Source organism: Cupressus sempervirens, chromosome 11, assembly GCF_028749045.1.
Source record: "Cupressus sempervirens isolate cs-2001-9-10 chromosome 11, ASM2874904v1, whole genome shotgun sequence".
Classification (NCBI taxonomy): Eukaryota; Viridiplantae; Streptophyta; class Pinopsida; order Cupressales; family Cupressaceae; genus Cupressus; species Cupressus sempervirens.
In genome coordinates this window covers 818,617,838-818,762,016 of record NC_143128.1, presented here as the reverse complement: position 1 = coordinate 818,762,016, position 144,179 = coordinate 818,617,838, and the positions used below count along the sequence as shown (strand labels likewise).

Below are 144,179 nucleotides of genomic sequence, written 5' to 3'. Positions count from 1 at the left end.
TCATTGCAATTAACAAGGTTAATGAATCTATTTAGAATATCTAGAATAATAAACTTAACACATGGAATGCAATGAAAACAAGATCAACATGAAACTACAATTAATCATATCTATGAATAGTAGGACTCTAAATAACATTTATTGAACATCTACTACTTGATAAAATTTATTTACATAAACAATCTAATTGAAAGACATTTTCTTTGTGTTACCTTATGATTCAATTGAGCATGATTCCAACAATGCATATTTATTACATGAGTATCAAAACAATGGGCTATCACTGATGGAAACACAATAAAATAGCAAAATGAACACATAGGAAAAGTAAAATATTATTATCAATGAAAAAAATGTGATATGGGCTTACAATAGTATGATTCTAGACAAAGAAATCCTCCACACAGTACCTTCTCTCTAACTCCACTAAGAACTGCCTTTACAATGCTAGAAATGTTCTTAAATAGACCTCAATTTATTTAGGGTTAGGAATAAATTCTAGAATATGCTATTTGGAATCCATCACCAAAACAGAAGGTTCCAAAAGTCAAGTTAGAAGTCGGTGTAAAATTAGAAGAATCCAGAAACGATAGTCCAACTTTCGGGAGGCATATCTTTTGAACCAGGACTCCAATTGATGAACCATTTACATTTTTGGAAAGCTCTCAAAGTTCTCTACAGCCCTATGAAATATCTTTTTTTTTTCCCCATTTTTCAGCCCCATATGAGGCCGTTTAGTGCCCCATATCTGACTTTGAAGCGCTCTTAGGAGGTCTCCAGGAAACTTAAAACTGCAATAACTTTCTAATCGTAAAGTGTTTTGACTTGATTCTTTTTTTGAAGTGCTTTAGATTACAATTATAATCATCTCTCCAAATTACACCCTCTAACTCATCATAATTTTGACTCTATTACAAAATAACCCATTTTCTACATTTACACATATCCCAAGGTTCTTAAAAACTCTAACCCAAAAAACTAATAGAGGAACTGTGAGAGTTGGAACCTTTATTTGACCCAAATGGGTATCCAAAAATTAAAAAACACATTAAACAGAAACTATCTCTAAGCATATTTTTGGGTGATATAGGATTGCCCTTACACCACTAGATGCTCTTGGATCAATCACTTGAGATGAATCTATTTCACATTCCACCTATGATGATTATGATGCATCAATCCTTCCATTTTATTACATCTAATGCATGAAATTGAACCTTAAAACACATATATTAATGATGGTATTCAAATTTCTTCATTCACTTCATGGATACATCCTTCAAAACCATGCACATTAAATGAAGATCTCTCTTTTACAATTCAATACACAATGACAAACAAAAGGGTTCCACTCTTACAATGTAACATGGAGAAGGATTTAGTCCCTTCAAAAATACATTACAAATTTACACATCCCTTTCTCTTTACTATGCAATCATTCATTGAAACAACATGACTAAGATGGAGGAAGATTCTCAAATACATGTAAAATGCACATTGACTAGTTTTCTCTTTCAAGCAACCTCTACAAGATGATCTTCTTTCAAGAAACCTCTACAATATTATCATTCCAAGAATTATTTCTATTGCTCCTTTGAACACCAAATTTGAAAATACATCCCAAAAAAATAACAAGAACCATGGGTAATCTCCACTAAAGCATATGCCTCCAAAGAGACCAACCCCGAGCTTGGGGAACAAGGCTCAAATAGGGTTTCATTCCAACCTCACAATGCATATACATCACATTACAACACTTGAAAATTTTCATCCCAAGGATACTTCACAATAATTCACCAATGAAACCATGAACATAGGGTGAATGTGTGCTTTTCAAATGGAGACTTTCCATATCAAACAATATTTGCAACTAACAAATTTCATGTCTTCTTAGGGCTTTCACAAATCCAAAAATTATATGCCCTTTCGAGGATTTCACAATCATCCTCCAAACACACTACCATCAGCTATATCTTCCTTGGATCCCATACTCCATAAACTTCCTTTTCTACACCATACTTCCCTTATCACTCCTAGTAAGATATGAATTGATTATGGCATATAATGGATCTCATACTCCAAGGTTCTAAAATAGATTTTCAAGCCCAACTAACCCCTTCACCCTGGACTTATCTTCCCTTCCCAAAGTATGAGTGAAGTCATCACACCCATAAACAACATACATAACAAAAACAAGAAACAAGAGAAGATCAAATGCATCAACAAATTTCATCTCAACACAACACAATATCACAATCTTCTCACAACATGAATCACCATTCAAAAAAATTTTACATGAATGCTACATTACAATAAAATACCATGAAATCTACTTACAATATGAATCTCATTTTAGAAATGTTTTAGAACAACTGAGAGTGGGGGGGGGGGGGGGGGGGGGTGGGGGTGGGGGGTGTGAATTAATTATTCAAGGTCCAAATGTCGTATTCAAATTTTTCACTAAGTATAGTGAACCCATTCAACCATTCATTCATCCATGCTTTAACTTATCTATTCAGCAAGTTACTATAAATCAACATGCAAGCATAACACATAAAAAATTAGCACATGACACAGTGATTTACATGGAAACCCAATTTGGGAAAAACCACCAGTAACATGATACTTAATTCTCACCCTTCTAAAGTGATGCCTTGTGAAAGGCCTACCCTATTAAAGGCTTACAACACACTATTAAATGTGACCTTATTAAAGGATTTATCCACCCTGTTAGAAGTGGGCATAGTTAGAGGACTTTAGAACATTCACTTGGAATGTCACCCTGTTAAAGGATTTACAAATGGCTATTAGGCCAACCTAAGTCCATAGGATTTTCATATCTAATACAATTTCTAGAAAGTATTAGGAAATCTTGACCTAACTACAACATACAACTTATCTTGCAGATCTCATATCACTTCTCAACTCATACCATTGCCTGGCCTTTAATCTCTACAATTCTGACAGCTTGCCCTCTTTTCAAGGTTTGTCTCCTTAAGTCTCCATACTCAATATACTAGTGCAATCATATCTTCATGACCACTCGTAGAAGCAGAATCTCTGTGCTCTTCCTTCTCCAAAATGTCTCCTCTTTGACACCCTTTCAATCACTTTGCAGACTTGGCTCTTCAATAGCAACAGTATCAGTAGCTCTTTGCTTCTTGGTTTATAACTCCTTAAATAGAAGTTTTGGAGTACCTTTTCCCACTCAATTCTTCCATTCTTTTAATTTCCAATATGAATGGATTATGTAGTATTCATTGCATCTAACCCATATTTTGTTTCCTCGAGAAACTTCTTGAATAATTCTTTTAGAATTCACCCAAAAATGGTTTACATAGGATTCTGTGCCAACAACTCATCATCCTTATCTTCCAACTCATTCACAAAACTTAATGTAATCACTATGTCAGCTTAGATTTGGTGAATCTTCATCGCTTGAAATAATGCACCAACTCGACACTATTGAAATAATGGTGCTTGACACATATTGTGTTACTTGGCACCCTCTGCATTTTTCTTGATGCTCGACACTTGAAGATCACTCAGCACCAACTAAGAATTTTCTAATGCTCAGCACCTGATCTTCACTCAGCACATACTAAATTTTTTTTGATGCTTGGCTCCTACTGAGAATTTTCTCAGCTTCAACTAACTTGCTTGGCATCCACTAATGATCTTAGTTTAAGCTTTTCAAACAACCTTGTTACAACTTCTTCCATCAATGCTTCTAAGTGTGACCAACCTCTATAACTTTGATTATGTCATCAATACATCATTTAACCAATGTCTTAACTAATCCTTGCACTTCATTACAACATCATAACTCAACCTTTCTCTTAGGTGCTCTTGTTACATCTTGTTGATCAAATCCTCTTCATCAATCAACTAAGTGATAGTACTTGGATCTTATAAGAAAATGTCATTCCTACAAGTAGCAAGTTTGACATCAAATGAGAAAACAATGATTGAAAATATTATTTTCCTTCTTTTAACAATCTCCCTCTTTGATCTTCAACAATGAGCTTTTCAATCAAATTTTCAACATCTCACACTCCTTCATGCTCATGATTGAAACACCATTATGAAAGTTTGAAGAAGAATACTACATGGGCAAGAAGAAACCAACCTTCAATCCTTTTGCAAAATGGTAATGAATGGTTGTAGAAGAGGTCCCTCCCAACTTCCAAACCCTCAAAGTCTCTAAAGTTAGAGAGTGGGTAGACATTCTACTAGTTTTTTCAAGTCCACTAAAAAGACTCTCCCACTATCTTTTGGCAAAAACATCAAGCCACTATCTCTTACACCCTTGTCCCTACCAAAATTGCTACTTTTACTAAGTAGAAAAAGTGGGGGTAAATTCATGGGACAACTCAAATTCGAATTGGTTTGAAAGTGACTTGTTTGGAGGGTTTCCAAGGTCATCTAGGCCTACTACAAGTTAAATTTAGACCCCCAACCCATAGTACTATCATGAGAGCACTTATTTTCACCAAAATAACCCCTAGGACAACTACTTTATCTTTAAAAGTTAATAGGAGTTTGAATTTGAATTTCCCTTTAGGGAGACTTCTCTTAACACTCTACCATAAGGGGTTAACTTGGATGTTGCATTGGGTTAGGTTTAGGTTAGGTGACTTTTGCCCAAAACCCTAAATGACAAGTCATCAACACATAAAAATAAGACATTACATTTATAGTGACATGTCTCTAATTATATATGAATTAAATTATTCAACACCCATACAATTCATGTTTATGAAACAAAACATATTACAATGAGGTTTGAATCTTTTCCACTAATTCAACCTTGGCCATGTCATGTTCACATGGGCTTGAGCCTTGGTTCCCCATTAAACCCCATGGTTAAAATCCAACACACTAAACTCAAGCATCAGTAGTCCAAGAAAATCATATAAGAAATATATAAATAAGTGCAATAAATCACTTTCACATTCAACATTAGGCTTGCATATTTCATCATTTCCAATTAACTTTCCCTTTTCTAATAATTTTTGTATAAGACATTCAAGACATTAAAATATTAGTCCCTACATATCAACATTGATTCTTACGTAACATGATCATATTAACATTCTAAATAACCTCATAATCTATTTTTTGTCATAGTGATGAAATATTGAATACATGACTATTAAGTTCCCAGTGATGTGAGTTGGGTCTATTTGCATATCTCAATCTATCCTTTAACATTAATTTCCACTTGAACATTACAATTTGGCATTTCAAGTATTTCAACAATTCAGTTTCTATTAAAGCAAATGAAATAGTTTAGAACATGAAATGAAATTATTAAATATATCAATTAGTTCCAAATGTGCAAACATAAGTGCAGATAATCAAAATGTGGATATTAAAATGACATAACCCTATAGTCTCAAAAGCATATCAAAATATAGAATTAGAAGTATCATAATGCAAATATGTTATCTACGCTGTGGCAGATTGGAGGAGGCCTCACACATAGTTATGCTAGCCATTTTTGCATACAGTGTCCAAACCCAAATATTATTGGATTTTTTAGGGTTTTGTACCAAAAGACCAAATGGGTTTTAATTTTTAGTTTTTTCAATTTTGGGGGTTTTCACCTCATTTTGTGTGTCGCCCTATTTTCTTAGGTTTTCATAGGATGATGTTGGTCATGGACCTAGGTCATCCATTTGGATGTCAATCAGACTATTATTGTACTTTTATGTTGCATTGGGATGCATGTCACATATTTCCTCTCGAGTTTGTTTTTGGTTGAGTGTATTTTTGTGTTGTGTTCACATCTAGTCCTTGTGTTATGATATTTGTGATGGCGATGCACCACACATGAGTATGTGTGCATACATTTGTCAAGTGACTTGTGAATCCTAATCTTTCATGTTATTTCCAAAAGTTATGACCATTGGGGTTGGTTTGCAAATTTGCATGCCTATGGACACTCATAGTTGAATGAGCATGGGTGGGGTAGGGTAGCATATGGAGGGGGCTTCTATCTTGCAACCTGGCAACCATGGCACCATAGGTTGGTAGAGTGAGCTTTAATTAAGTGAAAACTAAATAAAATATTGGGTGGTAATAAAATTTAAGATAATGAAAAGGTATAGGATGTGTTCCTTCCTTTGGAAAGTCCAAGCTGCCAATACTAGCTTGGGCTTGTTAATGCCAAGTGACTCTCCATGATGTTAGCCCCTACTTAGTATCCCATTGAGGGTCTAACCAAGACCTATAGTTTATGCATTTTCTATGTTCTTAGTTTCAGTCATCATATTGTATGGCATGAGTGTTGGCCATGGACATTTTTCTTTATGTGTGTTTGTGGTTGGATCATTATCTCCATCAACACGACGAGAGTGGTCCTACGAGTGCCACATGGTTGGGAGGCATGCTATCTATACCACTACTAGGGACCAATATATAGATATGGTCTACTATCCCAGTGTGACCATTGCTAGATGTTTTTTACTTGGTACTTCGGGTTCCAGAGTATGTTATCTTGTGATTTATGCTTTCATTGGAATTCTTGTATATCATGTTTAGATGATGCTAGGATTGACACATTTTCTTATATGATGTTTAGCATGTGTTAGATGATGAGTTTGATTTGCAGGATTATCTTATGCTTTACTTATAGCATGTTAAATTTATTTATTCTTATGTTGTAGCATATTTTAGTAGTGACATCCTCATAAGATAGCACTGATGATCTGGTCGATAATTTGGGATGTTATGTGTGGGGGATGGTTGGGACCCACAATGGTCTTATAACATTATTATGGTTGGGAGGAACCATGTACTTAGTCTGGTTGTTTTGTTCATTGTGATGTTACTTCAGTTTATTGCGATGTTACTTTAGTACATTGAGATATTTCCTTATGTACTTTCCTATCATTGCTTGAGTAGATGGTTAGATGTAGTTTCCATCTTTCAGTATTGTGTTTGAGTGTTTACTCATTGAATTGTGGATTCGGTACTCCCAGGTGTGGAGGTTCTAAACTCTTTTTTACTCTTTAGTTTGTCCTTGGAGCATTTTATGCATTTCTTGGGTGACCATGCGATACTGGAAAGTATCACACCTCTTAGGAGGAAATTTTGTGTGATACTAGAAAGTATCATATTGCCTTTGAAGAAGTGGCATACGATACTTGTAAAGTATCACATACACTCTGGAGAAGTGTCGCCCAAACACTGAAAGTATTGTACCCTTTCTTGAGAAAGGTCGTATGATACTGGAAAGTATTACACAATGTTGATTTAAAGTATCACCTAGTTTTTTCAAAAACCTGTCTAGGTGGACAGTAGGCACTTTCTGGTTTGACCCTAACTTTTTGGGAAGTGTTTTGGCTACCCTCTTAGGTTTTCTTCAATCCCTTGGTATTGCATTTTTATTTCAAAATTTTTTGATTCAAAATTGGTTGGGTGTCTTCTATGGTCAATCATGTTGGCCAGTAGTAGCATTTGGAGATTCGTTGGTGTCAGGATATTTGATTAGTCTTCCGTTGTGATCTTTGTGATCCTCGTATGTTGGAGGTTGTGTGCATCCATACTTGTCTAAAAAAAATTATCTTAGATTATATTTACCCTTGTTTCAAGGATCTCTAGGTGGGGCATTACAATCCTACTCTTTCTCACTCTTCTAAAGTGATGCCCTATGAAAGGCCAACCCTATTAAAGGTTCCAATACACAGTATTAAATGTGACTTGTTTAAAGGATTTCAATCACATTTTCAGGAGTTAGCCTTGCTAGAGGACTTTAGATCATTCACTTGGAATGTCACCAAAGTAAAGGATTTATAAATGACTGTTAGGTCAACCTTAATCCAAAGGATTTAACCTAAACTAGTACAATGATTAGAAAGTAATATTAAGGCTTGATCTGATAATAAATTACAACTCACTTGTAGATTACAAATCTTTGTTCTAATCCTCCATTCTGCTTTGCTTTCACACACTTCATCTCTAATAGCTTGTTCACCCTTTAATCATTCATACTATTAAGCATTCTTGCTTTTCTTGCCAATAGCAGTCTCTTTTATTCAGTCTTATAATGAAGTAATACCTTAGACCTCTTGTCTAACTTAGGTTATAAAACATTGACTAACCTTGCTTCTGACTAGCCATCTCCATAAATAGAAAATTTAGATCTTTTTTGTTCATCCTCTATCATCCATTTTAGGATTAGGTAGGATTCAATGAATCTACCCATCTTTTTGTTTTAATCCCTTCTAGAAAATTCTTCTTCAATCCTCTTTGAATTCACGTCAAAATGGTTTACCATGAATTTTGTACCACCAACTCATCATAGTTATCTTCCACATGCTTCACAAAATTCAAGAAAGCAAAATAATCAACTTAGATTCATCAAATATACGATTTAACAAGAATACTGGTACTCAACATCAATATATTGTTACTCAGCTTCCATACTATTCTTCCACTCATCTTCAACTAGATCACTTGGCAAACACTTAAAGTTTACTGGTGCTCAGCATCAAATAAACTTTACTCGGTTTACATTGTATTCTAGGACCAGAAAATGGGTTAATATCTAACATACTATAAGTAATCACAAAACTCAATAAACATACATTAATACCCTCTAGTCTACCATGAAAGCCAACTAAAACAAAGAAAGCAACATAAAATAAAAACTTCCTCTTTTAGTTGTAGCTCCCATGTCCTTCTTTCTTCTCCATATGATGTAGCTCCAATTGCCTATAATACACTCAATTGAAAAGAAAAAGCCTGTGATATGATAATGTTATGAGAATACTAGAAGAGTGATTTGAGAGCTAAATAATTCTAAAAGATTAAAGGCCTTAAGGATATTTAAGACTTAGGAATGGAAAAGGGAGCAAGGTGGCTCATTTTATAGCCAACATGCAAGAGGAGAGCATTGAACTTGTCACCTTGAATGTGCAACTTGGAAAGAGATTCCTTTTGGAGATCTATGACACATATGACACAAGATGCCAAATGTAAGATCCTATGATGCATGGAAGTCAACTTGGCTAGAAATGGATGGGAATCTATGACGTACATATGACAACCCAATGCCACTTGTAGTCAAGAATCTATGACAATGGAAGCTTATTATAACCACATGTAAGAAATCAAATATATTCATGATGTATTTAGCCAAGTGTAAATGGAGAATCTATAATGTTTCATACCCATGTGTCACGATGATGTCAAGATAATGTCATTATTATTTGGAATATTTGAATTAAAAATCCATTATTCCACACAAATGAAAATTAGTAAGTTGGAAATTGGAGGTGGAAAATAGAACTTAGGAAATTGAGGATTTTCATGGCATGCGAAGACAAATCAATTAATTAATAAATATCAATTAATTGAGAATTTTAATTAGGAAGAATGATTAGTAATGTGAGATGAAGAATGATTGGAATGACATAGGATTAAATTATGGGTTATTTAATCCTATAGAGAAAATTAGTAGATGATTGGCCAATTTGATTAGATAAGTGTAGGATGAAATGTGATGATTATGTAGATCAACTAGGACAACAGTGGATAGTTCAAAGCCATGATCAAATTTATTGATCAATTAAAATTGATAACATGTAACATTTAGCTAACATTATAAATGTTATAGGATCAAGATTAATTGATAGTGTTGATCATAATAACATCGATGGACATTGTTAATGTTATTAAATTGATTTGATAATGCCATGATCTAACACTGAAGGACTTGAAAATGTCAAAGATTGGATGATAAGAATGACATTTGACCTAGCACTAAGAGCCTCAACTATACTAAGGTTGGATTGATAGGTTTGATAGATTTTGATAGATTTCCAAGGCACTAAGAGACACAAAAATGCCTAGTGTTGGATAGATGATGATAGATTTGGGATGTTTGGCACATTTTGGGTTGATTAGGACTGATTTGGGGTGATTCTAGGTAGATTTGGGGTGATTTTGGGTTGATTTGATATGATTTTGATGATGTTGAAATGGTTTTGGGTTGAGCGGATGAGATTCCAAAATGATCTAAAAATGATGCGAAAGGTGATACGAATGATGAAGGACATCATCAAAACCTATTTGAGTGATAATCAAGTTTGGCCAAAAGATCAAAATTAGTGAAATGAGAAAATGGGACGAGTTAGTATGAAATTTGATGAAACCATAGACACAAACCATTTTTGAGCATCTACATGTATCACTCGACATACACTAGACTTTGGCTTTTCTCGGCTCAATTGATTTTCTACTCAACTTGTACTAACTTTTCTCAGCATCTACTATCCACTTGGTCAAGCTTGGTAGACTCAATTCTTCTTACTTGTTCTTCTAGAATTTGTCATTATATCCAACCTTTGAAACCTTAAGTAGATAATCAATGCACTATATCATCACTATCTTAACTGATCTTTGTACTCCTTTTTCATACCATAAATCAACCTTTTCTCTATGTTCTTTTGTTATCTCATTTGATCAAATCCTCTTCATCAATCAAAAAAATGATAGTACTAAAATCAACTAAGAAGTTGTCTTACCAGCAAGTAGGCAGTTTGACATTAGTGACAAAACAATGATTAAAACACATTCTCATGCTTGTATTAATTTGTTTTCAACAATCTTCCTCTTTGACATTGATGGAAAAATATTACCAACAATGATACCAAAAAGAAAATAATTTCTTGTATTGAAATCTCCCCCTCTATTAGTAGCTTTCATCTAACAACCATATGTAGATTAGATACAATAGAATGTTATAAGGAAGAAACTTTACTTTATATCATTTATTCAAAAGCCAAGTAGATACAATCATACAGTCAAGAAATGAAGATAATACATTAACACAAAGACAAGAAGGTATTTCATAGTATATTAATGGAAGAAGGAGATACAACATAGGAATATATTGACTTAGAGGCAAAAGGAAATTATAGTAGCAAAGCATAAACATACAATACTATAGAATCAGAGAAAAGATTGACCCTAAGAAGGGTTACAAAATCTTCTTTTATAGTGCAAGCATAACTCAGATAGCTTCTACCCTAAGGTGAAAATCAACAACAACATTCAAGATTACAAATAATGATCACTACAAATCTGGGAAAGATTTGATCATGATACACATATAAACATAGGAAAAATCACTTCTTCACTAAACAGAACCCTAAGAAGATAGAAATGATGACCACTAACATTATCATTGATTAGATGGATCACCAAGTAGTGATGGAGTGTTCCTTTATATTTATCAGGCATAGGGGATGATGAAGGAGGTTGAAGGAGATCAAAAAGATTAGATCCACCACCAAAGAGTTGCTTCCTTTATTGGTGGCATGCCAAATTAGCCATATCATCTATCAACTAGAGTCAACCCTAAGGCCTTATCACGTGGACCAATCATAATTTATCAATCTACAACCCTACCAACATTCAACCTTATGTTTCATGTTTGGTTGTTTGTGATCATAGCTTCTCCATAGCCTTTCTTCATTAGCACTTATTACTTATAAAATCATGACCAACTATCTATCACTGCTTCATAGCTTATCTTCAACATTTTCCACTAAATGTTGTGACCTAGCAACTACATGATTTTAAATCTTTGCATTGTTATCATGGCTTTCCTTGGCTAGCACTAAATGTCAGTGACCTTGCAAACCATGGGGACCTAACTATCAACATAACATTTGTGTCATCATGACATGATCCTTGACTTAACATGAAATGCTCATGACCATGTGAAAATGGACTTAATCATCATCGCTTGCTCTTCATCCAGGCCTATTGAGACACGTGTTGTGTTTTCATTATCTTGCTATATAAACTAAGTGTACAATTTTCCATAACATCGTAGCAATATGTATTGATTTCTTCAGATCCAATGGTCAAAAATACAATTGGGACACCTCCTGAATAGTTTAGCTTTTTTGGCCAATCAAAAACTATCACATCACCAAAGTCATCCTCATCTCATGTTATCACTACTTCACAACTTTATTCTTTAACCCATCATTGACCCCAGCGACAATGTGCATAAGGTGATTTGCAACTTCACCATCCTGACCATGGTTAACACTAAACTCCCTATGATCTCATGAATTAAGAAGGGTCATGATATCACAACTCAAACCTTGGGTCAAGATCATAACCCTATGATTGAGTGATAAAGAGAGATCACTATGTCACCACTCATAACTGGATGTTAGCTTTTTAAACTGTGAAGCTATGTTGATCGCTGAAAAGACCATGTCACACATTCACACCTCTTTTGAGAGTTAAGCCATAGAATGCAGTGACTAAATGATGAAGGGTAGTCACACAACCACAACTTGAGTCTCAAAAGGGATAAAACATAAAAAACCTAAGACTCAAAATATAAGGCATAAACCAAAGTTTTAAATATATCATTATAACATTTGATCATTTAAATATTTGAATATATGACCATTGGACATGTTTGACAAACAAGCTCAAATTTTAGTGGGAAGGCAAATATGGCTAACAGTGATTTTGTATGACTTCCATATGAGGTAGAAACCTTGCTTGAATTTTCATTCACCTCATTTCTGATATGGTACTCTTCTTGTAAAAGAATTGATTTCTTCCCTTGTAAAAATTTGATCTGTGAATAGTAAACTAAGTTGGAGCTAGGATCCATACTCAGCTTTACTATCCTTTAACTTTTCATCTATTTTATCCATTTTTTTTCTTATGGACTTGTAGTAAGGGGGAATATCATCACACAACTTTGCAGAAAATGTGTTTGCATCTATGTTCAACTATTCTAGCTCAATGACAAGAGTGGAAATTTCAACTTTCTTAATAGAAATCTCACTAGATACATATTTCCATCACTCTATTGTCATATTTTTCCTCTATCATTTTCATCAACTTCTCTTGAATATCCACATATGGATCATTGTCTTTCTTCAAAATTTTGATTAATTGCTCAATAATTGGAACATACTCATCCAAATCATCAAGAATAATTGTATCAAGAAAATAATATTTGATATCATATAGTACTTGACTCTTTTGATTCTCTCTTCTTAGCTTGACTTTCTTTGTATTTCTTTCAAATAATTCACTTAGAATTATCATTTTCTCCTCACTCAAATTTGATTCATCCCAATCATGAATAAAAATGTCTTCATCTAAAGTGATTGATTTACCTCTTATGGCTTGAGGTGAGTGTTTCACCTTCTTCTTCAACTTCTTTCCCTTTCAGTCTGGTGCGTTGGAGTTTACTATAATTATTTGTAAACTTTGTGTTGTAACATCCAAGCTTAGCTTCTATGACTCAAAAGCCATTTTAACTTTCTTTGTTTCATCTCCTATCTTCTTCTCTTCTACTTTTACAATTGTACCTATATGTTGTACAGATTCATCTTCAATATCCTTGACTTCAACTATTTGGAGTTCACTTGCTGAACTCAACTATCTTGTCTCCTTCCCTCAATCTAAGGTCTTGAGGTGATTGGTCTTACACATGTAGTAGATTGATCTGATTGATCATTTTGGCTCTTATATTATTTATTCTCACTAGTAGGAACTTATGTTGAATCACTTGTATTGGTTGGCACACTATTTTTCTTGGTAACACCAACCTATACATTCCATTGGTTATCAACTTGACTTATGTAGCAATAGGAATAGATGAAAGTTCAACCATTTGAGTAGTGTAAATTAATCTTTGGATCATCCTTAATTCACACCAATATAGGGTTAGGGTCCATTAACTTTGCATGGGTTGGCAAATGTATAGACTCAGTATGAACTTGACTTACATTTTATTGTTCTGGATTGGTCACAACTTTCTTAATAGGTCTTGTTTAGGTTCATCATCCATAACTACCATCCTTGACTAATCTCTACTTAGATATATAAAAATTTGAAAGTATCAACATGATTATATTGTCCATCATCAAACTCTTTTGTGTTATCTAGTGCAACATCTTCTTGGTCATCCTTTTCTTCCTCGTCCTTTTGATCATCAACAGACATCAGACCATAAATATTCTTCCACATAATTTTGCTTTCCTCAAGATTTTTAATGCTATTCTTCAATATTAAAAATTCTCTCTTCTTTGGTACAAACCTATTTGTATAATCTCCTCATGCTAAATAAATCTGACTTTTATTCAATTCTGGCATAATTTGTGCCAGTGTTGTTTCTCTTATTTGTCTTTTAGTGGATAGAGAAAATTTCCACCTTCCATCAATCTTATTATACAACTCCTTAGGAATCACCTTGCCTAACTCTACAGGTGTATACTTAAAATTTACCATCATATCTATTAAAAAATCCTCTACTTTAACCTTGTCATCTTTACTCAATGTATCATATTTTGTGTATTGAAAACCTGACAATGCTAAAGTACTCCTAATATTTTCACATACCTCATCAATGGATTATGGCTTCTTGTGTGTAGTCACTATAAATTGACTCAAGTCCTTTGATTCTATCCTTTCATCTTCATCATACTTATCATCTTTTTTCATAATAAGTTTTCTTCTTAGCGTCTTGTCTCTCTTTCTCAACTCAACTTTAATAGTGGTGACCTCTCTCTTTGATGAGATTTTGACTAGTGCAGGCTTAATTATCTTCACAACTCCTTTCCTCTAAGGCTTGACAACTATAGTTGTTTCCCTTGTTCTCTATCTTGCCACCCTTGGTGGTATAGGTGTAGATTTAGTTACCACTTTCTTAAGAATCTTCTTTACACTAGGTTCAACAATGACAATTTACTTAACTTTCTTAGCCAGTGGCTCGGCAGTCATTATCTCCTTTCCTTGTCCTTCTTCACCTTCTTCTTCATCATCATCACTACTAGGTCTATCTTCTCCTTTTCCTTCTATAATCTGCAAGGGCATCTCTTTCTCAGCTCCTTTTCCTAGAACCTTCTCTAAGTTTTCAATCATAGCTTTTCACTTCATCATCTTTGGTACATTGTGTAAACAATAATCTTCACTTTGCTTGTCTCATATCTACCAAATGGACTTTCATTCTTTTCAATCTCTTCTTTCAACAAAGTTGTGATGGTTGTAGTAAATTCATTAATGTTTACCTGATAAGGTAGAGGTCTTGACTATGAAACCCTAGGTAGAACTACTTGTGCATAGATATAATTTGTATCCAAGAAACTTATGTCATCATAGTATTGGTCTAGTAGGGATTATGGTATCCTAGACACATTCTTCATTTTTCCTCTTAAATTTCTCAAAATAACCATCCATAATGGTATCAAAATTATCTCCAACCTAACCTATGAACTCATTGATCTATTGGGTAACATGCCTTGATTATTCCTAGACAACATTTCCAATAGTAGGAAACATATTTTGCATATAAAAGAAAATGAAAACTATCACAAAACCAAACTTACATAGACCATTTTTTTCTTTCCTTATGCTTTTTAGATTCTGGCTAATATGGGTGATTTTGAGCTTGGCTACATCAAATTGTGATTCTTTTTGACAATTTCCCATCCCAAGTCCACTACAACACATGGTACATTGTCAAGTCATCTTGACTGGTAAAATTTATGATCAATGACTCTAATAGTGAATTCAATTTATGCATCTTCAATAGTGGAAATCTTCATTCCTTTGTTGTTTCATTTGGCCAATGTGTTGTCTCTGATAGCTTCTCTTCCTTAGCATCTATTAGTTTTAACACTATCCAAATAGGGTATCCTATAATGTAATGAATGATATGTTTCATGATCTTAACTGATCCATTCTCCAACCATAGCTTCATGTCATAAACATGACTCAAAATGACTTTGATCTATTCAAACTTGAAATTTCTTGGGAAGTTTAGGGCATGTGTCAACCCTTTCTCAGTCACGATCTTGTGTCCTTCCTTTAATTAACCATTCTCACATAACTTATCATATGTGGCTCTTACCTCAAAATATTCTAACTCACCTATCTTTCACATGTAGCATGTAATGTCTTTCCAAGAGATCCAAAAGAAATAACCTAAAGTTTTACTAAGTTTTCCAACATTATTTTTTTTTGAACAATAAGAATAACATACACATCAAACATAAAGTAGTGGAAGCAATAACATACAATCATCTATAAGCATACATAACAAGTTACATTTCTTAAGGATCCCATGACATTGAATCACATTTAAATTTAAGTAATACTAAATCCATCAAATACCACATCCATATGAAAGAATAATTAAAAAGTCTAATGTCCATTTGAATAATATACATTTGTTCTGAATGCCTCTTGGCAAATAAAATTCAGAATGCTCAATCATCCACTGTACATGTCACAGGGTATGAAAGGCTAAAAGAATATACATATGTAGAACTATAAATACACCATCCTCCTTGGATCCATGATACAAGTACAATAAAATAAATGAAACCATCCACCATACATGATATATCCATCCATCATAAAAGATATAAACATCCATCATAAAACATAACCATCTATCATCATGATACATAAATAGAATGAAAGGAAATGCAGACATAGAAGCTCCAGCCATGGTGACTACAAACAGATCCCAATGGTAAGAGTAAAAAGTACTACCACTCGACCGCTTGGAACCTAAATGGCCCACTCTCACTGCACTAAGGAGATAGTCTCAAGTCCCAAATAGGATATCAAACCAAATATCAAAAGTACTCTCTAAGTCTAGGAAATCCTAAAAGTATTCTATCTCAAGGGTTTCAATATAAATCAACATCTATACCCAAAGGAATGCAAGACACATAAGAAACCTACTATGTAAGCAAGCAAGTGTTATTGCATGAATCATACTAGAGTTACCCTGGCAATCTCTCAGGATCCTAGCCCCCTAGTGATCCCTATACGGCCACTAGTATCCTCCCATACTGACAAGGCATACTATGGATGCAAGGTTTCAACCAAGTGTTCTCTCTACTCCCATCCTAGTGTGTACTAGAACTTGAGGCATGGGCGAGAATATACAAAGACTCTTATTAGGTTCATTTGACTCTCATTTAGTATAGTGTTTTCACTTATTAAACAACTTACAATGGGTTACCCTGGCAACCACTTAGGGGCCCTACCCTATTGCAATCCACTTCCTGACATTACATATAGATAACCTACCTAAGCTCATGAAATCACAAATCAAAGAATCATAGCAAAATCACCTTAGCCCTATACAAGTGATTGGAAAGCATCAAAAGATAAATCACAATACCCATTAGTTTTCAACAAGCAATCAGAAAGTATATGTTAGAGTGTGGTGATTAATCAAGAAAGTACTATGCATACTTCATAAATTCATTAGGGTTTGCAACAAAAAAATTTGGGCCCTATTTTATCAAAATTTTGGGCTGACATGTAATTATTTGTTATAATTCTAAAGCGATAAAAAATTACGGATTGTAATCAGGTTATAATCACTAGATCATAATAATATCAGACTTGTTATTTGGTGGACATAGCCCGGGATTGGGTGAAGCATGTTAAATCTTGGTGTCTTGTGTTCTTTTTTGTGTGATCTATTATTTTTTTTTATTGGTTATATTTGTATATAATTTTTATTTATGTCTGTGGTTTAATCCTAACAAGTGGTATTAGAGTGAGGTTGTTCTTTTAGTTATCCTCTATAGGAAAGTCTCATAGTTGAGTGGGAGTCTCATGGTTGAGTGGGTATGATGGTAGATGAGGGTAAGCTGAGGGTTGATAGATTTAACAGGGAAAACTTCTAGTTATGAAAGATACAAATGGAAGACTATCTTTATCATAAGGATTTATCAAAGTTGTTGGAAGGTAAAGCTAAGAATCAGGGATCTATGTCAAATGATGAATGGGATCTTTAAGACAGAAAGGCACTCGAAAGAATTTGGTTATGCCTAGCACCATCAGTGGCATTTAATATTACAAAAGTGAAGATGATAGAAGAATTGATGCAAACCCTAGCGAAACTATATGGAAAGCCCTCCACTTCAAACAAGGTATTTTTCATAGAGTATTTATTTAATATGAAAATGGCAGAAGGTGGATCTATTGCAGATCATTTAAATGAGTTTAATACTATTACTAGTTAGTTATCTTCTGTGGGTATCAATTTTGATGAATAAATTAGGGCTCTCTTGATTTTGTGTTCTTTTCCTTAAAGTTGGAATGGCTTGGTAATGGTTGTGAGTAATTCTATTCCTAGATCTAGTACCCTAAAATGTGAAGATGTGATCGGTGTTGTTTTGAGTGAAGAAACTTGTAGGAAAACCTTAGGTGGATCTACATTAGGAAGTGCTTTGAATGCACAAAGAAGGGGTAGAATGACTAAGAGAGGAAGTAACTCTGGAAACTGTGGGAAATCAAAAGGAAAGTCAAAGGGGAGGAGGCCTCAATCGAGAGGACCGAATGGCTGCTGGTACTATGGGAAACCAAGGCACAAAAAGAAAGATTGTTGGAATCAAAATAAAAATGAAGGAGATAAACCAGATGGAGACAAGGAGGCAAATGTGGTAAGCAAAAAATCTAAAGAGGATGCTTTGCTTCTATCTTTAGAAAGTGTTGATGATTCATGAGTTTTAGATTTTGGTGCTTCATTTCATGTTACACCTCATAGAGGTTATTGCATTGATTATGTCCAAGGGGATTTTGGACTTGTTTATTTGGGGGATAATGAACCCTATTAGATTATTAGAAAGGGAAAAATTAAGATTAAATTATAGAATGGGAATCATTTGCTACTACATGAGGTAAGACATATTCTAAGGCTAAGTAGGAATTTAATTTCAGTAGGAAAACTCAGTGATGAGGGTTGTGTAGTTACTTTTAATGATAAAAATTAGAAGGTTTCAAAAGGTTCCCTTGCACTAGAAAAAGGTGTGAAAGTTGGCACCTTATATCTTTATACAAGTCATATTCTTCCTTCTACTTTAATTGTTTCAGAGGAAAATGAATTTTCAAGAACAATTGTTGCAGTTGAGTAGGGAGAACAAATAGCTGTTGTAAATTCTAATATAGTGTTGTGGCATAACAAAATTGGGCACATGAGTGAGAAAGGTATGAAAGTACTTCATTCAAAAAAAAATTTACCAGGTCTAAAATGTGTTAATATGGATTTCTGTGAAAGTTGTGTGTACGGAAAACAAAAGAGAGTGAGTTTTGTGAAGACTAGGAAGGAAAACAAAAAGGAGAAATTAGAGCTTGTGCATACCAATGTATGGGGACCAACTTAGGTATCTTCCCTTGGTGGCTCTCATTGTTACATTACATTTATTGATGATGCAACTAGAAAAGTATGGGTTTATTTCCTTAGATATAAATCTGATGTATTTCAAACTTTTAAGAAATGAAAATGCTTGGTTGAAAATGGTAAGAAATTAAAATGTCTTAGATCTGACAATGGTGGTGAGTATTGCAGTCATGAATTTGAAGATTATTGCTCCACTAATAGTATTTGTAGACAAAAAAATTTCCAAGGACTCCATAGGACAATAGAGTGGTTGAATGCATGAATAGGACTATAATGGAACATGCAAGTAGCATGAGGTTGCATGCTGGATTGCCCTTACACATGTGGACAAAGGCTATCAATATTGATATATATTTGATTAATAGAGGTCCCTCTACTCCTTTGGGTTGTGGTATTCCAAAGGAAGCATGGACTGGTAAGAAGATGAGTTATTCTTTTCTCAAAATCTTCAATTGTGAAGCATCTGCTCATATAAATTCTGAAAATAGAACCAAGCTAGAAGCTAAGTCAAAGAAATGTATATTTGTTGGATATGGCATTAATGAATTTGGTTATAGGCTTTGGGATTTTGAAAATTAGAAAATTGTAAGAAGCAAGGATGTCATATTCAATGAGAAAGTGTTTTACAAATATCTGTTGCAGCAGCATCAGAAGAAAGAAGATGATTATGTAGTGTTGGATGATACTCCAAAAGCTGATGTTCTAGCCATTCCTCATGATGTGCAAAAATCAAAACAACAGATACCACACAAACCAGTGAATGTTAGATGGTCAACAAGGCAAATTAGACCTCCAAAAATATTCTCTCCCTCTTTGTATTCAATTTTACTTACTGATGCTAGTGAACCTGAATGTTATGATGAAGCTATGTAGGTGGATACTAAGATTTAGTGGGAGTCTACAATGAAAGACGAAATGGACTCTTTGTTGAAGAATAAGACATGAGATTTATGCAAGTTTCTTGCAAGTAAAAGAGCTTTAGAAAATAAGTGGGTTTACAGGTTGAAAGAAGAGGAAGGAGGTAAGAAAAGATTTAAAGCTAGGTTAGTTGTGAAAGGATTTGCATAGAAAAAGGGCATTGATTTTGATGAGATATTTTCTCCTATTGTTAAGATGACTTTTATTTGTACTATTTTAAGTCTTGTGGCTACTGAAGATTTGCATTTAGAGTAGCTTGATGTTAAAATAGCCTTTCTTCATGGTGATTTGGATGAAGAGATATATATGGCTCAGCCATAGGGATATGCGGTCAAAGGTAAGGAGAACTTAGTGTGTAAATTGAAGAAAAGTTTATATGACTTGAAGCAAGCACCTTGGAAATGATATCTAAAGTTTCATAGTTTTATGCATGAACATGGTTATAGTAGGTGTCATTCAGATCATTGTTTTTATTTTAAGAGGTTGGATGATGATAGCTACATTATTTTATGTTTATATGTTGATGATATGCTTGTAGCTAGGTCTAACATGGATCACATTAAGGGGCTGAAATGCCAATTAGAACATGCATTTGCTATGAAGGATTTGGGGCCAACAAAACAAATCCTTGGTATGAAGATTTGTAGAGATAGGAAGAATAGAACATTGACACTATCTCAGGCTGGTTATGTTGAGAAGGTGTTGCAACATTCCTCTATGAAGAATGGTAAATCTATCAACACACCATTACCTGGTCATTTGAAGTTGACTAAGGAGATGTGTCCATAAACACAAGAAGAGGGGGATAAGATGTCCAAGGTACCCTATGCTTCAATTGTAGGAAGCTACTAGACCAAATATTGCACATGTAGTGGGAATCATTAGTAGATTTATGAGTCATCCAAGAATTGAGCATTGGAATGCAGTCAAATGGATTCTTAAATATTTGAGAGGAACATCAAATAAGTGTTTACACTTTAGGGGCTCTACTACTGATTTGCAGGGCTATGTTGACTCATATTTGGCAGGGGATATTGATACTAGGCAGAGTACTATAGGTTATGTCTTTACTGTTGGTGGGGCAGTTGTGAGCTGGATTTCTAGGTTACAAAAGGTTAATGTTTTATCCACTACAGAGGTAGAGTATGTAGCTACTACAGAGGTAGCCAAGGAGATGATACGGCTTTAGTTCTTCTTGGAAGAATTGGGACATCCTTAAAAGGATAATTATTTTTTTATAGATAGTCAAAGTGCCATTCATCTTGTGAAGAATTCAGCTTTACATTCAGAGACAAAACAAATACAATTGGTGTGCCATTTCATTCAATCATTTTTGGAGGATGGACAATTAAAGCTAGAGAAGATACATATCAATGACAGTCCAATAGATATGTTGACAAAGGTAGTAACAAGGGAGAAGTTGAACTCCTCTTCAACTTTGGTTGGTCTTCTAGACTGAACATGAATAAAGGAATAGTAGAGTCTAGGGTGGTTTGATCCAATGGGAGCCTCATGGAGTAGCGGCATAGCCACAAGATCAGTCTTCAAGTGGGAGATTGTTGTTTAGTGTGGAGCTTGATCAATCCCCAAGTGGGAGATTTTTAGATTGTGGTGACTGATAAAGAAAGTACTATACATACTTCATAAATTAATTGGGGTTCAGGCCGACATGTAATTATTAATTATAACCCTAAAGTGGTAAAAATACTTGTATAAAAGAGCTTAGGGTTAGGGATTGTTATATAGTTGTGATGCAAAATTGGTTCTTGCGGCAGTATTGAGCTGTAAGGGATTACGAATTGTAATCAAGTTATAATCATTGGATCATAATAATATCGGACTTGCTATTTGGTGAGCGTAGCCTAGGGATTGGGTAAAGCATGTTAAATCATGGTGTCTTGTGTTCTTTTTTGTGTGATCTATTATTTTCTGTTATTGGTTATATTTGCATATAATTGTTATTTCTGTCCATGGTTTAATCCTAACAGTATCCCAATAATACTAATTGAAGACTTAAAATGGTTAAGTCAAATATATCATAGCACTTATCTTGCTATCCCACAATGACAATGAAAACTAGTAAACAACAAATATAATCACACTCATCATAGAGCATATCAACACATTACCATGGTTTAGTAAATATAATTAAATAGAGTCAGCATGCTTTCACACTCACAAAACTCCCAAGCCTCTAGTAGACGTCCTAGAACTAGTCAACAATCTAGTCAACCCCAAATATAGACATCACACAAAAAACAAGGTGTAAGTTTCATGTTTTGGTTTGTTTTGAAGTCACATTGCTGGGTTAAATGTAAATTTTAGTTTTTATTTTAGTGTATGTTTCAAGTAAAAATAAGATTCTCCATTTACCCTATAGTTTAACCCATTCATTTGTTCGAATACAATATAGAATTACCCTCATTAATATTAAGTCAATTTCCCTAATATACTCTAAGGATAATTTGTGCATTTATTTTAAAATCACTAAAATAATCCTTATTGATTTTCAGTAAAATAATTTGCGATTTTATTAAAGTCGAAATTAAATAAGTCCACAACCTTATCAACTAATTTTTGTTATTAAATAAATAAATTGTATTATATTTTATTATATTATATTATATTATATTATATTATATTATATTATATTATATTATATTATATTATATTATATTATATTAATTAATAATTTATATATATATAATTAATTATTAAAAATTTAAAATAATTAATAAAAATTTATTTAATAAATAATATTTATAATTTATAATAAATAACATATAAACTTTTTTTTAAAAATAAAATTTAATAAAATTTCACCCCTGTGATTTCATGAAGCATATGTTGTTTTTAAACTGCAGTTAAACCCTTTAAAAGGGATGGCTGCCTAATGGCTCCACTGCCATGGCAATGGCCTGTCGTACGGCCATTAATGGCTGTCAATAGTCCATTGTCATGAACAATGTTTGGCGGGTGGGGCTAGGATGTGATGGCTCACTGCTCATGTTTTTAAATTTTTTAAAATTTAAAAAAAAATTAATATAACGTATTTTATTTAAACGTTTCCCTTTTTAAAAAAAGAATTAATTTATTTTATTATAATTTGGTAAATACCAAAATTTAATAAAAACAAATTTATTTAAAACATATTTTTTTTAATCAAAACCTAGAATTAATCTAATGGAGAAATACAACGAACCCACCAATATTTTTTTAAGAAGATTTTCTATTTAAATTCAAACCCTTCCCGGTTTAGTTTCCTTTCTTAAAATCTATTGAAAGAGGGTTGTATAGATCTTTTGATTTTCCTAATAAACAAAAGATTTAATATTCATACTAGGAATGCATATTGCTAAAAAAATTTGTCACAACAATTCTTCAGAAAAACATTCAACAAACATGATGAAGACAGGAAAGAAAGAGCATAATAAGTTTAGCAAATAATCATGAGCAGCTACCTGGACACTGATGTTAACCGCTATGCCAAAGAAGATTGTAGAGAATTTCCTCCTCCCAGAAACCTCTTCTTTTCGAAAATTCCTTCCTCCTCCAAAATTCGTAGCCCCTTGAAAATGAACCCCAAAATTGTGATATGGAGTTCTCTACCTAAAATCGGGGCACGAATTGTGCAATCACCTGAGAGAACTCTCTACTTACTAGACTTCAACTATAAATTAACTTTTCTTATCTTTTCTTTTTCCTTCCCATGCATGTTTATTGAATTATTAAAATTGCCTTATTTAATTTTTTCTTGACTTCTCTTTTAATTAATTTATCAAATTTAATCCCATGCATGCATCATGCAATCATGAAACTTTTAATAAATTCATTTATTTTCCCACTTCTTAAATTATTTTCAAATGTTTAATTGATAAAATATTTATTAACTTCAATAATAATAGTATTTAACATTCATTTAAAAATGAACTCTAAATATATTATTATTAAATTAAATTAATATTATCACATTCTAAAATTAAACTTTTATCTTTAAATTTAATTCTTTTTATTTAATTAATTAAATATTAAAATACCAAAGTATTTTTCATTAAATTAAATCATCAATTTAATCTTTAAATTAGACTTAATTAATAGAAAATTTCACCAAAGACTCCTAAAATAAAATACGAAAACCCATCATAGCAAAACACATACAAAATCAAACTAAAGGGTTCTAATCACAAATCAACATCATTCGATGCATTCAGAGGGTAGTCAACTCAGATACTTGTCCTAATTTTCTAGGACAAATAGCTTAAAGGTTTAGGATTTGGACTTAAGAATTTATCTCCCCTCTCTTACCATTGAGATAATGCAATAGGGTACGCTCATCTTGGCAATTTAGGGAAGTCGATACCTGATACCTGCAACCTGCATAAAATCCACACATGTACAAACACAATATTCTAAGCTAAATAGGAAATGGCAGGAAGTGGTGCATCGTGTAGATCCCGACTAGTAGGTGACTATGACTTCCTTCCTTAACCACATTAGAAATGCCATACATAAAGAAAACATACATGCACACCATACACATCCAGTATGGGGTAAGTATCCATAAGGAAACACATAGAAATCCATCTAATTAATCATCATCAATAATTGAAATCACTAAATAATCATCATGCACACATGAAGTATAGAGTACCAAATAATCTCATCATATAATCAAATGAATGTGAAACAATAATCGATAACCTCAAAACAATATTACTAATAATCAAGCATAAAACTAGCCTAAAAGAGTTTAGCAATGATAAGAGAAATGTAAACTAGGGGCAGGCACTACATCCACCCCCCAAGACTTAGGCTTACTCTTGAAAGCCTATAAAAAAGTAGGGATATAAATCCTATAATCTAGATGCATCCTCCCATGTAGCTAATGAGTCATTAGAAGGGTCCCATTGGACCCTTACCTGCTCTATGGTTTGACCCCTGAGGGTCAACTCCCGCTGCTCCAGAATGAAAACTAGCTCCAAAGCCAGTTGCCTATCCTCTACCTACAATGCATTCCAATCAAGAACATGTAACACATCAGGAATATACTACCTAAGTACTGAAACATAGGAAACATCATGAATGTGAGCTAGGCTGGGCAGTAAAGCAAGATGATAGGTAACTTGACCAATCCTCTCAAGAATCTCGAATGGTCCCACAAAGCGAGGTGCTAGCTTCAAACCCTTTCCATAATGGATTGGACTCTTTTGTGGGTGCACTCTCAAGAAAACCTTCTCTCCCATAGCAAACTACTTATCCATCCTATGAGCATCAGCATTTTTTTTCTGCCTATCCTATGTCGTAGTCAAGTGCTCTCAGATGGGCATTACTTGTTGCTCCATATCTTGAAGCATCTTAGGACCCAAAAAGATGTGATCGTCAAGATTGTCCCAACTCAAAGGTGTACGACAAGGATGACCATACAAGGCCTAAAAAGGTGCCATGCCAATAGAATTGTGATATCTGTTGTTGTAAGCAAACTCCACTAGGTAGAGATAGTCCTCCCAAAGAGTGTACCTATCCATCACATACATCCTCAACATATCTTCTAGAACCTGATTCACTCTCTCTATGCCTTCCCATCTATCTCTAGGTGATATGTTGAATTGTAATTCAGCCACACTCCAAGATCATGCTACAGTGGTGTCCAAAATGCAAAAGTGAATATCAGATCCCTATCTAAAATGATCTTTTAGGGAATGCCATGTAGTCTCATGATGTCACACATGAAGACATTAGTTATAGAGGCTATAGTATAGGAAGACCTTATCAGTGAAAAATGTGCCACCTTATTCAACTGATCAATGATGACCATGATAGCATCATGACGATGAGTAGTCATAGGTAATCCTACTATGAAGTCCATTGAGATTATGTCCCACTTCCATGAAGGAATGAGATTTGGCTATAAAAGCCCTGTCAGATGTTGGTGTTCTACTTTGACTCTCTAACACTCAAGACACCTAGCCACAAAATCAGCAATGTCGTGCTTTATCCCTATCCAATAGAATAGACATTGCAAGTCCACATGCATCTTCTTAACACCTAGATGTGTCATGTAAGGTGCATGATGGGCCTCTGATAGGATCAATGTGCAAAACTCCAGTAATGACACATAGATCCTTCCTGAATGTCTCAAAAGGCCATCTAACTCAAGAACATAGTCTGAAAACTTACCCTCAAATGGTCTCCCTAAATCTATCTCTCTGCACACCTCCTAATACCAAGTATCAGTAGGGAGTGCCTAAAGAATCTAACTCCTCAAATCAACACTAAGAATCATAGATAATCTAACATGTCTCTTGAAACTCAAAGCGTCTACCACCATGTTCTCCTTCCCCTAAATATACCTTACCTCAAAGTCATACTCGCATAGAAACTCCATCCAATGCCTTTGCCTAGCATTCAGATTAGGTTGTGTGAATATTTACTGGAGACTGTGATGATCACTATGAAGTTTGAATCTATGTCCCAAAAAGAAATGTCTCCATCTCACTAAGGCATGAACTACCACTACTAACTCAAGATCATGTGTAGGATAATTTAGCTCATGATCCTTGAGTTTGTGTGATTCATAAACAATCACCCATCCCTCCTGCATCAATATCACTCCAATCCCTTCAAGGGAAGCACCTATACACACCATGAAATCACCTATTGGATCAGGTACTGCTAAGATCAGTGCACTAGTCAAAAACTCTTTGAGCTTCCAAAATGCTTCCTCACATTTCTCTGTCCATAAAAAATTATTTCCTTTCCTCGAAACGGAAGTGATAGGATGTGCTATTCTAGAGAAGTTGTGGATGAATCGATGATAATAACTAGCTAGACCCATGAAATTACAAATTTTTGACATAGTAGTGGGTGTAGGCCAATCTACTATTGCCTGGATCATCATGGGGTCTACAGAGATACCCTCACCTGATATGATGTGCCCTAAGTATTGTATCTCTGATTGAAAGAAATCACACTTTGTTGCATTGGCATAAAGTTGATTATCTCTCAAGCACTGCAACACCAAACACAAATGTTCCTCATGCTCCTTCTAGGACTTAGAATATATCAGTATAACATCAATGAACATGAGTACAAATATGTCAAGATAGGAATGAAGCACTCCATTCATCAAACACATGAAAAATGATGGAGCATTTGTCAACCCAAAAGGTACCACTGTGAACTCGTAGTGCCTATAGTGAGTTCAGAAGGCAGTCTTATGAATGTCAATTTCCTTGATGTGAAGCTAATGGTATCCTAACTTAAAGTTGATCTTGGAGAATATTGTAGCTCCCTTGATCTAATCAAATAAATCATCGATCCTTGGTAGAGGATACCTGTTCTTTATTGTCACCTTGTTCAGTTGTCTATAATCAATACAAAGGTGCAAAGAACCATCATTCTTCTTCACAAAGAGCACTAGAGCTCCTCATGGTGATACACTAGGTCAGATACTACCCTTGGCCAAAAAATCCTCTGGCTATATGTGCAACTCACTCAATTCTTGAGTGGTCATACGATAAGGAGCTCTAGAGATAGGCTCCACTCCTGGAGTGACGTCAATGCTAAAATCAATATCTCTCTTTAGGGGCATGCCTAGAATCTCACTCGAAAAGACATCTGCATACTCTTGTAAAATAGGGTGGTCTGAAGGCTTTCTTCCAAGATCTTCTTCATCTAGCTCACTTACCATAACAATAAATACCTGACATCCCTTATGAAAGCTTCATTTCAATTGCAAAGTAAATATCATCTATAGAGATATAGGTCTCAGTATCCCCACAATCTCCACATCCTTCCCTTGGTCATCCTCACATACAATGGTCTTCTTCCTGCAATCTATACTAGCTCTATGAGAGCCAAGCCAATCCATACCTAAGACCACATCATAGGAGCCAAGAGAAATAACTTGAAGATCAACTAATGTCACAAACCCTCCTATGCCAAGCCTACAATTAAGAACTATAGAATCTATGGAAACCTTAGCGCTTCAGACTAGTTCCACTTGCCAACCGCAATCGCTTCCAGCTTACACTTAGCAACTAGTGATGGTGAAATAAAAGAATTTGTAGTGCTTGAATCAAACAATACAAAGAGAGGTGTACCTCAAATAGCTCCCTTAGTCTCAATCACAATCCCCTAATGGTCTACCTGACGGTGATCTACTACTGCAAATACCCTATGAGCTCTACCTGCATCTTTGACTATGGGCTCAGATGTTGCTAACCTAAGACCTGAATACTGAGGTGCTATTTGTGGATAGTGAGCTGCAATTTGTCCAACCTACCCACAAGTATAGCATCCATTGCCTCTGCCAGATCCTCTCCCTATAGGAGGTGCATTTGACCGTTGGTGGCTATCCTTACTAGCAAAAGACTGGTTGCTCTATGTAGGCTGAGTGTACTAGTTTCACCTATTACACTGTGCATTGTGATTGTTCTTGGAGTTAGAACTACTACCACTACTCCATGCCTGAGGGTATGATCCCTTCTATTGTTGTGACTATTGAGGTTGCTGCTAGTTCTAATTTCCCTTAGGAAAAGGAGGCTTCTTGTTTCCACCTAAGTTGTGGTTGCGATTAGATCTTGATGTTGTAGACACTACCACAAAACCACCACATCTAAGGTTGACACTTTTCTCTACAAGGATGGCTCGATGTACCACATCTTTGAGGGTTTTAGGCTCAAACACCTTAACACCCCCAACTAGATAGTTGTTCAAGCCTTTGATCAAATGACGTGCCAACTATGCTGGTTTATCACTGAATCCTAAAAAAGGCATGAGCTCATAGAACTTGTGCTCATACTCTACAATGGTCATAGTGAACTGTCTTAGGTTATGGAACTCATCTACTCTATGCTACTTTCATTTCTCTGGTAGGAATCACTCACAAAAGTTTTCCAAGAATAACTCCCATGTGACATTTTTCATGTCTATACCCAGTTTCTTTTTCTCGATTGTCCACCAAGTGGCTCCAAAGTTTTCTAGGTTGGTAATAGCAAATGTTTCTTTAGCATTACTGTCAAAGTCCTGCATAGCGAAAACCCTGTCAAGCACAATAAGCCACTACTTGGCTACATATCTTGAACCATGCCCACTAAAGGGCTTAGCCTTGGACCTCATAAGGTCCTTCATCTAAGTAGCTACTATGGATCTATGTCAATCCCTCTGAGGGCTCCTAGACCTAGGTCTATGCTCATGTCCTCCATGTTGTGCTCTATCTTGATCATGAATGGGAGGTAAGCGATCAATGATGGTCTATATCATTTGCCTCAAATCAGCCTCCCTAAAGTTGTCCTGATACTCTCTATGGCTCTCTTCTTGATGCTCACTAGCATACTCTTCCCTATTCTCTTCCAAAATGGGGCCTTCATGGACATCTCTCATGTACACTAATAGCTTTGCCTCATCCATGGCCTCTACCATGACCAAGGCTATGACCTCTAATAGAAGATCTCATCCCAGATACCATCCTAATATAAAATCTAAGATACAAGATACTAAAACAACCATAAAGCATACTACTGTAAGCATATATAAAAGACACATGTTTTGAAGATAAAATAAGTTTCAATTTTTAGTTTGCCTATATTTAGGTTTACATATGATTTCAGTTTTGAAGTCTAAGTGTTCATGTTAAAAAGTATACAACTAAAAGTTTAAGTTCTATTTCAGTTCAACCAGTTCAAGTTTTCAGTTTGATATATATACATATAACAGTTTAAAGTTTTCATTTTTGTTCAACTAGTTAACACTAGTGGCATTCTAATATACCTAGAGCACCCAATGGAGAAACTCCCAATGTAGAAACTCAGGCTCTAATACCAGATGTAACACCCCACCAAGGGATCCAAAAGAAATAACCTAAAATTTTACTAAGTTTGCTAACATTTTTTTTTTGAACAAGAAGAATAACATACACATCAAACATAAAGTAGCGGAAACAATAACATACAATCATCTATAAGCATACATAATAGGTTACATTTCTTAAGGATCCCATGACATTGAATCACATTTAAATTTAAGTAATACTAAATCCATCAAATACCACATCCATATGAAAGAATAATTAAAAAGTCCAATGTCCATTTAAATAATATACATTTTTTTTGAATGCCTCTTGGCAAATGAAATTCAGAATGCTCAATCATCCACTGTACATGTCACAGTGTATGAAAGGCTAAAATAATATACATATGTAGAACTAGAAATACATCATCCTCCTAGGACCCATGATACAAGTACAATAAAATAAATGAAACCATCCACCATACATGATATATCCATCCATCATAAAAGATATAAATATCCATCATAAAACATAACCATCCATCATCATGATACATAGATAGAATGAAAGGAAATGCAAACAAAAAAGCTCCAGCCATGGTGCCTATGGACAGATCCCAATGGTAAGAGTAAAAAGCACTACCACCTGACCAAGTGGAACCTAAATGGTCCACTCCCACTGCACTGAGGAGATAGTCTCAAATCCCAAACAAGATATCAAACCAAATATCAAAAGTACTCTCTAAGTCTAGGAAATCCTAAAAGTATTCAATCTCAAGAGTTCCAATATAAATTGACATCTATACCCAGAGGCACACAAGACATGTAGGAAACCTACTATGTAAGTAGGCAAGTTTCATTACTCAAATCACACTAGAGTTACCCTGGCAGTCTCTCAGGACCCCGACCCCCTAGTGATCCCTATACAGCCACTAGTATCCTCTTATACTGACAAGGCATACTACGGATGCAAGGTTGCAACCAAGTGTTCTCTCTACTCCCATCCTAGTCTATACCAGCACTTGAGGCATGGGTGAGAACATACAAAGACTCTTATTAGGTTCATTTTACTCTCATTTAGTATAGTGTTTTCACTTATTAAACAACTTACAATGGGTTACCCTGGCAGCCATTTAGAGCCCCGACCCCCATTGCAAGCCACTTCCTAACATTACATATAGATAACTTACCCTATGCTCATGAAATCAAAATTCAAAGAATCATAGTAAAATCACCTTAGCCCTATACAAGTGATTGGAAAGCATCAAAAGATAAATCACAATACCCATTAGTTCTCAGCAAGCAACCAAAAAGTATCCCAATAATACTAATCAAAGACTCAAAATGGTTAAGTCAAAGATATCATAGCACTCATCTCACTATCCCACAATGACAATGAAAGCCAGTAAACAACAAAAATAATCACACTCATCATAGATCATATCAACACATTACCATGGTTAAGTAAATCTAATCAAATCGAGTCAACATGCTTTCACACTCACATAACTCCCAAGCCTTTGGTAGATGTCCTAGAACTGGTCAACAATCTAGTCAACCCCAAACCCCAAACATGGACATCACACAGAAAACAAGGTGTAAGTTTAATGTTTTGGTTTGTTTTGAAATCACTTGGTTGGGTTAAATGCAAAGTTTTAGTTTTTATTTCAGTGTATGTTTCAAGTAAAAATAAGATTCTTCGTTTACCCTATAGTTTAACTCATTCATTTATTAAAATATAATATAGAATTATCCTTGTTAATATTAAGTCAATTTCCCTAATATACTCTAAGGATAATTTATGTATTTATTTTAAAATTACTAAAATAATCCTTATTGATTTTTAGTAAAATAATTTGTGATTTTATTAAAGTCAAAATTAAATAAGTCCACAACCTTATCAACTAATTTTCGTTATTAAATAAATAAAGTATATTATATTTTAATTAAATTATATTAAATCAATTAATAATTAATACATATATTTAATTAATTATTAAAAATTTAAAAAAATTAATAAAACTTTATTTAATAAATAATATTTATAATTTATAATAAATAACATATAAACTTTTTTTTTAAAATAAAATTTAATAAAATTCCACTCCAGTGATTTCATGAAGCAGCCGTTGTTTTTAAACAGCCACCGAACCCTTTAAAAGGGACGACTGCCTGCGAGCTTCACTACCATGACAGTGGCTTGTCATTTGCCCATTAATGGCTGTCGGCAATCCACAGTCATGGATAGTGGTTGCCGGGTAGGGGTGGGATGTGATGGCCCACCACCCACATTTTTAAATTAAAAAAAAAATCAATTTTTTTTAATATAATTTATTTTAGTTAAACATTTCCCTTTTTAAAAAATAATTAATTTATTTTATTATAATTTTGTAAATGCCAAAATTTAATAAAACAAATTTATTTAAAACATATTTTTTTAAATCAAAACCCATAATTAATCTAATGGAGAAATACAGTGAACCCACCAATTTTTTTAAAGAAGATTTTCTATTTAAATTCAAATCCTTCCTAGTTTTAATTTCCTTTCTTAAAATTTATTGAAAGAGGGTTGTATAGATCTTTTGATTTTCTCAATAAATAGAAGATATATTATTCATACTAGGAATGCATATTACTGAAAACATTCGTCACAAGAATTCTTCAAAAAAACATTCAACAGACACGATGAAGATAGGAAAGAAAGAACGTAATAAGTTTAGCGAATAATCACGAGCATCTACTTGGACACTAATGTTAATCACTACACCCAAGAAGATTGTAGAGAATTTCCTCCTCCTAGAACCTTCTTTTTTCTGAAAATTCCTTCCTCCAAAATTCACGGTCCCTCGAAAATGAACCCCCAAATTGTGATATGGAGTTCTCTCCCTAAAATCAAGGCATGAATTGTGCGATCACGCGAGATAACTCTCTGCTCACTAGACTTCAACTCTAAATTAACTTTTCTTTATCTTTTCTTTTTCTTTCTCATGCATGTTTATTGAATTATTAAAATTACCTTATTTAATTTTTTCTTGACTTCTCTTTTAATTAATTTATCAAATTTAGTCCCATGCATGCATCGTGCAATCATGAAACTTTTAATAAATTCATTTATTTTTCCACTTCTTAAATTATTTTCAAATGTTTGATTGATAAAATATTTATTAACTTCAATAATAATAATATTTAACATTCATTTAAAAATGAACTCTAAATATATTATTATTAAATTAAATAAATATTATCACATTCTAAAATTAAACTTTTATCTTTAAATTTAATTCTTTTTATTTAATTAATTTCTTAATTAATTAAATATTAAAATATCAAAATAATTTTCATTAAATTAAATCATTAATTTAATTTTGAAGTTAGACTTAATTAATAGAAAATTTCACCAAAGACTCGTAAAATAAAATACAAAAACCCATCATAGAAAAACACATACAAAATCAAATTAAAGGGTTCTAATCAAGAATTAATGTCATTTGATGCATTCAGAGGGTAGTCAACTCATATAATTGTCCATTTTCTAGGACAAATGACTTAAAGGTTTAGGATTTGGACTTAAGAATTTATCTCCCCTCTTTTACCATTGAGATAATGCGATAGGGTACGCTCATCCTGGCAATTCAAGGAAGTCGATACCTGGTACCTACAACCTATATAAAATCCACACATGTACAAACACAATATTCTAAGCTAAACATGCAATGGTAGGAAGTGGTGCATCATGTGAATTCTGACTAGCAGGTGACTACGACTCCCTTTCTTAACCACATTAAAAATGCCATACATAAAGAAAACATACATACACACCATACACATGTAGTATGGGGTAAGTATCCATAAGAAAACACATAGTAATCCATCTAACTAATCGTCATCAATAATAGAAATCACTGAATAATCATCATGCACACATGAAGTATAGAGTACCAAGTAATCTCATCATATAATCAACTGAATGTGAAATAGTAATTGATAACCTCAAAACAATACTACTAATAATCAAGCATAAAACTGGCCTAAAAGAGTTTAGCAATGATAATAGAAATGTAAACTAGGGGCAGGCACTACTAAAATGTCCCTTTACTGATTTTACATGATATTTCAAGCCTCAAATCAGATCTTTAAAATCAAACAACTAATATCCCAAAGATCCACCAAATTTCTCAAGAAACCCCAAATCGGGTATGCCAGAAATTGTGCCAAAAGCTTCACAGCTTCACCTATTATTAATAAATCTGAAAGTGGACATTTTTATAGAAATTTCAGCAGCATAAGAGCCTACAAAATGACATTTCCAGATCCATATAGCCTTTACACAACAGTTCTCAAATGTAGGACAAAAACTATGCTCATCGGGCTCCCGAAATTAACACAAAAATGCCTGGAAACACCACAAAAACACTAATAATCTATCTCAGAAGTTTAATCATGTCCCAATAAATATATTCAGCTCTATTTTAACACCTTAAAGTCTGAAATACAGCAGCAACCCAAACTGATATGAAATACTCAACTGAAAACACCAAACTCATACAAAAAACACACCCGAAAACTCACAAATCTGCACTGTTCAGCACAAAGGCAAACTCTGTATGAGCATGCACATGGAATGGCTTCAAACTCCCATCCTTAGCCTTCTTGGAAACCTGAAAACTCCCATTCTTGGGTCTCCTTCTCCACAGGTTTGGCAGCCTCTGAAGAATAACAAAGAATGAGCAAAAATCAAGTTCTGTAATCAACCCAAAATGCTTCCAAACCCCTTAAAAGATGGCATAACCGTAACTCACGTCCAAGAGAGGTTAATGAAATATATTTTAATAATATTTTTCATTTATTAGTCCAACGGTTTCCAAATATTAACCCCCTTTTTCTGAAACTTCACTTTCTTGGGCCTGCCTGCCTTAGCAAAGATTATTATTTTTTAATTATTTGAAAAGGGGACATGACAAGTCCTCCCCTCCCAAACATTGCTTGTCCTCAAACAATGTCTGAACAATAAACCAATCAATCCACCCGGATCCCAAATGTAGTCATGAACTATACTACTACCAATTAACACAGGCTCCTGCAATATGACCAAGAGGAATCCATAATCAAACTAACAATTATAGCTCAACCAAACTCCAAAATCACCACTACCACAGTCAAAAATCCACGAGACACAAAATCTTAGAACATCAGAACCCAAGTAAAGTGGACAAATCAAACTACCAACACAGTAAATACCATCAACGCATCCCACTGGCCTATACGGAATGTACAATCCAACTCTGCAACAATGGTGAACGCTCTCGAATGAAACTGTACCAAGTATGGAGAATCCACACACTGTACAACTCCTACAGTCAACACAACTTTGCAAATCACTGGCCACTATCTCATAACCATAACTCCCATGCACTTCATGAACAAGTGATACAACCCACTGTGACTGATCACTAGCTAAGTCAGGAGATGTCATAGCCAAAGGAGTAGAATCAATAACAACACCCACTGAAGCATCACTCCCAAACTCCTGCTCTAAGTCACATATTATCAAGCTATCAACTGCAGAACCTATCACCATGTCATGCCCATTACAACTCTCATCTTGAGGCATCAAACTATCCCATAACTGATGATAAGCACTAGGAACCAAAGTACATCTCTGTATCATCATCTCATCAACATGGTCATCAAAGGTAAATTGATGAGCGTACCTCACAGTGTAATGCCGATAGAATTCGCCAATCTCAGTCAGTGGCTCAGACTGTAATCTAGATGAAACTAACTGCAATTGATCATTAACCATGTTGGAACTGACTACTACCTCCGAAGATATCACCAAGGGAGTAGTATTACTAGTAGGAACCATGCCAACTGCCGACTCACCAACATCACACATGATCTTTGATACATCTCTAGTCTTCGTGCCATCAGTACTAGAGGCCACCACCATGTCAGGTGTACAACAATCTGCTACAACACCCAACTCAACTGAACTTGACTCTAGTGGGAATGAACCTAATATGCCAATGTTAGTATCAAGGATGGATGCATCCCCATCTCCATTGTCTCTAACAATCTCGGCCATGGACATCCTCGGATCACCAAACACCACAGCTTGTGACTGTATAGAATTAGGTAAAGACTGTAGTCACTCTAACTCCATGGTCACCTTAGCCAAATGAAACTGTGACTCCTTGAAATCCAACTGTGTACTCTCAAGAATCTCAGAAGTCACCTCAAGCTGCTTAGTAAGCTCACTCACCTCATCTTCCTTGGCCAACAATGCATCATATGTTGTACTGCCCCACTCCATAAGATAATCTCTGTCGGCTACCAACTGCATATAATTTTGTCTCAAAATCCAAATAGCCTCCCATAAAGAGTGGATCTCTGTCAAGGAAAGATAACTGCCTTCCTGCTCATCACTAGTAGGAGAACCCCATCCATAAACTGCTAACAACTGATGAGCAACATCGAAATGTTGGCAAGTGATAGCAATGTCTCAGTCACTAACTCTCAACTGATTAGACACATGATGGCATTGGCTTGACTATCTCCTACAAACCTCCTCTGATGCACTGTCTAAAGGAGTATCCTCAAAGTTACTAGTCTCTAGAGTATTACCATCCATGTCTTGTGAATCAACTCTAAAGCTCATATCAACATACGGAGTATAAAAAACTATAGCACTTCTGTCCAACTCCTCTGTACCCAAAGAAATTAAGTCTTCAAAACTGCCCACTGCATCCTCCTGGATGTCATCAATGCCAATATGATCTTGGGACTCATCTGTACACACTGCCAAATATGAAAGATCATCAACACATTCCAGCAAGTATGGTCGACTGGATATATGAACAAAGCCCAACACCGGTGTATAAAAAATAATACCAACATCGAACAAGCTGCTAGCACAAGAAAAGACAACAGTGTGCAATCTGCTAATCAAATCCATGATAGCACCCGAACAAACATTGCTACCAAAAAGTGTTAAAGATCTCCTGTCGACTGAATCCCAAATGCCAATATAACAATCTTGAGTCCATATCTGTAAACTAGAATCAGCTGGTAACTCAAGAAAAATCCTCACTTGAGTAATATGACCAATACCAACTAACTCCACATACCTATCATGATGAGATAATGAAGTCAAAATACTGTCTTCACTCACCTTCAGCTGGTGGGATAAATCATGTGAAGTACTACCTGCCTCAACCTCATGTGATGAAGCATCTAATTGTGCCTGGTACTCTTTCTCAGCAAAGTCATGAATGCTCAATGTTTGCTCATCTCTACCAGGTATCTCACCATCATGCACAACAACATCCTCATAATCATCATCTAAACCCACTACCTCCTGTGGCAGAGTAGAATCTAAGACCTTTGTCTGGCTATAAGCTAGTTTCTCAAACTCCTCATGCAAGTTCTTGGTAATTGTGTCATCTGCCCTGTGAGAAAATCTGCCAAATAGAAATCTAGTCAACTTATCTACCTTATTTGGGTCAGACAACATGTCATTCATTATACGATGGTGCTCAACCAACTGTTCAGACATGTCATGGCTTATTTTTATAAGTTTATCTCAAATGTCTAAATAACCATCCTTTCTACTATTTTGACTCTGGATATCAATTGTCCAAGATCGTGTCCTCTGAGACTCTGTACTATAGCTGTCCATTCTGGATAAAGTAGAGTGTAACCCCAATAGGATATAACTTCTTCAAACACCAAGAACTAACATGCAAATAATTAGAAGTAGCATGCAACCATAGATTTTGACATGCAACTGATTAGAAGCAACATGCAACCACCAAATTCACCAAGAACTAACATGCAAATGATTAGAAGTAGCATGCAACCATAAATTTTGACATGCATCTTATTAGAAGCAACATGCAATCATAAATTATGACATGCAAGATCTGGGTAGTTGTCAAAACTGACATGCAAGATCTGGGTAGTTGTCAAAACTGTCATGCAAGCTTCTACAACCACCAAATTCACTAAGAACTAACATGAAAATGATTAGAAGTAGCATGCAACCATAAATTTTGACATGCAGCTGATTAGAAGCAACATGCAATCATAAATTATGACATGCAAGATCTAGGTAGTTGTCAAAACTGACATGCAAGATCTGGGTAGTTGTCAAAACTGACAAGCAAACTTCTACAACCACCAAATTCACCAAGAACTAACATGAAAATGATTAGAAGTAGCATGCAACCATAAATTTTGACATGCATCTGATTAGAAGCAACATGCAACCATAAATTATGACATGCAAGATTTGGGTAGTTCTCAAAACTGATATGCAAACTTCTACAAACCCTCAGGTTGGCAAGATCATAGCTCTGATACCACTGAAATGTCCCTTTACTGATTTTACATGATATTTCAAGCCTCAAATCAGATCTTTAAAATCAAACAACTAATATCCCAAAGATCCACCAAATTTCTCAAGAAACCCCAAATCGGGTATGCCAAAAATTGTGCCAAAAGCTTCACAACTTCACCTATTATTAATAAATCTGAAAGTGGAAATTTTTATAGAAATTTCAGCAGAATAACAGCCTACAAAATGAAATTTCTAGATCCGTATAGCCTTTACACAACAGTTCTCAAATGTAGGACAAAAACTATGCTCATCGGGCTCCCGAAATTAACACAAAAATGCCCGGAAACACCACAAAAACACTAATAATCTATCTCAAAAGTTTAATAATGTCCCAATAAATATATTCAACTCTATTTTAACACCTTAAAGTCTAAAATATAGCAGAAACCCAAACTGATATGAAATACTCAACTGAAAACACCAAACTCATACAAAAAACACACCCGAAAACTCACAAATCTGCACTGTTCAGCACAAAGGCAAACTCTGTATGAGCATGCACATGGAATGGCTTCAAACTCCCATCCTTAGCCTTCTTGGAAACCTGAAAAATCCCATTCTTGTGTCTCCCTGGAAACCTGCAAACTCCCGTTCTTGGGTCTCCTTCTCCACAGGTTTGGCAGCCTCTAAAGAATAACAAAGAATGAGCAAAAATCAAGTTCTGTAATCAGCCCAAAATGCTTCCAAACCCCTTAAAAGAGGTCATAACCATAACTCACGTCCAAGAGAGGTTAATGAAACATATTTTAATAATAATTTTCATTTATTAGTCCAACCGTTTCCAAAGATTAACCCCCTTTTTTCGAAACTTCACTTTCTTAGGCCTGTCTGCCTTAGCAAAGATTATTATTTTTTAATTACTTGAAAAGGGGACATGACAAACACATAGCACAATATACCATCATGAATTAGAATCACTCTGGGAGGAATAGATGATAGGGCACCTAAGGAAACACCCTTCATTGCAATTTTGGAATATGCTCAAAATTTTGGTGGGGGACATGCATCATTCTTGACTAATTGTGCATTACTAACCTATAAGTCCATCTTCTTCTTAGTTGTGGATGAAATTGCTTCCATTTCTTTGATCTAAGGTTTGAGAAAACTCCTCTTCATAGCTCAACCTCAACAATCTACTTACAACTTGCTTCAATAGCTGAAGGCATGCATGAAAATCCAAATCACACTTGCTCAAATGCTTAGAAAATTCTTTAGCTCAATTTTCCTTGTGAAAACTCAAATGTAAGGTGCACAAAATTATTCACAAAATTTTCTATATAGTGAGGAAATTCAAATTTATGGCCTCATCAATGCTTTGTACATATAGTGGGTGAGATAAAATGGTCTTAGCTACTTATGTGAACTTAGTTATTACACTTCAACACTCCATTCACTCAGTCAATACCAAATTTTCAACTTGGCACCAAAATACATTAATGTCCGTATGCATCTACTAACATCATGGCTATAAATTATCCAAACAACCTTTAAGAAATAATGTATGATTTAGAAATTTGAATTTCAATTCAATGCATACCTCTTGCTTAGTTTGAGGTGGAGGAATCACCTAATCCATTGGGTTGGGTGATCACAACTTCACCTTTTAAATTGTTGCCTTCTTTTGTCTTATTTTTCTAGGTTTGATTCATTTGGCTACTCACTCCTTTAGTATTGACCTTTTCTTTTCCATTGTTCTCTTCAACACTAGGTGTTGGTGCTTGGTCCATACAGTCTCTACTTAGGTGACCAACCTTTTGACAATTAAAACATACTTGTCCAGAGTTTCTCTAGTTCTCTGGTCTTCCTCTAAGATGCATTCTTTAACAATTTTTTATAATGTGTACATACTTTCCAAAAAATTACATTTGACCCAAGTATTGTAATCCAAATTTATGGTATTGCCTTTCCTAGTTTCTTTGTATTGACCTTTAGGTGTCCAGTTGTTCTTTTTTTAACATAAACAACCTTGTGCCTTATGACCATACTTTTGAGGAGTGTGACAATAACCTTCAAATCTAGATGTATCTTGTGCCTTACTATCCTCTGATCTACATTCATGTTCTTGATGTCCATGCTTATTACAATTGAAATAATTTGTGTTAAATTTGGGTTTAGGGTTTGACTTGTTTTTTTTTCTCCTACAAATTTTTGTTGTATGACCTAGTTCTCCATAGTGATATCAGCTAGGCTTCTTGTTCTTGGCACTCCTTTGTTCTCCATCCTTTGATGATTCTCCTTTCTCAGTTGATAATATGAAATAAGTGTAACCTAGTCTAGTGGTGTCATTAGGTCTCCTTTGTGCTCTTAGTTGTTCATCAAGTTGTCTCATAGCTTCTCCAGACCTATTCATTCTTTCCATGATCTATTTTTTAGCTCCCAATTCAACTTTTAGTTGATTGTTCTCAGATCTCATATTTTTAATCTCTTCCACTTTCTTAGAAATCTCATGATTAACAATTAATAATTAATTGACCATATCAAATTGATTATGAGTAAGCATTTGTACCTTATTGATTCTCTCATCAAGATTTGTAGCCATCTACCTTTTGTCTTCAACATTTTTCTTTTGTTCAGTCACTTCACATAGCCTTACTGATTATATTTCATGTTCTCTTTTCAATTCTCTTACTTCTTCATTCAAAATATTGTTCTTCTCCAATCAATATATTATTGTTGCATCAATTTCTCTATGTTTGCCTTCATCACATAAGTCATCAATGCTTTCTTCCTTGTATTAGGTGCCATTTTGTTGAATTTTCATCTCCTTCTTTCTCTTTAGGGATTTCTTCAATCCCTCCTTTGTAGCCTTGATTTGCTCAAATGCAAACTATAAGTGAATAGTTTTATTCTCAATAGCCTTTCCCAAATTATAGTCTTCCATCTCTAAGATCTTTGACTCTCAAGTGGTTAGATTTCTTCTTAGAGAACTAGGCTTTAATACCAACTATTGTAAATCTAATAGGGAAAGTAAGATGCTAAGAGGATAGGGGTAAATCAAGATCTTCAAAACTTTTAACAACTTCAAACATAAACCATATTTGACATCTTGGCCATAAACCCTTATCTCAACTCAGCCTTATAGAAAATCAAATATTTAATGCAATGCAATATCGGATCTAACATGTAATAAAATGAGTAAAACATATAATCTATAAATCAAAACATAACACAAAGATTTGGTAATGTAGAAATCCTTGAAGGTGAAGGTAAAACTACGGTAGGGATGACACCAAAAAATCTTCACTATTGCAATTATAAAGTATGCCTGTTAGGGCTACAAAGTTTGATCACTTATGATGATCTACCTTATAAGGGGTGTACCATGTTAAGAGCTTACAAGACTTATTCAGTCTACCTTGATTAAATGATATCAACTACATAATTAAGTGAACACTCTATTAAAAGATTTACAAAGGTTTGTTAGGACCACTCCATTAAGAGATTTACCTTGATACACCTATTAAAATGAAACAATACCTTGATGTTTTAGTCTACACTTGAATGTTGATAATAGATCACCTCTTTCCAATCAATGATCATGAAGCAATGTAGATACATATGCTTGTGCCATTCCAAACATTCATACAAAATTGTGTTACTCAACACATATAGTATACTAACGCTCTCAATAGATATAGTATACTAATGCTCAAAGCAAACTAATTCTTCATCCTATCTTTTGGTCTTAACTATGCCTAGTCTTCACTATTTCTCTTGACTTTCACTAAACTATTTGGTCTCTGTAATAATCAGCTTATGTTTCTTCTAAAAAACTCAACAATCATTAGAGTACTCAACAACACTTTGATTATTCAACACTAACTACTGCTTGGAAACAACTTATATATACATCTCCTTTACATAACACTCAATTTCTATAGAATCAAGGTTGTGGGAGATGATAGAGACAAAGACAATGGGAAGTGTTGGCGAAAGCCTTGTGAGTGACTTCTACACAATGAAAATGAACTAGTTTAGGGTAAATTTCCTTAGTAAATGGGTTAACTGTGGGTGGTAACTTGGCATTTTATGAACAATAATGCATGTCATCATGCACAGTAATAGGATCGGTCATGGTTAAGTAGGGTCATGATGGAGTGTAATAACATGGAGTTTTGGTTTCTGCTAGGGATAATGTAATTTAATCATAATGATCCCATCGCCACCCTTTCCATCCAGTAGGCAGGTTCACATTATAAAATAAACTTTGGTACAAAAGTAATTATTAATTAGATAAATAGGTGAGTTTTTTAGCTTAAAAGGTAATAGTAATTTGGGGGTTTTGATGGCAAGTTCTAGGCGAATGCTTTTTTACGTCACTTTTAGACCACCTTGCACTCTACGTATTCTATAGAGAACTTCGTAAATGTTGGATACCTAAAAGGTTAGCTTTAAGCTCTTCACTCACCTATGAAGCTTCACTAAGAAAACCAACAAATTTTGACATACATACTAGGAACTGTAGGTGCATGAAGTTATCCTGGGTGACTACTAGCTTGTTTCCCTATATAATAGTTTAGAGGTTGGTTTCAAAACCATCACAATCTTTGATAATAATTTCCTTTTTAGCCCTTTAAAAAGACTTTTATAAATATTCTTAATAAAAGGACCACATAATTTTGAAACAATATTTCATATCTTTATCTTCTATAAAAAAATCACAATAAAAAGTATTAAACTAAAAATATTAATTTGAAAAAAAAGAAGAAAATATTTTTAGTTTAAATTATTCGATTTTAAAAAATATTAACTAAAAAAACATAATATTCTATGAGAAGTCACAGTCTTCACTAAATGACAACAAGTATAACTTTTCCATTTGGAAGAACCATGGTTTCACATGTAAGATGATGTGAACTAATAATTATCAACTTTTTTTCCCACTTAATATAGACTTCATAAAAAAGAAAAATACAAGACATCAAAAGTCAAAATCTTTCTTGAATGAGATTACCCCACCTAAACAAAAACTTTCTATACAAGCATTTAAAATTACACTCTAAAACCAAACTAATACATTACACTTGAAAGTCAAATATTTTTTTTTGTTATTTGATTGGTTTGAAATTTTCAACAACAATTTTTAATTTATCTACATATCTAAATTATATGCCAGCTTCTTAAAAATCTTGAAAAACAAATACAGAAAATACTATCAATAATCAAAGTCTTCTTTAAATGTCGCCATTGAATGACGATGACTCCATTGGTTTTGGAAGTGTATACACACTAGAATGTATCCAAAAAAGCTTATTTTAATCGTATTTATGGAGGTTGGCAAATCGTCCAATGCACAAAATATTACAGAAAAGTTGAAACACACTAGTTCAATTTGCATGGGAAGTTATAATATTTGTCACTGAAAGGCACTTTTAATTTGTCACAAGTGAATCAATTATGCATAAAATCTTACCGAATATTCATTCCCATTGTTCATATTTTAATAGAGCTTTAATTTGGAATCTTCTAAGAATCACTTCATTTGGCTTTGATGGATTAATGTTGAAGAAACTTGTCAAACGTGTAGAAAGGATGCCATGAGCTTGAATTATTCAAAACAATCAAAGCAATGATTTTGGAAAACATATCAAAGAAAATAATAAACACAGAAAAAACCCCAATAATTTGTCGAAACCTACTAGGTAATTCAAACGTTCCAAAAGAAAACAACAAGAAGTGACAATTTTATTGACATTGTACACTAATAATTTCTTGATTCGAAAACCTTCAATAGGATAAAAGAGTGTGAAACCCTTAAATCATTACAAACCCTTAATCGAAAATCAAATCACATTTCAAAGAATCCCTTTTACATTTCACCTATATAATTCAGAACCATTTGAAACCCCTATTTATACTTTCCCTTTTCCGCTAAAAAATTCCTTCATTGCCATTAAGGGTGGAAGAAAACCCTTTAAAAACTTGACATTTGAACAATGATAAGTAATGATTTTGGTAAACCCTTCGAAGAACATTATAAGCACATAAAAAATATTGAAATATTTGCAAATAACACAATAGAAATCAATGATTAAAAACCCTTCAAGCAATTAGTGAATAAAAACCTTTAAATCATTACAAACCCTTCAACCCATTTTCTCATTTCCCTTATCGTGCAATGAATTTGATTAATATGTCAAAGACTATTATAAACACATACAAAACCCCATCTTTCTCCTGAAACCTACAAGATACTTCAAACATTCACAACAAACACAAGACAAAGCAATGATAATCTCAACATTGTACACTTTTTCTTTACCATTTTCTTAAATTATTACTTTCTTTCACATTACATGCAATCATTTCATAGTGAAACCCCAAAGACATAAAATGGAAACTATAGAATAATCATGGAAACACTAAGTGAATGATAATAAGAGAAAGAGTAAACTTGTAAAAAACCCCATATTGCTCCCAAAACCTGCAAGATACTACAAATATTCACTACAAACACAACAAAAGGCTATGATTTTATTGACATTCTACACTATATCTTTACCATATTCTTAAATAATAACTTTCTCTCATTCACAATGAAACCCCAAAGACGTATACCAATAACTGCAAGATAATCAGGGAAACACAAAGTGAATGATAAATAACAAAAAGATATTGTTACTTTGTAAGTCCTCACCTCAAATGTAGAAGAAAAGCAAGGTTGTATGAAATGGTAGAGATAGAGGCGATAGGAAGTGTTGGCGGGAGCCCTGCGAGTGACTTTTGCACCAGGAAAATGAATTGGTTTAGGATAAATTTGCCTTAGTAAATGGGTTAACCGAGGGTGGTAATGTGACGTTTTGTAAATAGTAATACGTGTCATCGTGCATGGTAATAGGGTCGGTCATGGTTAAGTTAGGGTCATAGTGCAGTGTAATAACATGGGGTTTTGGTTTCCGCTGGGGACAATGTATTTTAATTAGAATGACCCCATCGCCACCCTTTCCATCTAGTGGACAGGTTCACATTATAAAGTGAATGTTAATTGGTACAAAACTAATTATTAATTGAATAAATAGGTGGTTTTTTAGCTTAAAAGATAATGGTAATTGGGGGGTTTTGGTGGCGAGTTTCAGGTGAATGCTTTTTTAGGCCACCTTTACACCACCTTACACTCTACGTATTCTATAGAGAACTCCGTAAATGCGGGACAACTGAAAGGTTAGCTTTAAGCTCTTCACTCACTTACAGAGCTTCACAAAAAAAATTAACAAATTTTAACACATAGATTAGGAATTATAGTGTGTGAAGTTAGCTTGGACAACTACTAACTTGTTTCCCTATATAATAGTTTAAAGGTTGGTTTCAAAACCATCACACACTTTCATAAGACTTTCCTTTTTAATTATTCTTCTCCCTTTAAAAAAGACTTTTATAAATATTCTTAATCAAAAGACCACGTTATTTTAAAATTATAGTTCATAACTTTATCTTCTACTAAAAAATAAAAAAATCACAATAAAAAGTATTGAACTTTAAAAAAAAAATGAAAAAAGAAGAAAATATATTTAATTTAAATTATTCAATTTTGAAAAAATAAATTGAAAAAGCACAATATTCTATGAGAAGTCAGAGTCTTCACTTAGCCCGTTGATTGCGAGAATAGGAATAACTATTATGGAATAAATATTGTGGAATAGAAAATAGGGGTATGTATTCCTATTCTCTATTTGGTTCAGCTAGAGTTTCACAGGGAATTCGCGGACCCAATTTTTTTTTTTTCCTAAAACAAATAAAATTGGAATAGGAATACGTATTCCAATTCCACCTATTTGGGTGGAATTGCAAAACCTCATTTTTAGGCCAAAATTGGAATACATATTCCTATTTTATTTCGTATTCCAATTCCGATTTGGTACATCCAAATGAAGAATTCAAGATTTTATGAATTTACATATGCCTATTCTGCTTGTATTCCCGTTGCTAAACGAGCCCTTATAATGACAACAAATATAACTTTTCCATGAGAAGAACCATGGTTTCACACATAACATGATGTGAACTAAGTCTACATAATATATACTTCATAAAAAGAAAAATATATAAGATATTATCAAAAGTCAAAATCTTTCTTGAATGAGATTGCCCCACCCAAACAAAAGCATTCTGTACAAACATTTAAAATTACACTCTAAAACCAAACTAATATATTACATTTGAAAGTCAAATAATAAAAAAACACATTTAATTCAAAATATTTAAAAAACAAAATTCTATAATCTTAAAAAGTTTTAAGAACAATTTTTAATTATTTATTAATTTAATTTATCTAAATTATATGTGAGCTTCTTAAATATATTGAAGAAAGAAATATAGAAGACACTCATAAATAGGAGATAATTTCTAGAGCAAGTCAAATTGTGATATTGTTATCAGAATTTAATTATCTTCTTTAAAGCAAGTCAAATTGTGATATTGCTATCAGAATTTAATTGTCTACTTTAAAGAAACACGGAAGACACCATCAACAGTCAAAGTCTTCTTTAAATGTCTTTGTTGAATGACGACGACTCCGTTGGTTTGGAAGTGTATACACACCAGAATGTATCCAGCAAAACTTATTTTAATCATGTTTATGGATGCTGGCTTGCCGTCCAACGCACAAAATAAACAGAAAAGCCGAAACACACCAGTTAAATTTACCTGGAAAGTTATAATATTTGACACTGAAAGGCGCTTTCAATTTGTCACAAGTGGATATATTGTGCATAAAATCTTACCGAATAATCCACTCCCGTTCTTCATATTTTTTTGGGGCTTTAATTTGGCATCTTCTGAGAATCACTTCGTCTGGCTTTGATGGATTAATGTTGAAGAAACTTGTCAAACGTGTAGAAAGGATGCCGTGAGCCTAAATTTTTGTGAGATTCAAACCCGCGACGTCAAATAAGGGTTTGTAAAGTTTTTATCGTCATGGCACTTTTACTGCTGGTTTAATGGTCAGAGTGTTTTGTAAGACTTTCTTCGGTCTATGAATGTCTATTTTTCTTTGAATATGAAGATGTCGGCAGTTAGCTTTAAGCAAAATGCGTAACATCTGCTTTCCAAGCTGTGAAGCACTTGCTTTATCGATCCAAATTCGAGCTTATTTTATTGCAAGCTTTCAATTTGATTCTATATGTCACGTTGTATTTTGAGAAGCTCTTTCAATTCAATTTCTGCAGGTTTTGAGGTTATCGATGGAATGTGGAGCATCCATCGTCATTTTCTGATACAGGGGAATGTTAGGATTGATAGATTTTGAAGTTCTAAGTTTATTTTTATTTATTTCCCAAGCGAGACACTCTTTTCGATTTTCCATTACAATTTCAAGTCTGGAAGATATTTCTACGGTTTTAGGTAATCATTTTCTTCTTTTTTCTTAATGCTATATGTCAAAATCTTTGGCTTCTTTGATTAGGAAGCTGGTCTTTAATGCCATTCTGTTGTAGAACATGTTTTCCTCATTGAATTTGTTGGGTTCAAAGCCAATTTTCAAGCCACAGAGCCTTGTTGTAAATGTTTATTGCAAGCGTTTGTAATTGTTCTTGTTAAAACCTCTTAGTGAACAATGAACGTTCATCGAGATACAGTTCCCTTTCAATTCTATATTGGCTCCGCCCATGATTGAGATTCAGCGGAATAGAAGTTTCCGTTCGTTTATATGCTTTCTATTTTCTGTCTTTTAGAATGGTTGCAGAAGAGCTCCTATGAAAGGTGGCGCGTTGAACAGAGGACTTCAAGATGTGGCATTTGCCCAATTGCCAGAGTTACGGAGTTGTTGTCGTATTGATATTCTTTGTCTTGACACCGTGTAATGGCTCAACTGCTGAAAAAAATCGAAGCCTGTTTGGAAATACGAGACCACTTCTCGTAAATGTTGGCGCCCTTTTCGCATTTGATTCTTCAATTGGAAGGGTGGCTAAGGCAGCCATGGAATTGGCAGTGAAGGATGCGAACAACAATCGCAGTCTGCTTAGTGGGACAAAGCTGGAGCTTAGTATGATGGATTCTAGTTGCAGTGCTTTCATAGGCACAGCAGCAGGTTAGTACATTAAATTTTCATGGTTATGCTTTCTAAATTAGCTTTATTGATAGACTATGCTACTTCAAAAAGTTGGAGGTTTTTACAGACTGATTTGATTTAAATGTGTAATATATCTGGTGGTTGCTTGAATGGTTAGCTCTTTTTATTCCGCTATGGACTGATACGGCAACCTACATTTTTATGTTTCTGTTCAAGGTCCGAGATGCATTATTTGTGGAAATAATTGTCTTTACTTTTACATGCAAAATGGACCTTGGTTGCTCAATTAGGGCTCAACTCGCTTTATCAAACTATAACTAACCAAATTTCAGACACGCGGGCAAATAAATTTATCTGAGAGGGGTTCAAGACTGTCACGGACCCAGAAATGAGCACGGTAACGGAATATTGGCGATGCCAGCTCTTTCAGTCAACACATACTTAAAACAGTTGTTTGTGACTGTTCTGTAAACAACTGCTTGAATCTATGATAGTTATTCAATATCAAGCATTTGGCAGAAGACAATCCCAATTGTTGGCTTTCCCTTATCTGATGCAGGAGCATCCGTGCTGATGTGTTAAATGTCCAACGTCATTTGGAATCTGTTGGTGAATGACGTGTTAAGCCATGTTTTTCGTCTGTCAAAGGTCGTGTTAACCAAGTGTGTAGGAGCTGTCCGTGGTAGATGAAGCATTTAATGCAGGATTTTGAAATTTTGAAGTTTCCAGACTTAAGCGCCCAGTTTTGAAATTCAAGTTGGTTTGGGTGCTCAGATTAGTACTCCATTTTTAATAACAAATGGGGATCTTCTAAATTAGTGGCTGGAGGGTTTTTGGAGAGAGGAAGAAGGGAAGGACTCCACATTGCAGAGGAAGTTGAGTACCAGTAGAGCAAGCTAAGGAGCCAAAGAATAGAGAGAGGCTAGTATTAAGGGAAGTACCCTTAAATCCCTTAAAGGATTTATGTAACAAGATTTGAAATTTAATACAATCCGAGATCTGCTTTTGAAGTCTTTTTCGTGTTATCGCTTTGTGCTTGCTAAGTTCTATGCTATTTTGCAACAACAGTTGTTGTGTGTGCAGAGAATTTTCTTCTCTTGTCTTTTTAAGCTAACCTTGCAGGTTAAAGTTTGTGATGGGTATTGGCTGCAATCTCTCTCTGTCTAATAGGACACGGGAGTTGATCTGCGCTTGTGCCAAGTGGTATCAGAGCAGTTGGTTCTGAGTGCATGGGTAGATTGTTAGCAGTGAAGCAACCTATGCCTGGACGTGGGAAAAGAGTAAAGTGGTTGTGTCACAAATAAACCCTAGGAGAATTTGTTGCAGGAGGAGGAGACCTGTAATTGCAGAGGGTAGGCAAGGAGACAAAAGTGGCTGATTGCAACTGTGAGTGTAGAGGATTGTAGCAGTAGAGAGAATGGGTTTTTATGTTAGAAGACCCATGATAATCCCACATTGGGAAAGATATTGGAGCAAGCTGGAGGACAAAAAGTTATGAAAGCAGTTGGAAGAGATCTCAAGAAGAATGGATATCTTGGAAAAGAGTTATTTTTGGCAAGGATGTGATTACAAGAAGTAGACAAAATGAGAAATAAGTCTTTGTGGAAGACTTGAAGAAAAATGAGACTGAAGTGCAGCAAGAAGCACAAGAAGAGGGAATGAAAGTGGAGAAGAAAGTGCATGTAAAGAATGCACTTAGGGAGACATTTTGTTCACTTGAGTTATCTTCTAATGATACACTTGGGAATGAGGATATATGTATGAGCAAAACGTTGGAAAGGGCAGAGAATACAAGAAAAGTGTCTGTAAGAAAAGTTGAAGATGTGAAATAATGGAAGAAAGTTACACTACTCAATGGAAGAAATCAGGTTATGGCCCATGTAAAGTGAAGGTGCCTCAAGATAAAGGGAAGATCCTTGCAGCAAGGAGAGAGGCGTACAAAGAAGAGAAGATGACAGGCCATGAAGTCAAGACTGGTGGGAAATTGGAACAGCGTAATATGGAAGAGGAGATAAAAGTTTCTAGAAGAAAGGCACATGAATTATTTGCTACTAATATGTTTGAAGCTGAGGAGGCAGGTATAAAGAAAGTTGAGAACCAACCTTTGGAAATAAAAAGATAAAGGGGCAGGAGAGTACCCATAGATTAAGAAAGAGATGAGGGAAATATAAGACAATTTGTTTGAGCATGCTCTAAAGATGAATGGAGAACTATTAAAGGCAGGAAGAAAGAAAAAGAATTGGTAAGTCCTAATGTGAGCTGACTGGGGCAACAAATCCATAAGGAGCTAAATGCTTGTTTTGATAGTACTTATGGTCATGCAAGTAAAAATGAGGATGTCAGTATGCAAGTGAAAGTGAGTCAAGATGTGGCTGGAGATAAAGCCGATGTTAGCAAATCAAGATCGAGGATGGTAGAAAGATGTCATGCCAAGATGATAAAGGCCACAAGGGGAGTAGTAAGACATGAGAGAACCATAACAGAAGAAGATGTTGTTAATAAAGGTCATGGTTATAAGAAGATCCTAAATAAAGCCATAAATGCTGATAAGGAAGACTATGCTTGTTACATCCCAATTTTTGGCTCCATTTGAAATGTTCATATATAACCACTGAGGTATCATGTGAAGTCTGTTGATAGGTAAAATTAGTTACGATCATGTGAAATGGTAAGATGGTTAATCGTTATAATCTCATAAGAAGTTGGCATGCTAGTTAACCTTATGATAATATTTTAAAGCTATTTTGGAAAGTTGGTTATTTATCATGAATTCATGGGAATTGAAAAGGCGGTTATCCGTTATGATTGTCTATGATTAATAACTTGTTATGGTAATATGATTTAATTCTGGAGAATTTCCTTGTAGGAAGCACGCCAAAGAGGTGGAAACATTGTTAGGATAGAATTGGGCACAGGGGCACCACCATCATTTTGCAAATAGGTATGAATCTTGAATCACCATAACTAAGGGTAAATGACTAGGCAAGCAAGAGTGTACATTGGGCAATAATATTAGCTACTTGGTCAAACACATATAAAAATATATATCTATCATTATCAAATTTCATGTTCAGAACCATTACCTTTGATGTTTGGTGATGTCGTCTTCATTTTTCTTTTATCATCACCTCTATATATATATAGATATGATGCCACCAGGATATTAAAGTAATATCTATATTTCGTACTTATTAATGTGTGTATGTATACACACACACACACACACACACACACACATGCATACATCAAGAGGATATGATGTGATAATAAACTATATTCTATGAACTACGCATGTATATAGTTACACACATTCTTAATGAGTGCGACTTTAGATACAATAATAGCATGATGGAATCATTTATAAAATTATATGTGTGTGTGTGTGTGTGTGTGTGTGTTTCAATGGAGGTCTTTAATATTCAAATTTATAACTCTCTATGAGAGGCGACATGTACACTTGGCGTCCCTATCTTTTCAAATCGGCGAACTCAAGAGAACTGAGGATCTTGTTTTTAAAACTACCACCTTGGGCTGCGACATTATATTAAAAATTTCTCACATTGCCGAGGACGACATTCAGCTTTTCTTCCCTCTTGGCTTTCTTTACATTAAAAGGTCGCACTCCATTTATCTCACGGTATTCTACATACCCGAATTCTAGCATTTTCCCTACAGTTCAGACAGCTTGAGCCGCTCGGTTAAGACTTCTTGAGTCTCACTGATCAACGACTAGGTTATGTTTACTTTCATTCTTCTTATTCAGAAATTGATGCTAGTAATTATCTTGATAAATGTAAACCTGTCATTGTTCCTTAATCATTTTATGTTTCAATGTTACAAGTATAAGTACTCGGCTCATGTCTGCCAACCTTTCTTGTTCTTTCTTCATGATTAAATGCCAACTATTTAGCTTCAGAAATGAGTTGGAATGCACAAGCGTGACTCTCATAATGAACACTTCTACGTACGTCTGCGAAACATCTTATTTGATGATTTCTGGATCACAAGAACGAGTTAATGCCATAGTTGTTTTATCTCATGTTTTCAGCTGAGAGTTCGCAGTATATTGCTAATGGAGGAATTCCATGCTTAGTAGCATGATTGATCACCAAGGATTCACCCTGGTCGGAAGGACCAATGAAAGAGGGTGAAGAGGTGGAGGAGATCCCTGCAAAAGGAAGAATAGAAATCAGATCCATCAAACATGATAAAATATATAATTAAACTCTAAGAACATCCAAGTAAGCTCATGTTTGTCCAATTCATATACCTTGTTGTCAAGTCGAGTGATGGAATTAAGTACTAGGATGCTTAGTGGTTGGACAAGGTGTTCATTTTGGGTAGGGAGGGTCTTTCTTGAATGAGATTATGTGGGGATATTTTAAGGGTCCGCAGTTGGGAGGTTTAACCCCTGACAATGTTTCCCCTCTCTACAAGATGTCAGGACATGCACCGGACAAAGAGAAGTGATGCATTCAAACATTTGTTGGTAACAGGTATTTTACTTTTATGATGTCTATACAAGTAGAAGATATGATGAATTGATTTCTATTATTGATTAAGTTATTTCCTTAATGAAAGAACTTTTCTCGTCAATGTAATTGGTAACCAATTAGATCGGTTGATCTTCCAATTGAACATGGAATACATCTATATGCAAGAGATAGGTTTATCTGATGGATTGTTATTTCAGTCTTTCATTTATGTGAATAATGAATATGAGCGTATCTTCTAACATTATGCTATTGCCATAGTTAGCAATAGGAAAAAAATGAATGCTACAGTGGTATTTGATGCCCTAAATGATACAGTTGTATTTGACGCCCTAAATGATATAGTGGTATTTGATGCCCTAAATGATATAATGATATTTGATGCCTTAGATGATATAGTGGTATTTGATAGTATTTGTCATTACGATAAAGTGGTATAGCTGTTTGTTCCTTGATAAAGTGGTATAGCTATTTGTTCCTTAAGTGTTATTTATGGACTAACTTGGGTGTTGCAGAAGCATCCCTAGATGGATTTCGGTTTTGAATTTTATAGTATGTAGATTTTAAATTCCTTGTTAAATTCATTGATGGTGTCTTCAATTGTTACTTATGAAATTCCCATTTAACTGATTGTAACCATTAATCTCATTCACATGAACATATCTGTTATAACTATCTTCCTATGAATATGAAGTATTAACTGTATTTCCTTGATATGATATGATGTTAGTTAAGACTAGGGAAAAGTGGTTGTTATAATGCTCCAAAGCCTCTAATAGAGTTTGCAGAAATGCATCATGATAAATGTGAGGTAAGAGGTATCCAATTTGATTTGTATAATGATGATTATGAGGCATTGAATGCAATTAATGAATATGAAAGGAAGATGTTGCTGATTGAAGGAAATAGAAAAGAGAATGATAATAGTGTGTATGAAGATAAGGAGGCAAGCATAGAAAAGGTTGAAACCAAAGGAGGAAAAAATGAATTTGTATTAGATCAACAGGAATCTAATACTAGAGTGGCAGTAGAGAATGAAATTTTTGGTGATATATGTAGACATTTTGAAGCTAAGGAAGAAGAGCACCAAGCGATAGAAGATGGAGGAGCATATAATTCCCCAAGACTTGAAATTTCAGACTTTGGTCACTTTGAAGACTTGATGGAAGATGGTGCTCGAACAGATTTAGAGCCCAAAGATGGTGAGATTTTTATTTATAATTTTGTTCCAAGAGAGCATTATGATAGTGAAGATAGGGGAGAATCAATACTCATAAAGGAGGGAGTTTATAAGGAGGTGTTGTACCATTTAGAAGGGCCTCTTGAAGAAGAGAGCACAAATTTAATGAAGGAAATTGCAGCAGATGAGAAGAATGTTGGGATGGAGTGTCCAACAATGGATAATGGTCCTGCATTTGATGAGGATCCTAATGAAGAGAAGAATTGCTCAAAGAAGAGATTGAAAATATTGAACTCTTGTTTAGTCATAGTGCTACCTTAATGAAAGTAGCAACAAGGTTAAATGAAGAGGATGTTGGGTTTAAATATCACATGAGCTTGCTGATGGAGACTACAAACACTTGGATGAAATAGTGGTGTTGCTCTATTTGAAAGAACATATGGAGATAGAGAGTATTGACTTTGTGAAGGAGGGTTAAGATTCAGCGATAAAAGGTAAAATTGCAGATTTGTGTAAAGGTTTTGGTATTGATGGAAAAGAAGATGAGTGCGTGAAAGATGATGAGGTGGAAATATGGAAGTTTGAGAGTGAAGAGGAAAGGAGAAAGAGGAAAGCAGAACAAGAGAGGGAGAAATGGTACTTGGGATACGAGAGAGCTAGCTGAAATAAGTAGGAAAGTTGTTGAATTAGAAAGAAGAACTGAAGAGCAGCAACCGAGTTGGCATCTAACCCCCAAAGAGGAGGTGGTGCAGCCTATTCATAGGCTAGTCCAAAGAAGAAAGAAGCAAGTACAAACAACACCTGAGGTACATATACCATTTGAATCCATTAAACCAGGTACATTAAAGTTGCATGCTGGTCTGCTTCAGTTTAGAGATGAACAAACTAATTTTCTTATTAATGAGTCAAAGCAAAGATATGCCAATGTTGGATTTCATGATGAGATAGTTGTTGGTAAGGAAGAATGTTATGGGAATGTTGTTGACGAAACAATAGAAGGAGATGAAAATATGAGTGTTCCTAATAAGGATGACATGGAAGGACAAGTTGATTCAGCGATAAAACCATTAGAGAATATTTTGACAATTTTGATGCATATGATGACTCTACTAATGAATATTTTACAATTTTGATGCAGGTTTGCAAGGATTTGGTAAAAGCGAGTATGTGGAAGACACCTATGATTGCAATTGATTGCTTCTAGCATTCCACATTTCTGTGATTTAAAACTTACATAAACTCTCTGCATTTTATCTTCCATTGGTTTAATTCTTTATGATTTCAAGACTTGGTACTTTACTACGAACCATAACAAGGTTTTCCTATGATTAGTCAAGACCGAACATAGCTTGCAATTCTATTGTTATGGAAATAGGAAAGCTTAACTGATTATGAAGGAATAAGTTTAACATTACGGAAAGACTGATCATTCTCATGACCTGAATATAATCTGGAGTTTTCCTGAGCTTTGCTGGGCACTAGATATCGGTCCTTCTTCAATTGAACTCTCAGATTTAATGACAGCTTCGACTTCAAAGAAAATATGGATAGCAGCATGGACAAAATGTCTATACTTAATCTGCAGAGGCTCCGAGTTTGCCAAAAGTTCGATGGTAATGGAAGCCCAAGCTAAGAGTATGGAACTCATATGAGGAAAGAGGAATAGAGTAGGGTTATGGCTGAAGTTATTACTGATTACATCATCTCCCAAACAGGCAATCAGGTTAATTAAAAGATGTCTGACTTCTATACACGGCTTCAGCAAGGACAACAATGTACGGCATACTTGTATCAAGACAAATGCTGCAACGAACTGCAGAGATTTCGAATGGAATATACAAAAATTCAAATGTTAATGCAAAGTATTGTGTTTTGATGGTCGCTAGAAATGAACAAGGAAGTCAATAAAAAGAAGTCAGGTGTATAAAATGTTATATTCCGACTCTCTTACGTCTTCCAAATAAAGGAACGAGCCGTGACTTCTTGGCTCCCATCAGTTAAAAGAAAGATTATAAGCCATTTGAATTCCAAAGTGTTTAATTTGATTAAAACAAAAAGAGGGAAAAAAATAAATAAAAGGTTGGAGGATAAAGTTGGAAAGATCTTGTCAATTCGAATTTCCAATTGTTAAATCGATTTATCATGCCAAGTGTTAATCGGCTAAAAGCAAGGAATAATAAGAATGGAAAGAATAGAGTTGGAAGATTATAATTTGAATATTGCTATAATTTATAATTACATACGTATATGTAAATATATTAATGTGGTGACATCATTTTATTATATTATTATAATATAATGGTGCCATTTCATTTTTATATCTATATGTACGTATATACATATAAATTATAATAATATGTTTAAAGATCATCAAAAATCCTCTTGAGGTACGTTTACATTGTAACTCAATTATTTTATGTTTCTCAAATTATTTATTTAAATAGCTCATGTAGGTCCCACAGCTGTATCTTGTTTCAAGTCGCTAGATCCTCAACCCATTTGCCCAGTGATGGTGATGCTCTTGTGCCTAATTCTTTTTTGACAATGCTTCTGCCCCTTCGACATGTTTCTTGTAAGGAAATTCTCCACAATTAAATCATATTATCATAACAAGTTATAAATAATCATAACGGCTAATTGCCTTTTCAATTCCATGAATTTCGTGATAATTAATCAACTAGCCTATTATCTTCACACAAAATTATAACGACTAACCATCTTATCATTTCACAAAATTATAATCAATTTAACTGTCAACTGACTTCATGTGAACCTCAATGGCTATATTTAAATTAGGTCAAAAATTGGGATGTAACATACCATTCCCCTTGTGTTTCATCGTTCTTGATGAAATTTGAAATTGTAACAAACATTATAAAGGAGTATTTTAAAATTGGAATGTAACGTACCATTCCCCTTTGTGTTTGATCGTCCTCGATGATCACTGAAAATTAGACACAAAGAATATTCCAAATACAAGATGTATATTATAGCATCATGATATCATTTCCTTTCAAAATTGGATCAAAATTTGAATCATACTCAAAATTCAAGGTCCATTTTTACTTCAATGTTTCCGGAAGATACTTGCATGATTTCATAAAATTAAACACTTACTCATTTGAGTTCACTTTACCATACTTGTGGTCATCTCAGCATCAATCGAGTTGATTCTATTTCATATTCCTGTCATACTCATGTAGACATTCACCATATCATTAGTTCGATTCCACATTCATATCTTCATTTAAGAGAATTTTCAGGGTTAAATAATTGAGCGTAAGATAAGTATTCAAAATTGGAATTCTTCAATTAGCAAGTTCTAGATCATAACTTGATCATAATTTAAACCACTTATACATACCATTTGGCATATAGCACTTATTAATGGGTAGATCATCCTTGCAAACCTACAGATCCCCTGAAAAAGGTTAGTGAATCCATGTTTTCCATTTATGTAACCTCGGCCTTCTTGCCCATCTTAATCACAATAACATTTCATTAGAGTAATCATCTCATGATAGAATATACGCCTCATCTCCAAAACAATATACAACAGTTCAATATGTAAAGTCAACATCGCATGTGTATTAGATATGTATATTAGTGTGTCAAAGGGTAAAAATGTGATATACAATGCAAGATCATCATACATCTAATCAAGATCTCATGCATCTGAAACAAATTCTCATGAGTAGCTCATCATTCATCTATAAATATTTGGAAGTTTATTTTTTTCCATTTGTATGACCTAGGCTTTCCTGCCCATCTCGTCATTGTAATGTTTCAATGAAAAACTTAAGTCAAACAAAAGTTTACATTTGTAAACAAGCATTGATAGTTTCAATTATGCAAGTGTGTTTACTCCACATTGGAGCACAAAATGATCTTGTCGTTTAATCAACATAAAAAAGGATCATGGTTCGCGGTTTTGTTTTCCTTCAGTTCAAGTTCAAGAATAGATAACAATTTATTTCTACCATTTCATAAGACAGGAATTTAATTGCATAAAGTAGATGCTGGGAACATTCAACTGAAAAGAATTATTTAGCCATCATCATGGATTTTGGTAACATTTTATCAAGATTATATAAATTGTTTTGGAGTGCGCAAGCTTTGGCCTCGAACCATACTTATCCCCACACATTCTAACATATTAGAATGGCTTCCTTGGGATGTTCTTCAGTCCAGCCACCGAGCTACGGGGTGGTTTGAGTGCCCAATCAGTTATACCTATATAACTGACATCTATGGACATCAAGTGATCATAGAATGACACATATACATATAAATTACCTTGGCCAAGGATTTTCCAATGGGTTCAACAACTCGATCACCGCCACTCTACTTGCCAATCATTTCATCTTCTTAATTTTGTTTTATCTTTATAATTTTGCAGTTTAAACATTTATCCATTTTATATCATCTCAGCCTTTCCTGACTATTCTAAATGATTTCTCATTGTGATTTTTTTCTAGTTTTGATTGTAATATCTAGTTATGCAAAATAAATCTATTTCAACATTACATTTTCAGTTTCTCAAAAATAGTGCATTGGGCCCAAGGTTTCAGTGTTGAACCCAACACTCTGATACCATATGTAACTTCTTGATTTTCCATGTCTTAATTAACAACTAACATACTTGAGAAATACAATTATTACTTCATTTCATAGGAAGACAGTTATATCAGTCATTTTCATGTGAAACGGGATTGACGGTTAAAAACAGTTAAAGAAAATTTCTGAACTAAGAACTTAAATCACCATCAAGGAATTTACTGTAGAAATTAAAATCCACATACCATGGAATTTGAATCGATAAGTCATTGTAAGAATGCTTCTGCAATCACCCAAATTAGTCCACAAATACCACTATAATATTATCATATAATGACTTCTATCCAATATTGCTATATCAAAATCAAATGACGATTACCATTAAATACCATTATATAAAATTAGGGCATCTCATACCACTGTATCAATTAGAGCATCAATTTCCATTGGATCATTTAGGGCTTCAAATACCATTGGATCATTTTGGGCATCAGATATCATTGAATCAATTAGGGCTTCTAGATACCATTGTGTCATTTCTTTCCTTCTAATTACTTAATTGTGGTATAACTCAAGATTAGAAGATATGCTTATATTCGATATTCATATAAATGAAAAACAATCCATAAATCTATCTCTCGCATCTAGGTGTAAAATAACTGTAACGATGAATTAACTCAATTAATCTTACCTTCTTGCCTATACATCATAAAAGTGATATTACTTATTTTCGACAAACAATTGAATGTGTAGCTTATCTTTGTTTGTTGTACGTCCGACAACTTTGGGAGAGGCAAAACATTGTCAGGGGCTTACCCACCCAACTGCGGACCTTATCTTATCCCCCCACAATATCTCTAATGAGAAAGGCCCTCCCTACTTGGAATAGACAGGAATCATTTGTCATCTACTGAGCATCCTGATATTTAAACACACCACTAGACTTGACAGCAGGAGTTACAAGAATAGGATCATGCATCTAAGCTATTAAATGATTCATATAAAAAATGATAAACATTGTTATGTCATAACTGATACTGTTTTTCATGTTATTGCAGATTCCTTTCTCTCACCTCTTCACCCTTTTCCTTGGCTATACAGTCAGGTGAATCCCATGTGTTCAGAATTCTCAGAACAATCGGTTCTGTCAATTATACAAGAAGATTACATGCATCCAGCATTTCACAATCTATGATTACATGATTATGTTCTTTAAAGATTCCAAAATTGATTCTAATATGCAGTGGCATAATAATTTATGGATCCTTACTAGGGTTACTTAGTTATCATTGACCATGAACAAGGCTAAATTAAAGAAGTTCAAATCTATAAATTCAAACAAGATATCAACTAATGGCAATTGATTGCTTCTAGCATTCCACATTTCTGTGATTTAAAACTTACAGAAACTCTTTGCATTTTGGCTTCCATTGGTTTAATTCTTTATGATTTCAAGACTTAGTACTTTACTACGAACCATAACAAGGTTTTCCTACAATTATTCAAGATTTAACATAGCTTGCAATTCTATTGTTATGGAAATAGGAAAGCTTAACTGATTATGAAGGAATAAGTTTAACATTACCTAAAGACTGATTATTCTCATGACCTAGATATAATCTGGAGTTTTCCTGAGCTTTGCTGGACACTAGATATTCATCCTTCTTCAATCGAACTCTCAGATTTAATGGCAGCTTCGACTTAAAAGAAAATATATACAACAACATGCACAAAATGTCTATACTTAATCTGCAAAGGCTCCGAGTTTGCCAAAAGTTCAATGGTAATGGAAACCCGAGCTAAGAGTATGGAATTGATATGAGGAAAGAGGAATGGAGTAGGGTTATGGCCAAAGTTATTACTGATTATATCATCTCCCAAATAGGCAATCGGGTTAATTAAAAGATGTCCGACTTCTATACATGGCTTCAGCAAGGATAACAATGTATGGCATACTTGTATCAAGACAAAATGCTGCAATAGACTGTAGAGATTTTGAATGGAATATACAAAAATTCGAATGTTAATATAAAGTATTGTGTTTTGATGGTCACCGGAAATGAACAAGGAAGTCATAAATAAAAAGAAGTCGGGTGTATAAAATGTTATATTCTGACTCTCTTACGTCTTCCAAATAAAGGAACGAGTCGTGACTTCTTGGCTCCCATCGGTTAAAAGAAAGATTATAAGCCATTCGAATTGCCAAGTGTTTAATTCGATTGAAACAAAAAGAGGGAAAAATAAAAGAAAAAGGTTGGAGGATAAAGTTGGAAAGATATTGTCAATTCAAATTTCCAAGTATTAAATCGATTTATCATGCCAAGTGTTAATCGGCTAAAAGCAAAGAATAATAAAAATGGAAAGAATAGAGTTGGAAGATTATAATTCGAATATTGCTATAATTTATAATTACATACGTATATGTAAATATATTAATGTGGTGACATCATTTTATTATATTATTATAATATAATGGTGCCATTTCATTTTTATATCTATATATATGTATATACATATATATTATAATAATATGGTGAAAGATCATTAAAATCCTCTTGAGGTACGTTTATATTTTAACTCAATTATTTTATGTTTCTCAAATTATTTATGTAAATATATTAATGTGGTGACATCATTTTATTATATTATTATAATATAATGGTGCCATTTTATTTTTATATCTATATGTACGTATATACATATATATTATAATAATATGGTGAAAGATCATTAAAAATCCTCTTGAGGTATGTTTATATTTTAACTCAATTAGTTTGTGTTTCTCAAATTATTTATTTAAATAGCTCATGTAGGTCCCATAGCCATATCCTGTTTCAAGTCGCTAGGTCCTCAACCCATTTGCCCAGTGATGGTGATGCTCCTGTGCTTTATTCTTTTCTGACAATGCTTCTGCCCCTTCGACATGTTTCCTATAAGGAAATTCTCCGCAATTAAATCATATTATCATAACAAGTTATAAATAATCATAACGGTTAATTGCCTTTTCAATTCCATGAATTCATGATAATTAATCAACTAGCTTGTTATCTTCACACAAAATTATAACGAGTAACCATCTTATCATTTCACAGAATTATAACCAATTTAACTGTCAACTGACTTCATGTGAACCTCAACGACTATATTTAAATTAGGTCAAAAATTGGGATGTAACACTAGGTGTCCTCAAGTCTTTGAGACATTTCCGATATGGGGATGGCTGCAAATATACCAAGGACACATGCCTAGGTAACATTGATATCAACTCTTGCACTTCTAAGGATTTGGCATCACAATATGCAACAAAAATATTGTTATGTTTTTCAGACCTTTCCACTTCAATTCAAAGTTAAACTTACTAACTCCAACTACTTCTACTCCTAATTAGGAATGCAAGGAATCATGGATAGACTTGGACTTTTGTAGATCTAGCTTAATCAATGACTCCATCCACCTAGTACAAAATCCTATTATCAAATGTTACTTTGAAGAGAGCACTATTTCTTGCCTTGATGTGTAACTACAAATTGAGGAGCTTGGCTAACCAATTCTGTCTTCTTCTAGCAGCATAGTGTCCCTTCATAGAAGCTCATACTTTGTTTCTTTGATCCATGGTTACATAAGAGTATAGCACACTTTGCTGATTCATATTTATGCACATGGTTCAATTTTTTGTTCATCTAACACGAAGCTTTGCAAAAACACTTTAGAACTGAGCTTAACTTGACTTGCAAAAAATATTGAATAGATTCCTACAAAGGTTGCTTTTTAAACATCATCTTTCTTGAGTTGTCCTGCAAAGCTAAGAACCAGAAATATACAGACCTTGGGGGGATCATCAATCTACTTGCAAGAGAGGATTCATATTCTTGATTCTTGGATGTTGGATTGCTTTGCAAAAACTTTCTCATTACTTGTATTACGATCCTGCAAAATATTACATCATATGCTTTTCCTTGTTGCAATTTTCCTTAAGAAGTGATTAGATACCTATCTGGAGTTTCCAAACTGTGAATTATTCTTTGTTCAAAAGGTATGATATTCTTCGCAAGATTGTATAAATAAAATGCATATTGCTGATGTTGCTTTAAAAGGTTCTAGGAAGTTATGTGAGGTATAGATGATGTGTAATTTTCAAAAATTAGTTGAGAATTGAGGCCTAGTGAATCTGATCAATCTTTAAATCTACCAGCTTTACACTACATGCCCGAGGCTCGTGGCCTAGATTTGTTTGAGTCAAGCAAGCAACATCCACAATTACTTCCATTCAAGTAAACTACTTCAACAAGAAATGATATCTACTCCAAGTGAAAGATTGAGGAAACCATGCAACACTTGAATGCAATATTAAGTAATTCACCATGAAGAATCAACAAAGAAATATCCATTACTTCAAAAGCATCAGAGAAACAATTTGATCAAGTCTTTTCCTTAGCTAGCCTATTCTAATAAACTCCTAGCTCTCTAGCTTCGAACGTCACCACTACTAACATTAATAGATGTTCTAATATAATAAAGGGTCAAGGTTGAATAAAGATCAAAAGCCAAGATTTCTTCCCACAAACTCTGATTAGGGTTTCCAAATTTACAACCAATTACACGAGGGTACCAAATCATGGGCCAGTTAGAAAATTACAATGATTATTACAACCAATAAGAAAACATGACACTTTGCATAATGTGATGGAATGTTCTGATTGGAGAAGACAACCAATTGCTACCTCATCACCCTTATCTTGTAAGTCTATTTAAGAGTGTGTGCTTTGAATCTTGGGTTGTATAAGGTGTTTGTTAAAACTACAAATATTTCTTGCTTGATTGTTAAGGAGTAACTTTTGATTAAGAAAATCTTTATTCTCAATCCTTTTGACTTTGATTAACTCTTCCAAAACTGTCTAAGGATGATTGTGATGGGTCATGTTTTTAAATTGCCTCCCTTTTGAATATCCTCCATCACATGGAAATTTTCTCCATGGCCTTGACTTGAAGTTGCATCGTGAAATTGTGGACTTGATTGAATTCCTTGAAGTCTTCATGCAGTTGGGCTTGATTTGGATTTACCTTTGATAATCTGATATAAATTTCTCTTCTTATTTGGAGTCCTTGAGCTTGAAGCCTTGAGCTTGAGCTTGATCTTACTTGAATCTCCACCTTGCCTTCTAGCTTTGCTGATCCCTTGAATCTACCTTGCACAACAAAGAAGACAAGAATGCATTAAGCTTCATAAAATTGATAAGTATATCAAAATGAAGAAATCTGAAAGCTTCCATGATAATTGCATCAACATTAAAATGAAATGGATTTTTCCTTAATATCGAAACTCACTTCCCCTTGCAAATTTTGGAATGAAATAATGCTAAAATATGGGAAATAAAGTAGTTTTCTCATCCATGAAATGCCCATATTTCAATTTTCCTGCTGCCTTTACTTCTGATTTTTGGGAGAATCCGCCTATATTTGTCCAAAATTATCATCTTTGAAGAGGTTTTACCCCTTTCTCTGTGTTGATCTGCTACCTCTCCAAGTAATCCACTGACTCAATGAGACAATTTGCTTCCCTATATTGACTGATAAGAAGATCACTGCTTAGTTTAGGATGCCATTCACGATTTGGGAGCTTGAAGGGGCACACCTACCCAAGAAGGCCAACCTCACATTGGTTAAAAAATTTAATTTGAATTTGAATCTCCCTCCAAAAGGATTGTTAAGGTTGTAGCTTCAGTTGGATTGATTCGATCTAAGATACACTAATGTTATTGGTAAATCATTATTTCCTATATATACTTATCCATATTAAATAATATATATTATTGTATATTATATATATATATATTATAGTAAATAATAGATATATTATCTATGTATATATTGCTATACTGTTTGCATATTATTATTTTTGTTAATATATTATTATTAATTAAATGATGATTAAACCATATAGACACGTCTCTTCATGAGATATGTCTCCTCTCATATTCATATGAGATTCAAATCTGCATTTGGAACATATCAATTGCAATGGCAATGTTAGTACATTTGCAGAAAACGATCCATGTTACTCAACATGGTATCAGAGCCAGGTTGCAAATGAAAAAGGTAAAGAAGGAATCCAACTGATTGATCCTACCTTAATACTAATGTTGTGATGAGCATATTATGTAGAAAAATGGATGGCTATGAATGGTGCAATTACCTTATTGATGGCATAAAGACTTCTTTTTCAGATTATTGGGAGAGAAAATTTATTTAGTGTTGAAACAATATGTAATCACTCTTCTTTAAATCTAGCTTGAACATTGCAAACCAGATTTAATACTAAGTGATTATAATATTCGCAAGGCCTGGGTGCTATATTTGGCATATGAAAGACATTAATGTTTTACCCATAAATATCGAGAAGTTGAAGAATTTAAAAGGGAATCAAATTGAAGATTAATATATTGTAGCAAGTCAGCGATAATATAATACAAAACCAAATAATATGCTGGCTGACTTTCAAAATATTTGAAGCAATTCAGAGACAAAAGGCCAGAATATTATTACTAACGAGCAACTATACTATACATAGTGATGATAAGTGCAAGGCAAGTAATCCATTGTAGACGTCAATCATACGACAGAGACAACATCAAATGAATATGAAAATCTATCTTCTTAAACAACAAATATGAAATACTATTAAATGGTAAGCATCTCGATAAATGACTATATACTAAATGGTATATTCAATATTTGGATACTGTGATTAGATGTCTTATGGATGCTGCGAAAAAGGTCAATCAAATGTCACAACCATACAATAGATGATATCTACAATAAATGATATTAAAGATCTTTCTCGATAGTAGAGACTAAAGCCACATAAACAATGAGTATAAAGATATACTTGGCCTTGTGGAGTAATAGTAGTGATGCAAATCATATATAGATTGAATGAAAAGGCAAAACTTATAGAGCAAGAGTGCTAAATGACAATAATGAAACCTCCAGAGACAACAACATTAGCCACACATGAAAGAGCTGTGTAAGATACAAAGAAGCAACCCAACCATGACAGTTGAATCCAATCTGCAACTTAACTACCGAATAGGATAGAAGGATTATCATTAAAAGAAAAAGCTCGTCCAACTGATGATGTCAGCAGGATAACAAGCAAGGTTTGAAATTTAACATAAGACAGATGGGTTCATTTGTCACGTACAAATGTTAGAAGTTATCAAAGACCCCCTTTTGACTAGTTTACATGCCACTTGGGAAAAAGTGGACCTACCACAAATTGTTTACGAACCCAAATCTGTAGCAGATTACTTCATCAAGAGATATGATTTTGTTGAGATGATTGTTAGGGAAGAATATATAATTCGAGATTTATGTGAAGGCTGTTGTGAATGTAAATGCAAAGGGTGAGAAAGATAGAAATGATACCACCATACAAAATGGACTTGGTGTGTATAAAACGAAGCTAATAAGGAAATGTGAAGAGAATGTAGAAACTAAAAGTACATAAGTCAAAGATCATAGTAAAAATAGATACCACCAAATATGACACACAAAAGGGAAGTATATTGAAAAAAAGGGTGATTGGTTAATAAATCCACGCAACAAATGACGCATCGAATGTGGAGTATCCTTTATGACAAGAAGTTTAAAATCTTGAGAGAAATAAAATTCTCAGGTTGATTTGGATATAAAGCTTCGAGCTAGATGAAGAAACCCAACAACTTTCCAAAGGATAGTGAAATGATTAAATGTAGATCTGTAGTGACAACTAAGAGAATGAAATATATGAAAAAAAATATTGAAAAAATTAACATTGCATATGATAATAGTGATGAATTAGAACACGATGACGTAACAAAATTGAGCATCAGGTGATGTGACTTACAGCAAGCCTAGAATCCAACCTTTTTGTATGGGAGTGCAACATAAACATAATACCACAAATATTTAGATGAACATTATTAGAAGTTTCATTATAATATTGTGGAGATTAAGTATGAAGAACAATCAAACACCCTCTTAGATAATATATATAAGATGTTTTGAGAGAGATTGTATTACTTCATATGTTGGAAATGGAGGAAAAGAAGGTTGGTACCTTACACATACTACCAAATATTGTTCAAACTTAATCTTATGACAATAGCTCCAAAGAAGTTGTGATCTAGAATTCATTAGTCATTTGATAATCAGGCTGGATAAAGTGAGACTCTTGAAGCAAATATCCACAATGACTCGGATCATGAGTATCCTTCTATATTAAGAGGGAGCCTAACACTTCTTCAAAGGCAACATAGGAGCTCAAAAGATTGAGACTCAGATGGAGTCTAAAAAATACGTGTATGATTACATGATTTTGATGGGCCTACCACTATGTACGTAATGAGGAAGTAATGACTTATCACCAGAAAGTCAGGAAGATCGATATCAAATTAAGAGGGAGTTTGACAGGCATCCTTAGGTGAAAAGAGCTCTAAGAGAGTAACTAGAGGACTTGATTTCCCAGGATTGTTGTTCAGAGGGAGAAATTTGAAGTATGATCACTTCTTTATAAGGGAAAAGTTCAAAGTGAAATTCCTTGTAATGCATTCTTCTCTGTGAGAGAGAATTAAGATGAAAGCCCTTGTGCCATCCTCTAACTTGGTTCATGGTGGTCACTATTTTGCATATGATATGTAATGAAAGGTGACAATCTTTCATTGACATATATAAACAAAAGGTAACCATTGTAAGGTGACGATCTTATAAATGGTAGACTTGTTATCATGATAGACTTCATTAAGTTGTTGTCCCAGAGTGCCGGAAATCAGATAACTCATATCTTTCTAGGATATAACATATTCTTTTGGTAGGCATCAAGGATTTGATGCCAGTGCACATACCAAAAGAATATACGTATGATGAAATATCGTATGATTGATATTTCTTGTTGAATCATACTTTGGATTATATTGAAAGATAGCATCTAAATTGATGGATTTATGTTGATATCCTTAAATATGTCATTCTAGGAATATCATACTGAGATGATATCTCTTCATATACTTGAGAGCATAATGTTTTCTACAAATCCTCCCTAGCTAAGAGGTAGTGTTAAGGTTGTAGCTTTAGTTGAATTGATTTGATCTAAGATACATTATTGTTATTGATAAATCATCATTTCCTATATATACTTATCCATGTTAAATTATATATATATATATATAGTATAGTTATATTATATATAGTTACACATTTTTTTTAAAGATATATTATTATTAATTAAATGATGATTAAACCATAGAGATGTGTCTCTTCATGAGACATGTCTTCTCTCATATTTATATGAAATTCAAATCTGCATTTGAAACATATCAATTACAATGGCAATTGATGTAGGTATCATATTAAAAACTCCACTAATAAATAGGATCCATGCTGATCACATCCATTCAATAAATTTATGATTTAGAGGCATCTCATGAGGTAAAACAAAATATGCTTCAACAAGTTGATCAATATATCTCTATTTACACAGTCTGATTTCTATACCAAATTGTTTTGTTCATAACTATTGTTCTCAACATCTTTCTAAAAAATTCTTTGGAGGAGCTGTTCCAAATTAGTCCTTATAAAACATATTCAAAGCTGAGCCCAATCCAATAAATAAATTACAAGTTATGGTCTCTGTATCGAGACCCATTTTCACTGTCATAAATGAGAAACAAAACTTGTAACCGTGCCTAGGGCATCCAATAACTTTCTCAAGACAAATTCAAATGATTAAATGTAGAGCTGTAGTGACAACTAAGAGAATGAAATATATGAAAAAAAATATTGAAAAAATCAACATTGCATATGATAATAATGATGAATTAGAACACGATGACATAACAAAATTGAGCATCAGGTGATGCGACTTACAACAAGCCTAGAATCCAACCTTTTGTATGGGAGTGCAACATAAACATAATACCACGAATATTTAGATGAACATTATTAGAAGTTTCATTATAATATTGTGGAGATTAAGTATGAAGAACAATCAAACACCCTCTTAGATAATGTAGATAAGATGTTTTGAGAGAGATTGTATTACTTCATATGTTGGAAATGGAGGAAAAGAAGGTTGGTACCTTACACATACTACCAAATATTGCGCAAACTTAATCTTATGACAATAGCTCCAAAGAAGTTGTGATCTAGAATTCATTAGTCATTTGATAATCAGGCTGGATAAAGTGAGACTCTTGAAGCAAATATCCATAGTGACTTGGATCATGAGTATCCTTCTATATTAAGAGGGAGCCTAACACTTCTTCAAAGGCAACATAGGAGCTCAAAAGATTGAGACTCAGATGGAGTCTAAAAAATACGTGTATGATTACATGATTTTGATGGGCCTACCACTATGTACGTAATGAGGAAGTAATGACTTATCACCAGAAAGTCAGGAAGATTGATATCAAATTAAGAGGGAGTTTGATAGGCATCCTTAGGCGAAAAGAGCTCTAAGAGAGTAACTAGAGGACTTGACTTCCCAGGATTGTTGTTCAGAGGGAGAAATTTGAAGTATGATCACTTCTTTATAAGGGAAAAGTTCACAGTGAAATTCGTTGTAATGCATTCTTCTCTGTGAGAGAGAATTAAGGTGAAAGCCCTTGTGCCACCTTCTGACTTGGTTCATGGTGGTCACTATTTTGCATATGATATGTAATGAAAGGTGACAATCTTTCATTGACATATATAAATAGAAGGTAACCATTGTAAGCTGATGATCTTATAAATGGTAGACCTGTTATCAAGTAGACTTCATTAAGTTGTTGTCCCAGAGTGCCGAAAATCAGATAACTCATATCCTTCTAGGATATAACATATTCTTTTGGTAGGCATCAAGGATTTGATGCCAGTGCACATACCAAAAGAATATACGTATGATGAAATATCGTATGATTGATATTTCTTGTTGAATCATACTTTGGATTATATTGAAAGATAACATCTAAATTGATGGATTTATGTTGATATCCTTAAATATGCCATTCTAAGAATATCATACAGAGATGATATCTCTTCATATACTTGAGAGCATAATGTTTTCTACAAATCCTCCCTAGCTAAGAGGCAGTGTTAAGGTTGTAGCTTCAGTTGAATTGATTTGGTCTAAGATACATTATTGTTATTGATAAATCATCATTTCCTATATATATTTATCCATGTTATATATATATATATAGTACAGTTATATTATATATATAGTTACACATATATTTTAAAATATATTATTATTAATTAAATGATGATTAAACCATAGAGATGTGTCTCTTCATGAGACATGTCTTCTCTCATATTTATATGAAATTCAAATCTGCATTTGAAACATATCAATTACAATGGAAATTGATGTAGGTATCATATTAAAAACCCCATTAATAAATAGGATCCATGCTGATCACATCCATTCAATAAATTTATGATTTAGAGGCATCTCATGAGGTAAAACAAAATATGCTTCAACAAGTTTATCAATATATCTCCATTTACACAATCTGATTTCTATACCAAATTGTTTTATTCATAACTATTGTTCTCAACATCTTTCTAAAAAACTCTTTGGAGGAGCTGTTCCAAATTAGTCCTTATAAACATATTCAAAGCTGAGCCCAATCCAATAAATAAATTACAAGTTATGGTCTCTGTATCGAGACCCATTTTCACTGTCATAAATGAGAAACAAAACTTGTAACCGTCCCTAGGGCATCCAATAACTTTCTCAAGACAAATTCAAATGATTCCAAACCAATTTCATAGTACCCCTCTATGAATCTAGTTTCCGAATATGTAAGTCATTAATTTTTTCAATACATAAATCATTATGTGAGCACAAATCATTGTATGCAACTCAATTGAAAGTATTTGAACAACAGTTTTCACTAAAAGATGTATAACTTCCACAAATCTGAATGAAAACAACTCAACCCAAAAGGAAATGAAAGCTTATTCATATATCTTTCCAATGAATCTATTTGGAGGTAATAACTCGTTCATATGTGTCAGTACCAAATACTGCAACATGACTATTGTCAGGGAATTTGAAATCTGTAACCAGCCATTTTCACTAAAATATGCATAACTTCTTCAAAAACAAATGAAATTAATCCAAACCAAAAAGAGAAGGAATATAAGTCATCCTACTATCCAAATGTCTAACTTATATAGGGTTTCTATGCCGTAAGTATCTGTACAAGGCCTGGAAACAACATAAAAATAGTGAACACCAATCAAAATAGCTAGGAATGAATGCACAAACTAATACCAAAATGTTCTCCTTCTTCTCATTCTTATTTGGAATGACCAATACAAGTTATTTATACCATTTTAGGCATTTAGAAACCATTCAAATTCCCCTATGACCTTTCATCTTCCTTTTGTTTTCAACATTTTGTAATATTACAATTTTGAAATCTTGCACTTTCTTGACAACTTTACATTTTATTTCCCTTAGGCATTACCATTGATTCATTACATAGAATATCACATCCAAACATATGGACTTATATTAAATAATTACAATATTTCTTGGGACCATCTACAATATCTTTATGACTAGGGGCTCCTACACTAGCAATGTTACTACATTTGTAGAAAACGATCCATGTTACTCAACAAGGATGACCTGCATTGAATTGCATTTCATTTTGCTTAAATTCAATTCTTCAATATAAAGCTAACCTTCCTTTGATTCTGCCCTCTCTTGGGCAATGCCTTAAAAAAAAACCTTGGAATTGCCTCTTAATTCAAATTGCCAAGCAATCACAGACTGCCCTCATAATTTTGCAAGGAAAATGCAGTTAAAAAAATTGGATTAGGCCTAACTTAGGGGGTTGGAACTCAGAGAAATTTCGGCATTAATGCCCAAGGAGGGTTGGAGATTTTTAGTTCAAAATCTCTCACTTTTCCTCCAATTTAACTTAATTCTCAGATTCATTTAGGATTTGAAGGCAGAAACCTCTGAACTTTGGGCTTTAATTGCCCAAAAAGGGTCAGATTCTGATCCATATTGGGCAATTCAGCCACAAAAGTTTGATCATTTCGACTAAATTCCAGCCCCCCATCATTTGTTTCCTCTCTAACTTTGCAAAGTCCTCATTGATTTGACAGCCAAAGATTGGATTGAAAGGTAGGGTCGGAAATTATCAACATTTGGGCATTTATGCCCAAAAAGGGTCAGTTTCTGACCTGCTTTGGGAAAACTCAGCCATGAACAAAAAATTTGAACTCCACAAACTCACCAAAATGTCATTCTTTCAGGTGGCTTTTCCATCAAATTTGCTAAGTTCTCATGATTCCAAGCTGACATCAAAGAATTCAAGTTAAAGTGGAAGGTTGGAATTTTCATGATTTTGGGCAATCTCAGTTAAAACTTGAGTGATTTCTACCACAATTTCCAGCCTTCTGATGATTTCTCCATTGAATTTGACCAAGTTTTAAACAAATTTTAGATGCACCAAAGTTTCGAGATAAAATAGGACGGAAATCTGCCTGTCTTGGGAATTAATGCCCAAAAAGGGTTGATTCCAATCCGTTATGGGTATTCCAGGCAGTTTACAAAAAAACTGTGTCAAAACATTCAGATCTGCCTCATCTATCTTGAAACAACCTTGACTAAAGGGCCCAAGTCTTGAAGAATCGCTGCTATCTTGACCTTTAAGAACACCTAAATCTACTAGCAAAAGAAAAAGAGGGGTCCCTATTTGCAATGGGGCGATGGTGTGTAAACCACACAACAGGTAGGCAATAGTTCAATACCTTATTATTCTTTAATCATCAAAGAAAAATACAACCAGGTTAAAAAACAACAACTCTAATCGACAAATACTTTAAACAGCCAATGAACAGGGAACCATTCTGAGAACAATTCTGCAATTTTCTGAACATCTTCCTTACAGCAAAGTTCCTCTTCATTCCAGCATTCTTGACAGTGGCTCTGGTAGTAATTGTTGAAATGGAGCATTGAATAGATTTATCTGTGTTTATTATGGATTTAAAAATCCTATAAACATGCCATATATATAGACAAGTGTGTCACTATGCAATAGACGTGTCTCTACATGACATAGTGCCCCCAATTATGAGTATCCAAATTTTACCCTAGATCACAATTTTTGTCAAATGATTAAGGTTTAAGAGATGCCTTTCACTTTGATTGAAGCCCTGCAGCACACTTCAGGTTTATTATTTATAATCATAACTCATAGTTAAACTTCTTCAACAACAAATATGATTGAAGCATTAGATTGCTAAAATTAACATTCAAAGTAACCCAACCATATAAGTGTTAAGGTAGGGTGATTTGATGAGGTGCCCCAGAAACCTCTTACTTTAGGCCCAAGACTGGATATTCCATCTGCCTTGGTTTCATGTGGCCTGTGCAATACATGTGAGATGGGCTACCTAGTGTAGGGTCCTATCACCACTCTCCTTCATCTTGCCACTCCTAACTTGACTTCAAATGATTGAACACCTATTTACCATGGTAAGGACAAGGGGATCATTCATAGCAAAGTGCCCCAAAAGTCTTTCTTTCCTAGGCCCAAAAGCAGTCCAGTTTGTCCCCCTTTGGCCCCATGGAGACTCTCCAATCACAACCATGAGGTGAGGTGTTTAGAAGGTGATCTCATCACCATTTTCCTAAGGGTGATCACCTTACTTTCCCTGCCATGATTGATTTCAGCATCAGGAACATAACATCTTTTACATTTTTTTTTGTAATAAGTCCTTATACTATCAATATAAGTATAATTGGTAAATTGGATAACTCTAAAATGCATATTAGAATATTGGTATATAAATGCATATGAGTCTGAGACTTTGAAATAATCACTTTTCAATTTTCTGAAATCCAAATGAGGAATAATTGTAAAATATTAGAATATGTATCAAATGATAGCCACGCCAAGGAGCCAATATGTTTGATTTGTTTTCCTTTTTAAATACTTATCTCTGTCAATGATACCTTTTGTTGTGTTTTTCCTTCTACCCACGCACACATGGGAACGTGCGTGTGCACGCACACACACACATGCCTGATGGGAAGGGATGTCTTTATATAGACAGGTGTCCCTTGAAATTGTATCTTTTCATAAGCAGCATTAACTAAAAATTAAAATTAAAACACATCCTTTCAGTTTTGCCTAGACAAATGTTTTGTTTAGTTAGCCTTGGTTTTATTAATATTAATTAACTTTGATAGGATCGCTAGTTGCTTGTATTGACTCCTTTTAATATTCAGATTGCTATCGCTGCTTTCTTTATCGATTCATCCAATCAATGCTTTTACTTGCTGCTGTTGTGAACTTGTTTGCTGATACTGTAGTATTACCAGATTCGATTCTTTTCAACTAATGCCTTTCTGTCATTACCATTACTTCATATTAGTATCTTTCTTTGTTGTGATTTGGCCATAGAAAATTGTGAAGTCTTACAGAGTAAGACAATTTTCTAAATTCATTAGCTAATTCAATTCATCTGTGTGTGGGGCTATGACACATAGGCTTAGAGATTCTGATGAAATAGAAATTATGTTTCCAACACATAATAGAAGTTTGATGCTCATTTTACTCATTTTAGGACTGATATATCATCAGATAATGTATTCTGGAGCATTATATGCATGAAAAGTGTATTTTCTAATGTTTACATTGCAATGTTTTGTCTTTGTGCAGCTTTGGAATTGTTGAAGAAAGATGTTGTGGCAATATTAGGCCCACAATCATCTGTTCTTGCTCACATTGTTTCACATTTGGCAAAGGAACTCCAAATACCACTTTTGTCATTCGCAGCTACTGATCCCACTCTTACATCATCTGAATACCCATATTTTATCAGGATGACTCACAGTGATTTTTCTCAGATGTCTGCAATTGCTGCTTTAGTGGGTTATTATGGCTGGAGAGAAGTTGTGGCAGTGTACTTAGATGATGACTATGGTAGAAATGGCATTTCTGTATTAGGGGATGCCCTGGGAAATGTGGGAGCTAAGATTACTAATAAGGCAGCTATGCCTCCTGGAATCAACCAGAGAGGAATGATCAGTGCCTTAGAAAAATTGGCTTTAGTAGAAGCACGGATTTTTATCGTCCATATGAACTCAGATGCTGGTCTTAACCTTTTCTCCAAAGCAAAAGACATTGGAATGTTGAGCACTGGCTATGTTTGGATAGTCACAGATTGGCTATCCTCTGTTTTAGATTCAAATATATTTGCAACAGATGACCTGAACTCACTTCAAGGGGTGATTGGTCTGCGGCCACATAGTCCAAATTCAGAAAAACATAATGAGTTTACAAAAAAGTGGAAAAGGTTACAAAAAAGTCACATAGTGGATGCCTCTTTGAATGTGTTTGGACTGTATGCTTATGATAGCATATTGATGATTGCTCACTCTATCAATGCCTTCCTGAATCAGGGAGGAAATTTCTCGTTTGTAAAACAGAATACACCTTCAAGTAAGAATGCAAGCAAGTCAGAACTAGCTGCTTTGAAGGTCTTCAAAGAAGGAGCACAGTTGCGGAAGATAATACTAGGAACTCATTTCAATGGTGTTGCAGGTGCTGTGCAACTAGATAAAAGTAGAAATTTGATAGGCTCTACATTTGAGATTATTAATATAGCTGGTACGGGATTTCGTAGCATTGGCTACTGGTCAAATCACACTGGCTTCTCAGTTACCCCACCAGAAGATTCAACTACCCTCAATCATAACCTATCTCATGCCAAACCAAAACTATATGATATTGTATGGCCTGGGGAAAGCAAAGTTGTGCCACGGGGCTGGGTATTTCCGAACAATGGCAAGGAACTTGTGATTGGTGTCCCCAGAAAAATAGGTTTTAAAGAGTTTGTTTCAACAGTAAATGATAGCCACACACCAAAAGGATTTTGCATTGATGTGTTTTCTGCTGCAGTGAACTTGCTTTCTTATGCTGTTCCGTACACATTTATATCTTATGGAACAGGAAATTCTACACCCAGCTATGACAAGCTTGTGGAGCAGGTTGTGTTAAAGGTATCTACTGTAAATTTAATGATCTCTTACACTTGCTCCTGTATTTTGTTATCAAAGTTTGTTTCCATTGTGATGAGCCCACCAATATGCTTGTATAATGTTGAAGAATTAGTCATGTAATCTGAAAGTAAGCATATGCATACTACTTACAGTTCAGCTATTCATAGCTGGACTTTTGCAGAACTTTGATGCAGCCGTTGGAGATATTTCAATTGTGACAAAACGATCAAAGATTGTGGACTTTACACAGCCTTATGTAGAATCTGGCTTAGTTGTGGTGGTACCAGTTAAAGATATTGATTCCAATGCATGGGCTTTCCTGCGTCCATTTACAGTAGAAATGTGGTGTACAACTGTTGCCTTTTTTGTTATTGTCGGAGCTGTTGTGTGGATTCTGGAGCATAGATTAAACCCTGAGTTTCGAGGGCATCCGAAGCAGCAAGTCATGAATGTTCTTTGGTAATTTCCTTTCCTTTTAATGTGCAATTGACATTTATGTGAAGTACTACTCCCACGTTGTTCATTTCAGATCACTGCCTTTGAACTAAAAAATAAAGTTGGAATTCTCAGGTGGTTGATTACAATTTGGTATTGTGTTATCATTTTAAATATGCGATTAATTTTGTGGATGCTGAATCGACTTACATATATTTGACTTATTAAGCGTCCCTAAGTTTGTAGGAAAAAAAAACCTTGAGAATAAAACATTTCTGAGAATATGAGAAAGATTTACGTGTTCAAATTTTATAGCATGATTTGTTTTAGCAACAGATTACATGATAATTCTATACTTGCATTTGAGAACTGTGCTTTCAGACATGCAAAGATAAAATGTCTTACAAACATCATTTTTGGCAGGTTCACATTTTCTACAATGTTCTTTTCCCACAGTAAGTACCTTGCCTCTTGTGATCTATTTTAGTTACTTCTGTTAGAAATACAGTTGTTTGGCATTTTCTTTCATATGATTGATCCTAAACTATTTAAATATTACGAAGATGTAAAATATGCAGCAAAGATTCACCTGATATGCAGTAAAATAAAGGTTTCTGTCACAATACTTTCAGAATACTTTGCTCCTTTCAAATATCTGAAATAATTTGTGTAGAAAATTTATGACCTATGTGGCTTATGCAGAGGAAAATACCAAGAGCAGCCTTGGACGTGCAGTACTGCTCATTTGGCTATTTGTTGTTTTAATCATTAATTCAAGTTACACCGCAAGCTTAACATCAATCCTCACAGTGCAGAAGCTTTCACCAACAATTCAAGGAATTGAGAGCTTGGCATCAAGCAATTCACCAATAGGATATCAAACAGGATCTTTTGTTGCAGATTATCTAACAGAAGAATATAATATAGCAAAATCCAGATTAGTGCCTTTAAACAGTCAGGATAGTTATGCTGAAGCATTGACTCTTGGGTCAAACAAAGGTGGTGTGGCTGCAATTGTAGATGAGCTTCCTTATATTCAATCATTTCTATCCACACATTGTGGATATACAATTGTGGGCCGTGAATTTACAAAAAGTGGTTGGGGATTTGTAAGTGGGTTTACAATGATCTATGTAAAGTTTTTTTGTTTTTCATTTGAGAATTATGGGATTTAACTTATAGAATGTGTTGATATTGAATAGGCTTTCCCCAAGGACTCTCATCTTGCAGTTGACATGTCCACAGCGATCCTAGCTCTTTCTGAAAATGGGGAACTTCAGAGGATTCATGATAAATGGTTGAAAAACGATATATGCAGTCTAGAGGGAAGTGCAGTCCAGTCAAATCAGTTTGGCCTGCAAAGTTTTTGGGGCCTTTTCCTAGTAATGGGAATTGTGTGCTTTTTAGCTCTGTTTGTATTTTTCGTTCGCATTATTTGCCTATTCACTCGTCATGCCAATACATGTATTGAGGATTCTCCCGATATGTCAAATTCCTTGAGCCTAAGAAGTACAAAGGTTCTCAGATCATTTGCCTCTTTTATTGATGAGAGGGAGGATGCTGCCAAAATAAAGAGGCCGAAAAGGAAGCGCACAGACAAGAGAATGAATCCAGAGTTGGAATTAAGACAGCCTCAGAGCTCTCCAAGCCGATTGGCATCCCATAGCATGGGCTCATCTATCGATTGTTCCAATGGCATTTCCCCTGTTTAGTTTGAGAATAGCAAAACAACCATCTCGATGCTGAAGTTTTGTCAATGCAACTGTAGCATTCAGTTCTTGGAGGGAAGCGGATTGTCATGGAAGTGTGTTGTGTACTTCTCATGTTTTATAGTTGAATGGGTGAATCATCAGTGATGGAAATATTGTTGAATTCCCAGAATATTTTGAGGGGAGTGTGGGAAAGTGGGCAGGGCTGGGGTGGAATGCTTTATCGGGTTTGCTGTTTTTGCCCATGATTTTAAAGCATTTATGTCAATTATAAAACTGCTTTTCAGTGTGCTCATTATTGTTTCCACAGGAACAAGAGTTGAAAAAGAGTTATACTATTGTATCATGAATATTTAAATATTTTTTCAGCAATAAACAAGGTTGCTCTGCTAGGTTTTCTAAGGGTTTTCCCAGGTAAAATATTGTGTACTGTGTGCGGCTTTTTCATTCTATCATTATTTTAGAATCTGTATGTAGTGCTAGTACACAAATTCATCAAGCTTTATTTTATTATATTCCAATTATTGGAAGGAAGCAGATTGTCATTTTCAGCTATGCCTCATTTTTGCACAGCTCATTTCCTACTTCTGGAACACTGTCCATAGAAGGAAGCTTAGAGGACAGTGTATGTTTTGAGCAGAGGCAGGGCAGCTGCTTATATTTATGAATACGCAAATCAAATGTGTCACATTCTTTCTAAATTTGGGCGTTGCTTAACATTTTGAAAGAAAAGTAGCGCTTCTTATGCCCTGCATAGTGGTTTGTTAAGTGGGAATTTTGTTTATGAACTGCAACAATTTGAGGCAATTGCATTATTGGCAATTCTGAGCTTCCCGCGCTTCTTGGGCCAAACTTTTTGCATCCCCTTACACCAAATCTCGATTAAACCAATGAGTTTAAAGCCTGAATCATTAACATTATTAATCCTCTGATGTCTTCTTTCTTTCTTTGACACCAGAAAATAATAGAAAGTAAAATCTGAGCTTAAAGACACATGTCAACATGTTTTAGAAAAAGAAAACATTTAACACACACACACACATATATTTTATGTCTTAGGTGTTATTATTTTTATTTAGATCTATTCTTCTACCTGTTAGTTCATATAGTGCATATATTTGGGGTGTATTGTTTTTATTTAAGTTCATTAAGTTGCAGGTTATTGTTTGCATATTTACTTATTTGGTTTTTATTCATTCTCTTTTATTTCTTCTTTTTCTTGTCTTCTTTGTGTTGTGTTTTTCTTTTTCCCCTCTTTCATTTTAATCTCTCTTTTGGGAGTCTAGTCTGCGTATTTTTCTTTCTTTCATATCCTTTGCTCTCTCATCTTGATGATGGATCACAGACTATAATCTGAAACATTGATGATAAAAAAATAAAAATTCACAACCAAATCCAGAAACCAATTTGTGTAAAGAAAACATTGTATTTGTTGGGCTCGATGAGGAAAGGGGTGAAGGAGAAGAAGTCAATGACTCTCGAGGCACTGGCCAGGCGTATGCCTCTCAATGTGAGCCGAGGCATATTTAATTTCTAACTATTTATCTTGATGTATTCAGGGTAACTATTGACACCTAGTCTGTTCTTGCTGTCACATTGCTTCTATGATTGCCACATGATCACCAATCAAATGAAACAACATTTGTCTCTTGGGGTTTCGTTGTTAGAATCAATAGTTTGTGGTTTGAACAATGGTTTGGCCTCAGATCTTGTTTATCAAACATTGTCCTCCGACGGACACATTTTGTTGACCTAAATTGAATGCCTTTTAACATGTGATTTAGTTGTTTGAAATTTGCATCTATCTGATGATCAGTGTAAGGTTTGAGCATTTAATTCCCATTAGATCTCTTAGCTGTGCACGAATTGGACACTGGACACCCACAATTTGTGTGGGCTGAGACGGGGTTCTACATTGCAGCAAGATACACTGTCTGTATTACATACAAGTCAAGCAACTATGGATGAGGTGCGCACCAAGCTGGAGGTTATTGAGCTTGATATTGTAAGTTAGTACTATCCTAATGCCCTCATTTTTTCCCAATGTATTCTTTGTAATTTTATGAGCTGATGCTTACTACATTGTACCAGATTCTCTTATTTTTTTTTCCTGTCAAAAGTCTCTTGATATATTTGACGTGGAGTCTTTCTTTAATTAATGACTCACCCTTTTGTGTCTTTAGGTTGTTTTTTTTTTTCTGTCCTTGATGTGATTTTGAGTCAAGATCATAGGTTTTGGGTTTCTTCATCGTCCATCGCACCTTGGCCCCTTCTTACTAAAGTGGGGGAAAAATATAATGTTGTAAATTGTAACCCCTTACCATTTCACACTCCCTTTTGTGCACTTAACCTATTCTAGTCCCTTTGTTGTCAAATTGATGTCAACTTCTAGTATGGAGATAAGGTCATGTGTTCTAAACCTTTGCTTCTTCAATGTTGTACTAGTTCACCTCTTGTGGCTGGACCAAGGGACCAAGTACTATGGTCCTAATAGTCTTGGACACCAGGGACCATGCTCCTAGTGGACTGTGGCACTAAGTGTCTTAGTCCCTCCAAAAGGGACCAAATTTGAATATGGTAACGTGTTATTTATCGTCAATTGTTATTTGATCTTTGATATTCTCATGTGGTCATTGGAAGGTCTGCCAAATTTAAGAAATATATTGGGAACCTAACATAAGAGCATCCCTTCCTTATTCATTCTTCTTCTCATTCACGCACAAGCCCTCTAGAGAAAACATAGAGTACAAATGAATTTAGATCTCACCATTAAAGGTTAGCAAGTTGCAAGACTTTTCATATCAAGAAGCTTCTATGAATTATCTTGTTTGAGGTGTCATGTTGTAACATTAATACTTGAAGATCTTGTAAAGAAGACATTAGCATTCTTCAACATAATCAAGCCTAAGGTATAGTCTTTTGATATTCAATATTGTACTTTTTTTTATCATCACCATTGCTAGGAAGGTTGAACCCTCCCAAAGCTCAACTTAAACACACCCCTATAAAACATAAACCATTTTCCCTCTCTTGTGTAAATGTTCATAAATCCAGGGATAAATTGTTGTAGATATGAAGTGGTGAGTTTGGGACAGGAAGATTCAAAATCTAAAATGGGGATTAAGAAGCCTTCATGTTCGACACATAGTCTACACTTATAACTTTAGTTTGACACATGTTTAGAGGTTTTTCAAGGAAGACATGAGAGTGATGTTCTGCTTCTAGATCTGCAGATGAAATCATTTTTGGGTCTACTAAGATGATGGTGCTATGTGAATTAATCCTACATTTTGAGCCAAAATTTTAGTGATAGGTTCCTCCATAACTCTCCTTTCCATATTTGTGCTCTATATTATTTTTTAAGATGCTTAGCTCTTTGTTTATGCAAGTCATTACCAATTTTCATAGTCTTAACCAAATAATATCAATTTGATTTATTAAATTTGGGTATCTTCTCAAACCACTTTGCATTTAGCTCTTGGCTACCTTCATCAGAAGTTGAATCAAGTGTTTATCCCTACTAATGAGGGTGGATTATGAGTAGGTCTAATCTCTAGCTTATGTGATTAGACCTCTACTCATGTACCATCTTAAAATGGAAGCACTTTCATTTGAGACCTTTTAACCTCCTTTTGCACTTGATTACTTAATCAAGGTCATATCTTCTTCCAATCTTGCTCAAAACACTATGTTGGCATGAATTTCTATGCTTAGCTTTTCATTTATTCCCCCAACCACACAATTAATGCTTTATATGTATTTTTGATTTTTTTCCCTTGCATAAATCATAATTTTATTTGATTTTGCAATATTTCTTGGGTTTGAATCCAATTTCTAGGCTCTATCACCTTCAGGTTAGGGACAAGGTCATTCCTTCTCTAGGGTAAGCGATGAGGTTGCCATTTACCTGGGTGGTAAGGGACAAGGTCATCCCTTATCCAAGTGCTTTTTCCAAATAAATATGGGTCTCGATACCAACTATTGATTTTTCCCCGCTCTTCCAAGTCCATCCTTCTAAGGAAAGTTGCTTCAAAATCGCTATAAAAGAAGGCCTTCTCTACTCAAATGATCATTCATTAACATCCATGATCTTCCATTACCATCCATATTATAGGAAAGCTATCTACATTCAAGTAATCAAGTAAGTGCATTCAAGGAGTTTCAAGCAAGAAAGACATTCTTCCTTCAAGCATTCAAATTATTTCATCTATCTTTAAGGCATAATATAGCATCCACACATAAGGTCTTGTCTTACAACATTTCCTATTCGTTTCTATGCCAATTCAAGCCTATTACATCAAGATATTTGATCACGTATCAAACACTATTGCATTTACGTTATTATGACATTCTCCATTGATGTATTTACTTTGACTACATGTTAACATTCCTTCATTTACTTTTATTTCAATTTAGGTTTGATTCCTCAATAAGGGCTTGACCAAGGTTATTGGCATATCTGTCTTGAACCCTAAAGACTTATTGGTAAACAGACTGCTAGACCTAGCTATTGAAGGTGTTGTCATTGATGGCAAGGCACATGAAGAAGCTTAGACCGGTTGGGAGCAACGATTGATAAGGCACATTGATGCATCTATCTAGTTCACAAGGGTGATTAGAGAAGAGAAGAAGTTTGGGCTTAAAAGAGGCGATTACAAAGGTGATCCATTTAGATAAATCATGCTACATGAAGTTTGTAAGAGCAGAAGGATGCCAAGTGGAAAGGAAAGATAGTTGATTGGTGGCCATACAAGATGGTTTGGCCAAGTTAGCAAGAAACACATGGAGCAAGATACTCGTGATTGCCATATCATGAAGAGGGTAGGAGTGCACTCATCATTGTACTTAATGGAAATGGGTTAACATATTGAGGAACAATCAGAAGAATTCATATTTGAATTCTTTCCAACAAGAGCAAGTCAGTGAGGACATGTGACACTCGTGACTCCTATATGAACATGCCACATCTGATAGGAGTGATGCACTACCACAATGAGAAGTCGAGCTAGAAGTAGGGGTGAGAATTCAAATTTTGAATTCACAGCTTAGGACCTCTAAGTGAAGCAAGAAGGAAGCATAAAATGAGATAGAGTTAAAAGGGAAAATGTTAGATTGCTGAGTGATTAGCCAAAAAGCCAGAAGAGTTGAGCTAAGTGTAATCTCAAGGTGTGAAGGAGAGTGACATAGATAAGTCACCACTGAAGAGTTAATGAGTGTGTTGAGGAGAATCTAGTAAGCCCAAATAACACAAGGGTTATTGTTTGCATTAGCAAGGAAAGCCAAGCATAGAAGTGATCAAAGTCTGAAGTTGTAGAGTTGAGAGAAGGCATAGTATAGTTCCAGATAGGTCAAGAGAGATGAAGAAGGAACTATTTCAAGCTAAGTGCAATAGCTACATCATTAGATTATTTCCTTTTGTTTACTAATCTTTGCAACATTAAATTCTGTCGAGGGTGCACCCTAATAGATTCTTTGTACTAAATCCCCTAATAGGGTAACACATTCACTTGTGTTTAGAAGTCCTTTAACAAGGTTTCTCCTAACATGGCAAGAATTTAATAGAGCTTATCAAAATCCTTTAATCAGGTGGCATCTAACAATGTCTTTGTAATCTTTTAACAGAGATAAGCTCTTGACTGGATGCACTTTAGGAGAATGCAAGCCTTGTGAGGATCAAATCACACACCATGGTTTTTACCCTAGTTGGGCTTCTAGGAGATAAATATTGTGTTATGTGTCGCTATTTTCATATTCATTAGTTTTGCTTAATCTTGAACAATTAAGTTATATCTAGCACAAACTCGTTGATAAAGGGTGCTCCCCTTAATACCACAACAAACAATAAAAATATAGAACAACACAAATTGAGAGAACAAAATATGGACTTCTTATTATCTCCACAAATGTAGAATTACGAAATTATAATATGTAAACCCACATGGGTGCCTTCCTTACAAAGGCCTGCAAAATAGAGTTGTGAGTATCACCTAGAACTTCCCTAGACAACCTATGTGCCTTCCTTATATAGACACTTTTAACCACCTGAGAAGCTTCTAGACACTAAGCTCTAACCCTTGAGGCTGACCAACATCATATTATATCATTTCATTACACTTTATTACATAAGCTTGACTCAAGACAATTTACAAATTATATTTTCGGATGGGTCCACTTTTGGAGATGATAACTAGCAAACCATTTACTTGATAGGCTATTATAACCACATTCTAGAATTCCTAGATAGCGATCTACAATAGTGGATAGCACAAGCGTCCATTAATTGAATTTTTACCTCATTTTAAAGCCATTTAGTTCTTCATTGCTGGACTTGAAGTTTGGATAGACAAAATTCATACCGAAAATCTGCAATAGCTGCACTAATACATATGATATGAAAATAAAACTCATCCAATAGGCTGATATGTCAAAGATGAACCTCCATATATGAGATTAGAACAATATGAGAACATAATACCAACTTACTAAAACTATAAAACTCCCACAAATAACAACTCTATGTAGGAATAACCCTTATTAAAAAACCACAAAAACTAGAAAACTAAAAATAGATATTTTTTTGGGAGATGCAAGATTGCCCTTACACCAAGGATGCTCCTACATTAGACACTCGAGATAATTTGAGAAGTAACCTTGTCATGTCTTAGGTAGTCAAAGGAAAACCAAGATGTTCAACCTCCTCTCGTGCTAGCAATGAGGAGTCCTCTAGTGTCCTCCCTTTCTATTTGATCAAATGATCTTCATATTTTCTGTTCCTTGTTCTTTTTCCCTCATGACTAGACAATATCTCTTCAATCTCTCATGTAGCTAAAGTAGATGCTAGAATACTCCACCATGCTTCTACAACTTCATCTCCATCACCTCCCTCATAATATTCAGTCAGATCTAAAATGTTAAACATTGGTGAAATGTCCAGTTTAGCTGGCAACTCTACTTCATACTCATTTCTAGAATCACGCCTTTTCACTATCTTGCATGGTCAAAACTTCTTCATTTTTAGCTTATTATATGTACCCACTGGAAATCTCTCCTTCCTCAAATGAACCATGACTTCATCTCCAAGCTGAAATTCCTTATACCTCCTTTTCACATTTGTCTTTTCCTTATACTATGTATTCATCTTTGTAATGTGCTTCCTCGCCTCCTCATGGATATTTTTCAAATGTTTGACAAATTCTTCTACTTCAACACTACTTTTCTCTCGTCTATCCAACTGCCTAATTTTAGAAGCATTTCTAGGACTACTCCATATATAATATGGAATATTGATTTACCATTACTCTTATTGACAAAATTATTTTATGTAGATTTCTCTTGTGGTAAAGTCAAATCCCAACCTTTTGACTTATCTCCAACCAAGCATCTCAACAAATTCCCCAAACTTCGGTTCACAACTTCTGTTTGTCCATCGACCTGTGGATGATGGGATGAACTGAATTTCAAACCCATCTTCAATTTCTTCCACAATGTACACTAGAAATACCCAATAAACTTGGTGTCTCAATAAAAAACTATACTCTTTGGTAGACCATGTAATCTGACCACTTCTTTGAAAAATAACTCTGTGACATGAACAACATCACTTGTCTTCTTGCAGGTAATGAAATGTGCCACTTTTGAAAATCTATTAACCACCACAAATATTGAGTCATGCCCTCTCCGTGTCCTTGGTAAACCAAAAATGAAATCCATGCTAACATCTTCCCATGGCTTCTCAGGTATAGGTAATGGCGGATATAACCCCGTATTTTGCTTCACTCCTTTCGCCATTTGACATACTCTACAACACTGCACAAATAACCACCACAAATATTGAGTCATGCCCTCTCTGTGTCCTTGGTAAACCAAAAACAAAATCCATGCTAACATCTTCCCATGACTTCTTAGGTACAGGTAATGGCTGATATAACCCCATATTTTGCTTCACTCCTTTCACCATTTGACATACTCTGCAACACTGCACAAATTTCTTCACATCTTGCTACAACTATGGCCAATAATATTGTTAGAAACCAAAGCAATAGTCTTATCTCTACCAAAGTATCCAACCAATCCTCCACTATGCTTCTCATTGATGAGATTCTCTCTCATGGAACTTCTGGGAATGCACATTTGACATTCCTTGAACAACATACCATCTTGGATTATGAAATCTAATCACTTTCTCATATCAAGTGTAACAGGTTTTGTACAAACTTTCTAAGCCTCACCAAAATTAGGATCCTCTAGATACAAATTCTTGAGTTGCTTGAATCCAACCACCTCAATTTGCATTTATGTCAACAAATCTTGTCTTCTACTAAGAGCATCTGCAACTCTATTAGACTTCCCACTCACATGTTCAAAACAAATGTATAACTCTGCAAAAAATCAACCCATTTCAAATGTCTTTGGTTCAATTTTCCTTGACTATTCAAATATTAAAAAGCTTGGTGATCAGTATACAAAACGAACTCCTTAGGAAGAAGATAATGTCTCCACTTCTTCAATGCATGAATTATAGCGTAAAATTCTTGATCATAAACATAATACTTTCTTTTAGCATCATTCAATTTCTAATTGAAACAAGCAACAAGTCCACCTTCTTGGATCAAAACAATTTCTATTATACTATCACTACCATCACAGTCTACTTGAAACACCTTATTAAAATTTGGAAGTGCTAAAACAAGTTTTTTTCTAAATTCTTGTTTCAACTGATTAAAAATCTTTTCTACACCTATGTCCACTTAAATTCTTTCATATCTCCTCTCATTATTTTACTCAAAGGTCCACAAATATTGCTAAAACCTTCGATAATTTTTTTTGTAAAACCTAGTTAGTCCATGAAAAGATCTCACCTCAGTTGCACTCCTTGAAATAGGTCACTCGAAGATAATCTTCACTTTCTTAGGGTCCAGTTTCAGATCTTTTATAGATAATAAAAATCCCAATTACACCAACTCCACAAAATTGCACTTCTTCAAATTTATTAGCAATTTTTTCTCCCTAGGTTTGTTAAACACATTATGAATGTGCATCGAATGATCCTCCAATTTCTTACTAAAGATTAAAATATCATCTAAGTAAACAATGAAAAACTTAGAAATTCCTTGAGTACCTCATTCATGAGCCTTGTGAAAGTGCTTAGTTCATTGGTTAGCCCAAAAGGCATGACTAACCACTTGTACAATCCTTCCTTGTCTTGAACGTAGTCTTCCACTCGTCTCCTTCTTTGATGCGGATCTAATGGTACCCGCTCTTGAGATCTATCTTTGTGAAATACACAGCTCCACTCAAACTGTCCATAATATGATCCATTAGTGGCAATGGAAATTGGTACTTGATTGTGATTTTGTTGATAGCTCAAGAATCTGCACACATATTCCATTCTCCATTCTTCTTTGGGGTTAATACTACCGGTACATCACATGGAATGAAACTCTCTCAAATCAACCCCTTCCACAATAACTCATGTACTTGTCTGTTCAAATCTTCACTTTCATCTATTGTCATTTTATGTGCTGCCTTGTTTGACAAACTAGCTCCTGAAATCAAGTCCATCTGGTGACTGACACTCCTCACTTGGGGTAATACATCAGGTACATTATTTGACTCAATATCAAGAAACTCGCCCAAAAAATCTACAACTTTTGTAGGTACCTCCTCCACTTCTTCTTTACCATGTTTTGGGATTACAAAAAAACACATATGTTCATGCTTCATACCTTTGAGAAACTCCTTCTCGTCAAAAAAACATATTTTGGAAGGACTACATAACTTTTCTTCTTTCTCCTTAAATTACTTCAACTAATGTTTCACTCCATTTTTCATAGTGTAGGTATTTTCTCGCCCATCATGTACAACATACCTATCAAATTTCCATGACCTACCTAGCAACATATGACATATGTCCATAGGTATGATATCGCAAAGAACCTCATCCTAGTAGCTTCCAATCTTGAACTTCACTAGGCACTTCTCATTGACCATGACCATGTGGTCGTCTTGCACCTAGGCGATATGATATAGATGAGGATGTTTTTGCCTCTTGAGATTTAACTTCATGACCATATTTTTTTACACCAGATTCATAGTGCTTCCACCATCAATGATTGCATCACAACACTTATCTTCAAATTCATGCTTTGTGTGAAAAAATCTCCTCCTTTGATTAGGTTCATTCTCACCACTCAACAAGACTCTTCTATTAACTAAGACTTCTCCCCTTTCAACATCTTTAGAATGGGATGGTTTGGAATCTTCATTAAAATGTGCAAGTTTGGCCTAGTCTTCTACTCTCTGATCTATCCTTCTGTTGGGACTCAAAATCGAAGCCCTGATTTTGAGTACCATTACAAAAATCAAGCCCTATAAGCGCTTTTTAATGCATATTTACCCAGTTGTCCGTTCGAGGCCTAAGAGGTGTTTAATGTTTATAACACCTTGCATTTAGTATATCCACTCATCCCATGAAGATAAATTTCCATTCCGAGTCATTCTATCAAGTCCTGTTTTGAGCAATGTCCAATTCTGCATTTTTGCCTAAGTGTTAAACAACAATAGGAGGTTGTGTTTGCAATTGAATATCTTGCACCAAGTAACATTTCATGACTCGCTGCTTTGGGAGTGTTTAATGTCCATACTAGAGAACCTATATTTCAGATTTATTGTTGTCATGCTGGTGTAAATTATTCTAAATTTTGGGAGGCCCTATTTGACTTGTTATAACTTTGATCTAGTTGACCAAAATGAGAAAATTCCTATTGCATTGCATTCTAGAGGTCAGACACTTACTATGCTCCGGATTTGAGCTTATGAAAAATTCATTTGATCAATTTTCGAACATGATTTTGAAGGCAATTTATAACTTTTTATTTGTGTCATAAAGTGCAGATTGGTCGCTACCCCTGTTCGAGATGTTATAACTTTGAATCCATGAAAGGTGAGATCAAATGGATTGTACCATTGCATTCTACTCTAAAAATACTTTAAGTATGCCAATTTTCAAATTTTGACGAATCTGTTTGTACAGTTTCCTAGGTCCATTCCAATTGAGAAAAACATTTTTCTACCAATGTTTCCAGTCTGTAAATTTTGAGTAGCCTAATTTGACCATTTTCCAAATGTGTCATGTTATTTTTTATGAGCCTTAATCATAGATTTATATTATCCTCATGACAGTGAATCAATGCTCCAATTTTTGTCTTCCTACGTGTTATTTTTCCCTATTTTCAAAGCCGATTTTGAATGCATTTTATGGTTTTCTAACATGTTTTCTTGTAGCCAGTTCTGAAAGGGAAACTTCGATAGTCAATATCTTTTGACTAAGAATTCATCATGAGATTAGATTTAGCAGGATGCAAGAATGTGGAATAGTGAATCAACATGTTAGATCTCAGAGCTTGGTCAGGTGTTTTTGTCAATTTTTAAAGCCAGTCAAAGGACATCCAAACACAGAATTGACAAGTTGCAAAAAGAGTTAAAATGAATTTTTAATGGATGGTTCATTGGTCAAGTTTTTTCTAGTCAGCATCAGGCAATCAATGGATCAATTTGAGAATTCAAGTGTTTGAATTCAATTTTTTTTTTAGTCGGACCCACTTTGGGGCCCGACCTATTTCAGTGGATTGACTAGGCATTGGTTTTGAAAGGGATGTGTAGTGATTTTACTCATTATTTCCTGATACGAACACCTATGTTTGAACACTGAATGACGTGTAAGGAGTGAATGTGCAAAATGTTTTCTCATCAAGTTGATATTTTGCCTATATCTTTTTATGTAATGAAATGGTTGAGGATGACTTTTCAAATGGGGAAGAATGTGTGGAAAATAAGAGTGAAGAGTGATTTATTTTTAGTTGTTCTAATATGATACCTTACCATATTGCTCTTGAATTGTGGTCAAAGCCTTCAAGACTTGTAACCCCAAAGATTATTAAATATCTTATATGGTCAATGTTGGTGTAGATGGGTTGATTGGAAGGTTTTCTTTTAAGATTCTTAGGTGAATATCTTAGGCGTAGTTGAGTGGAGGCAAAATACATCCTTTATCACCACTTGAAGATATGTAAGGTTTATCGTATCAAATTCTTCTACTCTTTTATTGTAGCTCACTACTCTGCTTATTTCTTCTTGGGCTTGCTTTAAGGCATGTGGGTTTTTGAGAAGCTTTGACATCGCCCATTTAATGGTTGTGGAAATTTCATTTAGGTTAGCCTGAAACATGTCTTGCATATCCAATGAGAGGATAAGGAATAAGGTCAAATTGAGAAAACTTAATGAAATATTGCCCACCTTTTCAAAAGTTAAAATCTATGATGTGCCCTGTACAACTTGGTGTTTATATTACTGGTTACACTTAAAAAAATTTGGCAATGTCCATATTGTTATAATTCAAACAAGGAAACAACACAATTATAATTAAGGAGCACAGTAGAAATACCTAGCTGAATCTGAAAAGTTCAAGGCAGCTGCTGCCTGGCATAGGAAACAAAATCACCATTTTAATAAATGGTTAGAAGCACCACCCACATAAGAAGTGGGAGAGGAGCCACCAAGTATTATGATTGTTTTGTCATTGCTGCCCACCTCCCATGTAAAGACCAGTGACATGACGACAAAAAGAATCACAAAAAAGAAAGCCATGAGCAGGGTCAAAGAAGGCGGACAGATGGAATGGTAATGGATTAAGGCGTAAAAGGAAACCGGGGGCATTTGATGATGTTTCCACTTCCATTAATGTAAATGCGAAAAATAATGATGAAATAAATTAGCATGATGAGGAGAAAATTTCAAGAGTCCAAGGCAGTAGAATGAGAGACCAACAATAAAATTCTAGAAAGCTCAATTGAGGGAGTAAGAACACATGAAGAGGAGCTCTCCCGACATGAAGAATGAAATTGATTGGAGAGGCAAAGTATTATTTCAATGTCTAGAAAAGTTATAATGCTATAGATAAAGAGGAGGGCATGAAATACTGAAGGAAGACAATTGGCATACTGCAGGGAGTTACATCTCTTACAAAGGAATTCACATGTGTAGTCTATAAACATGTTTTAAAGTGATGATTTTGGTGAAAGAGATATGTTCCAGGCTATCGTTGTATCTCCTTTTTCCCTGACCAATCTGCCTTGACTGCCTCTAACATGACTGGGCATGAAGAGAGCTCTTACCCATGCAGAGGCCCAAGTTTTAATTTGTTTCTCAGTCTGCAAAGGGGAAATTTGTTAAATTGTTATCTTTTGTCCCACACTGGGCATGAGGTGTCTCAAAAGGATGATTTTATGTCTCATCACTCAAAGACCAAGTGTCTTAAGTGCTCAACACTTATGACAAGACTTGCATGGTGGACACGTTGACCAGTTGGGAAATGAATTAGTTTTGACCAAAAGATGCCAGCTGAGGTGATGACATGGAAACCTAAGAACCAATCGTTGAAAGACATGTGGCGATGAATTCCTGTAGCAATGATGTGGTAGATTCAAGACACATGCACTAGATGCTAACATGTGGCCACATCCGACGGTTGGCACATTCTTGTATTGTGGAGATTCACATTTGATAAGCAATGCAGGAAAGTGCCTGGGTGCCACGTGGTAGCGGGCTTGATTGGGAATGATGTGGCAGATTTTGATGGAGTAGTCTAAGAACCAATTAGAAGCTACCGCATGGTGGTAACAGGAAAACCACTCAGAGGGTGCCATGTGGTAGGTGATAATGCAGAGGTTGATCAATAAGATGTAACCACATGGCAGCTTGGTCAAAGTGGGTTTGACTCGAAATGCATGGTGAAGGAAAAAATAAAAATGTTTTTAAATGTCAATTTTCAAATATTTTTTGAAAGAATCTCTGTAGTGATTTTTTTAAACTAAAAAATGGATTAAAGCTAAATTTTGAACTTTAGAGTATTTTTAATTTTTGAAAAATGAGATTTGTAGACTAGAGAGCCGTAGTAGGGGCATATTTATCAAAATGGGATTCTAGGTGTTTCTGATGGGCATATATAGTGATATTATATATCCTTGGAACTAGGAGAAGATGAAATTTCTGATTCTGGAGTTTGTTTTTGCATAGGTGGTCACATGTTCAAGTTATGTAGGGATTTGTCTTAGGTACCCAATTTGCAGTTTCATTCAGTTAGGGTAGTTCAGATTTGATTTCTAGTAGGGTAATGAACTAAATGAACATAAAAGGTAGTAAAAATGTAGTTAGGGTCGAGTTTGGTTACCTCCAAGATAGTTAAATCTAGATTTTATCTACATTTTATGATGCATTTCAAATATTTGAGTAACAGAAGGGTTTTCATCACTTAGGAAGAGATATTTTGGGTTTGTTACAAAATAATGGTGAAAACTAAATCAGATTTCATGGGTAGAAAGATGAGAGATGTTCTACAACAGCACATGATGGAGATTCAAGTGGGCACATGTCGTCTTCAGATTAGATCCGAGATTGCATTCTTCCTCTATATCTTTCTCTTTCTCATTCATTGTAAGGGTTGATAGTGTAGACTGTGAAACCACATTGTTGGTTCCAATTTTGGAGAAAAAATACTCGTTGTTGTAATACCATGTGTGTTCCAATCTTAAGTTTTCTCAGATTTGTGAAACTGGGGTTCCAGTTTTGAAGTGTTCTCATCACTGTGACACCACATTCTTCAACATGTTTTCTCTTGTATGAATAGTAGTAGTGAGATAATATAACTAGTTTTGATATGTTAGGCATTTTTATATTTTAGTTTCATGCATTTGAATGTATAGTTTCAAAGAAATGAATACAAATGAGTAGGAATCTCTTAGTTTCATTTTGATTCTTGTCTCCTATCTCTTGAATCTGCAATCTTATGTGATTTAAGGACAAAGAATCGAGACCCATTTGCATCCCCTTAAGGTTGTATGTTGGATATTTTTTGCTATTGGAACAAAGGGCCAAGTAAATGCTTGTGTAGTGCCTGCCCCTAAGTCGCATTTCTGTCATCCTTGCCAAACTCTTTTAGGCCAATTTTATGTTTGATGATTAGTATTATTATTTTAGAGATTATCAGATGTTGTTTTACACTCAATTTATTATATGAGATTACTTGGTACTCTATATTTCATGCATGTATGATGATTATTCAATGTTTTCGGTTATCGATGATGATTAGTTAGATGGTTTATTATCACATGTGCTTTCTTATGGATACTTACCCCATACTACATGTGTATGGTGTGCGTGTTTGTTTTATTTATGTATGGTGTTCCTGATGTGGTTAAGGAAGGGAGTCGTAGTCACCTACTAGTCGAGATCTACACGATGCACCGCTTCCTGCCATTGTCTGTTTAGCTTAGAATATTGTGTTTGTACATGCATGAATTTTATGCAGGTTGCAGGTACTGGGTATCGACTTCCCTGAATTGCCAGAATGAGCGTACCCTATTGCATTATCTCAATGGTAAGAGAGGGGAGATAAACTCTTAAGTCCAATTCCTAAACCCTTTAGCCAATTTTCCTAATTGATAATTAGGGCAAGTATCTGAGTTAAGTACCCTCCAAATACATCAAAGGATGTAATTTCGTGATTATAACCCTTTTTGTTTAATTTAGTATGTATTTTTCTATGATGGGTTTTCGTATGTTGTTATATGAGTCCTTGATGTGTTTTCTATTAATTAAGTCTAATTAAAAAAGATTAATTAATGATTTAATTTAATGGAGAATTAATATGATATCTATTTAATTAATTGAGAAATTAATTAAATAAAAGAATTAAATTTGGAGATAAAAGTTCAAAGATAAATTTAGAACATGATAATATTAATTTAATTTAATAATAATATATTTGGAGTTCATTTTTAAATAAATGCTAAATATTATTGTTATTTAAATTAATTAAATATGTTATCAATTAAGTTTCTAAAATAAATTAAAAGTTGAAAGATATTAAATTATTAAGGATTCTAGATCGCATGATCTAAGCATGAGTTTAAATATGAGAAATAAATTAAAAGATAAAATAATAGAAAATAATAATGTTATTTTAATTTCATAAAGTGCACATGAGATTAAAGTAATAAATTGATTTAAAATAGAAGTCAAGTGGAATATTAAAGTTATTTAATAATTCAACTTAATGTGCATGAAAAGATGAATGCAAAATAAAAGAAAAGATTAATACAAGTTAATTTTAGGAGTTAACTCAGTTGAGCAAAGAGTCCTCTCGGGGTGAACGCACAATTAGTGCTCCGATTTGAGGAGAAAACTCCTTATCACAACTTGGGGGTTCATTTTTGGGGGACACGAATTTGGACGGGAATTTTTGGGGAGACAACTTTTGGAAGCGAATTTCAGAAAGCTAATACCAAGAAAGATTTTCAGAGGAAAGTTATTGAAGGGGAGCGAATTCTCTCATAGTTTTTCAAGGATTTTGTATTAGCATCAGGATCAGGTAGGGTCTTGTGTTTTAATCGCTGATTATTTACGCAATTTTTTTATTTCATGTCTTCTTCGTGTCTGTGGATTGTAGACCTGAATTCTCTATGATGAATGTTTAAACATCACAATATCAAAATTTATCAGATGCTTGTCAATTAACTTCTGAATACATAGGATTTAAATGGGAAGGGTTGAATCTAAGACTGAAATTCTAAATTAGAAGTTCGGATGGTTGACTATATTTTCTCTGTCAATATAAGAAGGAGACAATTGTTTTAATATATTTATATATATATTAAGAGAAATTATTTGAACATATTTATAAATTTATATATATCTTCAAACAGATTTAAATATCAATAAAGATTTTATTATAAAAAAAAAAATTTGTATTTTAAAAAAATATATACATATGTTAATAGTGGGGGGGAGGGAATTACCCCGTACCCACCCCCAGTATCGGCTCTGCCGACAGTACCTGCATCGCAGGTACTGCAACGTTAGGTACAGGGTACCTGCCGCCGTAGGCCCTGCGACCGCAAGACTGCGACAGGCCGCAGGGCTGTTATAAGCCGATGGCTTATTTAATACGTGCCCTTTTTTTTTATAATTGTTTTAATTCATTTTTTAAAAATTTGTATTATTTACAAAAAAAGTTTTATTATTATTTTAAATTTTAATCAATAAATTTTTTATATATTTTATTTAATAATGTTTTAATAATAACTTTTATTAATATGTAATAATTAAATATTAATGCATAGTTATTTAAAATTAATAATTTATTAGTAGTTTTGTTAAACATTAATAAATTGATAGTTAATAAGATATAAAAGGGAGTGCTTAGTGAGATAATTATTAATCAATTTAATTAAAATTAGTTTAATTAAACTTAATTAATAATGAGAATTGTTAATAGAATTGAAGATTAACATTGATTTAAGTTAAATTGAAATGTCTTATCTAAAAATATAGGTTATTATTTTAATAATTATATTGATTAATTGACTTAGAGTCAAAAGTGAAGTAATTGTACAATTTTATTCGAATATATATATGGGATATATTTATATGTTAATTATGAGACGAATGGGTTAATGTGTAGGTTAAACTATGAACTTATTTTCGTGAAAACATACATTAAATTAGAACACAAAAATATTACACTTAACCTGATTACATATGTTCAAATCAATCTAGCAGTGAGAATATGAACTATATTGTTTTGTTATACTGTCTATGCTTTTGGGGTTTTGGGATTGTTTTAGATGATTGACCAGTTTAGGTTGTTACTAGAGGCTCGGGGGTTATGTGATTGTGACATTATGATGATTGGTTCTCAATCTTTCTAAATCCAACCATGGTGATGTGTTGATATGCTCTATGACATGTTTGTGATTACTGTTTGTTATTGCTTTCCAGTTTCCTGGTGTGAAGCTTAAGTGTATGTATATAAGATACTTGACTTAACCATTTTTGAGTCATTGATTAGTTATATTGGATAACCATTTTTGAGTCTCGATCAGTTATACTTGGATTACCTTCTAGTCGCTTTGAGAGGACTGAAGTGTTTGTTTAGATCTTGATGATGTCATGTTGTGACATGTTTTGACTTGACCATTTTGGAGTCTTCGATCAGTATTGTGATTTGCTATTGGGATACTTTCTGGTTGCTCGTTGGAGAACCATTCGATATTGTGATTTATCATTGATGCCTTTAGTTGCTGATAGAGAACTGTTGTGATCATATGATTATTATTTGATGCTTATCAGTTGCTCATGAAGAACTGATGTAATTATTGTGGCTTATCTTTTATGATGTTTTTCAGTCGCTTGTATAGGACTGAGGTGATTTATTATGATTCTTTGATTGAGATTTTATGAGCCTAGGGTAGGTTATCTATGTGTAGTGTCGAGAAGTGGCTTGCAATGGGGATCGGGGCCCTAAGAGGCTGCTTGGAGTAACCCATTGTAAGTTGTTTTAACAAGTGAAAACATCTCACCTAAATACTGACTTAAATGAACCTAATCAGATAACTGTATGTTCTCTCCCATACCTTGAGTGCTAGTACAGGCTAGGATGGGGTAGAGAGAACGCTTGGTTACGACCTTGCATTCTGTAGTACGCCTCGTCAGTATGAGAGGTTACTAGTGGCCGTAGGGATCACTAAGGACCCGAGATTCCTAAGGGATTGCTCGGGTAACTTCTACGTGACTTTTGCGATGACACTTTCTCGCTTGCATAACAGGTTTCCTACGTGTCTTTGTGGTGCCTCTGGGTCTAGATGTCTATCTATGTTGGAACCTTTGAGTTAGTACACTTTTAGGATTTTCCAGACTTAGAGAGTACTTGTGTTTTGTGTTTTGATACCTTGTTTGGGACTTGAGGCTATCTCCTTAGTGCGGTGGGAGTGGACCATTTAGGTTTCATGTGGTCAGGTGGTAGTGCTTTTACTCTTACCACTCAGATCTGTCCGTAGTCGCTGTGGCTGGAGCTTTCTTAGTTGGCATTTACCTTCATTATGTTTTTGGATTATTATGATGGATGGTAAGATTATATGGTAGATGTTTTATTATTATGGTTGTATGGATGTATCATGTATGATGGAGGATTTCATTTATTTTACTGTACTTTGTATCATGGATTTGAGGATGATGTATCTTTATCTTTACATATGTATATTCTTTTAAGCCTTTCATACCTTCTGACATGTACAATGGATGATTGAGCATTCCGAATTAATTTGCCAAGAGGCATTTGGAACAAATGTATATTATGGACATTGGACTTTTTGATTATTCTTTCATATGTATGTGGTAGTTTTTAGACTTGGAATTAATTAAATTTAAATGTGACTCAACATCTTGGGATCCTTAAGGAATGTAACTTGTGATGTATGTTTGTTGATGATTACATGTTATTGCTTCTGCTACTATGTGTTTGATGTGTATGTTATACATTCTTACTTAAAAAAAAAAAATGTTTAACAAACTTAGTAAAACTTTAGGTTAATTCTTTTGGATCTCTTGGCGAGGCGTTATAGCTTGATGTGTTTGATAGGGTTGTTGGTTATTTGAGAAGGATACTTCATAAGAATGAGGTCTTTTTGAACACTAATTTATGATTCACAAAGTGATAAGGTGGATATGATATCTAGGTATATGGAATACATCATTGATATCATAGATGTGTGTTTTTAATTTATGGAATTGCCCAAAGATAAGGCATTGATCAGCTACAGGATCAACTTGTTCTTACTGATGCATATTTGGGGTTTTTGCTAAAATCAACATCATTAATCAATTTTTTTTCCCTTTAATGTTGAAGAGCTAAAAAGTGTTACCCTCACTCAACTTGTGGATTTCATAGAGTTTCAATTTGCTATTGCACATCTTTGTTATTGCATAAGTATAGGAGAAATAAGGGTTTTATCTTCTTTGTTTAGATTCAGTGTATGCTTTGACAATTGGTACCATATAAAGAATCTATCAGTCCACTTGCCTAGGTTTTGCAGAGCTTGAAGTAGAAGAAGGGTCAAGCCTTATAGTTGGCCTAGTGTCTAAAAGGGTATGTTGAAGATGGGAAGTAGCTGCCCCTAGATGTATCTTGTTCTCATCAGGGTAATTGAAACCATGTTGTTTCAGAACACCAACACCTTCCTTGCCACTAAGAACATTCAAATGCTCTATGCCCTTCTTTTTTGAAGTGAAATTTTTTTCCATTATAACCTCCTCTTCCAAATTCTTTCCCCCTTCCTCTTCCTCTCTGATCTCTATTATTCTGATCATGGAAATGATTATAATTGTTTCCCCTCTAGTTTTCACCCTGCTTATTGCCTCATCCTTGTTCTTTTGATCATCATTTTGGCCTCCATAAGACTGTCCGCTAGATCTTCCACTGTGACCTCTTCCACTATTCTTGTTATGAAAATTCTTGTCTTGATTTTCCTCAACTCTTAGGGTAAACTAGTATGCCTCTTCAATACTGTTCATTCAGACCAAACTCAACTCTTCTTGAATGCTTGATCTCAACCCATTAATATAATGAGCGACTTTCCCTTTATTAGCTTCCACATGGTTAGTTCTGATGAGAACTGTTTAAATGAAAGTCTGTACCCTTGCCTAAAGTTTTACTTAAAGGCAACCTCATGTAACATGGAAACAATCTCGTAAGTGTAGGACTTTGTAATTAGAGATTGAGTCTCTGGAGAAGGCCGACTTCCTTACTATTAGGATGCACCTAACTATTTCTTGAGAGAAAAAGGGAGAAGGAATGCATAGAAGCAAAATACCTATTCTAATCTAGAGGGGGTGATACACCAGATAGTATTGTTCAAACTTATCTCTACCTAGGGAAGCACCGTTCATCAATAAAATTCTTAGATATACAATTCTATATTTACTTTACTCAACAATCATGCACAGATTAGAGCTTGATGAAATGATATAAGGAAAGAGCTTCACTCTATATCATCTAAAGATAAATAGACACAATGTGTAACCAAATAATGAAAGCAATACATCAATATAAGGCAAGAAGATATTCCACAATATATTAATGAAAGAAGGAGATACAACAAAGAATTATGTTCTTTCAGAAGCAAAAGAGAAATTACAATAGCAACGCATAGAATACAATGCTATAAAATTAGAGAAAAGACCAACCCTTGGAAAGGTTACAAAACTTACTTTTATAGTTCAAACAAAACTGAGAAAACTTCTACTGGAAGCTAAAGCCAACTACTACCATTAAATTTTGTAGACAAAAATCATTGCTAAACCAAGGAAGATTTGATCGGGTGCATGTCCATATGCATAAAATCATGTCTTTCATACCAATTTTGACCTCGAAGAGACAAAAATGGTGGCCATTACTATATGGTTGAGTGAACGGATAACTCAAGGCAGTGATGGAATGTCCCTCGTGGAAAAAATGCATAGAGATCATCAAAAATTAGTTACAGATGACCAAGGAATTAGTTCACCATTAAAGAGTTGCTTCATGTCATGTCCATAACCATGCCAAATAAGCTATGTCATTATTTGAATAATCAAACTCACTACGTGGCCCAATAATCTCTTAGCATTTTTCCATTTCATCCAGTTTTCATCCTATATTGACCTATTGATGCTTGAGATCATGACTTCATAGCCTAAAGTTACTTTGGCACATTAATTGTTGTGACCTTGCAAAAGAAGTTGTTTTGCCTTAGTTTCCCTTTCATAGCTTATTATCCTTTCTAAGTGCACAACCTTGCAAAACTACAATTGTCCATGTCTATACTTGATCACTACTTCATTGCTTGTTTTCATGTTGGCTTCTTAACTGTCACAACCTTGTGACATCATGAAATCAACCCGTCACACCATCACTGCAGTTTTGACCTAATAGTCTTCTAATTGTGCAATGATGAAAAAGTAATTATCTTACCTTTTTTGCCCCTTCGTAGGTTACATTTTGGCTGGCATGAAATGTTTGTGACCTTGCGATCAATGAGAACTTGACTTCTTGTGTTTCCATTCATGCTGTCACAACTTAAAACCTAACCACATCCTTAATACCTGCAACTGTGTGATGAACAACCTTTAACTGTGTTCATCCAGTCATAACCACAAACAATTCCTTCATTTTAACCCTACAAAGCCATGGCCAAAGCAATTGCTACTTTGCCACCTTAACCATGGGTTAGACATAACCTCTTGTGACCAAGCGATCAAGAGGATCTTGCAATATTTCCACTCTAACCATGGTTTCCTCTTGACCACCTATGAAATGTGACCAAAGAAATCATTGCTTCACTACCATGACCACATGTTAAGCTTAACCATCCATGAAAAAATGATGAACTAGAATGGTTGAGCTTGTTCACCTTTTGCATAGTCGCGACTTAAATCTTTGAATCTCTTTGATGGAGTGCCTTGATTCAACTAATCTACTTTCATTTGATGAATAAATCCTTTGAAAGTGGTCCTTAAGACACTATGACCAAGAGAACTGGAAATGACCTAGCCCACCATGACATGTGCCCACCTGTTACCTACTCGTAACCTACAACTAGGGTTTGGCACTTAACTCCACGAACATGTGCACAAGAAGCCTTTGCCATTTCACAACTCTAACCATGATTTAAGCTTAACTCTTTGCGATGAAGTGACCAAAGACATTTCCCGGCCTTACAACCTGCATTTGAATGTAAGCACTTGGTCTTGTGAAGCTGCATTGACCATTGAGAAGACCGTGTCACACATTCATAGCTTCCTTGATGGTTAAGTGCTAACTACCTATGACTAAGTGATGAAAGGCAGTCGCATGGTCATGACTTGAACCATTCAAAAGGAAAATCCATATAATAAGAAAATATTAAGACCTAGGGATATAAGGAAAAGGTCAAAGTTTTTCTTATCCTGTTAGAGTTGCATGGAAAATAAATTTGAATAGTCAAAATTGACCATTGGTCAATCACCTTGAAAATTCAAATTTTGGTGACACAGAGGGGATGCTTTCCTACTAAGCATGGAACACTGACCTTAAGCATTTTATTGCTCTATAGAGTCATGAAAAATGAAACTGCTCTACAACAACTAGAAATTGCAACCTCTGCAACTGGAAAAAATTCAAAAATTTAGTATCTCACACAGAGAAAAGCATGTGCTCATGCACTTCTTGGAAAAATAGGAAAAATACTCTAATATATATAGAAAATCTTAACCTCCTCTAGAAGCAAGGCTTAAGGTAAATTGCATTGAATGGAATTGGTAGAACATCACCATCTAGCCTAAATAGTTGAGAAATATTGGCCTCTTTACAATTGGTGATAACATAAGGACCACTCAACATAGCATCAAATTTGGAGTGCCTACCAAGGTTAGCTCTATCTATATCCCACTTGAGAACAAGGTCTCCTTCTTTGAAAACTCTATCTGTATCCTTCTTGTCAAAAATTCTTTTGACTTGCTGCTAATGTGCCTCAAGTGCTTGCATAGCTCGTTGTCTCTTCTCTTCTAATTCAATTAGTTTTGCTAGCTTGACTGTCATAGGATCATTATCTCCTAGCTCTAATTGACAAGCTAGGTCAAGAGAGAGGAACTCCACTGAAATAGGAAGCCTAGATTTCTTTCCATATTCTAGCATAAAAGGTGAGTTCCTAATTGCTCTCTTGGGTGTAATTCAATTAGCCCAAAGGATAGTTTTTAGCTTGGCATGCCAACACCTCTGGTTATCTTCAATTGTCCTCTTCATCATTCTGATGAGGTTCTTGTTGGAGGATTCAAACAAGCCATTCCCTTGGCGATAGTAGTTTGAGGAAGTGCTCAAATATATCCCATGTTCCAGAGCCCAATAACCTAATGAGCTCTAATGAAAGACTTGGCATTGTCAGATATGATAGTTGATGGAACACCAAATCTAGTTACAATTCCATCAAGGAATTCAACCACTGAAGCCTCTATTGCATCTTTCAGAGCTACTACCTCTATCTATCTTGTGAAATAATTTGTGGCTGCCAAAATTCATTTGTGACCAGCACTAGAGGGCGGATTTATTGGACCAATAAAATCCAAACCCCATTGAGAAAAAGGATGATCAACTTGAATGGAGTGGAGAGGAAGGAAAACCAATCTTTTCTTTCCTAAGAAGAAAGCACATTTCTCACATTTCCTCACCCACTTATGGTAGCCATTAAATAGGATTGGCAATTAATAGCCAACCCTCATTATCTTCATTGCAATAATTTTGGCCGAGAAGTGACCACTAGTAGGGCCATCGTGGAACTCTTTTAATAACCTACTAATTTGATTAGCTTGTATACACCTTAGTAGGACTCCATCAGAATCCTTCCTAAATAACATTCCATCCACCAAGACATAAAGGATAGACTATAACCTGAATATTCTTCTCTTGGCTTTGTCTAGGCCTTGGGGATATCTTCCTTTCATCAAGAAGGTAGCCATGCCATGCAACCAATCACTTTGATCTTCATTCTCTGCTGGTTTCTCATCTTCAATTAAGAGGGAAACACTTGTTGGTGTCTCAAAAGATGAGGTCATTGTTCACATAGTCCCTTGCCTCTTACAAGCTTGGTGATCTTGATATCAATGTCATATTCCATAACTCTAGTAATCCATCCAACTCTCTTTTCATTGACTTGAGAAAGAATGATTAACTTGGCTACCTTCTGATGAAACAATGTAAGGTAAAGTCATTTACAATATTCACTGCTGCCTTTCTTTCTCACGACAACCATATGGGATGCATCAAGAGGAAGGATGCTAGTGGGTTTGATTAATCAAAGGAGGAATAGTGGTAACATTTGAAGTAGGGGTAGAAATTTTGGTGGAGAGACCTTGTGTTTAGGCCTCTTTGGTATATGTTTTTCCTTTGTAGTTTGTAACCTCTTTATAGCCCCATGTGGTTTTAGGACTGTAGGTACGTTTTGTCATTTATAGAGTTTGGGTGTCACTGCCAGAGGAGAAATTCAAGGAGGCTAGTCAAAGGGAAATGTTGCAGAGTTTTAGTGATTATACAATGAGTAGTTGTTATAAGTAGAAGTTGTTGAAGCTACTATCTTATACAATTGATGGGATCCCATTCCATATAGAAAAATCATGGTGAAAAAGGGGCTCCATGACAACAAAGGGTTGGAGCATTATTCATAGGGAAAGAGCACCCATGACATTGAAAAGGGGAGTGCTCTATGGTAGAACACCTCCATGCAGGAGAAAAAAGCCCATTCACAGTAGAAAGAAAAGGGAGCAGGGCCCACATTAATGGAAATTCCCATGGCAGAGAATAGACCACAACACATTCGAAGAGAGAGGCTGCCCAATTTCGAATAATGAAAATTTAGTAGGAACTTTTAGTCCCATATTCACCATGTCGTGGAGTGTTTAGTTCATTATATACTAAGTCAATCACTAATTGTAATGTCGTGAAGACAAAGGATTTTAGAAACCAAGCCTTGCATTGGGGCTTGCATGCTGATGACCAACTGATAAAATGTGACGTATTAATGAAGTCAACCAAAGTTTTGACCAAAACATACCCATTGACTGGATGTTGATGTGGCAACTGAGTGACAGACTAGAACATGACATGTGGCAAGGGTCCTAAGTGTGATACAAATTTTGAGGTGGCCACATCAACAAGGAGTGACACATGGCACGATGTCACTATGTCACTAGTGATATGGCAGTGCTAAGATGGCATATCGACACAACGAAAAAAGTGATATGGTAATGGTGATGTGGCACATGTTATGAGGTAGATGAAAGAGAAATGATATGGATGAAAGTGCCACATGTCACAACGTTGCTATGTCACAATGATGTGGCTAGGTGCTGAGGTGTCATGTGACATAGTGACACAATTAGGAAGCGATACATGGCACCCAAGTGGAAGACCTATTCAGAGGATGCTAATGAGATGGTATAGACCAATAATAGACTGATACGTGGTAGAGGGGCAATAAGGTAGGATGACATTTCAAATGATGGTGCAAAAGGCCAACCAATCAGAGAATGACACATGTCACAACTTGGTTAAACCTAGTTTGACCTAGATTGAAAATGGAGGGAAAACAAAAATTCATAAAATAATACTTTATTATTATTTTCTTATTTCTAAACATGTAGGTCTTTAAATAAATTTTTATTTAATCTAAAGTTTTGACTTTAGGATAAAATTAAATACTTGGAAGTAAATGTATACCTGAGATCCTTATTGGGAGCTTAATTTTCAAAATGGGATTCTGGGCATCTTTGATGTGCCAATATAGCACTATTATATATTGCCAAAACTGGGAGAGAATGAACTTTCCATTTTTGGAGTTTTTTTTTGGCACATGAAGGCACTAGCTCAAGTTATGTAAGGTTTTGTCTCAAATACCCATTTTTCAGTTTCATTCTATTTGGGCAGTTCAGATTTGATTTTCGATGAAATAGTGAACTGGATGAACATAAGAGGAAGTGGGAATATAGTTAGGGACAATTTTTCTCACTTCCAAGTCAGTTTGATAAAAGTATTATCATCATTTTAGATATTTTAGCAAAACAAGAGTTTTCATCATTTAGAAGAGATATTTCCAAGTTTGTTACAGACAATGATGAGAATCATATCAAATTTTGGTTGTAGAAAGATGAGAGATGCATTGCAACATGATGAAGGGTGCTCCCCCTTAATACCATAAACACATAACATAAACAAAGAAACAACAACAAGTGCGAGAATAAAATATGGTCTTCTTATTTGCGCCGCAAATGCAAAATTACAAAATTTACAAGTACAATATGCTAACCCACATGGGCGCCTTCATTATAGTTTTCTGCAAGACTAAGCTACGAACTACCACCCAGAGCTATTCTACACAATGTTTGGGTCTTTCTTAAATAGGCAATTTTAGGCCACCTAGGAAGGTTCTAGATGCTCAAACTTAATACCTAGGGCTGATAGACCCTAACAATACATATAGAGTTGGCTAAATACATCTTTGACAAATTATTTTAGAAATTTCAATAGCCCAACTTTGAAAGGCCATAACTCTTGAACTGCTGCTCTAATTGGCTATTATAACCACTTGTTGGAAATGCCAACTACTAATCTATAGGCTTAAAATGATGCTAGTGCCCTTCCGTCGAGTTTCTAGAACTCATCAGTGCACTCTAAGGCCTCCAACAATGAGTCTGAAGATGTTTTTACAAAATTTTCCACCAAAAATTCACAATAACTTCTTTGATACTTATGTTGGAGCAATGAGATTTTAATGGTAGGCTTGTAATTCCAAAATGAACCTTCATGTAGAGAATAAGAACATTATGAGCTTCTATGAAAAACTTACTGAAAATAGCAAGTTCCAATAAATAATAACCACCTTTTCTACTAGTCCTTATTAAAATAGAAAAGACTAAAATGTAAATATTTTTGGGTGATGCAAGATTGCTCTTACACCCAGGAGCTCTTGCATCACAACAACAGGGAATGAAGATTCAAGTGGACACATGTTGCTTCTAGATCATATCTAGGATTACATTAATTTCTTATATCTTTTTCTTTCTCATCAATTGTAAGGCTTCTAGTTTTTGATATTTTTGATTACTATAATACCATGTTGGTTCCAAGTGGTCTATGAGACGACATTGTTGGATCCAAAGTTGTGATTCCACCACATTCTTCAACATTTCTCTTGTATGAACAACAAGTAATGAGAATATAGATAGTTCTGATCTATTAGGAACTTTTATGTTTCAATTTTATGCATCTTATTGTATTTGTTTCAAAGAAATGAATAAAAATGCTGCAACAAGTTAATCTTCATTCTGATATCTTGTCTCCCATTCATGTTACTTGTGATTTTTGTGTTTTGTAAACCAAGAGTATGAAACTCAATTGTAATCTGTTCTAGGTTGTATATGTTGATTTATTTTGCTTATGACTCAAGTAGTCATGTAAATTCTTGGTTTATCATCATAGGGTTGTAGATCTCATGAAGGGATAGGTCAAGTATGAGGTTTAGAAAGATGTAGATGTTTGATTCACAAGGTGAATGGATAGATTAGGAAATCCTAACGTATGGGATATGTAAATGACTTTTAGGGATGTGTATTAGGGGTTTATGGGGTTGCCCAATAGATAAGGCACTGGTCAGCTACATGATCATAGTGTTATGTTGTTCATGTCTTGGTTTTGTTGAAATCAACATCATTAATCAAATATCTTTTCCTTTTCATGTTGAAGGAATTGAAAAGGATGCCTTCACTTAGCTTATCAATTTCTTAGGTCATGTCATTAGCTATTTCATGTCTATGATCTTTGCATAAGTACATCAGATATAAGGGTTCTATCTACTTTGTTTTAGATTTAGTGTATGCTTTAAATAATGGAACCATATGAAGACTCTAAAGGTCCACTGACCTAGGTTTTGTAGAGCCTAAAGTAGGAGAAGGGTCCAGCCTTATAGTTAGCCTAGTGTTTGAAAGGATATGTTGTAGATGGGAAGTAGCCCCCCCTAGATGTATTTTGTTCTCATCGAGGTAATTTGAAATCATGACATTTGAAAACACCAACACCTACTAGTAAAGCTTTGGAATCCTTTCATATGACTAGGAAGTGGGAGAGAGAGAATTTCTTCTACTCTCTTTGGATCTATTGATAGCCCATCTTTTGATACAATGTGTCCTAGGAGCTTTCCCTAATCAATAGAAAACACATAATTCTTTGGATTTAGGGACACACCATACTCTCTACTTTTGATGAATACCTACCTCAAATGATCAAAGTGATCTACTACATGTTCTGAAAAGATAGTTATCTCATCAAGATATTTCAGCACAAAATTCTCTAGCACACCCTTGAAGGCCATCTTCATGGCCTTTTGAAAGGTAGCACCTACATTGGTTAGTCCAAATGACATTTTACAATAGGCATAGGTGCCCCATTTGGTAGTGAAGGTTATCTTATATCTATTCAACTCGTGGAAAAACACCTAATTATAGCTTAAAAAACCATCTAAGAAAGAAAATCTTTCTAAACCACTAACCATGGATAAGATTTGTTCCATAGAAGGAAGGAGATGGTGATCTTTAAGAGAAGCCTTATCAAGGTCCCTAAAATCTAAACATAGTCTAATTTCTCCACTCTTCTTCCTAATAGGAACAAGATTAGCTACCCATGAGGAGTTATTGATAGGGAAAATAATGTTAGCCTCTATGAGCTTTGACACTTCTTTTCTCATTAAAGGTTCAATCTTAGGGTTAACTAGCCTCTATTTTTGTCTAATAGGCTTGGCATTATCATTTAAATCTATAGTATGCTAAAATAAGATTGGGTCAAAACCCTTCAAGTCTTCATATGCTTAAGCAATAACATCATTAAATTATTGACATAATTTAATAAAAACTTCTTGTTCAATCTCAGTGCATACCTTTCCCAAATTGAGTGTCTTTCCATCAGCAATGATGACAGGTGTCTAACCATCCCTCTTTGTAGTCATGTTTGAACCTTTGCCTCTAGCTTGATCATTAGAGTTGAATATGCCTTAAAAAATGACTAGACCTTTGGACTATTTGTTGGAGATAAGGTTCATAATCTGATCTATAAAGTTTAATGAATATTTGTTAGTGGAGACTTATTAATTAGTTTTAGTTTGATTTATTTGATATGGTAGATTGGTGTCTTTCTTATATATCCTAGAATCTTTTATTGAATAAATATCTATACTTATTGTAGTAAAATACAATTATGGTCTGAGATCTTTAGGAAACATTATTGATATGATCTGTAGACACAGATTGGAACCAATGCATATACATGTTGAAACATGACCAAATAGGGACATGTGTTAGGATTAACCTTAGATAGAAATAACAGTTACATGCAAATATAACCAATACCAAAAAATAGAAGATCACATAAAAGAGAACACAAGACACCAAGATTTAAAGTGGTTCACCCAATCCTTGGGCTATATCCACCAATAGCAAGTCCAATATTATTATTCTCTAGTGATTACAACCTGATTACAATCTATAATCCCTTACAGCTCAATATTGTCACAAGAACCAATTTTTGCATCACACATTGAAAATCCCCAACCCTAACCCTTTTTATACAAGCTTTTGTTGCTTACAAAATTAGGACTAGAATAATAGAAAAATAGTAGCTGATGCTTTTTACAATATAAGATCATTTTTGGCTTCAGGGGCACTGCCCCCGAAAACCCCCGTAGGGGCATTGCCCCTTGACCCCACCCTGTTTGTGATAGGGAGTGCACCTAGGGTGCTGCCCCTTGAACATGTCTTAGGGGTTCTACCCCCAAACCCCCATATAAATAATTTGGAGAGAAGTCATGTTGAATAAACCTCTAAGACTGATTATGCTCCACATCACAACAACATGACCCTACATGGTCATGCCTCAACATGTACATGTATTGGCATCAATTCATAACAAAGTTAATTATAACAACTTTAGTATATGCTATGATAAGGTGAGACTTGATAGTTGTGAATACTAAGTGCAATGAGTATCACCCAATACTATGATTTGATATCATTGAGTTTAATGCCTCTTCATATAATCAGACTTAGTTTATTTGTAGAGAATTGTTAGTAGATATAATCCATATCCAAATGTATAAGGTTAAGAAAATAAAAAATATACTACACACACACACACATGCATATTATATTAACTAAATTAGATGTTTCAATTTGTTAATTGCTAATCTTTTTAACACTCTCTCTTTAGGAATGAGGAATTTAAACTTCTTCATACGAGTAAGTATGACTCAAATTATATCTTATAAGATATGGTATCTGACAAACCTAGTCTAAAGGACCATACCAATTGATTTTCATGGTGTCTGGTGAAATTTGACCTAATAACCATGATGGATATCAATGTGTCCAGTAGAGTCCAGCCTAATAACAATGACACCATTAATTTTCATGATGTCTGACAAGATTCGACCTAATAACTATGATGGATATCAATGTATCTGATAGAATCTAGCCTAATAATAATGACACCAATAATTTTCATGATGTTCAACAAAATTTGGCCTAATAACCATGATGGATATCAATGTGTTTGGCAAAATCTAACCTAATAATAATGACACCAATAACCTTCAATACTTTTGGTATTAGAAGGTTGGTCATCTATTGATAAGATCATCACCTCACAATAGAGACCTTAAAACATATATGAAAGATTGTCACCTTTCATTTAACAAGTTTGCAAACCATATAATTTTAATATAATATTCATGAGGGTAAAAGCATAGATTTGTGTCACCATTTAGGATACCAAAACCTATTTTGGTCAAATCTCATTTCTCTATCAAAACACAATTTCTTTCAAAAACTAAAAATACCCTTTTATAGATCCCAGATTCAATATCATCACTAATAAATTTTTGAGTGTTTTAATTAGTTATAATATGTTATAATTTCAAAATATTATAAGTTGACATTTCAACATTTCAAAAGATGCTCCCTCAAAAAAGGAAAAAAAAATAGTAAATCATATCAAAAAAATAAAAATATATTTATCTCTAGAGGAGAGAGTCATCTTCACGAATATGTAACTTTTTATCAAGAAGGTGTAGATTTGATAGGGAAGTTTTGATGGGAGGAAAAAATTGTTGGATTCTAATAAGGTTAAGCTTGAGTACTTATAACAAAGAAAATATACATAAAAAAAATCATTTTCTTTTTTGTTCTGTAGCTATACATGTCATCTATAAGATATTTCTAAATCAAAACATAAAAAGATGATTTGCGTATGCTTATTTGACAAGAATCGCACCCTATATTTTTTACAGTTAAAAAAAAGGACTTCAAAAGAAAAGAAAATCAATAAATTATTACTCAAAAAAATTATAAAATGTATGGGCATAAAATTCATCCAATTCTACACATATCTTTAGTTTATATCATCTTCAAATTCAAAACAAAAGTACCATTTTTTTGTCATTAATGTTAAATTGTCACATTTTGATATCTTGATTCTTTAAAAAGGTGACATAGGTTTGTGCTTTTACCCATTAATAAATTTACAAAAAAGTGCAATTGCAAATTTATCATACCAATTTTAGTTCTAAAATACTCTATTTTCACTGTTGCAAGAGGTTTAGTGAAAATATCAACATTTTGATCATTTGTGTTAACATAGATCAGCTTGATCACATCCCTATCAACCATGTCTCTGATACAGTGGTAAGGAGTCTCAATGTGCCTTGATCGATTGAGGAACAATGTATTTGTAGAAAGTTTGATGCAACTTTGATTCTCACAATGGATCACATTAGACTATAACTTCTTTTCAAACAATTCAAATAACAACTTCCTTAACCAAACTGCTTCACGTGCTCCCATGGAGGCTACTATATATTTAGCTTTAGTGGAACTCGAAGAAACTATTGGTTTTTTTCTATTGAACCATGATATCATTATTCATTTGAGACTAAAACAACATCTAGAGGTACTTTTACAATTTAAGGAACAACCAACCCAATTAGAATTAGTATAGCCTTCAAGTTTGATTTCAACATTTTTGTCTTCTATTCCAAGACCAACAGTGCTACATAGATATCTCAAAACATGTTTTGTAGCCATTAGGTGTATTTTCTTAGGTTCACACATGAAGTGACTCAGTACATTTGTGGAATAATAGATATTAGGCCTAGTGTTTACCAAAAAATTGAGAGACCCAATATTTTTCCTATAAAGAGTAGGATCAATAGATTCTGAATGTGTGACTTCCTCTTTTAGCTTGTGCAGATTAGCTTCCATTAGTATAGCAAGTGGCTTACTACCCATCATCCCAAATCTATTCATAATATCCTAAGTGTGTTTTCCTTGATTTAAGAATATGTAATCTTCCTTATGACATACTTATAGGCCCAAAAATAAATGTAATAACCCTAGGTCTTTCATATCAAATTTAGTAGCAAGATCTTGTTTACATTTACAAATAAGATAGTCTTCACCTATTATTAAGAGATCATCAACATAAAGAACCAATATAATCATATATCCATTAGAAACTTTAAAATAACTGTTAGGATCAACTTCATTTTTAGAATATCCTAATTTGGTGAGATAGCTATCAATTCTTTCATATCATGCTCAAGGTGCTTTCTTAAGGCCATACAAAGCTTTTTTTAGTTTGCATACAAGAAGGTTTTCATTTTTTACCACAAAACCTTTAGGTTTTTCAACATAAACTTCTTCATTTATGACCCCATGTCATTTTCACATCCATTTGATGGACCTTCCATCCTTTCACTATTGCTAATGCAAGAATTTCTCTAACTGAAGTGAAACGAGCAACTAGGGCAAAAGTTTCTTCAAAATCAATACCTGCCTTCTATGAAAAATATTGAGCAACAAACCTCACTTTATGTTTCTCAATGCTTCCATCTGCTACACATTTGATTTTATAGAGCCATTTAGAAGAGATAAAATATTTTTCTTTAGGCCTAGGTACAATATCCTAGACATCATTCTATAGTATTGATTGATATTATTCAACCATAACATCTATTCATACTTGACAAGTTAGAGCGTCTTCAATAGATGTAGTTTCATATTTAGTAAGCTCAGTTACTAGTGCAATATAACATGTTTTTTTTCTAGTTTTCTTGACTTCCTTAGTAATTTCGTTTGGTTCAATTTCATTTTCCTCGAGCATTTCTCTTTTTCACAAAGGTGTTTTCTTGACATTAGGAAAGTTACTATTTTTTGCATTTTGTACTAGTCTAGTTTCTTTTGATATACTCTCCCTCTAAATGTTAGATAGAGGACTTCCATCTAAGTTTGTGTTAGGCTCATCATTTGTACTTCATGATAGTTTTAAGGCAATTTTCTCCTTGAATATGACATCTTTGCTAACTTCCACTAATTTTTTTCCAGGAACATAAACTCTATATCCTTTCAACTTTTCATTGTACCTAACAAATATTCCTTTCTTCCCTGATGGTTCTAATTTAGTTCTTTCTTTAGGTATATGTATATACATTGGACAACCAAAAATCCTGAGATGAGTTAGATTAGGTTTATTTCCTATAAATACTTCTTCATGTGTTTTATTTTCTAGAATGGAGCAAGGACATCTATTTTGTATGTATAAAATAGTATTTGTGGCTTCTACCCAAAATGAGTAGTGTAGGTTTTGATCTTGGAGCATAGCTTTTGCTGCTTCAACAATAGTTCTCTTTTTCCTCTCTACTACCCCATTTTGTTGAGGATTATAAGGTATAGTATACTCCCTCCTAATCCCAACAGATGAACAAAAAACTTTGAAATGTTCAAAAGTGTATCCTCTCCCATTGTCACATCTTAGAGTTTTAATTTTCTTTAACACTTGATTTTCTACCAATTCTTTGAATTCTTTGAATTTTGATAACACCTCATTTGATTCTTTTACTTTTAGGAAATAAATCCATGTCTTCCTCGAGTAATCATCAATGAAAGTTATGTAATGTGAGTAACCTCCTAGAGAAAGAGTTGGCATGGGCCTACATAGATCAGCATGAATTAGTTCCATAATTGATTTGGACTTGTGTTCACTTAGAGGGAAAGGTTTTTTTATGTTCTTTCCTAGAGCACATCATTTATATATACTTATGTGTTTAGAATTTAGATTTGGTATACCGGAGGTGATTTTTTCTATCTTAGGTAGTGAACTAAAACCAATATGCCCAAGTCTCCTATGCCAAATTTCATTTGAATTTGTTACTTCATGATTAAGAGCTTCATTTTGAATGTTGCATAGTTTGTATAAGGTCCCATCTCTAGTTCCTATTGCAATAGCATTTTTTAGATTTGAATTTTTAGGCTAGTACAAAACTTTGTCTTCATTGAATGTAACTTGAAATCCTTCATCAGATAATCTAGAGATTGAAATGAGATTTCTTTTTATTCTAGGTACAAATAGAACATTTTTTAGTTATATTGTAGCTCCAATCCTTAGTTGAATGGAACAAGTCCCAATGCCTTTGACTGGATGAGTGGAATTGTCTCCAATAGTAACTCTAGATCTACAATTTTCAAGTGTTTCAAAATTTTCTTTGAATCTAGTTATATGTCTGGAAACACCACTATCTATTATCCACATGCTTTTGTTAGAGTTTACTTCACTTGATAAAGCAGTGTAGAATAACAAATTTTCATCTTTCTTACTTTTGGCTAAGGAGGCTAAGATTTTTTCCCTTTTAGGACATTTAATGAGGATATGTCTGAATTTCTCACACTTATAACATTTAACTTTGGAGAAATCAATTTTGTTGAATTTATTATTCTTTTTCTTAGAGTTATGTTTCTTTCCTTTAAATTTCCTCTTCTTACCTTGATGATTAGGAGCAGAGAAAAGTTATTGTTTTTCTCCCTCTTGATTTGATACAATACCTCTGGAGATTAATCTTGACTCTTTTGATATACAATCAGTCTTTAGTTGACCAAATGATGGAATAGAGGGTCTACTAATGACTTGAATGAATGTTTCCCATGATAATGGTAATCCTCTAAGTGCTAATATTGAGAGTTCTTGATCTTCTTCCTTGTTCCCAATATAATTAAATAATTTTTAATTTTAGAGATCCTTCCAAAATACAAAGAGATTGTTTCTCCCTTATCCATTTTAGTATTCATGAGTTGATTCTTTAGAGTAATCAATATGCTTGAGTTGTTGATTTCAAATGCATTTTTTATTGTGGTGAATACTTCAAAGGGTTTCTTTAGATTTGATATAGAAGGGGGAATGCAATCTTTTACAAAGTCTACTATGATTTTTTTGGATTTATTGTTACACCTTTTCGAAGTGGCTTTTTCAGTTTCATCTTCAAGAATTCGAATATCAGATTCAATAAAATTTTCTAGTTCTAGTTCTTCAAGAATTGTAGTAATCTGAATTTTCCATGAAAAGAAGTTTACAACACCTTCAAGTCTGTCTTCTATTCTTACGGTGTTAGATATGTTTGATTTAATAATCTCTCTACCAATTAGGCTCTAATACCATGTAAAGTTTAATGAATCTTTGTTGGTGGAGATTTATTAATCAATTTTAGTATGATTTATTTGATATGGAAAGCTAGTGCCTTTCTTATCTATCCTAGAATCTTTTACTGATTAAATATCTATTCTTATTGTAGTAAAATCCAATTTTTATCTCAGATCTTTATGCCATGTTATTGATATGATCTACAGACATAGAAAACATGACCAAATAGGGATCAACATGTACATGTACTAGCACCAATTCATAACCGAAGTTAATGATAACAACTTTAGTATATGCTATGATAAGGTGAGACCTAATAGTTATGAATACTAAGTGCAATTAGTATCACCTAATACTATGAACAGAGTGAAGGAGAAGCACCTCAATCTAATTTGATATCGTTGGGTTTAATGTCTCTCGATATAATTAGACTTAGTTTATCTGCAGAGAATTGTTAGTAGATTTAATCCATATCCGAATGTATAAGGTTAAGCAAATAGAAAATATACTACACTGATACAAGACAATAATTATAATATCATTTATATATATGTATGTATGTATGTATATGTATATGAATATTATATTAAATATATCAGATGTTTCAATTTATTAATTTCTAACCTTCTTAACATGATCCCCATGCTGACTTTATAGCTTAGACATATTTTTAATAGAACTCTGCTTCATTTTGCAAGAAATTAAGAATTTACAAATTAGAATAAAAACCTTACCAATTAGTGCAATTATCTAGGACAAAAAGACTTACAACAATTCTGATTTGTTGCTCCTTTCCATCAGTAACATGCTTTGGTATGTCATGATGCGCACTAATTGATGCGAGCCCATCAACATGCTTATTCCTATTTCTAGGGACACTCTAAACGTTAAATGCTTGGAAACCTTCAAGGAGATCTTAGAATCTATGTTTGTATGGTTTGAGAAGGTTAATATTTGTGACATTTTTATTTCTATTCTAATTCACAACCAACTTACTATCCCCAAATACCTTCAAGAGCTTAATGCCTCTTCTTTGTGCAAGTTGGAGACCTTGGATCAGAGCTTCATACTCTGCCACATTATTAGTATAGCTAAATTGGAGTCTCTATGAAAAATAATACTTCTCCAATTTAGGCAAAACCAACATTACACCAGCACCTAAACCATTCTTATTCCTTGAACCATCAAAGAATATATTCCATATTTCATCATTTCCTATTTTGTTTTCATGAGACTAGGAATAGGAGTACCTTCTTCAAATAAGCAATAAGTTCCAAGACTTGTCTCTAAAGCTTCATGTGCTGGATCAAACTGGAACCTAGTTTCCAATTCATCCAAAAGATAATTAGGGACCTCTTCTAGAGAAGTGGCATATTTACAAATTATGCATTCCTCATCTTTCTCCCAGATTGTGCAATTCATGTTCATGGGGTTGAAAGTATAAGTTTCTATGTGATTAAAGGCTAGATGTTCTTCCCTTAAAGAAGATTTTGTGTTATATCTTGTCCTAAACAATATATAGGACTAATTTGCTGTAATATGATCACCTATCTATGTAGTGAAGTCTCTAAAGACAAATGGAAAAATATGGCTCAACCTCAACTACTGATATATCTAAAGTGATAGTACAACTAGGGAAAACATGTAATGCCATTTCCATATTTTAAAGGATCCCTACAATTTTAACATGGCTACCATCTAACGAAAGGACATCCCTAACTATTGGCTCATACTTAATGCCAAGGAGGTCAACTATACTTTTAGGCATCACAAAACTATTGGCTCTAGAATCTATCATGCAATTGTGGACTAGCTTGTCCCCTATAATCAAAGAGACATAAAAGGGAGGAATCTTGATTTTCTTACTTTTATTTCCTTCCTTTGTTGGCTACACCAGACTCGTTGCATCACCGAAGGTGATTGACTAATCCTCCACCCCTATGTTCTCTAACTCCTGTATAGTAGCTTCTTCTGTGATTGTATAGTGGCAACAACATCCCATATAGAGATAATAATAGTAGTCTTTTTTATTTGATCTACCATGTTGAAAGGAGTGATAACTACTTTGACTAGAGCCTCGGGAGCTATAAATATTGATGACCAAATTTGAGCAGCCCAAGGTTCAATAAAAATTTTGTTGCTTATATTTTGCTTCTACTGGGGAGCAACATTTGATTGTACATTTATCACGGGCACATCAGGAGCAGTACCTAAAGTTGAAGCTTGATTTGATAGAGGAGGTGTAGCATCCTCTATAGCTCTTCTTTTACTTTTAGTATTATGAACTATAGGGTAAAAGCATAAACCTATGTCACCCTTTTGTAAAGGAAAAGGCTAACAAAAGTATAATTGTTCACCTTCAATAACATAAAATTGGTATTATTATTTTGAATTTGAAAATGAAGTAAACTAATGAAATGTGTAAAAATGGATGAAGTTTAGAATTATAATTTTTAATAATTATTTGGGATAAGAATTGATATATTTTTAAAATTTTTATAGATAATTTTTTAGCTTCTAAAAAATTCTAAAAATTAAGGGTCTAGTTCCTACCACAAAACTAGATGGAAAAAAACTTATTTCCCTTTGATCTTAGGCTAATAGATAACATATATAGCTAGAACAATCAAAAATAAAAATAAGCTTTAGACCTATATTTTCTCTTTTATAATGATTCAAATTTCAACTCACTTGAAATTGATAGTTTTCATCTCCCACCACATTTTTCAAAACAAATCTATTCTAACCAAGAGAAAATTCATACATTCTAAAAGAGGACTCTCTCCTCTAGAACATCATTTTATTTAAAATTTTTTTTGATATGATTTAATATTCTTTTCTCTCTCGAAATTGACATCTTTTTGAGTGTTAAAATACGTGCTTGTAGAATTTTTTAATTACAATATACTATATCTAATTAAAACACTATAACCTCTATATGAGAATATTCTTGACTCTAAGCTGTATAAAATGATGTTTATATGTTATTAAAAAAAATATCATAAAAAAAGTAAGAGTTATTAAAATGCTACTTTTTTGAAATGATTGTATTTCTTTAGTAATTAGATACAAACTAGTATAAAACTTGCATTTAATAGACATTTCCAATTGAAAAAGTGTGAGACCATATATAACTTACCTAGAATAAATTTCTCTAGATCATATGTTTTGACAACATTGATTTTTAGATAGAAATACTCAAATTTAGTTGTTTTAATAAGTTAGCCTAAAAGGTGACACAACTTTGTAAATTTACCTTATAACAACATAGTTAGCATGACAATATTCTTCTAGCCGATGGTTCATAAAAAAACAATCACCCCGTTGTTGTAGATGGGAAGTACTAGTAGATTGATTGGTACTATGCTATGGTCCTGCTACTTGCTCTTGTATAGTTAGTGCTTGGAATGATTCTACCTTCTAGCACACATAGTACTAATATGAATAGTTGCAAAAGGGACAAAAATCTTGATCTTGAGCAAAATTTTTCTGAGGAACTAATTCCCTATTTGGTTTTGTGCTTGTATTTGCAGCAAGGGTATTACTCATAGGTCTATTCTGATTGTATAGAGCATAAACCTATCCTTGATCTGGTGGTCTATTGAGAGGAGGATTCTGATAATGAGGTTGGGGAGGCCTATTTCTTTGAGCTTATTGCCCCTTAAGAGTCAGTAACTCATTTCTCATCTTTTGCATCATCTCAAAGTTTTCCTCCATCTTCTTTTCCTGAGCTTGCAACTTTTTGTCTATATTCTACGTCATGTTCTTCAACTCTCCCAACTCATTGGAGGAAGTAGAAGCTATTGGAGCTAACATTCCCCCTTGAATCAAGATATTCTCTTCTTTTATGGAAATTTCATAGGCAACTACCAAGGTGTGTGCTCCTCGAGTTTGCAAATTGATAGCAATATCACTATTAAAGGCTCTGAGGTAATGCAAGAATGCATTACTAGGAGTGGGCTTTACTAAAACATGCATTCTATTCCATTCTTTTTTAAATCTATAATTGAAATATGTCATACATTCATGGGTGCACTTTCAATGGTAGTTAGTTGTTCTAAACATGAGAGGTGATCACTTTTATCTTCAAAATACTTGCACAACCTTTCACCTAACTCATCCCAGTTAGTGATTGAATTGTGTGGCAATACCCTATACCATCTTAAGGATTTTCCTTTTAGTGATGTAGCTAAAAGTCTAACGACAACATAATCCTTTGTAACACCATGTATATTACATACGTTTGAGACTTCCTAAATGTGTTCTGAGGGGGAAATGGAAGTTTCACTAATAAAGCCTGGTATACTCTTAAGAGTAGATACTGGGATATCATGTCTTTAGGCTAGAGTAAGGGGACTCCCACCATTGAAGGTGGCAAAGTCATGCACTCTAGCTTGGGCCATGTAAAAAGGTGATCTATTCAAATGGACAGATGGTACCCTAGGTTATGAACTATCACTAGGAGGAGTTGAAATAGATCTTATAGGTGTATGTGCTACTATTGAACTCCTAATTGGTGATAGAGAAAGCCTATTTATTCTTCTTCTAGAATTTGAAAATTAAAGTTTAGTATTCTGAAAAATACCTCTAGAAGATGCCCTTGTTTGAGCTTTGGGCAAGAATCACATCAATTTTGGTCTGTAAACCAAAATGTACAAATAGAGTCACCAAGTGCTTGAATTTGAGCCTCTTGAAAGCCCAAAAATGCTAAGAAAAACATTATCTCCTCAACATCAATTTGAAGTTCTTTTCTTTGACACCAGTTGACTAGTAGACTTAAGAAATACTTCAATATTTGTCCCCTTGGGCATGCCAAAAATTGTTGACATGAAAGTTTGCACCCTTGCCTAAAGTTTTACGTAAAGGCAATCTTGTGTAACATGGAAACAATTTTGAAAGTGTGGGACTTTTCAATTATAGATTGAGTCTCTGGAGAAGGCCAAATTCCTTAATATCAGGTGTAGCTAGCTATTTCTTAAGAGGAAAAGGGAGAAGGAATGCATAGAAGCAAACTACCTATTCTAATCTAGAGGGGGTGATACACTAGATAGTATTGTTCAATCTTATCTCTACCCAAGAAAGCACACTTCCTCAATACAATTCTTAGATATACAATTCTATACTAACTTTGACTCAACAACCATACATAGATTAGAGATTGATAAAATGATATAAGGAAATAACTTTACTCTATATCATCTAAAGATAAATAAACACAATGTATAACCAGATAATGAAAGCAATGCATCAATATAGTGCAAGAAGATATTGCACGATATATTAATGAAAGAAGGAGATACAACAAAAAATTATGTCCATTCACAAGTAAAAGGGAAATTACAATAGCAGAGCATAGAATACAATGATATAGAATCAGAGAAAAGATTGACCTTTGGAAAGGTTACAAAAATTGCTTTTATAGTTCAAGCATAACTAAGAAAACTTCTATTGGAAGCCAAATCCAACTACTACCATGAATTTTTCCACAAAAAAATTATTGCTAAACCAAGGAAGACTTGATTGAGTACATGTTCATATGCAAAAAAATGTCTTTCATACCAATTCTGACTTCAAAGAGACAGAAATGGAGGCCATTATTGCATGGTTGAGTTGATGGATAACTCAGGGCGGTGATGGAATGTCCCTTGTAGAAAATTGGCATGGAAATAATAAAAAAGTAGTTGTAGATGACCAAGGAATCAGTTCACCATTAAAGAGTTTCTTCATGCCATGTCACTATTTGAATACTCAACCTCACCATGTAACCCAATAATCTCTCAACATTCTTCCATTTCATCTAGTTTCCATTCTATGTTGACCTATTTATTACCTCAGATCTTGAATTGATAGCCTAAAGTCACGTTGGCACATTAACTATTGTGACCTTGTGAAAGTAGTTGTTTTTCCCTAGTCACCCTTTAGCATCTTATTATCCTTTCTAACTGCATAGTCCAACAAAATCGTGACTACCCATGACTATGCTTGATTGCTACTTCGTACTTGTTTTCATGTTGGCTCCTTAATAGTCAAAACCTTGTGACATGATAAAATTGACCCTTTGCACCATCTCTATGGTTTATACCTAACAATCTTCTAATTCTGTGATGATGTGAAAGAAGTTATCTTACCTTCATTGCTGCTTCATAGGTTACATTCTTGTTGGCATGAAATGCTCATGACCTTGAAATTAATGAGAACTTGACTACTTGTGTTGACATTAATACTATCATAACTTAAAACCTAACCATATCCTTGATACCTAAAACCATGTGATTACCAACCTTTAACTATGTTCACCTAGTCACAACCACAAATAGGTCCTTTCTTTTAACCCTACAAAGTTGTGACTAAAGGAATTGCTACTTCACCACCTTAACCATGGGTTAGACCTAGCCTCCTTTAACCAAGTGATCAAGAGGATCTCATAGCATAACCAATTTGACCATGGTTTCCTCTTGACCACTTGCAATTATGTGGCCAAAGAAATCACTACTTTGTTGCCATGACCGTAGGTTAAGCTTAACCATCCACAATGAAGTGATGAACTAGAATGGCTGAGCTTGTTTACCTTACACATGATCATGACTTGAATGTCTAAAGCTCTTTGATGGAGTGCATCAATTCAACTGATGTACTTTCATTCAATGAGTAACTCCTTCAAAACTAGTCCTTGTGACACTGTGATCAAGAAAAATGGAAATGACATGGCTCACCATGACACATGTCAACCTGTCGCCTATTTACAACCTACAACCAAGTTTTGGGACTTAACTTTGTGAACATGTGCACAAGAACTCTCTACCATTTCACAAATCTAACCATGATTTAAGCTTAAATCTTTACAATGAAGCAACTAGAGACATTTTTCTTCCTCACAACTTGCATTTGAATGTTAGCTTTTTGTCTTGTGAAGTTACCCTAACCACTAAGAAGACTGTGTCACACATTCATAGCTTCCCTGATGGTTAAGTGCTAACTACCTATGACCAAGGAATTAAAGGAAGTTGAATGATCATGACTTGAACCATTCACAAGGAAAAGCCATATAATAAGAAAATATTAAGACCTAGGGATATAAGAAAATGATCAAAGTTTTACGTATTCTGTTAGATTTGAATGGAAAATAAATTTGAATAGTCAAATTTGACCACTGACCATGTCTATCACCTTAAAAATTTATATTTTAGAGGTAGGGGGTGGGGGGAAAAAATGGATAACAAGAACTTAGTAGAACTCCTTGGCATACTCTTGAATAGATATTCCTACTTGCTTCAACCCTGTCAATTTCTTTTGTAGTTCAAGCTCATAACCCATGGGAATGAATTGATGGTTCAATTTATCTATCATTCAATCCAATCTAGTGATTTTTTCCTTTCCTATTCTATTTCACTCCAATCAAATCTCCTACCACCTAATCTTTATGTGACCCTTCAGTTTGCCCTTTACAAATTTGACCCTATCAGGATCCTTAATATCTTCATACTCAAATTATTCCTCCAATTCATTGATCCAATCAATTTGTTCCCTTAGGTTAAGATTTACTAGAAAAAAGGAAACCTAAAACTTAGATCTTTTTCTAATCTTGGAGATGACCTTAAAAATCCTCTCTTCTTCTAGGTTCAAAACTGCCTCTTCTTCAACTTTTACTTCTTTTTTTCCTTAATCCACACTTTCATCTCTTATGAAAAGATTTATTCCTCTATGCATTTGTTCTTCAAATGCTTACATCTATCTCTTGAGGGCTCTAAAACCCTTAGGTGTAATGGCTATGGCTCTTCCATCATGCTCACTTCATGGAAGCATTTTTGCACTTACCCTAGTGCCAACTAGCTCACAATCAAAAATTTGTTTATACACTAAGCCAAAACCATAGTCCTAGTGCAAATACCTCACAATCGACAATCTTTTACTCACTTAGGAACTCTTTCTTTGATACCACTAGATAAAATGCACTCATCTTAATAATACAACAAAAAACATAAATAAAGAGCAAGACAAATTGAGAGAAAAAAATATGGGCTTCTTATTATTGCCACAAATTTGGAATTACAAAATTACAATATGAAAACCCATATGGGCTGCTTCCTTAAAATAGTTTGCAAGAAAGAGTTGTGAATATCACATATAATTGTCCTTGATAACCTAAGTTCCTTCCTTATATAGGCACCTTGAACTGCTCAGAAATGTTTTAGAAACTAAGCCCTAACCCTTAAGGTTGACCAACCTCATATTATATCATTTGATTAGACTTTATTACATAAGATTGAGTCAAGACACTTTACAAATTATATTTTTGGATGGTCCACTTCTGAAGACCATAATCAAAAAACCATTGACATGATGGGCTATTATACCACCATTCTAGAATCCTTAGCTAGCAATATACATCTAACATTTGTGCAAGCATCCATTGGTTTAGGTCTTCATCGCTAGACCTAAAGTTTGAGTAGCCAAAAATCATAGTAAAATAATTCAATAACTTCACCAATACATATGCTATGGCAATAAAAATCATTGAATAGGCTGATATGTCAAAGATGAACCTCCATACATGAGATTAAAATAATCTGAGCACAAAATACCAACTTACTAAAAATAGCAAGCTCCTACAAATTAAAACTCTATATAGGAATAACCCTTATTAAAACAACACAAAAACTAAAAATAGAAATATTTTTTGTGATGCAAGATTTCCCTTACTTCAAGGATGCTCCTGCATCACCCATAGACAAGTGGGAAGAGTGATAGAGAGTGAAAATTTTGTATATCAATTCATGGCCCACCCCATCCTCTCTCTTAGTATTTCTACTTTTAGGAGGACCAACAATTAGTATCAGAGCCTAAGTCTTCCAAAGTAAAGAGCTTAATAGCTCAAGGAAATGATCTAGATGATTAAGAGAGAATCACCAAAGTTTTTCAAGGAAAACTATAACTCATGGTTTAGAAAGATGCATTTTCATCTCAAAAATCTTGATGATGCTTACTAGAGACATTTAGAGGTCAAATATGTTGAAGTTTTTGGTCAACTCATCCCAAACCAATTGAAGGATAAGTAGATAAACATAACCATAATGGATTCTCTAGTGAGAACCCTATCATACTCTAAATATAAAGATGTTGAAGACTTGGAGACAACATACAAGATGTAGGAGAATGCCAAAATTGTATATAGTGGTGATAAGCATGTCATGAAGTCCAAAGTTGAAAGTTTCAGAGGAAATCTTAATGACATGAGGATTCATGAAGGATATGATATAGAAGCCTATGAAAAGTGGATGAATGATGTCACACTAGCCATTAGAGCATTTCAAAGAATACTACAAGAAGATGAGCATGTGAGAAATATATTGAGAACCATGCAAACCAAATATTCTATAAGAGTGTCAACCATTGAAGAATTGAGAACAATATACAAGATAGAGGTATCACTTGATACCTTGGTAGGAAAGCTCACTATATTTGAGCTTAAGAGAAAAACAAGAAAAAAAAACTCAACCATTGAAGGTTGAAATTGGATTGAAAGCCTCAACTGTACCATATGCAATACAAAAAGGAAGGGAGGAGGCAAGCACATCTAGATATAGGAGAGATATTGAGAGCCTGTATGCTAAAGTGGTGTAGGAGCACTTCTAATATCTACCATTGAAAGAACATCAGGAGGATCAAACATAAAGGGTTAGGATAGGAATTGGATCTAGAATCCAATGCTAGAAATAATGTCCAAGGTGTAAGGCAACGAGACATTAGGTGTGTTATAAACCTAATTGTCTACCTTAGTCATTTTATGGATAATTTCTAGGTAGAATGAGGATAAGATAGTCTAGAAAGTTAAATAATGATTTTTTATTGATTAAAACATTCTTAATATCCTAGGTAGGGTCTAGGATTAAAGTTTAGTAAAGTTTGGAGACATTTGACAAACTTTTGCAAAAAGTTGTCAACGTTGTCAATGTTGCATAATGCAACTTTTGTGCAAAAATGCAACTTTTGAATCCCAACACTCACAACCACCTTTACTGGTTGGAAATTTTGGGGAAAATCATAAATAAGGTTGAGAAACCTTTCTCAAAATAGAAGAGAAGAATCTATTGTAATCATTGTTTCAAATCAATAAAATTCTATTATTTTCCTATTAAAACTGCTTGACAAACTACTTGTATGGAATTGTATGGATTCACATGTAATTTTGAAGAATCCAAAAAGTTGAAGAATGTGATATGAAGGATTTTCAAATTATTTGAGACTTGGAAGAGATATTGGTTGAGATAAATTAAATTTTAATTGCTTGTTGGCCGCAGGGAGGCTTGAACTAGGGTTTTAAGAGAAAATTCTCTTTCCTCGAGATTCCACCATGGGGAAAAGATAAGTCTTAGTGAAAATAAGAGGGAGGGGATGTATATTAAGATTATTTGGGTCTCAAATAAAGAATAAAAATATGTTGGGAGAAAACACTAAACCCTTTGGATAGGCATCTAAATGTGACTGTCTAGATTTGGGTTTTTGAGGCACAACTTGGTACATGGGTGGAATAGAACCATAGGAACTGGAAATTAGATGTTTTGAGATGTCCCTAAAGTATTCCAATAGGATTGGTTGTAATATTTTTTTAAATTCTTGTACTTTCTTTTGATAAGTGACCTAATTAGCCCTATTAGGCCTAGGAGAGTTTTGCAAACAACTTGAGTTGGGAGATTGGTCAAGAGTCCTAACTTCACAAAGGTTGTTGAATTAAGGATTGGAATGTTTGGAGGTGGTTAATAATTTCTATGGTGGAATTAAAAGAATTTTTCCTTTGCAAATCCTTAGCTTCTCCTTGTATTCTATTTGGAGTTTTAGGTGAGTAAGTTGATTTCTGAAGTACACGGTTGATTTCTGAAGTTCATAGTTGATTTTACAAAGTGCATATTGGAGGTACTTGTGTATGAAAACATTTATAAACTACATCTAAGGTTGGAAGAAGACCTATTTCATCCCTAAAAATCTTAGCTTGAATTTTGTATCTTGCTAGGCCGCTAGGAGGCACCTTAGACTTTGAATTTGATGTAGTCTAAAGAGTGTGGGTATTGGGAGTCACATAGTGGAGTTTGGTCTTATATGGTTGTGAAATATTTGTGCAACTATAAGGGAGACAACATGGGTATATAGAAGGGGACTTTTCTCCATGAAGAAGCTAAACAAGAAGAGTAGGAGGCTCTGTTCACAAAAGGAATGTTCAGAGGAAAGGGGGAGTACAAAGTTGAGCTTCCTTTCAAGTATTTTAACTACAAAAGGGTAGGAGACTATGAAACTAGATATCTAGAGAACATGAAGAAGGATATAGTAAAATATGGAAAATCCTCAAAGGGAAGGAGAAGAAAAGATGCTACATTATCAAAGAAGGTGTGACTAATGAAAAGTCAACTAATGATGATGACAAGGATGTGGATGGAGTATCCTTTATTTCTATCAATTAAGAAATGGTGGAGAGATCACTAATAACCAATATTAGTATCCACAAGAAATGGATAATGGATAATGGTTTCTCACACCACATGTTTAGTGATATGAGAAAGTTCCATGAGGTTGAGGCCTGTGATGGAGGAATCATGAAGTTCAACAACTCACCAAGCACAATAATAGGTAAGGGTAGTGTATCCTTGAATAAATCCACTAATTGTGAATATGTATATCTAGTGGAAGGATTCAAATATAATCTATTGAGTGGGGCCCAATTGGTGGACAAAGCTTATAAGTTTGAGTTTAACAAAGGGTCATGAAGAATATTCGACAAGATAGGCCAACTCTTAGCTACAGGAGAACAAAGAAATAGTAATCATTTCTACTTCAATATTTTTGATAATACTTGTATGGTAGCTAAACATGATAATAGTTGGTTGTGGAATAGAAGGCTATGTCATATAAAATTTGAAACATTTTAAAAGTAGGAAGGAAGAACTATGTAAGAGTTTTATCCCTTATTACCAAACCTAAAAATTTTATGTGTAAATATTTTCAATTAGGAAAGTTGGCAAGTTTTAATTTTTCTAGCAAGTTAGTTACTTTTGATTAAGTTCTTGATCTATTTAATAGTGACTTGTGTGGTCCCATGAGGATGAAGAGTGTATTTGGTGACATTTAATTTATGTTGTTATCAATAAATTTTCAAGAATGATGTGGACTGCCTATTTAAAGGAAAAGTTAGAAGCCTTCCACATGTTCAAAATCTACAAGAAAAAAGTTAAAAGGGAGACCGGTAAAACACTAAATTGCTTGAGATCAAACTATGGAGGTGAGTTCACCTCAAAGAGTTTGAAAGTTACTATGAGGAGCATGGAATAAAAGGATAAGTGTTGGCTCCCAGAACACCTCAATAGAATGATGTTGTTGAAAGAAGAAACAAAACTATCATAGATTATTCTTGAATATCGATGATTCAAAAGAATATTGCACATATCTACTAGAGAGAAGTTGTAAGCACAATTGTGCAAACCTTTAATATGGTACAAGTAAAGAAGGGAACAAATAAGACTCCCTATGAGCTATAGGCTAGTCATACACCATCTATCAATTATTTCAAGGTATGAGAAAGAAAATGTTACATCAAGAGAGATGAATACCAAGGAAAGTTTGAGCCTAAGATTGATGAGGGTATCTTTTTGGGATACTTTACCAAGAGAAGAGCATACTAATGTCTAAACCTTTAGATAAATAAGATTGTGGAATCTACTAATGTAAAGGTGGATGAATTCTTAGAGAGGAATGAGGAAGATAGCAAGAGAGAACTGGAATACTACAAGTAGTTTGAATGCATCCCACTAAGTTCAATAGTGGAGAGAGTACTAGTAGAGGTGGAACCTATATGAGAAGTTGTACTAGCTCAGGAAGAAAGATCTCAACATTCAAATAACAAAGAGTAGAAGAACCTAGAGGGGAATTGATGCTTCCAAAGTATGTAAGGAGGCACCACTCAGCTGACCAGATCAATAGAGATAAGGATGCTAGATTGATGAATATGAGAAGGGTGACAGATGTATCTTATCTTACACATGGAGCTCAAAGCTACAAGGGAAGTTCTAAAAGATGAAGACTAGAGAAAGGAAATAGAGGAGGAAATTGATCTAATAGTGAACAATATCACATGGAAGTTGGTTGTCTAACTAGAACACAATAACATCATTGGTACAAAATGGGTGTCCTAAAAAAAGATGAACAAGGATGGAGAGGTAGTCAGAAAAAAAAGCCAGATTTGTCTATAAAGGCTATGCACAAGAAGAAGGCATAGTGTATGGAGAAACCTTTGCACTGGTGGCTAGATTGGGAGGAGTTAGAATAATCCTAGCATCTCCAGTCTATAAGAAATCAAAGTGTATGAGATGGACATAAAGTTTGCATTCCTAAATGAAGTTCTTGAAGAAGAAGTGTAGATTGAGCAACCCAAAGGGTTTGAAAATGAACAAGGAAAAATTCAAGTATGCAGGATGAGAAAAATCTTGTATGGATTGAAACTAGCAGCTAGAGCTTGGTGTGAGAGACCACACTCATACTTGATAAAGAATGAGTTTATAAGAACTAATGAAAACTTTAATCTATATAAGAAGCAAGAAATAGAAAAAAGTGTTTGACTAAAAATATCTTTTTGGATGATATCATCTTTGGAGGAGTTGATAAGCTAAGCTCTAAGTTCATTGAATCCATGAAGAAAGAATTCAAAATGTCCATGATCAGAGAAATCAAATTGTTCATTGGAATTCAAGTGTCCCAACTAAAGGGAGGGATCTTCATAGGGAACAAAAAATATGTGAAACAAGTACTAAAGACATTTTGTAAGGACTACCTTAGATGTAGTCAACTTAGATGTTGACAAAGGTAGTCCACTTAGGTAACAAAGTAAGGACTCTGTTAGGAGATTTACAATGATTTTTTAAGACCACTTTGTTAAGAGATTTCCCCTGATTCAAGTCTTTTAAAACTAATTTAGTACCCGACTCTTAGTTTTCTTTACAAGTTGATCTTGAGTCTCCTCCTTACTAATTGATCCTCTCCTCTGATCTAATAACATTGGTATTCCCCTTTCACATTCACCACTTATGAATACGTCACTTGCGCTATTATATGATAAAAGAACCCTTGAATGACTTTTGATCTTCTCCTCTCACCTTCTCTTGTAGTCTCATCTCTGACCTTTTCATCATGTATATGATCTAGATCAAGATCATCACTATTCAAAGATTTCCATAAAGAGTTTTTTTGATGATTCCATATTTTTCCTCTTCATCTTGATCATTGAACATACACATAGGGATATGTGATCCATGTCATGTAAATGCTCTTTAACAACCTCATCAAAACTCAAATAAGCTTTCTAAGATGGCCTGATAATCATTTTGCCTAAAACACTATTTTATTCCCAACTTTTTGTAGACTCTACATTGCTTAGTCTTTATAGTTTTTGATGGTCAAATTGATATTTCTCGACCTTTGTTAACTTTTGATGCTTGGCATATATTGTGCTTGGCACACACTATATCACTCAGTGCTTGTATACTTGGAATTTACTTGGTCACTGATAACTTTCTTAGTCATTGATGAGCTTGGCACATATAGAAAATTACTCTTTGACCATACACTTACTTGACTTCTATAGAACTTGCTCAGTACATACTATCTTATGTACATGGCTCAGCCTATGTAGAGTGGATCGGTCATATTGATGACCATCTAAATCTACCTTGTAAATGATTAAGTGGTTAACACTAGTAGACAAAAATAGTTAAAGATACCAACAATCTCCCCCTTTGACATTAGTGGAAAAACAATTTGTCATATTTACATCACTTTTTCATATCAATATAATTTGATAAAATGAGATCTCTCTCTAAGTCTTATGACTAATGAATAATGAATAAACTCATCACAACCTTTATAATAACTTGCATATCCTCCTCTTTTCTTCAATACATTCTCTCTTCCATATATATTTCTCCCTTATATATATTTCCCCCTTGTTTTTTAACACTTTATGTCACTTTTTCTAGGGTTGAAAGAGTTAAAGTAATCCATATGTTTCAATGAAATCCTTGTGAACTTTGGTAATCATGGCTAGTGAATGATTCCATGTGGTTCTTGCTACCTCCAAAATTTGATTCTTTAGTTGTATTTTTGTAGCTAAATCAATTAAACTCTTAGCCACTGATAAGTTATGATCTTCTATAATAGGATCTTGTGCTATCTTTAGTTCTCTTTGAATAATCTCTAAATGAGATATCACCATTTCTTGAATTGACATCAATTTGGATCTCATGGTGCTGTTAGCTACCATAGACTTGGCTAATGTGCCTTGAGCATTTAGTAGAGTATTGTAGTGATCAAGGCTAGATCCTACTGACTCTGAAATAATACTACTAGATGCCTTCATCTCAGCCTGAGTCTTATCTATGTTTTCTTAAATATTATCTATAAACCTTGAAACATTTGACAAAATTGTCTACAAAATATGTACTCTCTATATAAGTTCCTTCATAAACTGTGCCTTATCTTGCAATAGTACTTTCTGTTCAGCTATAGTAATGGAAACTTTGTCCATAGCCTCAATATCAATTCTTCTTGTTGACCAATCCATTAGCTTCTCATTTGATTCAAATTTTTGTGCACTTGCTTGATCATTTATATTTACAAGTTGATCAATGATTGGTGTGTCTTAATCTAAATTGTGTATTACAAAAGCATGAACAAAAATATGCTTTATATCCTATAATGTCTGGTGCTTCTTTTGCTCTCTCCTTAGCTCTTCTTATCTCTTCTTCTTCTTCAAAATTTCTTGTAGAAAATTTTTTTGCTACAAGATGAGATTTTCTAGATCAAATTGTGGAATCTTAATGATCTCATCTAGACTAACCTTAGTATTTGGTGAAATATCTTTTATTTGTTTATCTTCATATTTAGTGAAGAGGTGCTGCTACTCTACACTGCCTTAGGAGTAGGTGAGGGGGTGTCACCACTTGGTCTTGCTTGTGCATTTGTAATCGAGATAGAAGTAGTCATACTTGGTTTAGATTTATTTAATTCTTTATTTTCCTCAACCTAAGGTGCTGAAAAAATCTTGTCATTTTCATTAGTTTCTCTATCTTCACTATCTTCTTCTTCATTTGTAAGCCTTGACTACTTGGTTCCTAGAGTTTTGGGGGTGTCAACAGGTATAGGAGACATGTTTCCTTGTGAAATTGAAATACCTAAGATTTCTCTAGTATTGTATTCATCATCAATGTTCACAGTCTCTACCTTCTTTGTAGTTAACCGAAAAATGCTCTTCCATAGTAACTTGTTTTGCTATCATACAACTTCCTCTTTTTTTGTAGTATTGAGAACATTTTGTACTTATGAACAAATCTTCCTCTATGCTTCTCTAAAAATGTGTCCTTCTATTCTTATGATATATTAGGCATAACTCCAACTAGTGTGTCAGTTCTTAGCTAATTCTCTACTTCCTCTGTAGTGCCTACCCTCGTTCACATCTTTTCTGGACATTGTTGTTGTTATTATCAGACTATGATGGACTAGTTTTATGTTGATGGATTAGTGGTATTGCTTTGAGACTATCAAACATTATGTTATGGATTCAGAAATTATGTGATGAGATCATTTAGACTTTACATTTCATGCATACATGATGATCATTATATTGTTTTCAGCTATTGTTGATGATTAGTTGATGGTTATTATCTCATGTGTTTTATTATGGATACTTACCCCATACTTGCATGTGTATGGTGTGCGTGCTTTCTTATTATATGGCGTTTCTGATGTGGTTAAGGAAGGGAGTTGTAGTCACTTGCTTAGTCGGGATCTACATGATGCACCACTTCCTACCATTGTTTGTTTAGCTTAGCATTATATATTGTATGTACATGCATGGTTTTTCTGCAGGTTGCAGGTACCGGGTATCGACTTCCTTGAATTGCCAGGATAAGCCTACCCTATTATACTATCTCAATGATAAGAGAAGGGAGATTAATTATCAAGTCCAAATCCCAAACCTTTAAGCCAATTGTCCTAGTGAGATAGGACAAGTATCTGGATATTTTACCCACCGAATGTGTCGGATGACATGATTCATGATTTTTAACCCTTTAGACTAATTTTGAGTGATTTGCTCTATGATGGGTTTTCATATTTTATCTTGGAGGTCTATGGTGAATTTTCTATTAATTAAGTCTTAATAAATAGATTTAATTAATAAATTAATTATTTGAGGAAATTAATATTAAATATCCTGTTATTTGATATTTTGATTGTAATTAATTAAATGTGACTTTTTGAGGAAAAATAAATTAAATAAAAGAAAATTAGAAATTAAAATTAATAATAATAATAAAATAATAATAAAAGTAATAAACAAATAAAATAATAAAAGTTATAAAAATTAAAATAAAAGTTATAAATATTTAAAAATAAATTATATAAAAAGTAAATTGGAGTAATAAACTTGCATGGGAATTAATGCACTTCTCTATTTCTCATGTGTAAACAACACGGGGGTTAGTGCATCAATTAAGCACATGGTGTCTACAACCTATGGCTCATCAAAAAGGTTGGAAAAGACCCAAGCTTAGTTGGTGACACCTTCTAGCTATTTCTAGAAGCATGCTAGATGTTTCCTGAAAGCTCTTTATATTCAGGCATTCTTAGAAGCTTAGACATAGCGGTTGGAGTGAAAATTGGAGCATTGGAGGACTCGAGAACTCTGAAGAAGGGAGGAGCTTGCTCTGCGGGTTTCTAAGGAAGAGCGAATTAGCATCAGAATCTAGGTAGATTCTTGTGATTTTACTTATGCTATTTCCGCATCATGCATTCCCTGTCTTCTTCGTGTCTTCCATATGTCTTCTGAAGAATTTCATAATTTATTGTGCATATGGGTAGATTAATTTATTTCAGAATTTTTTTTATGCATGGATCTAAAAAGAACACAGGGCTAGGGTTGAGATTCATAGTCAAACCCATTAGATTAATTATTGGAAATTTTGGAGACCAAAGGTCTATGGAGGAATTCTGAAAAAATTGAAGTTGTATTGATATATATATATATATATATATATATATATATATATATATATATATATATATATATATATATATGTATATATGCTCATATATTGTGATATTATTAATTCTGCATATATTTGTATAAATATACATACATACATACATATATATATATATATATACATATATATATACATATATATATATACATATATATATATACATATATATATACATATATATATACATATATATATACATATATATATACATATATATATATACATATATATATACATATATATATATATATATACACACATATATATATATACATATATACATATATATATGTATATATCATATATATTAAAAATGGATAACATACCCGCGAGAGAAAACATTTTAATAAACGTTTAAAGCCAATCGCAGATGGAAATCATGTTAGCGATTTTAAATATAAACATTTTATAAACATTGAGTCGGGGGGGGACAAGACCCGCACCCCCCACTATGGTTGCAGTGTACCTCGTCGTAGGTACTGTTACGGCAGTGGTACGCAGTACCAATGATGTTGCAGGCCCTACGCCCACAGGGTCTTGCGTACCGATAGTCACATCATATAATGTGTGTCATTTGTTTTTTTAAAAATGTTTGCCATATTCATTTTGGCATTAATCAAATTTGATTAATTCAATTTTGTTCAATGATAAAATAATATATATATTCATATATGTATTTATATGTATATATTTTAATAAATATATATATAAATATGTATATAATATGTAAATACAATTATATGTTTTATAATTGTAAATTGATAATTGATTTATATCAAGACTCATGAATAAAAATTAATTGTTCTATTAAGTATATTAAATATTGAATTGGTGGGGGACGTTTGGATTAAAATCATAATTAAAGAATGGATTTGTATTCATGTATAAATGTTCTTTCAAATTCTTTTTCTAAACTTGGAAACGTAAACCGAGACTTTTTCATTTAAGTTCAAATGGTAAATTTGACAAAACCAGAACATGTGTTTGCATCGTGTATTCTTTATGCTATTGTTTTGGGTTTTGAGTGGACTAGTGTTGACCAATATAGGACGTCTACCAAAGGCTTGGGGGTTATGTGATTGTGATGTCATGATGATGTTTTAATCTCAATCTTTATAAACCCAACCATGGTTATGTGATGGAATGCTCTATGTATTGGTTGTGATTACTAATTGTTATAGTTGAGATTCTTATGTATGAGACACTTGACTTAACCATTATTTTTGGTCATCGATCAGTTTACCTTGGTTATTTTCTAATCGCCATGATGGGACTATGATGTGGATTTATTCTTGATGATGTCATGATGTGACTTGTTTGACTCAACCATTTTTGGAGTCTTTGATCTGTTTGATTGAGATATATTTTGGTTATTGAGAACCATTGGATACTTTGATTATCAGTGATACTTCAGTTGCCAATAGAGAGCTGTTGTGTTCATGATTTTCTATGGATGTTTGCTCATGGAGAATTGATGCTTTTACGCATGTTTGATGATTTTATGGATTATGTTTTGTGATTTTGAGATTTATGAGTCCATGAGCATTAGGGTAGGATATCTGCATGTAGTGATGGGAAGTGGCTTGCAATGAGGGCCGGGGCCCTAAGAGGCTGCCAGGGTAACTCATTGTAAATTTGATTAATAAGTGATAACATTCACACCTAATACTAACTGAATGAAACTAAAAAGATAAGTGTTTTGTTCTCGCCCATGCCTTGAGTGCTTGTACAAGCTAGGATGGGAGTAGTGAGACGCATGGTTGCGACCTTGCATTCCATAGTATGCCTCGTCAGTATGAGAGGATACTAGTGGCTGCATGAATTCAGTATGGACCCGTGGAGTTTAGCTAATTGCCAGGGTAACTTGTACGTGATAATTGCGATGACACTTTCCTACTTGCATAGTAGGTTCCTACATGTCATTGTGTGCCTCTAGGAATTAGATGTCAGATTTTGTGTTTGGAACCTTTGAGTTAGTATACTTTTAGGATTCCTAGACTTATAGAGATTTGTGCTATGTAATTTTGATAGCTTGTTTGGGACTTGAGATTATCTCCTTAGCATGGTGGGAGTGGACCACTTAGGTACCATGCTGTCGGGTGGTAGTGTATTTTCCACTCTTATCATTTTGAGATTTATTGAGACATCGTGGCTGTTGCATCCTTCATGATGGTGGATATGTATCCTTTTTCATTGATGATTAGCATATGTTAGATGATGTTATCTTATGCTTTTATTTGCATGTTAGATTACTTTCTACATATGATGTTGTATATATTAGGAGTGACATTCCTACTATGTAATACCGATGATCTCTTCGATGATTTGGAATGTTATGCACGGAGGGATGGCTAGGATCCACGATGGTCTAATGATGCTATTAACAGTTGGGAGGAACTGTGCACTTAGTTTATTATGTTTGATCTTTATGATGTTGTATCATGTGTATCATGTGATTATCTTTACTTTTATGTATCATGGATTAGAATAGGATGATGTACCTTATTCTATGTATGTATATTCTTTTGAGCTTGTCATACCCTGTGACATGTACAGTGGATGATTGAGTATTTGAAATGTAATGTATAAACATTGGACTTATCATTATTATTTCATATGGATGTTGTACTAAATGGATTCATGTTTCTAGATGTAATTCAATGTTAAGGGATCTTTAAGAATGTAATCTATTATGTATGTTATGTTTATTTTCAGATGGACATTACTATTGCTTCCGTTATTGTGCATTAGTTATATGTGGTATTTACTTTCATGGAAAAAAAATGCTACTAAACTTAGTGAAATTTTAGGTTAATTCATTGGATCCCTTGGTGGGGCATTACATCCTCTCCTGCTTCCATCTCCTCTCTAATCTATCATCTAGATCCTTGGGTATCTTCTTCTATATTGCACTAGGGGTTAGCTTTTTATTTGTAATAATTTCTACCATAGCCTCCTTAACTTTATTTCTATCATCATTATCTAGTGTATCATATCTTATATATCTGAAACTAGATAAATATATAGATCTTCTTAAGCTATCACATACCTCTTCAATGGTCTTGATCTACCTAAGAGGTTGTCCTTTGACCAATCTCCTTCTTTTGGTTCAAGGTTCACTTGGTTCAATATACTCTACTACTTTCTACATTGCAGACTTCTTAGCAATAACAACTACCTTGGTTCTTGGCTTATTTGGTGGTGGAGGTGTTACTACCTTCTTCTCTATTCTTTGAGCCTTCATGCTCAGTGGGATGACAATAACTAGGGCTTTACCCTTGTTAGCTTCTTCAATATTGTCTTCCTCATCACCACTTTCTTGTTCTTCATCTTTGCCAAGACCTTGTGTTATTTCAAAATGTTCTTTTCCTTTTTCTAGGGTGCCCAATTTAGCTTATAGGTCTTCAATCATCTTCTTTCTTTACTGCTCCTTGGAAGCTATCTTGGTGTTCACTATTACCCTTGCCTTTATTTCTTCATATCTTCCAAATGGTTCAACCTCAACATCTATTTCTTCTTTTAATAGTGCATTAGTGTTTGTACTTACATCATCACTATCTATCTCATATTAAAAGCTTTGTAACCATGCCTTCCTTGGCTTCACTACTTGTACAAATGTGTTGTTCATATCAACAAGGAAACATATGTTACTGTAATAATTTCTGACCAATTCCTCTAGAATTCTGATTCTCCTTTTCATCCTAAACTTAAATTCATTAGAATATGTATTCATTACATTTTCAAAATTGTCCCCTAATTGGGTAATAAACTCATTGATTTTCCTTGTCACTAGTTTATCTTGTTCCCATACAACATTATCTATACTAGGAAAATACTTTTGTATATAATAGAACATAGAAATAATTAGGGAACCAAACTTACATGTTGAATTCTTTGCCTCTCTTATCAATGATAGATTTTTTTCCAATTGTAATATTTGTAGCTCGACAAGATCATACTCATGATATTTCATCACAATCTTCCATGCTTGGTCCACATCCATACATGACACACTATTCAATCTACTAGATTGATAGAATTTGTGAGCAATGACTCACTAGAAATTCTATGAGTGGATAAAAAAATCTTGTGATGGTTAGACCACCTCCATTCCACTTGGCTCTTCTATTCATCTCAATTTCTCCTTGGCTAAAGTATTGCATGGCTTTCTTCTAATCTAGGGTTGGATAAAACTATAACCCTATGTATTATTTTCTTTATGATCTGTACTAGTCCATTCTATAACTAGTACTTCATATCATGAACTCTACTCAAAATAACTTTGATCCATTCGATTATGAAATTTCTCAAAAATTCTAGGGCTTGAGTTAACCCTTTCTTCTCAAGAATTAGAACTTGTCCTTCAAAGTTCCTTCATTACATAGCTTCTCATAAGCTTCCTTGATTTCTAAATTTCTCACTTCTCCAATTTTGCACATATAACAACTGATGGCATCATCATAATGAATTTAGGTGGTATCAAAGATAACACACCCATTGAGTCTCCTTTTATAACAATCTTTGGAATAACATAAAATTTAGGTGATATGTGTCACTCTTCACTAGTTGAAATTTACTAACCTTTTGACTAATTAAAGTGGTCAATGAAGCTTTCATGATTATATCTAGGGTTTGATGTTCTTCCTTCTCTTGATAATTGACACTTATTCATGCTCTTTACTTGTTCAAACTTCTTGATCAAATTTCTCCTTGAAATCTCTATTGGTTGCTTGAAATCACTTAATCACTCTATGCTCTCCAAAAATATGGATGCTAGGTATGAAGTTATGCATTCAAAATTTTTTAGATACTTCTCTTTTGATCAATTAGGTTCACCATTAATGTTGCATATTTCATTGAGTGGAAGCTAGCTATCACAACAACTTAGTCTCTTCCATAACCTTTGGTCTCTATTAGAGAAATTGATCTATGTTGCAATGCTCGATCAAAAAAAATTGTTTACTGATACTTGACAACCTTTCACAAACTTTGTTCTCATGCATCTTATATATAGATATGAACTTTTGGGACACATTTATACAAGGAAATTATGTATGATATATCATTTAGGTATACAAATCCATACATACCTCTTTTTCTTAGTTAGAGGTTACATGATCACCTTCTCCATTGGCTTGGATGACCTCATCTCCATTAGCTCCACTATTTCAATCTTTTTTTTTCCTTGTCTACTTTTGGTTCATTTCATTTCTCACTAGCTCAATGTCCACTTTGCCTTTGCCTTTGTCCTTTATCTGATTTTCTGAATGTACTTGAGTCCTGAAATTCTTTCTTTGATGTCGAAAGTTGTGACACTTGGAACATGTATTGTTAGATGCATAATACATTCAAATTCTCTATGCCTATAATTCTGACAGTTGTAGTAGTATCCTTCAAATATAGGTGTAGTAGGCATATTCCTTAGCCTTGACTTATGCTAATGTATTTGATGTCCTTATTTATTGCATTAAAAATAGTAACCAATAAACTTAGGTTTGGAATTTTGCATACCATGTTCTCTTCAAAATATATTTAGAGTATGACCAATATTTCCATAGTCATAGCATGCTGGTTTTTCTTTTGGTTTTTCATTTATAATTTCTCCATTCCTAGATGATTCTCCTTTCTCAGTGCAAGAATGTCATGACCCATTAGAAAAACTTGATGACTTCATAAGTTCTTCAAAATATTCCATTTATTCCTTTAGTTTACTGAATTTCTCCACGGATTCCTTCTCACTCTTCAGTATCTCATTGCGAGATTTTAGATTTGCAATATCCATTTCCTTGTGATTTAGTTTTTGATTTGCAGTCATTAGTTGATTCATTAGATCCATTTGTGTATTTGTGAGCTTTTGCACATCTGATATCCTTTCTTCAAGTCTAGTAGCCATTACCCTTTTTTCTTCTTCTTCCATAGTTTTGTCTTCTTGAACTTTCTTTGTTTGTTTAGTCACTTCACATAGTCTCACTAATTGAATTTCATGTTCTCTTTGTAGTGCCCTTACCTTTTCATTAAGGATTTTTTTTAATTTCAAGTATTTCAATAGATGCTTTATCATTGAGATTGATTAATTCAAATATTCCTTTAGTCTCAACTTCTTCATAAGAGTATTTCTTTATCTAGATGGCACTTTCCTTTCTTCTTTTTAGGGAATTCTTCAGATCTTCTCTTACCTTCTCAAGTTTCTATAGTATCAGTTAGATGGCAATCACTTGATTGTAAATAGTCTTGTCTAGTTTGAAAGCCTTCATCTTCAAAAATCTAATCTCCAAAATTTTAAGCTTCTTTTAGAGAACTAGAACTTTGACACCAACTATTGATTTATGGAGGTGTAAACTAGATACTATTAGAGGAGGGGGGTGAATCAAAATCTATAACAATTTATACTTTTCATAGATTCATCTACATCTATCAATAACTTATGCATGAAAAATTGTAAATGTAAACTTTTTGTAATATATAAATTCGTTCAATCACATGTATGGAAGTAATAACACATAACATAATATTTTTTACCCAAAAACCCTTCAAGGTAAAGGTAAAACTGGGGTGGGGATGACACCCAAAAATATTCACTACTGCAATAATAAATTTAACTAGTTAAGGTTAAATTTTTTGACCATAAATTATGATCTACTCTATAAGGAGTCTGTCCTATTAAGGACTTAATAAACTATTAGGTTTAACCATGTTAAAGGATTTGACACTTACAAAAAAGTAGGGACTCTATTAGGAGATTTACAATGATCTGTTAAGACCATTCTATTAAGAGATTTACCCTGATTCAAGTCTGTTGAAATTGATTTAGTACTTGACTCTCAGTTTTCTCTACAAGATGATTTTGAGTCTCCTCCTTACTAACTGATCCTCTCCTCTGAAATGATAACACTTGTCTCTCCCTTTCTTATTCACTACTTATGAATAGGCCACTTTCTCTATTAGATGATAATAGAACCATTGAATGAATTATGATCTTCTCCTCTGGCCTTCTCCTAGGATCTCCTCTCTCACCTTATCATCATGTATATGATCTAGGTTAAGAAACTATTTAAAGATTTTCATAAAGAGTTTTCTAGACATTTCCATGTTTTTCCTCTTTATCCTGATTGTTGAACATACACATAGGGATATGTGATCCACATCATGTAAATTTTTTGTAACAACCTCTTCAAAAATTAAATAAACTTTCCAAGTTGGCATGATAATCATTTTTCCTATAACTCTATTCCATTCATGACTTTTATGTAGACTCTACATTGCTTGGTCTTTACTATTTTTGATGCATGACATTGTTGTTGCTTGACCTTTGTTAACTATTGATGCTCGACATATATTGTGCTCCACACATACTATATCACTTGGTGCTTGTATTCTTGGAATTTACTTGGTCACTAATAACTTGCTTAGTCAATGACATGCTCAGTACATAAAGAAAATTACTCTATGACCAAAACTTACTTGGCTTCTTTAGAACTTACTCAGTACATACTATCTTATGCACATGACTTGACCTATGTAGAGTAGCCCAGTCACAATGATGACTATCTAACTTTTCCTTGTAAATGACTAAGTGGTTGACACTAATAAACAATAATGGTTAAAGATACCAACTTCTAATCCTAAAAGGGAAAGAATTTAATAATTCTTATCAAATTCCCTTAACTAGGTGGAACCTAAAAATGTCTTTGTAGTATTTTAATAGAGATAAGCTCTTGAGTAGGTGCACTTTAGGAGAGTGTAATTTTTGTGATGATTGACTCACACACCATGGTTTTTACCCTAGCTAGGTTTCTACAAGATAAATATTGTTTTGTGTTTCTATTTTCACATTCTTTTCTTTTGCTTAGTCCTAACCTAATAAGTTATATCTAGTTTAAACCCATAGATAAGTGTGATGTATGATAGAGACTGAAAAGTTTGCACTAGTGAGTATCCTAATCTCCCCTCATCTCATTATACTTACCTATGGTAGGAGAAAAAAGGAAACCCTCTCCCCTCAATGAAATCTATTCTCCTTATGTGTAGGTGTAGATGTACAGGTTTTTGGAATAGGGAATACAAATTTTAGAATTAGGGTTTTCATTCTTGGTTGAATTTTAAATTTTGTCCAAAGAAGGTCAAGGTTGAACTTAACCTTGTACCAAGTTTTATTTGACCTAAGAAGTCATCCTTGACCCTCCAAGTCATCCTTAACTCTTTAGGTTGTCCTTAACTCTCCAGGTCATCCTTTTCTTGAGGCCTTCAAAGTTTTATGTCTGAAAGATACTATTTCTTGTGTCCTATATCTGGAATAATTCTAGTTTCTAATAGACCCTAATAAAAAATTCTTAAATCCAAGTTGACCTCCCTAGTTGGCCTTCTAGGTGAATTTTGTGCTTTATTTGTCATTTTATATCATTTTCCTTTATGTCTTAGATCTGATTAATACATGTTATTATCTTTTGTACACACTCTTTTTTTATTTACATTTCATTTAATTAATTTACTTGAACTTTAGACATATATAATCAAAGAAACCAAACACATAATAAATACAAGAAATAAATTCTTATAAAAAGAGATCACTTTACATACACCCTTGAAAGGGCTTGGATTTAGCATTGGAACCTCTACATATATTTGGGTAGTACCAATTAACTTTAGGACCATTTGAGGATTATGCTTCAAGGTTCCTCCTTCACTTTCACTAATGTGATACCTAAAATTGTTAGAAATACAATAGGAAAAGTAAACTCTAACGGGGAGGTGAATTAGTCCTTCAAAACTTAACCATAAAATCATTCACCACACATCCATCTCACAATTTGCATACAAATTGAAATAACTAGCTAAACATATTCATCCATAGCGTGAAAGAAAATAACATTCAACACATATATGACACAAGATATTTGGTTACCTAGAAACCCTCCAATGAGAAGGTAAAATAGGGGTAGGGATGACACCCATAAATCTTCACTAATATAGTTTTAAAGTGTATCTAATGATAGTTACAATGTTTGATCATAAACTATGATCTACCCTATGAAAGGTCTGCCCTGTTAAAGGCTTACAAGATTGTTAGATCTTACCCTGTTAAAGGATTTCAACACCCTATTAGAAGTGTGCCTGATTAAAGGACTTAAACTTACAATGAAGTAAGCACCCTATTAATGGATTTATAATAGCCTACTAAGACTACCTTGTTAAGAGATTTAACTGATTTACCTATTAGAATGTCTTAGAAATGATCCTATAGTTAGCACTTTGCTGCTAGATAACATATCACATCTTTGCATGTATCCTTGATCCTCTCTGATTAGATGTATCATTTATGTCCTTTAGCTTCTTTCCTCTATTCTCCTCTAACTGATTCTATATAACTCAATTTACAACTCCTTAGCCACTATTAATGTTTTTTTTGGTGCATGCAAATTCTCTCTCTACACATATAATGTTTTAGGATTTTCCTTCCTTAAGAAGACCTAGGTGACTTAGGGTGAGGTATGAACCAACAATTATGATTCACCCATTTTTTTTCTTAATCTATCCCTTTAACTAATTGGTTGCATGCATTGCATAGGGATACTCAATATAGATTCATTCTTATCACTTAGAATTGTAAAACAATCCTTAAGTTGGCTCAAAAATGGTTTACATAGAGGCTTGTACCATTACAAACAACTATGTCCAAAACTATTTTACTTGGCACTTGAAGTCTTTGATGTTCAACATCTACTATATCTTCAATGCTATAACTTAGCCTTTGAAATATCAGTATCCATTGATCACTTGGCATCAACTATCTACTCAACATTTGAGTGACTTGAAACTTGCTAGTTACTTAGCGCATACTACATATCTTGTAAATGAATTAAGTGTATTGTTACTCATATGTCAAAATCAATCTAAGATTAATAATCTCCCCCTTTGACATGAATAGAAAAAAAATCTGGTCATGCATGAATATCCTTAAGTTATGAGCATAACTCAGATAAGCTCTATTCAGTACTCAACTTACATAAAAAATTCCAAAACTTCAAAATTTTGCAAAACTTGTGACTTATCAGTCATACCTCAAAATTCTATAACTCCCCCTGAGTTGATTATTCTTTTCTGAATATGAGTACTCCTACTGAGTAGATCTGTTATACCACTATACTGGCTATATTTCTCTGTATTGACTCCCTGTTAGTTTGGACTGCCCCAAAACTTATTGATTCATTCTCTTTATATCAGTCAATATTCATTCTCCTCTTTTAGCTCATTCTCCCCCTTTTTGACACTTATATCATGGGTGGTGCATGAATAGTGTGTTTGTCCAAGAAAGATTTATAGACCTCCATTATGAGCTTTAGTGCTACATCCCATTTGTCACATGCTACCTCTAGAGATTTAATTTGGATAGATAGCTCAATAGCAAGGTTAACTAGGTCTTTAGGAGTAGAAAGATGGAGATATTTCTTCATTAATGTTTCTACAAAGGCTAGTTCCTTGTGTAACACCTCCATATGAGGGGTCAACATGAAATAGATGCTGATAAGTGTAGCTTGAATGTTGGTAACTTGAGCTTGCAATGCTGCTAACTGATCTTGTGCTAACAACAAATTTATAAAATGATACTGACTTTGACTAGGAGATTGTTGTAGGATTTTACCCATTGACTTCAAATCTCCCTCTAGGTTGCTAATGTGTCTCTACACTTCTTGTGTGAACAAAGGTACATCACACAACTTGGTGTAAAGAGAGAAAATATTCTCCAACACTTTCTTCAGACAATCAATTTTGGTTGCTAACTCAACCTGACTAAATGCAATGGCACTTGATATATTTTCAATTACCTTTCCATGAAATTTCTTCTCAGACCATTCTAGTAATTTGATATTTGTGTCTAGGTCTTCATCATTTACCTTCTCCATAATATTTTCCAACTACACAATGATTAGCTTGACTTCATCAGGTGTATGTAGGATGAATGCATAAGAAATATATCCTTAGATGTGCTAGGACTAGGCTTCAATGGTGTAGCTTCTACACTTGGCCTATGAAGTGTTTGACTAGGAATAGGAGTAGTAGTATCAAGTAGGGTAACCAATGTCTAAATTGCTATCACTTCCTCTAGTTTTATAGTCAAGACTAAATCTTTAGTCCTATCCTTCTCCTTTTTTTTGATCTCTTTATCACTTTTTGCTTGTGTTTGTCATGCCCAAAATTTACAAGGTAAAACACAACCATAATTTTTTTTGTAAGGTGAACTATAGAAAAGCACATATATATCTGTGTATACTATGAGTACTCTATCGAACTATAAGGTGTTTGAAATATCATAACTCATTTTCTTGAGATACAATTATGTTCATTAGGGTAATATGTACCGTGATCAACCAAAATTTGGTTGAAGGTATGGTTTAACAACATTTAGGAAAGATTAGCATTTCAACCGGGTCTAAGGTATCATGGGTAGAATTATAGTATTCTGAGATATTATTGGGGAATTATGTAAGGTTATAGTGTAGGAGAATACATTTCATTTGTAACTCTAGTCCTTGAAATCCAAGAGAGACCAATAAGATTCCATAATTCTTACATTTATAAAATTTTTAAGCTATAACATAAGAACTAGATGATATCATTTTGATTCCACATCCTAACCTTGTAATCAAAGGTTGCGTATATAAATGAGAAGCACCAATTCTTTATCAATATAATTTCAAGAACTTAATAATCAAGAATGTGTATATATGCATGATCATTCTAAATATTTTGCTTACAAATCATCTTGCAATATATTTTTCTTAGCATTTATAAAGTAACCTTAATTTATTACATTGTCATGCCAATTCTATTTCATTTTATTTTATTTTTATATAGGTATGCATATTTTAATGAACTCTTACATCTTATCATTTTATTAACCTACCCATTTACCCTCAATTTGATTATTGAAAACATATTCTACTTATTTTAATTATAATACTACTATAATCTTATTATTGGCTACTAACAATCTAACTATGCATTACTAACTACATTATTGTATTCCTATACTAATTATTTCAAGTTTCTAGGACTACTAAAACATATTATTAAATATCAACTAAACAACATTGATTTAAATTTAAATTGAATAAATTCTAATACAAAAAAAATTGACTAAATTTATATACTAACTAAAGATCATTACCTACTTAATAACCAATTAAACTACTAACTAATCTATACTTACCCCCACTAACGAACTTCCCACTCAAGTTAACCATAATATGAAGCTTAATTACTACTAAACAATCTAAATTTCCTAACTACAAATTTAATTACTATGCACCATAATCCCCTCCCCTACTTCCTACCTTACCACTTTCCAAGATTAATAAATAAATTAAAAAAAAAACATTCTAAGTGCTAAGGCTCTAACCCTTCCCCATTACCATGCAAAATATTCCCCAACTTTTAACTCACAAGTGGGAGATACC

At 34.0% G+C, this 144,179-nt stretch overlaps 1 protein-coding gene across 2 annotated transcripts; it reads left to right on the top strand.

Moving 5' to 3' along the window:
- Positions 1-46,778: 46,778 nt before the first annotated feature.
- Positions 46,779-78,156, top strand: LOC149532063 (glutamate receptor 3.3-like). 2 transcript variants are annotated; one of them, XM_089809587.1, is made up of 8 exons: positions 46,779-47,201; positions 47,474-47,648; positions 47,978-48,333; positions 74,250-75,592; positions 75,774-76,051; positions 76,451-76,482; positions 76,730-77,136; positions 77,230-78,156. In XM_089809587.1, the coding sequence occupies exons 3-8, from the start codon at positions 48,033-48,035 to the stop codon at positions 77,737-77,739; spliced, it is 2,871 nt and encodes a 956-aa protein (XP_089665713.1). In that variant the 5' UTR covers positions 46,779-47,201; positions 47,474-47,648; positions 47,978-48,032; the 3' UTR covers positions 77,740-78,156. The 2 variants fall into 2 exon arrangements, with proteins under 2 accessions (XP_089665713.1, XP_089665712.1); XM_089809586.1 differs by having other exon boundaries at positions 75,750-76,051.
- Positions 78,157-144,179: the final 66,023 nt, after the last annotated feature.

Bases quoted from the DNA above. Each gene is read 5' to 3' on its own strand.
- LOC149532063 (XM_089809586.1), top strand. From the start codon at position 48,033: ATGTGGCATTTGCCCAATTGCCAGAGTTACGGAGTTGTTGTCGTATTG. The intron at 48,334-74,249 runs GTTAGTACATTA...GTCTTTGTGCAG, and splicing joins TTTCATAGGCACAGCAGCAG to CTTTGGAATTGTTGAAGAAA. The intron at 76,052-76,450 runs GTAATTTCCTTT...CATTTTTGGCAG, and splicing joins CAAGTCATGAATGTTCTTTG to GTTCACATTTTCTACAATGT.